Genomic DNA, 144,179 nt, shown 5'->3' with positions numbered 1-144,179 from the left:
ATGTGGCCCTTATCATATTTCTACATCTTTATGAAAGAGCTTGTCAACATATGCAAAGATGACTTTCATTGATCTGACAGGATTGTCGGTATCAGCATATTCACTCCTTGGTCTTGAAAATTTCAGTTTCTCTGATTGCCAAGGTCATCTTCTCATCATTTCTGTGCTTAAATCTATGTGCTCTACCCTGAAACTTATGCTCGGTATCCCACTTTCCACTGAATTCTGGCCTCAGTGAAATTCAAACATTTGTTCATTAAACAAACACCTATTGAGAAGTAATATGTGCTGTGTTCCATACTAGGCACATGGAATACTGAAAAAAAAAATACAGCATAGGCTTTGCCATCAGGGATTTCACAGTTTATAGGCCATCAGCCCTGTAAACAAATAACAGTAACACAAATTAAGAAATGAGAAGTGCCAAACAAAAGTTTAAATAGAATTGCAGGATTGAGGCATGCTTTGAGGACACAGCGATTCAGTAGGATTAGCCAGACCTTTCCTCTTCTCACACCTGTTCGAATCCCATGGACCCATCTTGTCTTACTAACCACTTTGTATAGCCCATTCTTTTGTATAGTGGGCCCAGATACTCACTGTTGCCCGAAAGGGCAATGCTAACTATAGCCACCAGATCTCTCCACTACTAGTGCTGGCTCACACACAAGGTTCATGTCACAAGTCATTGCTGAAGATCTGCAGAGAAAGGAGTGCCTTGCTCCTTTGAGATAAAAATCCATCTATCTAGCTCAGTTTGTCCCATCTTGTCATTGTTATCTACTGACTTAATTTACTCTTCTCTACTGTGAATATTTCCTGCATTCTGGAAAAGGTCTTCCTCCTATCTGGACCCTACCTGACATGTAGTTTTCACTTTCTTAACCTTTTTGTTCTACAAAAACATTTTTTTCTTTCAGCCCTGCCCTATTAAAGTCATGACCTGAATATGTTTCAGTTTAATGTAATCAATTTCAACACACTACTCACTAAACATAAATTTCTGCCTTAATGCAAATCTAGTTCTGTTATAAGCAAATTGTCTTTCCTGTCAAGTGAAAGGTGTTTGTTCTTTCAGAAGCTCCCGCCATTCAGAATTTAGAATTGAGTCAATGTCCTACTTAGATAAGCAATACTACATTCGGATCATTATTTCTCCAGCTTGTATGATTTTTTTTAAAGTACTGCTTTTTTTAGACTCATGCCCTCTGGCTAGGCCATCTTCTCCCACTTCTTGTCACTGTATCCAAAAGTCTCCCCCTCTACTTACTCACTCCAGGCAAAGACATCTGGCTCACACACATTCTATTTTTTCAAGCCTTCTATCATACTATGCAACTTATGCACATGTAGATGAAATGTTCAATAATTCACCAGGAACATGACTCAGACATATTCTACATCCAATTTATTCAAGATTTTTTAGCATAACCTCCATCTTATTCATTCATTTATTCTTTCCACTATTGTTCTTTGAAATTATAGGTACTTCAAATTCTTAGTAATTCCTCAACATTCTTCCTATCTATTGGCTCAATTCTTACCTTATAGAGTTTATATTATCTATAATTTCAACTGTGCTTCTAATCTCCCTTTCATCACATATATCTGAAAATATCCTTATCTTGGATAAGCCTAAATTTTTCCTTTGATCTGGCCATCAAACATAAAAATAAACAAAACTTGGCTGATGGTAACATTCTTTTTTTATTGATAGTTTTAAACATATGCAAGAGGAGAGAAAACTTACTAATTTTTTTCTTTGGGGGAGTTAATTTTTTTATTTAATTATTTTTCAAGTACAGTTTTCTGTCTTTTACTTCCATCCCAGCCCACCCCCCCATGCTCCCCACCTCCCTCCCATTTCCACCCCCCTTAGTTGTTGTCCATGTGTCCTTTATACTAGTTCCTCTAAATCCCTCCCTTTTCCCCCCTGAAACTCCCTCCCTTCTCCCCTCTGGTTGCTATCCAGAGTGGGAACATTCTAAAATTAGTGGCTACTAGTCTCAACCAGGGCTCACACACTAAGTAGAAGTCCCACTAAGATTTCTCAAATCAGCTTGATCCTCTTTCTCTACAGGGAACTCAAGTCCTACCCAGTTTCCTGAAATGTCTGATATCAAGAATCCATCCCATATGTTTCTGAGCAGATGAATTCACATCCTACAAACCTCCCTACATCCATACCCACTTATTCTTCATTCCCTCCAGGTAGAATTGAAGAAGCTTGCCTCCTCCTGTATAAATTATATCACTCAAATTGTGCTTGTAGTTTCACACTCTCCCACCTTTTTGCTTTTGTATTTCAACCCTTCTTCTTCTAGTGAAACTTTCCCATCAACAATTACATATCCTTAAATTTCCCCTGCTTTTATTTTTTTTACATTCTCCTCCTGAGCTCACTGATTTAGTAAGCCCTATTTTTTCCTCCTTTTGTTCAAACTTCTCTAGAAAGCTGTCTAAACTCAGTCTTTCAGTACACCCGCCATTCACTTTTCCACCAGATCCAGTCTAAATTTCACTCTGATTGCTGCAATGCTACTGCTCAACCTAAGGTTGCTGAATGAAATGTATCTCACTAAATCCAGTACAATTAGTTCTCATGCCATTCTGTTTCTCAGTCACACTCTAGTCAGTCAATTCCCCACTTTTTCCTTCTTGAAAAACATTCTTCTTTTGAGTTATTTGACATCAGACTCTCCTGATATCCCTCCTCTACTTTACCCTTACATATGCTATACCTATAGATCTGTCCTGTACTTTCTTTTTTCACTCACATGCTTCCTGTATGATATAATCAAACCTTTAGTTTTAATAACATAAGTATTATAATGACTTAAAATTGTAATATCCAATCAAAACCTCTGTCCTGTTCCCAGGCTCATATAAACAACTTCTATTGCACATTTCCCTGTTGAGTTTTCATCGTTCTTAGACACAACATGGTAAAATACAAGGTTCTTTTTGTCACCTGCAATTTGTTCTATTTCCTGTGCTCTCAGTCACAATAAAAGACAAAATGTTCTACAAAAGTAAAATATATAGGCTTGATTTTGCTACCTCTTTTCACTTTATCCTCATCATATCCCATAGATTTATCACCTATCTCTTCTATCCGCACATTTAACTCAATATCCACTTGCAACACTTATCCAAATGATGGTCATGTTTCTCATAAACTACTGAAAACAATCTCCAACTTTATCTCCATTCTTGCCTCCCTCCTGTTCCCTTTATTCACACCATGTGTAGTGACACAACAAATTTATTCCGACCACATATATTTCCATTTTATAAAATGAATAACATTATTTTATTATATAGTCCACAAATGTGCCTCTTTCTCCAGAAATTGATATCTGACTTATGGATAGACTGAGCTAGATGATCACGCTCTGTTTTTACTCTTTGTTTAAATTTAGAAAAGCCTAACTCACAATTATAGGGCGTTGGTATTGGCAGCAAGTACTTCATGGCTTTTTCAAATTGATTGGGATATTAAGATGAAAGGAGGACCCAGAAATTATGGAGACATGTCTCAATAAAAACTATTATCAGTGCATCATCAGATGCGAATTTGACAAGCACATTGCACTCAACAGCTGGAATGTTGTATATTTTAACTTGTCAGAGAATAAATTCCAATTCTAGTCTTTGGTTTCATTTGGCTCTGAAAAATATTCTACATGTTCTGTTAAGCATTTAAATGTGGGTTTTAACTATGCCTAATGATATGTCATCAGTTTCTTTCTCCAATGAGTTGAGAAAGATCTTTAGATTTTGGAGAAGAGACAAATTCTTGACAATCCTTTTGCAAGCCATTTGCACTTAAGACATTTTAATAGGTTATCCACAGTATTGCAAATAATGATGTTTTGTTCATGAAATCATAGGGTTTGGCTGTTCAAGACATTGAATATATTTCTCTTCTTGCGAGAAGACAAGATTTTATTTAATCTTTCCTTTAAAAACTCATATATGCATAGTTTTCCTCAAGAGTAAACTCTGCAAAAGTAAAGTGTTAGTTTTTGACTATTTCTGTATACAGCAGGCAAATAAATGCTTTCAGTGTCCACAATTTGATCACTTTCACTGAGTTAGCTTAGAGGTTAGAATGGTCTTCTGTGATTAACAGTTTGTAGAATAACATTCAGGTGCAGCTTCTTTGTTTTCATAACAAACTATAACCTGCTACTCACAGGGGTGTTACCACTTCAGGAAGAATACTCCTAGTGTAGATTTTCTAGTCTTAATATTGGGTTACAAAGTAATCATTGACTAAATGAGATTTAAATTTTCTTCTGTAGCATTGAATTTCAGTAATAAGCAAAAAAATATGATGTAGCATTTCTTCTAGATGCAGGTAACTGACTCATACAAGGTCTGTCTAGAAAATACCCAGCCATGCACCATGAAAAATAGAGACATTTATTGAAGAAGATACAAAATACAAGAAACATTGTACATAGTAAAATGACACCTCATCTCATTCCCTTTCAAAGTAGGCACTTTGGGACCTCACACAGTTGTCCCAATCTTCATCAGTTGCCCTGTTATATTTTCCTGAATCTCATAGATCACACAGGTGGCAAACACAAGGCCCTCAGGCTGCATCCAGCCCTCCACCTTGTTTTATCTGGCCCAGCACCTTGTTTCTACCCAGTGGCAGTGCTGAGCTCTCACTTAATTGTTAAGGGGTAGTTATATTTTTACAGTCCTTAAATTACATTTGGCCCTTTGAAGGGAACTGCAAGGCTGATGTGGCCCCCAGTAAAAATGAGTTTGACACCCCTGTACTAGACAATCTGAAATGTCTTCCCTTTCAAAGATGATTTTAGTTTTGGCAAAAGCCAGAAGTTGCAGGGCACCAAATCTAGGCTGTTAGTGAGCTGAGTGACCTGGGTTATTTGGTGTTTTGCCAAAATATTCTGCATGAGACGTGATACATGAGTGGGTGCATTGTCTGATGACATTGCCAATCACCAGTTGTCCATAGCTGCAGCCTTCTAAATCATGTAAATAGTTTCAATGGAGAAATGTTCAGGCTTAATACAAAATTGTACGCAGATTTGTTGCTCTACTCACTAGTCACTTTAAATACAACAGCCAGACAGTGCACATGCTCACTCAACGTTGTCTACTGCCCAAATGACTAGTGCAATGAAGTCATCATTGTTCACACATGTGCATTTCAGTCCACTCTCCTTGGCTGCCAGGTCACATCGAAGTTATGTAAACCATTCTGGTTGGACTTTTTCTGGGCAAACCTTGTACTTTAAGTATTTGAGCATATTTAAATGAGCTATTCTATTCTTCCTGTTGGATAATTTCATCTCAGTTAATTTTGACCCAAATTGTATTGATTTTATTTTCCCCCTGAATTATAATTCACAGTTTCCTGTTGTGTCCCATACATAATATTTTTATTGAATGCTAGACATTGTAACATTTAATCATTAGATATTTAGATGTTTTTCTTCTTTTAAATAGTCTTGAGCCCTGGCTGATGTAGCTCAGTGGATTGAGTGCGGGCCTGCGAACCACATGATCGTGGTTCAATTCCCAGTCAGGGCACATGCCTGGATTCCTGGCCAGTTGCCAGCAGGGGACGCATGAGAGGCAACCATACATTGATATTTCTCTCCTTCTCTCCTTCCCTTCCTCTCTAAATATAAATAAATAAAATCTTTAAAAAATAAAAATAAATAGTCTTGAAATCTATTTTGGAAAAAAAGTTAAGTTACTTGTACATAAACATGAGCCTTGAATTTCTATAGCAGGTCTGGAGTAGACTTTTTTAGGGCTAATTTAGACCTACTACTAAGGCTGATCCTTCTGGATTCTCTACTAGGTATTCTGCATTTTTTAAGGCAATTTCTTCACTCTAGGTGGTAGGAATTGAAATGTCCCTGGAGGTGGGTTTTTGCTTGGCTCCTTAAAGAGTTCCATGTCAAATGTGCTTAGTTTAGCATTCATCAAAATAGTTTTTCAGCCCTCTTTCTTGCATAGCTCCTTAGTCTAGTATTTCCCACAGTTTACCACCTCTGTTTTCTTGAGCAACTATATGTCACCATGAAGGCCTCTAAGTAGTTTTTCTTCAGTCCTTCTTCTGTTCAACAGACTAAAAATTGCCTCTAGATAGAAATTTATGGAAAATGTAGAATTTAACTTGTTTGTTTCCTTTCTCTCAGGGCTCAAACTCCTGTGCTTCTACCCAAGTTTTAAAAACAATTATTTCATAATACTTTGACCATTTTTCTAGTTATTTAGAGCGAAAAAGCAATTCTCATAGCATTCATCCTGTTATTAGAGACACCTGTAGATGATTTAAACAACTTTCTATAGTGTTAATTGTTATCTCATTGTGTCTGTTTTGCCATGAGGAGTATTATATAAAAAAATACTCATGTATTCTTTGTGACTGATCTTATTTAAGCAACTGATTTATATGTAAATATTCTTCTGGATATGTTTATGTAAAAGTTGGTTGGGAAAAGATTGCTTTAAGAAACATTGGCAGGAAAATCTCAGACATTCCACACAGCAAGATTTTTACTGATACGTCCCCCAGAGCAAGGGACATAAAGGAAAGAATAAACACATGGGATCTCATCAAAATTAAAAGCTTCTGCATGGCCAAGGAAAACAGTATCAAGACAAAAAGAGAAGCAACAGTTTGGGAAAACATATTTGCCAATGACACCTCAGACAAAGGTTTAATCTCCAAAATATACAAAGAACTCATACGACTCCACTCAAAGAAGAGGAGCAACCCAATAAAAAATGGGCAAGGGAGTTGAACAGACATTTCTCCAAGGAGGACATACAGAGGATCCAGAGACACATGAAAAGATGTTGGATATCGCTAGCTATCAGAGAGATGCAAATTAAAACCACAATGAGATACCACTTTACACCAGTCAGAATGGCTATCATAAACAAAGCAACAAACAACAAATGTTGGAGAGGGTGTGGGGAAAGCGGGACTCTGGTCCACTGTTGGTGGGATTGCAGGCTGGTACAACCACTATGGAAAACAGTATGGAATTTTCTAAGAAAACTAAAAATGAGCGTGCCTTTTGACCCAGCAATTCCACTATTAGGAGCATATCCTAAGAACACTGAAACACCGATCCAAAAGAACCTATGCATCCTGATGCTCATAGCAGCACAACTTATGATAGCCAAGAGTTGGAAGCAACCTAGATGCCCATTGGTAAATGACTGGGTCAAAAGCTATGGTACATTTACACAATGGAATTCTATGCTGTCGAAAGGAAGAAGGAGCTCCTACCCTTTGCAACATCATGGATGGAACTGGAAAGCATTATGCTGAGCAAAATAAGCAAGGTGGTGAAAGATAAATACCATATGATTTCACCTTTAAAAGGAATCTAAACAACAAAACAAACAAGCAAGCAAAATATGACCAATGACACTCAAATATGGAACAGGCTGACAGGGTCCAGAGGGGAGAGGGGAGAGAATCATAGGGGAAAAGGGGATGGACTCACATGAACAAGTATAAAGGATACATGGACAATAACTAAGGTGGGGGGCAGAAATGGGAGGGAGTTGGGGAGCACTGGTGGAGGGGAAGGGCTGGGAATATAAGACAGAAAACTGTACTTGAACAAGAATTAAATAAAAATTTTAAAAAATGGTATCATTGTATTTTGTTTGAAAATAACTTTTTAAAAATATTGATACCTTTAGGCTATAGGTTAGCCAAGTTTTTAACAGTGACTGTATAACTAGGGGGAAATTAATCACCAGTTCAATAAAATCTAATTTTGGAAATATTCTTTTTCATTGTTTTCTAATTCCAGTTTTCCTTTTGAATGCTTTAGCGAAACCTCATTCGCTCTTTATGTATTCTTTCTTGAATTCACAGATATGTATTTTATATTCTCATTGGAGTCCTATTTTCTTGTTATGTTCTCAACATTACATTGATATTACAATTTTTATTTCTGTTTTTCATTGTAGTTCACTCTTTTCAGCCATTGATCTTTGCTTGTGTGTGAATTGGGAATATTTCTGAATGTTTTTTTACAAGGAAAATGGCATGCATAGTGAACAGTTAAAATAATATTAAAATATATTCATTACAAAAAGCTTAAAAATTCAACAGTTAAAATCATATTAAAATATATTCATTTACAAAAAGTGATTCCCTTTTTAGGGATTATGAGTTAGAAGGGGTACCAGTGAGGCTTATGAGATGCAGGTAATGTGTATATTAATACAGGCACTAGTTATACGGGTATGTTTACTTATGAAAAATTTGTTGAACTGCTTTAGTATGTTTAGTATTTTTCCTTTTCCACCTGAAGATACATGTACTGACTTTCGAGAGAGAGAGAGGAAGGGAGAGAGAGAAAAAACATCAATCAGTTGCCGCTTCTATGCACCCCAACCTGGGGCTGAACCTGCAACCTAAATGTGTACCTTGACCAGGAATCAACCCATGACCTTTTGGTGCATGGCATGATGCTCCAAGCAACCAAGCTATGCCAACCAAGGTTAGTGTTTGTCCTTTTTATTGTATGTATGCTGGAGATTGCAAAGCTGTTTTGTTTTTTTTTCTTCTTCTTCTTTTTTTCCCAATTTTTTTATTTAATTATTTTTCAAGTACAGTTTTCTGTCTATTACTCCCATCCCATCCCACCCCCCATCCTCCCCCTTCCCTCCCATTTCCACCCTTCTCAGTTGTTGTCCATGTATCCTTTATATAGGTTCCTCTAAATCCCTCCCTTATTTCCCCTGAAATTCCCTCCCCTCTCCCCTCTGGTCACTGTCAGCCTGTTCTCTATTTCAGTGTCTTTGGTTGTATTTTGCTTGCTTGTTTGTTTTGTTGTTTAGCTTCCTGTTAGAGGTGAGATCATATGGTATTTGTCCTTCAACCCCTGGATTATTTCACTCAGCATAATGCTTTCCAGTTCCATCCATGTTGTTGAAAAAGGTAGGAGCTCCTTCTTTCTTTCTGCAGCATAAAATTCCATTGTGTATATGTACCATAGTTTTTTGATCCATTCATTTACTGACAGGCACCTAGGTTGCTTCCAACTCTTGGCTATTGTAAATTGTGCTGCTATGAACATTGGGGTGCATAGGTTCTTTGCAAAGCTGTTTTGTTAATGACATGCAAGTTGACTGACATGAAGTGTGTGTGTTAAATGAAGGGCCATTGAGATTAAGTGATTGATGGAATCTTATAGTACATGAGAAAACTTTAAGAATCTGATAATAATGAAATTTGAGTGAAAATTTCTATAAAGGTAATCTTAATTTACAATTTTTATTTTATTTATTTTTTCTTTAAACCCACAAAACTACTTGTAGAACACTTAATGTATACATAGAGTCATACATTGAAGAATTCTGATTTAGAGAACTTTCCTTTCTGCTAAGTTTGTCAAAGGCAACAATAGGAGTTGAAAAATCTAAAGAGTCCATGTTGCCTAACAAATATAATACAAAGTCCCATGGACTGAATCCACCTTGTTTCTACCTGGTGGCAGCACCAAGCTCTCGCTTAACTTAAGGAGTAGTTACGTTTATACAGTCCTAAAATTACATTTGGCCCTTTGAAGGCAACCACGAGGCTGATGTGGCCTGAGGTAAAAATGAGTTTGACACGCCTGCAATAAAATATCTCTTTCTTCAGGACACATTCTATATTAAATGGTAGTTAAATTCTTTCACAGGTGTTAATTATGCAGATGTATTTTGTTTGTAATTTAACTGAGAGCTATGTAATGTAACTTTTCTTATATATTATGTCAAGATATAATATATGAATGTGATCATATTTTAAAAACATAATTAAAAAGACCTTATAAAATCATCTACTTTAGTTGGCCCTTTATACCACCAATCTTATTTTAATCTATTCATTTATCAAATGTATTTACCACATAATATGTATCAGATATTTTTCTATGTGCAGGAGAAAAAGACAGATATATTGTATCATTATTTTATGATTTATCAACTTTAGTACTATCTACTGACATCCAGAGATAAAAGTTAAGAATATACCTCACTGACACTAAATTGGCTTGGCAAAAACACTTTGGGGGTTTCAGAGTTGAAGAAAATTTTGTAGTTTTCACAATGTTGAGAGAGACTTTAGTGAAAATAGTGGAGAATAAAAACATATTGAATTTGATAAGGTAACAATAGAAAGTTTTCAGAACGAAATGCACTGAGAAAAAGAAATGGAAATAAAACCCACATCATCAATGACCTATGGAGATAACTAAAAGTAAACAACAGGTGAAATTGGTGTTCCCAAATCAAATAATAGAGAATTTGAAAAATTAAGGATGAATTATTTCCAAATTTGATGAAAATGTTAATACCAGAGACCCAGCAGAACTCAATAAAAAACAGAACAGGAGAGAGAGGGGGAAGATGGTGGCGGAATAGGACAAAGGATTTCGTTTCCCTTCACACGCCGGAGAAAAACCAGGCTGCTCTGCAGAGGAGTGCAGCGAACACCCAACAGGGACCCAGAATATGGGACGGCAGGACCCCAGAAAGTATAGCGGACACTGAATGACCAGAGGTTGAGGAGAGGAGACGGACCTCAGATCAACAAGGTATGAGGGAACAGTGCAGAGGCTGCAGGCCTTTCGCCGGGCAGCGCCAGGGCCCTGGCAGGGCCGCCTTGATCTCTGAGAGCCGAGGGAGGGCAACAAGGACAACCCTTGAGAGAACTAGTCACCAGCATCCTCTCTAACCAGCAGGGTGCAGATTGGAAAACACCAGGAGAGATTGGTCTGCCTGTAGTGGCAGAGAGAGGAGTGGGCATTGGGAAGCAAACCAGAGAGCTCTGATAACCCATGGATGTGGTTGCCAGCTTGGGGAACTGAGGGGCCTCGGCATTCCCAGTAGCCTGAGCCGGTGCTCCCACAGCCTCGGGGAGCTGCACTACGGACAGGGGCCCTGGGGGAGCGCCAATCGCCAGATCAATCCCTACCCAGCCGGGCGCAGACTGAGAAGGACCGGGAGTCCAGTGTCGTTACCAGCTTGGAGGTCTGGGAGTCCCCTGCATTCCCGGTGGCGTGCATTCCCCATAGCAGGGGACTCCAGTGGGGGCTCACACAGCCTCGGGGAGCTGCAGTCTGCTGGCAGGGCCCATGGAAGATTGCCAGTCATCAGCTCCATCCCTACCCAGCCGGGCTCGGACTGAGAAGCATCGGGAGTCAGGCTGTGGCTGCCGACTTGGAAGAATTGTGAGTTGCCCAGTGTGTGCAGCCACAGCACTGGAAAAGGTCCAAGCCAAAGCCTGCAAGACCAGGAAAGCCTGGCTGGGAGTGCGTGCCCTCACGCGAGGCCAGAGCTGGGAAGCCTGGGGAAAAACCTGCTCTCAGTGGGGCATGGGAGAGCGGCGCCATTCTGGATCTTGGGAGGGCACTGGCGAGACCAGCTAAGTTCACCGAGATGAGAGAAAGGCCACACTAATAGCCCCTCAGGCTGCTGCAGCTAGGGAGACCAGAAGAAAAGGTTTGACCAGCTGGAAGCCAACAATAGGAGTAGGTGGAAGCGGAGAACACCAAGATACCTGCAGGAGACTGCACCACTGAATCTCACAGGCATCTTACCACAGAAGTTCACACCATAAACCCAGGAACCCAGAACAGATCACTTTAAGAAGCTGAATACAACAAGAAGAGCAACACAAACAATGGGAAGACAAAGAAACAATCCCCAAATGAAAGAAAAGGAGGAAGTCTCAGAAAGAACGTTAGATGAAATAGAGGCCAGCCAACTATCAGATATTGAATTCAAAGCACTGGTTATCAGGAAATTCAAAGATCTTACAACGAGCTACCAGAAACTACAGGGGACCTACAGTGAACTCTCTGCAAACTACACCAACATGAAAAAGGAAATAGAAACCATTACTAAAGGCCAAGAGGAAATGAAGAATACAATTTCTGAACTGAAGACCACAGTAGAAGGTATGAAGAATAGAATCGATATGGCGGAAGATCGCGTAAGTGAGATAGAAGACAGGATAGAAAGAATCTCCCAGAGAGACCAAATAATGGAAAAGAGAATCAGAAAAAATGAGGAGAATTTAGGAGAAATGCAAGACAACATGAAACGTAATAATATCTGAATAATAGGAATACCAAAAGGAGAGGAAGAAGAACAAGGGATAGAAAACCTACTTGAAAGAGTAATAACGAAAAATTTTCCTAAGTTGAAGAGAGAAAAAGTCACACGGATTCAGGAATCGCAGAGAGTCCCAATCAGGTGGAACACAAAGAGGCCTACTGCAAGACACATCATCATTAAAATGGCAAACCTCCAAGACAAAGAGAAAACCCTAAAGGAAGCAATGGAGAAAAAGGAAGTAACATACAAGGGGGTCCCAATAAGGTTGGCTACTGACTTCTCAACGGAAACATAACAAGCAAGAAGAGAATGGCAAGAAATATTCCAAGTAATGAGAAACAGAGGCCTACAACCAAGGCTATTGTACCCAGCAAGGCTCTCAATCAAGATAGAAGGCCAAATAAAGAGCTTCCAAGACAAAAGAAGTCTCAAAGAATACTCCTCCACCAAACCAGCTCTACAAGAATTACTAAAAGGGCTGCTTTAGGAAAGGAAGGAAAAGAGAGAGATAGAGAGGAACACAGGTACACAAATGGCAATGAATAAGTACCTTTCAATAATAACCTTAAACGTAAATGGATTAAATGCACCAATTAAAAGACATAGAATAGCTGGATGGATAAGAAAGCATGACCCACACATATGCTGCCTACAGGAGACCCACCTCAGGACAAAAGACCATCACAGACTAAAAGTGAAAGGCTGGAAACAAATTTTCCAAGCAAATGGACAAGAAAAAAAAGCCGGGGTAGCAATTCTAATATCAGACAAAATAGACTTCAAAAAAAGGGCCATAAAGAGAGACCCAGAAGGTCACTTCATATTGCTCAAGGGAAGAATCCAGCACGAAGACATTAACATCATAAATATATATGCACCCAACATAGGAGCACCCAAATATATAAGAAAAATCCTAGAAGACTTCAAGAAAGATATTGACAGCAACACAATTATAGTAGGGGATTTTAACACCCCACTGTCAAAAATGGACAGATCTTCCAAACAAAATATCAACAAAGATATAGCAGCATTAAACGACACTCTAGAAGAAATGGACTTGACTGATATATATAGAGCGCTTCATCCCAAAGAAGCTAAATACACATTCTTTTCAAATGCACATGGAACATTTTCAAAGATAGACCACATGATAGGACACAAAATGAGCCTCAACAAATTCAAGAAAATTGAAATCATACCAAGCATTTTCTCTGACCACAAGGGACTGAAATTAGAAACCAACCCCAAAGGAAAAAACCCAAAACACCCAAAATCATGGAGACTGAATGGTATGCTATTAAACAACGAATGGGTCAAGATTGAAATTAGGGAAGAAATCAAAAAGTTTCTGGAAACAAATGAAAATGAACTCACAACAACCCAAAACTTATGGGACACGGCCAAGGCAGTCCTGAGAGGGAAGTTCATAGCAATACAGGCTTACCTAAAGAAAATAGAAACATTTCAAACAAACAACCTAACCCGACGCCTGCAAGAACTCGAAGAACAACAACAAAGACAGCCCAGAGCAAGTACAAGGAAGGAAATAACCAAGATCAGAGCAGAATTAAATGACATAGAGACCAAAAGCACAATTATAAGGATCAATGAATCCAAGAGTTGGTTTTTTGAAAAGATAAACAAAATAGACAAGCCTTTAAGTAGGCTCATTAAGAAAAGAAGAGAGAGGACACAAATAAACACAATCAGAAATGAAAGAGGAGAGATTACAACTGATACCACAGAAATAGAAGGGATTGTAAGGAATTACTATGAAGAACTGTATGCCAAGAAATTTGAAAACCTAGGTGAAATGGACAAATTTCTAGAAAAATATAATCTTCCAAAACTCAATGAAGAAGAAGTAGAAAGCCTGAACAGACCAATAACAGCAAATGAAATTGAAGCAGTAATCAAAAAACTCCCATCACACAAAAGCCCCGGACCAGATGGTTTCACAGGAGAATTCTACAAAGCGTTTAAGGAAGAGCTAACCCCTATTCTTCACAGACTATTCCAAAAAATCCAAAATGATGGGAAACTCCCAAACTCTTTTTATGAAGCGAGCATTATCCTAATTCCAAAACCAGAGAGAGACACAACAAAGAAAGAAAATTACAGGCCAATATCACTGATGAACATAGATGCTAAAATCCTCAACAAAATATTGGCAAATCGCATCCAACAATACATCAAAAAGATCATACACCATGACCAAGTGGGATTCATCCCAGGGATGCAAGGATGGTTCAATATCCGCAAATCAGTAAATGTAATACACCACATAAACAAAAGCAAGGACAAAAACCACATGGTCATATCAATAGACGCGGAAAAAGCTTTTGATAAGGTACAACACCCATTTATGATAAAGGTACTCAGCAAAGTGGGAATAGAGGGAGCATTCCTCAATATAATAAAGGCCATATATGAAAGACCTACAGCCAACATCATACTGAATGGGCAAAAACTGAAAGCTTTTCCACTAAGATCAGGAACAAGACAAGGTTGTCCACTTTCACCACTTCTATTTAATATAGTATTGGAAGTTCTAGCCACAGCAATCAGACAAGAAAAGGAAATAAAAGGCATCCAAATCGGAAAGGAGGAAACAAAACTGTCACTGTTTGCAGATGACATGATAGTGTACATGGAAAATCCTATAGACTCTACCAAAAAACTGCTGGAACTAATAAATGAATTTGGCAAAACAGCGGGATACAAAGTCAATATCCAGAAATCAAAGGCATTTCTGTATACTAACAATGAATCAGCAGAAGCAGAAATCAAGAAAAAAATCCCATTCGATATAGCAAAAAGAAAAATAAAATATCTGGGAATAAATCTAACCAAGGAGGTTAAAGACCTGTATGCAGAAAATTACACAACACTGAAGACAGAAATCAAGGAAGACACAAACAAATGGAGACGTATACCGTGTTCATGGATTGGAAGAATTAACATCATCAAAATGTCCATACTACCCAAAGCAATTTACAGATTCAATGCAATACCTATTAAAGTACCAATGGCATATTTCACAGACATAGAACAAACACTTCAAAAATTTATATGGAACCATAAAAGACCCCGAATAGCAGCTGCAATGTTAAGAAAGAAGAACAAAGTAGGAGGGATCACAATACCTGATATCAAACTGTATTACAAGGCCACTGTAATCAAAACAGCCTGGTACTGGCATAAAAACAGGCACATAGACCAATGGAACAGAATAGAGAACCCAGAAATAAACCCAACTCTCTACAGTCAATTAATATTCGACAAAGGGGGCAGTATCATAAAATGGGGTAAAGATAGCCTCTTCAACAAATGGTGTTGGGAGAACTGGACAGCTACATGCAAAAAAATGAAACTCGAGCACCAACTTACATCATACACCAAAATAAATTCAAGGTGGATAAAAGACTTAAATATAAGCCGTGACGCCATTAAAGTCCTAGAGGAGAACATTGGCAGGAAAATCTCAGATATTCCACGCAGCAATATTTTTACTGATACGACCCCTAGAGCAAGGGATATAAAGGAAAGAATACACAAATGGGATCTCATCAAAATTAAAAGCTTCTGCATGGCTAAGGAAAACAGTATCAATATAAAAAGAGAAGCAACAGCTTGGGAAAACATATTTGCCCTTGATACCTCAGACATAGGTTTAATCTCCAAAATCTACAAAGAACTCACACAACTCCACTCAAAGAAGACAAGCAACCCGATTAAAAAACTGGGCCAAGGACTTGAACAGACATTTCTCCAAGGAGGACAGACAGAGGATCCAGAGACACATGAAAAGATGCTCGATATTGCTAGCTATCAGAGAGATGCAAATTAAAACCACAATGAGATACCACTTAACACCAGTCAGAATGGCTATCATAAACAAAGAAACAAACAACAAGTGCTGGAGAGGTTGTGGGGAAAAGGGGACCCTAGTTCACTGTTGGTGGGATTGCAGACTGGTACAACCACTATGGCAAACAGTATGGCATTTTCTAAGAAAACTAAAAATGAGCGTGCCTTTTGACCCAGCAATTCCACTCTTAGGAGTATATCCTAAGAATCCTGAAACACCCATCCAAAAGAACCTATGCACCCCAATGTTCATAGCAGCACAATTCACGATAGCCAAGAGTTGGAAGCAACCTAGATGCCCATTGGTCAATGACTGGATCAAAAAACTACGGTACATTTACACAATGGAATTCTATGCTGCAGAGAGGAAGAAGGAACTACTACCCTTTGCAACATCATGGATGGAACTGGAAAGCATCATGCTGAGTGAAATAAGCCAGGCAGTGAAAGACAAATACCATATGATATCACCATTAACAGGGATCTAAACAAAACAAACAAGCAAGCAAAATATGACCAATGACACTCAATTACGGAACAGGCTGACAGGGTACAGAGGGGATAGGTGAGAAAATCCTAGGGGAAAAGGGGATGGACTCACCTGAATAAGTGTAAAGGACACATGGACAATAACTAAGGGTGGGGGGCGGAAATGGGAGGGAGGAGGGGAGCATGGGGCGGGGGGTGGGTAGGTTTGGAAATATAAGCCAGAAAGCTGTACTTGAACAAGAATTAAATAAAAAATTATTAAAAAGAAACAGGAGAATGTAGAAAACAGAGTACCTCATTCGACCAAGATGGAGGTATAGGTAGAAACACTTTTCTTCCTCACAGAACCAAAAGGAAGACAAACAATTTAAAACAAAGAACAACCCGAACTGCCAGAAAATCAAACTGCATGGAAGTCTGACAACCAAAGAGTTAAAAAAGAAACATTCATCAACACTGGTGTGATGAAACACAGAAATATGGTCCAAATGAAAAAGCAGATCAAAACTCCAGAAAAAGAACTAAGCAATGAGAAGACAGGCAATCTATTTAATGCAGAGTTCAAAACACTGGTAATCAGGATGCTCACAGAATTGATTGATCTCGGTCACAAAATGAAGAAACTAGATATGCAAGTCCAGGAAGCTCAGAGAGTCCCTAAGAAGTTGGACTCAAGAAGCAACACACTGAGACACATCATAATTAAGTTGCCCAAGACTAAAGGTAAGGAGAGAATCTTAAAAGCAGCAAGAGAAATGGAGACAGCTGCCTACAAAGGAGTCCCTTAAGAATGCTAGCTGATTTCTCAAGAGAAATCTTGCCAGCAAGAAGGGGCTGGAAAGAAGTATTCCAAGTCATGAAAGACAAGGTCCTATATCCAAGATTCCTCTATCCACAAAGCTATCATTTAGAATGAAAGGGCAGATCAAATGCTTCTCAGATAAGGTTAAGGTAAAGGAGCTCATCATAAAACCCTTATTATATGAAATGTTGAAGGTATTTATTTAAGAAATTGAACATCAAAAACTATGAACAGTGAAATGACAACAAACTCACAACTATCAACAGCTGAACCTAAAAAATAGAAGCAGCCCTGGCTGGTGTAGCTCAGTGGATTGAGCACGGGATTGTGAAGCAAAGGGTTGCCACTTTGACTCCTAGTCAGGGTACATGCCTGGGTTGCAGGCCAGGTCCCCAGTAGGGGACACATAAGAGGCAACATTGATGTTTCTTTCCCACTCTACTTCCTTCCCTTCCCTTCTCTCTAAAAATAAATAAATAAAATATTAAATAAAAAAATAAAAATAAAAAACAGAAGCAAACTAAGCAAAGAACTAGAACAGGAACAGAATCACAGAAATGGAGATCACGTTGAGGGTTATCAGCAGGGAGGTGGAGGTGGGAGAATGGGGGAAAAGGTACAGGGAATAAGAAGCATAAATGGTAGGTATCAAATAGATGGGGGGGGTTAAGAATACTATGGGAAATGGAGAACACAAAAACTCAGATGTATGACTCATGGACGTTAACTAAGGGTGGGAGGAATGCTGGAGGGAGTGTGCAGGGTGTAGGGGAATAAAGGGGGTAAAATGGGATGACTGTAATAGCGTAATCAATAAAATATACTTTTAAAAAAGAAAACAGGCCAAAGCACATCATAATCGAATTGTTAAAAATCAGTGATAAAGGTAAACCTTAAAAGTCACCAGGGAAAACATGCATTATTTATAGCACAATAAAAATAAAAATGATTGCAAACTTGTCCTCAGAATCAATGCAAAGTAGGTACATTGGAGTCATATCTTTAAAGTATTAAAAACATAACATTCTCTTAACATAGATTTCTCCACTCAGTGAAAAATATTTTTCAAAAATGAAACCAAACTGAACTTTTTCAGAAGAAAAAAACTCTGAGGCAATTCATCTCCTGTAGAACAGCCCTACAAAAAATATTAAAGGTATTCTGTAGACAAGAGGAAAATCACATCAAATGAAAATGTAGATTCATACAAAGGAATGCAAAAGCACTGAAAATGCTATATATGTGGGTAAATTTTTTTCTTTTAAATTTCTTTAAAAGATTGGGAGAGCAGAATGGTAGATTAGGAGGACCCCCACTCTTAACCACCCACAGCAACAGTTTGGCAGACATCCACAGACAAAAGTGTGTTTGTTGGAACTTTAGGTTTATAAGATTCAATAGCTTATAAGATTTTGTTTTTTATCCATAAAGTTCCCAAATGTCGCCCAGAGTCCTGTGGTTATTGTTATTGTTGTTAATTCTGCCTAGAGAGCAAATGTATGCCTTTCCCTCTAAGGAATGCAGATGTGTCAAGATGGTGTAGCCATTAACTATAAGCAGGGGTCTAATCAAGAAAGACAGCATTGGGGAGGTCTAGCACCAGGCAGGCAGTATTGAACCATAGAACTGAGTTTCATCAGCTTCAACCTTGGAGGGTTTGAGTGAGGACAAACAGAAGCTTAATCCACAGCCCTAAATAAATCCTATGAGGCTAGTGGGAAAGGAAAAAGGAAATATATAAACAGGGATATAGAACATAGATCCAGTCATTGAAACTGTAATATAAGAAAACAACCTGATGACCAGGGTGACCAGGTAGTCAGACTTCCAGCATTAGTAAACAGGAAAGTGCCCTTTTAACAATGTAAATGTAACAAGAGAGCCTGGCCATAAGCAGATACTGATCTTAAAGAGTCAGCCTCAGAAATAGGGATAATATGATTCCATTTCGTGTAATTACTGAGGTTCAGACTTAATTGGTAAGTTTAATTAGAAGACATTTTCTATGTTTTTCTTCCTTTTTTCTCAGACTATATATGATTAAAGGTCATGTAAGTCAAGATTTACACATGCACCTTAGCTTGAGCCTCCTAACTTTTTCCAGCAATAATAGCTAAAAAAATTGATTATAAGACAACTGCCCTGGCTGGTGTGGCTCAGTGGATTGAGTACCAGCCTGCAAACAGAAAGGTCACTGGTTGACTTTCTGTCAGGACACATGCCTGGGTTGCGGGCCAGGTCCCCAGTAGGGGGCGCACAAGAGGCAACCAATGGATGTATATCTTGCACATGGGTGTTTCTCTCCCTCTCTTTCTCCCTCCCTTTCCCTCTTTCTAAAAAATAAATAAAATCTTTTTAAAAACCACTTATCTGATGGGAAAAGTTAGCTTCTACCTCAATAAACTTATGTGTAGGGCCATGAGATAATAAAAAAAGTATACCATGGGTTGAAGCAGAGATACAATAAATCATCTTAAGATCAATCTGACTTCCAGGTCCTTATACTTTACTGAAAATAATTAGCACCTATACGGCGGGAATTGTCCCCCCTCCCCATTTCCACCCTGCTGACAGATGTATAGAAAAGAGATTATCTCTCACACTGAGGGTCAAGGCCAGACACTGGACTTTAGTAAATTCACTAAAGTTATGCCTATCAGCAGGGCCTTTCCTGGCAACACTGAAATGTTAGATTGTGCTTTCCATGAAAACATACACACCCCTCCCTGACACCCCTATGTGACATGAGAGCAGTATATTTTATCAGCAATGGCTCACAAATGTTAATTTTGAAGCTCACCCATCGGACTGTCATTTGCCAAGGATGAAATATACAACTCTTTTAATTTTGTGATGTTAGATACTCAGAGTGAAAGTCCCAGGGCTTTAGAAAGAGCAAAATGAGTTAAGCGAAGGTATTGTAAAGCATCCATTAGAATCATTGTTGTAGCTTGTAGCTCTCCTTTAATAAAACTCTGCTTACTCTATTCAGCTATTTAAATTACATAGAATATGATGTTCTGTCAAATGCTTTTAAGGATAATGTAGAATTTCCCTCACTAATTTCCATCTTTCTCTGAACAATTCTCTTAACACAATGAAGTACAGGAAAGTCAGGTTCCTTTCTCCTCGCTTTCTTTTTTTTTTTTTTTAAAGATTTTATTTATTTATCTTCAGAGAGGAAGGAGAGAGGGAGAGAAATATCAATGTATGGTTGCCTTTCATGTGTCCCCTGCTGGGAGTTGGCCTGCAGGGAACCAGCCTGCAACCTAGGCATGTGCCCTGGCTGGGAATCGAACCGCGATCCTCTGGTTCGCAGGCCCGCGCTCAATCCACTGAGCTACACCAGCCAGGGCCTCTCCTCGCTTTCTTAGAGTACGAGGCATGCAACGTATGAACAGAAAATGAACCACAAGGACAGTTACTGTGGAGGCGGCCAGAGCCCTTACCTCTTATGACCCACCATGATTTAGAAATTCAGAGTTTGCTTGAAAAGGTTTAAGTGCTTCTACAAACCTGAAACCCTTCACACTGAAAGCTATAGCTCTCATCTCTGAGGAGGGTGCACCTAAAATCACCAGAGGAGTGAAGTCACTGCATCTTTTGGCTGAGAGACAGCAGCCACTCAACTTGCCTTTGAGGGTCCTTATTACACTTCAGCTCCCCCAGACAGTGATCTAGCAAACTGGAGAATGGCTAAGTGGAGAAAGTGAAATTAATTAATTAATTAATGGACGAAAAAGGAGATCTTGCAACAAACATTGAAGAAGCCACAGCCTTCATGCTGAAATGAGACATTTTGTCTGTGTGTTAAATCTGCGGGCAGATAAGTAAGCTTGAGCCCAGGAATACTAATAAGAATTTTTGTTAAGCTTCTCTCTACTAATCAACATAACAAATATTTTATGATTTTAGCATGTTTTAAAAATGTTTCCCTTTCTGTTTCTTATCTCCCCCTGATACCCTCTTTTTGAGTGTTTTCCTATATCTGTGACTTTCTGGATTACCTTTTTCTGTGTGAGTCATCCTCATCAGTGACAAGAGGTACCAGAACTAATTTAGCCCAGTTGGGGGTAAGCCAACTACAGCAATCACTGATCTTCTAAAGTTCTGCACGACCCTCAGCACACCTAACTGATATGACTAGATGCTTTATGGGAAAACATTGAGGAGGTATTTACTGGATATTCTAGAAGTGCTCCAGTACTCCATGCCCTGAGACCTCTCATCTGAGGTCTGATGAGACCCTGTTCAAGGTCTTTTGTCAGATGAGAAACCCTGATTTCTCAGCTGCTGCCCATGCTGGACATAGATCTCAGTGGACATCCTGGCTCAAGAGCCTGGGATTCCAAGTCAGGATTGCTGAGTTTTCTTATTCTTGGTTCTGTCACAATCTCCCTGAATGTAACCTTGGATAACCTCTTCCCCTTGGATCTGTGTTCTCAATCTCTATGAATTAAGAGAATTGACAAAGAAGGAAAGTAAACTTCAACTTTCTTGGCAATCACAACTGACTGGAAGTGATTGCTTAGGTTACTGTGTTCAGAAGTAGTCTGTATGTCCTCGTTCAATATGATCATCATAGTCTGTTCTAATTACATTACATCATAATGACTAACTGCAGGGGTTAAGAGAGCATTGGATTAGAAATCAAAGATTTCTTGATCTACTTACCATCAGTGTAACCATTAGAATGTTGCCTAACTCTTCTAAGCCTTTCTTTCCTCGCCTATAAAACGAAGAAAATGGTATTACCTACCTTCTTGAGCTGCTTTAAGGAATACATTAGGTAATTCATATAAGGTTTATAGCACGATACCTTATAGTTCATATGCCCATAGTATCTATGGCCATCATCCGCATGGCCCTCAGCCCACTTACAAGCCCATATAAATACAGCTGGGACAAAAGCAGGTTTACAGTTGTGAGTATGTGACATACAGAGTTTATTCTTGTATGATTATTTATTAATCATTGTATTATTTCCATACAAACAACTGCAAGCCTACTTGCCCCAGCTCTAGATAGCATAATATCTGCTATGGGAAGAGGATTGGGGAATGGTGCTTTTTCAGTTACTATCCCTAAATAAATACTTCCAAAGGTGCTTTCCAACTCTCAAGTTATGCTTTTGTGACTACCAAAACAGCACAGATTGAGGCTTAGTCACCTTGGCAGCATGTGCGATGGAATTTGTGGTCGGCATAAGTGGATGTTGACAGCTTTCCTTGATTTGCTATTTCAGTTCAGTTTGTCATCCAGCTTTTGGAATCCTTTTAACTAGGCATGTCTCCCCACTCAAGAATGAGGAGATAAAAAACTAGCAATTATGTTGAACTTGTATATTAACCTTACACCAAACTAATTTATATCAGTTAATTTATGATTAAATTGATTATACCTCTTTATCTGTCTAATTAATCTAGTATTTTTGTGGTTTAGGAGCACTTGCAATTCAAAGAATTCTAACTAACTCTTCTATAAATTATGGGAAAAACAATCACTCAACACAGTTTTGGAATGCCTATGTACTCAAGCATTGTCATATCTTCTGAAGATTCAAAATCATGTAAGACATGGCTCTTGGAGCTAAAGAGCACAGGATCTGAAAGGCAAGTTCAGGTGGAATTCTGGAGTTTTTCCTGCCCTGATTCCATACATTACACATATTAGTCCTTTGTCTTCTGTGGTAGGTATTCCAGCATACACCTATATCCAGTTTACCTTGCCTTTCCAGACACAAGGACAACTGCATTTTCAGTTTTCCTTCCACCTAGGTGGAAACACGTGGTTAAGTCTAGATTATGTGTGTGTGTGTGTGTGTGTGTGTGTGTGTGTGTGTGTANATATGCATTTCCACTCATATATGTATGGAATGATTATGATCATTTCCATATATGGAAATAATTATGTATTACTTCCTCTCTAAGGCAGTTAATATTAGGTGAAAATCTCCAAGTTTTCTCTCTCCCTGACATTAGTGCTTTGTAAGCCACCAGCAGAAATTGTAGCATTACAAGGTAAACTATCCACTTAGCTGTGAACCGACCATACCTACCTGGTATCACTGCCAACTTGTGTGAGAAATGTAGAGTGAAAAAAATATAAGCAGTTACTGTGTTAAATCACTGAGATTTCTAACATTATTATTGAAGCATCATGGAGACTGCACTTACCTTTTTATTTTAAAGAAAGGGTCCCAATCACAGAGAGAGCATACTCTAACCTATGCATAGTAACTTTTTTCTTTGCTTTTTTAAAGATTTTATTTATTTATTTTTAGAGAGAGGGAAGGGAGGGAGAGAAGGAGAGGGACATCAATGTGTGGTTGCCTCTCAAGCTCCCCCTACTGGGGACCTGGCCCACAACCCAGGCACGTGTGCCCTGACTGGGAATCAAACTAGGTGACCCTTGGGTTTACAGGCCAGCACTCAATCCACTGAGCCACACCAGCCAGGGCAACATGGTGCCAGGGGAAATTTTTTCTCTTCTTTTAACCAAACATTTGAGGTTGAAGATCAAAACAATTCTGGCTGGTGTGGCTCAGTGAATCGAGTGCTGGCCTGTGAACTGAAAGGTCGCCAATTAAATTCCCAGTGAGAGTTCATGCGTTGGATTGCAAACCAGGTCCCCAGTGGGGGTCACATGAGAGGCAACCACACATTGATGTTTCTCTCCCTCTCTTTCTCTTTTAAGGATAATGTAGAATTTCCCTCACTAATTTCCATCTTTCACTGAACAATTCTCTTAACACAATGAAGTACAGGAAAGTCAGGTTCCTTTCTCCTCGCTTTCTTAGAGCACAAGGCATGCAACGTATGAACAGAAAATGAACCACAAGGACAGTTACTTTCTCTTTCCCCTCCTGTATGTTTAAAAATAAATAAAATCTAAAATAAAAAAGAATTGTAACCAATTACACACATGTTTCTGAATAGTCACGTGGCACTATGCAGAAGCAAAATACACAGTGTCTGCTGAATGTTTCAATTTCTATCTACAGTTTGAATTATGTAGATGTATACCCATCTGGTACAAAAAAGTTATAATAATAAATAGAGATCACTGATTTAATTTAGGTCTTTATTCAATTATAAACACATGCAAAATCAACATGAACTATAAATGTATTTTAAAACTTATGAATAGACACTTCTGCAAAGAGGACATACAGATGGTCAAAAGACATATGAAAAGATGCTCAATGTCACTAATCATCACAGAAATGTGAATTAAAACCACAATGATATATCATATGATACCTATCAGAATGGCCATCATCAATAAATCAACAAACAAGTGCTAGTGAGGATGTGGAGAAAGGGGAACCCTTTTACACTGCTGGTAGGAATGGAGATTGGTTCAGTCACTGTGGAAAGCAGTATGGAGTTAAATCAAAAAATTTAAAATAGAATTGTTTCATGACCCAGTGATTCCACTTCTGGGAATTTGTCCAAGGAAACCTGAAACACTAATTAGAAACAATACATGCACCCTTATGTTCTTTGCAGTATTATTTACAATCTCCAAGATCTGGAAGCAGCCCAAGTACCCATCAGTAGATGAGTAGATAAAAAAGCGGTAGTACATTTACATGATGGAATACTACTAGGCCATAAACAAGAAGGACATTTTATCCTGTGCCACAGAATGGGTGGACCTGAAGAGTATTGTGCTAAGTAAAATAAGCCAGTCAGAGAAAGACAAAACCATATGATTTCACTCGTATGTGGAATCTAATGAACAAAATGAACTAACAAGCAAAGTATAGACACTCACACAGAGCAGGCTGACAGCTTTTGGGGGCAGGGTATGGTGGAGTGATGGAGGGATTGAGCAAAAAGAGACAGACAGAGAACTCATGGTCACAGACACCAGTGTGGTAATTGCCAGGGGGAGGAGGTAGGAGGAAGTGGAGGAGGGTGTGGGGGGAATTAATGATGATGGATATAAGCATGATTTGGGGTGGTAAACACACAATACAGTGTACAGATGGTGTGTTGTAGAATTGTGTGCCTTAAACTTGTATAATTTTGTTAACTGGTGTTATCCCAATAAATTCAATAAAAAAGTAAAAAATAAAAATATAAAAAACTTATAGCACTTATTTGTATATAAAAATAATGTATATCTCTAACTTTAGCATTAACAATTTACTTTTACATTTATGTCTCTTTCTGTGAAATGGTGGTCAGAGTTTGAATATTTAGAAATGTTCTAGACTTCCAGCCAAGATGGAGGCATAGGGAGACACACTGTGCCTCCTCATACGACCGAAATAAGGACAACAAAAATTTAGAAACAAAATAACAACCAGAACTGACAGAAATTGATCTTTATGGAAGTCAGACAGCCAAGGAGCTGAAATAGACACGTTCATCCAGACCTGTAGGCAGGGTGGAGTTAGGCAGCCGAGTGCATAGGGATTGTGCCACAGGAAGCAGTGACACCAGGCATGCAAGGCACCCCGGGTGTGAGTGCGCAAGATGCAGTGGGAGGATCCTGGGTGCCCAGGCAGTGGCTGGTAGACACCGGGCATGGGGTGGCAACCCTTGCTGGGTCTGGCACCACCTTGCCAGACCCAGCACAGTGGTGATTGAGAAGCAGGGCACCTCGTGCAAAGCAGCTGGCTGACTGGACAGCAGTCCAAACTCTCCCAGTCTCACAGAAGAGTTTGTTGGAGATACCCATGGGGTCCTAGAATGCACACAGGCTCACCCATATGGGAATCGGCACCAGAAAGACTCAGCTTGCTTGGGGGAAGTGGCGGAAGGGACTGAGGTCTGATAGCAGAGCAAGTGCCATTGCTCCCTCTTGGATCCTGCCCCCACATACAACATCACATGGTGCTGCTGTTGCTGTTCCGATTCTGCCATGGTGAACACCTAAGGCTCTGCCCCTCCTACATAACAGGCATTTAACAGGTGTCAAGAAAAAAATGGCCAAAAAGGAAGACCAGATAAAAGCTCCAGAAATAATACAACTAAGCAGCGAAGAGATAACCAATCTATCAGATGCACAGTTCAAAGCACTGGTGATCAGGATGCTCACAGAATTGGTTGAATTTGGTCACAAATTAGATGAACAAATGAAGGCTATGCTAAGTGAAATAAAGGAAAGTGTACAGGTCAGCAATAGTGATGGGAAGGAAACTGGGACTCAGATCAAGGGAGTGGACCAGAAGGAAGAAAGAAGCAACCAGCAACAGGTTGACAGGAACCAGAGGGGAGAGGGGAGAGAATCACAGGGGAAAAGGGGAAGGACTCACATGAACAAGTATAAAGGACACATGGACAATAACTAAGGTGGGGGGCAGAAATAGGAGGGAGGTGGGGAGCACTGGGGGGGCAGGGCTGGGAACATAAGACAGAAAACTGTACTAGAACAAGAATTAAATACCCCCCCAAGAAGCAACCAAATAAAAAAGAATGAAGAAACAAGAATTTTAAAAAATGAGAAGAGGCTTAGGAACCTCCAGGACATCTTTAAATGTTTCAACATCCGAATTATAGGGGTACCAAAAGGGGAAGAGGAAGAGCAACAAGTGGAAAATTATTTGAACAAGTAATAAAGGAGAACTCCCCCAGTCTGGCAAAGGAAATAGACTTCCAGGAAGTCCAGGAAGCTCAGAGAGTCCCAAAGAAGGTGAACCCAAGGAGGAACACACCAAGGCACATCATCATTACATTAGCCAAGATTAAAATGAAGGAGAAAATCCTAGAAGCAGCAAAAGATAAGGGGACAGTCACCTACAAAGGGGTGCCCATCAGACTGTCAGCAGATTTCTCAAAAGAGACCTTCCAGGCAAGAAGGGGCTGGAAAGAAGTATTCCAAGTCATGAAATCCAAAGACCTACATGCAAGATTACTCTATCCAGTGAAGCTTCTATTTAGAATGGAAGGACAGGTAAAGTGCTTCTCAGATAAGGTCAAGTTCAAGGAGTTCATCATCAGCAAGCCCTTATTATATGAAAAGTTAAAGGGACTTATCTAAGAAAAAGAAGATAAAAAACATGTACTGTAAAATGACATCAAACTCACAGTTATTAACAACCATACCTAAAACAAAAGCAAACTAAGCAAACAACTAGAACAGGAACAGAACCACAAAAATGGAGATCACATGGAGAGTTAGCAACAGGGGAGTGGGAGGAGGAGAGGGGTGAAAAGGTACAGAGAATAAGTAGCATAGATGGCAGGTAGAAAATAGACAGGGGGAGGGCAGGAATAGTATAGGAAATGTAAAAGCTAAAGAACTTAAGGCATATGGACTTCAACTAAAGGGAGAGCAATGTGGGTGAGAGAGGGTGTGCAGGGTGGAGGCTAATGAAGGGGGGTATGGGACAACTGTAATAGTATAATCAATAAAATATATTTTAAAAATGTTCTAATTATGAAAGAGTAGTATTATTTTAACAATACTGGGAAATCAATTACAGTGGCTTATACCAGTGATTTTCAACCTTTTTCATATCATGGCAACTCTAAACTAATTACTAAAATGCTTTGGTACACCAAAAATATGTTGTATTTTTTGCCAATATGACAAAAATAGGTATAAGTTTGATTTATTCACACCAGATGGCTTTGTTGTGTTGGCTGTTGTCAGTTTTTCATTTGGCAGTCTAAGAGAAAAGAAGTCAGTGCCCCTGACTAAACATTAGGTATGGCATGTTTTAAAAATTCTTGTGAAACACTGGTCGACAGTCACTGGCTTATGCCAGTGACATATGTAACAATATGCTACAGAGGAAATGACCTAGGATTTGGTTGTGATCTGTAGAATTGTGACATTGTGTTATACTCTGCAGTGAACTCCTCATAACCAAGCCCTCTATTGTCAACACAGGTATTTCTCGACTCTAAAGGCAAATAAACAGCATATTTTGGGGAAGAAAAGATTTCAAGAATTGGATTTATTTCTCATGACATAAAATATTCCCACTTTAGTATTATATATACTAAAAATAATTTGCACAATCTACTAGCTTTAGCCGATAAGCCAATCAATTATGTAATAAAAGCACTGTTGTGTATAAAATATATGTAGAACAGAGACACATTTGGTGATAAGACTGAAATTTTCTTGGTGTTTTAGCCTGTTTCCCATATTGCACAAATGTTTTAAATATTCTTTTTTAATTAAAGATTTTGTTTACTTATTTTTAGACAGAAGGGAGGGGATGGAGAAAGAGAAGGAGAGAAAAATCAATGTGTGGTTGCCTCCCATACGCCCCCTATTGGGAACTGGCCTGCAACTCAGGCATGTGCCCTGACTGGGAATGGAACCAGTGACCCTTTGGTTCACAGGCCTGCCCTCAATCCACTGAGCCACATCAGTCAGGGCTAATTGGTTACATTCTTAATTTTCCAACTCATGAAACTTACAACCTAGCTTTTTATACATTACAGGAAACAAGAAGACAATCCACAGGCAAACTTGACTCTATTAAAGCCTTTATCACCTTGTATCAAAGCAACCCTTATGCTTACAGGTCTCTCCCTGTGAGGATTGTATGAGATTCCTGAGCTTTGCCCATTATCTGTCTTTACTTCCCGTATGTCCTCACCTCACACAATGCATTTTCTACTCTGCATACATTCATTTCCAATGTTTTAATGGTCCTGTATTAACAGCAGGCATAATGTGTAAGCTTCTAATTACACCATTCAAGTTCCACTAGGACCTAGTCTTGGGCTACCCCCCCAGATTCAGTTATTCTCTTGGTCCTAACCAAATGCCCTATGTGAGGTTTGTCAAACTGTGGTCCACAACTTTGCCCTATGAGATTTGGCTTGATGTCACCTTGTCAAACTCCTCAAGTTGGATTGGATGCCTTTTTTGGGTGCTCATTTAGCACCCAGTGCTCATCCCCTTCACAGCATTTATTTTAGTGCATAATAATTACCTGTTTCTTTGTCTATTTTCTCTATAAATGCTGGGAACTCTTTCAGAGCAGGGATCCTTGTTTCTTTTCTGTGTTTTCCCAGATCCTAGCAGTGATCCAGGGTGTGATAGTATGAGGAAGTTAGATAAAATTGTGACTTGCTTAACATTTGGTAGCTGTAGGCTGAAAACAACAGCCAATAGTGTGCTGGAACCAGATCACACCAGCTTGTGAGAACCAATGTGCTTATTTCTTCCCAGTTCTACATACACTGACATCAATTTGGTGGCTTGAAATTGTCAATGGTAGCTGAAAATGCTATGAAAATTGAAAAAAATACTAAAACAGTAAAAATCACATTTTTTTCCTTCTAAAGATATTGTTGTTTTCCTTTATCATCATATAAGGTAGAAAACATTGTGTCTACTTTGGTAAGAGGCAAATTATCCAAATATATCATGAATTCAAGCAAATGAGATAGCTCAGATACACTAGTATTTGAAAAACCAAAATAACTTTTTTGTCATTTAAAATATAATGCTTTCCCAGTCACAGCTTAATGACTGATTTGAGAAAGATTTTTAGTTTTTGTCAGTACTGATTGCCTAAGAATCTGAGTAATTGGTGATTCTATGTATAATAACTATGACAATTTTGTTAATTTTATCATCTTAATAACTGTATCAGATTAGTTGTGCAGAAATTCCATAAATATTAGCATATATTTTGGTGAGTGGTGCTAGTTAAGAAAAATGGGAAAATACATGTATGTAGTCCTAATTAAAAACAGTCAGTCTGTACCCAACCAGATGTTTCAGGCCAATGAACATACTAAATAGAAGTTTTTATAAATCTCAAAGTATTCTTTTCTCCAGTTTTGCTGCTATGAAAGTACCAGATGGAAACTAATCTGATCAGAAATTTCTGTGCAAATGGTTCTCTCTCTACTATTTCCATGACATATAAATAGACTCAAAAAAGCATTCAAGTAAAATACATGATTTCAAACTATGAAATATATAACAAATCTAAAGAATTTTAACAGGTGAATATCTGTGATGGTGTAGTTCAGCAGTTCCCAAACGTCACTAGTGCTGGCCTGCCTACATGTATTAGAATTACTTGGGGAACTAGTTAACATATTCCTGTCATCCATAGAAAGAGGGTCTGTGGTAAGCTCTGAGAATCTCTAACAAGTTCCCCGGATAATTCTAGTATAGATTAAAGGCAGTAATATATATTTTTTCTCTAAGTCCCCTCTTGTAAATATTTGTTTAGTTTAGTTTGCAAGTTTGTCTTTTATTTTAAAACATATGCTTTCACATCTGAATAATGACCATGAAGAGAAGCCAGAATTCCTCAGTTACATCAACAAATGGCCAAGAAAGGTTTTCAATATAGAGTGGAAATTATTGTGCTTACATGTGAAAAATGACTGAGGAAATGGAAGCATTTATCTCAATAGTTTAGCTTTCCTTTCCTTTGAAATATTATCTCTAATGACCTGTCCACATAATTGAAGGGCAGGTGCTTTGATTATTGATTTTTCCAGATAATTTTGTCAATTATTCTCTTTGAATAATCTTAAATTGAAAACAAAATCAGAGGAATGGGCTTTATGTGACTCTTCCTCTATGGAAATGTATTTTTATTACCTTATGATAGAACCACTTTATGATTTAAAAGCCAGTTGCAAACTGGAATTTATTGCACAGTGGCAACTTAGTGTCTAAAAAATATGTCCATAACTACTTAAATAAAAATGAATTTGCTTTGTTAATACATATCTATATATATACACATATATAGATATGTATATAATTGTATGCATATATACAATTGCATACGTACCTTTGTTTTTTCTAAGGGAAGATTTTACTTACCTCAGTTGAGTTTGCCTTTTCATTCACCTCAAGGACTGCCGTAGACTTTAAAAGTAGCAGATGGACTGCACAGGAGCTATGAGTCAATTGTGTGCTTTTCTTTAGAAGTTATCATTCTCTTGGAACATACCCACTTGTAACAGAAACATAGGGTGGTTTATCTAGCACTTATGAGTACATAACCATTCTCTCTTGTATTTAGTTACACATTTTCTTTGACAGGAGGCCCAGAGGTTTCTATGTTCCATAATCATAGTTTTTTTTGCTACCTTGTTGTTTAATGCCTCCAAATGTCATTATAATCACCTGTAATTTTTACAGTAATTCATAACACATTGTAGAAATATATGTCATTTAGAGTCATTAGTAGTACCCTTTTTTCTGAAATGAAAAATATTAATACTTAAAATCTTGGGTAATGATATTTAAATATAAGAATGGCTTTGACTGTGGGTTTTTTTTTTTGATCTGTGTCTGCATTATTGACTTTATCACCCTGGTTCTAATGTCTTGTCCAGAGCCACTCATTTAAGTACTTTTTAAAAACATTCATAACACAACATGGTTGTAACTGTGCAGCTTCTGGCCTCACTAGAATTATAATGAATATCAGTTATAGTATTTGATCCAGCCTTCCTTTCTAGGTGTTACCATTAATTCAAATTAAAATGCTATGTTAATGAGCTTCCTCCCATACAGGGAAATGAAGACATCTTTTATTGATAGTGAAGGTGATTGGGTATGATAAGAGTGCATTACATTACCTTTATTTTAAAAAAATCACTCAAGTCAAAGATTAAAATAATCAAAATATTACAAATATTTTGGAACTGAAAATATGACATATGAATTAGACATTAGTCATATTAATAAATATACTATGGTAGAGTAGAAATAGCCTTTTTGCAAAAGCGAAGAGCCTTGAGTTCTGATTTAGGTTCAACTACTATCAAGTATGACTTTGGAAAATAATTTCTTTGGGCACCAGTTTTCTTGGTCATGAAATGAGGATATTGAATTAGATGGTCCCTAAGGTATTACAGAACTCTAATAATTTGGGTGGGGGGGAAGTAAAATCACTTAAAACTAGTCGACTACAATGGTTGAAAGTCATTTAAACATGCTACTTTCAGACCACAGAGGGCTGGAAATTTGAGAGGAAATGTTTTCACAGATTTTATTCAAGAACAAATTGGAAATAGTTGTTATGTGTGGCACTATCAAGTTATCAATATTATAGAATTATAGCTAATAAGACCATTAGAATAAGAGCAAACATATCTAGAAAGAAGATCCATGAAAGCAGAAATAATGGAAAAATACATTCAACTAGATTATAGACAAAAATAGCTTTGTGACCCAATTTGGATTCAGTCTACAAAAGTAATTATGTAATGATCTATAGGTTTATCATCCATGCTGTAACAAAAGGGAAGATTTACTTTTGTGGTCACATAGTATTTCATTGTATAAATGTTCCACAGCTTTTTAAAAAAATTTCACCCAAGGACATTTTTAATTACTTTTAGAGAGAGGGTGAGGGTGAGAGAGAAAGAGTCATTTATCAGTTGCCTTCTCCTACATGGTAGACTGGGGATTGAACCTGGAACCCAGGCATGTGCCTTCATTGGATGCGAATCTGTGATACTGTGGTCTTTGGGACGGTGTTCCAAACAAGTGAGCCACATAAATCAGGGCAACCACAGCTTTTTTTATCCACTCATCTGCTCATGGACACTTGGGCTGTTTCCAGATGTTGGCTATTGTGAATGATGCTGTAATTAACATAGGGATGCATATATTTTTTCAAATTAGTGTTTCGGGTTTCATTGGATATATTCCCAGAAGTGAGATTGCTGGGACAAAAGGCAGTTCCATTGTTAATTTTTTTAGGAAACTTTATACTGTTTTTCACAGTGGCTGCACCAATCTGAATTTCCACAAACACTGCAAGATGGTTTCCCTTTCTCCACATCCTCCCCAGAATTTGTTGTTTGTTGATTTATTGATGATGGACATTCTGACAGGTGTGAGGTGATATCTTATTGTGGTTTTAATTTGTATTTCTCTAATTATTAGTGACACTGAACATTCTTCATATGTCTGTTGATCATCTGTAAGTGAAATAAGCCAATTAGAGGAAGACAAATACCACATGATCTCACTTATATGTGGAATCTAATGAACAAAATAAATTGATGAACAAAGTAGAAATAGAGGCTCAAGCACATGAAACAGATTGAGAGCTGTCAGAAGGGAGGGGCATAGGAGGATTGGATGGAAAATGGTAAAGGGACTAATCAAAGAATATGTGAAGTCTGTCCAGAAAATGTCCAGTCATTGTTAATATAACAAGAATGGTTTGTACACCATCAATATAATCTGGCAGCCAAAGAGAGTAGACTGGAATGCACATATGTAAACAATGATGACTTCACTCTACTAGTGAGTGAAGGCAGTAGACACCGTTGAGTGAACATATGTACTGTGTGGCTGACACATTCAAAATGACTGAGGTAGTAGAGCGATGATTCTGCTTCAAATTTTGTGTTAAGCTTAAACATTCCTCCACAGAAATTATTTGGATGATTCGGAAGGCTTTTGGGGACAATACAATGAGTGCAACAAAAATAAAAGTGTGGCACAAATGCTTCAAAGATGGCTGAAAATCTGTTGAAAGTGATCCACATTCTGGAAGGCCTGAAACAAGCAGAACACCTGAGAATGTTGAACATGTATGGGCTGCAGTCAACCAAAGTTGGGGACTGATGGTGTGAGAACTGGAAGCTGATCTGGGGATTCCAAACACTACTGTGTCCAAGATTTTGACACAGGATCTTGGCATGAAACATGTCATGGCAAAATTCATTCCAGAGCTTCTGCTACCAAATCAGAAGGTACATTCTGCTGCTGTTGTTAATGATGCTGGGAGAACTGTGTGAGGCCCCAAGGTACCTACTTTGAAGGAGACTGAGGAATCATTACCCTATGTATAATATTTCTTGTATCTTCTTTAGTAAACATCTCGTTTCCATACTGCATGGTGGGATACCTTCTGTACAGACCCACTTTATTTATATGTGTGTATATACCGTATTTTTTTGGACAATAAGATGCACTCCTCCCCCCCTAATTTGTGAGGAATAATGGTTGTTAATGCTGCTTTTGAGTTCTGTTTACATTTACATTGGAGAAATGTGTTATTTATGTTATTAAATATTTGACCACATTTTTTGCTTCAAATTTTTTTCTGTTTCCCTCCTCTAAAACCTATGTGTGTCTTATGGTCCAAAAATATGGTATATGCTAATGCAAATATTCAGGAGACACATAATTGGGGTCAATAAATCATGTTTCTTTGAAAGCATCAACCATAAACAAACCAGAATGGATCAACTAGGAGTGGTGACAAAGAAGTGAGAAAGTAGAGTATGGATGCACTACTGCAGAAACACACTGAATATGTCCTTTGAAAGGTACACTAAATATATAGCTATAAACCCCCAAAGAGAACCATACATTGTATCTGCTGGATTTGAGACTTTTGCTTCACCTGCAAAAGTGGAGTGGATGAATTCTGCTTTCTGGGTATCTTTTGAAGTCTGTCCTATCTTTGCCATCCCAATGGACAATCCATTATATAAGTCCATCATCATCTATCTCAAAAATTCCAAATTAATATACTTAACTGCCATGCCTGAATCTCATCAGATGTTATTTATCTATAAATTCATCTTCCTGACTAGACTTAGTGTTCTTATCTGGCAAAATTATCTTCTCTAAATTTAAACTTTAGAACCTGGCATAGAAGGTACTCAAACCCCAGAGATGGTATGGGATCAGCCATTTGAATAAAAAAAAATCACTGTTCCATCAAACAAACAGGGATTTTTGTTGGCTTTATTCTGTTTTAACAAATATCTTAATTTGATTAAATCTTGACCAGCTATGTTGGCACTGTCTGGAGAGAGCAAAATAGAATTTAGCTAGATTTATACTTCCTTAAAGGAAAAGGAGAAAGATCCACAGAATCTAGTATAAAGGACACATGGAGAACAACTAAGGGGGGTGGAAATTGGAGGGAGGTGGGAAGCATGGGGGGGTGGGCTGGGATGGGAGTGGGGGACAGAAAAATGTACCTGAACAATAATTAAATTTTTAAAAAATGAAAAAAACATTTTTTGTAGTACTTCTGAAGTTTTTTCCTTGGATGTAATCAATGCATTATAAAGACTTTTTCTTTTTTATTATTTTTATTTTTAAAGTATTTTTATTGATTATGCTATTCCAGTTTTTTCAATTTGCCCCTTTATCCCCCCTTCACCCTGCCCCCACAACCCTCCAGCATTCCCCACCCCCCTTAGTTCATGTACATGGGTTGTACATATAAGTTCTTTGAGTCCTTTATGTCAAAGCAACAATCTGGAACAAAAGGAAGAAATAAACATCCAATGTGATCAGAACAAAGAAACAAGAATCCAAAAAAGTGAAGAGAGGCTGAGGGTTCTCTGGGACAACCTGAAACGTTCCGATATCCAAATTATATGGGTGCCAGAAGAAGAACAACAGCAAGAAAGTGAAAACTTATTTGAACAAATAATGAAGAAAAACTTCTCCAATCTGGCGAAGGAAATAGACTTTCAGGAAGTCCAGGGAGCTCACAAAGTCCCAAAGAAAGTGGACCCAAAGAAGAACACACCAAGAACTTTTTAATATAATCACTCAAATCTTAGTTATTGAGTCTTATAATGATTCAAAAAATTGTGACTTAACTGCCCATTTGTGCTTTCTATACAGAAAAGATTTGGCAAACCTATTCATCATCTTAATGAAAAATGTTGAAGGATAGTAAAATGCTTAAAGAAACAAATGTTTACAAAGACATTAGCAAAATCAAGTTGAATACAAGTAATGAATTGGTTACAAATTTACTTATCTATTAATTAAAATAAACCTTGCCAAACATTCTATTGGGCTATGCTTTAGTGACTATTATTTAAATTACTTTGGAGAAATAAAATTTATATAAATAAAATGAATTCTAACTACTGAAGGCATTTCACCAGTTCAGACTGGCCATCTCTCTAATGATCCTCTCCTGACAATGCTTTACTGGGTCTGAGGAAGAGATGATGTGTTCTTTTTTGATTTGGTGTACTATAAGTTTTTATCTTTAAAACACTTGTTGCAACAGTGGGTTTACAATTATGAGTATATTTATTCATTAATGTATTGTTTTCCATATGAACAACTGTATACCTACTTTGCCCCACTCTCTATATAGATGTGTATACATTTGCTCTGAAATGTTCAGACATTTCTACGTATCTATTTCCTATTTACTGTACTTTGTTTTTTCCAGCGGGACAGATCTTTAGTAATTAGTTTATTTATGGAACCATTTTTATTAGTGAGTAGTAATTAATTTGCATAAAAGTTTTTATTTCTTTAGATCACTTGCAAGTCTCTCTCTCTCTCACATGCTCTCTCTCTCTTCACCCTCCCTCTCTACCTCCCCTACTTAGAGAAAAAAGACCAAAAATGTGTCCTGGACATTTAGAGAATTTGGTTATTCTAAAGTGAGATGACACTCTGTTGCTTTAGAGGACTGTGTAGTTATACTTCTACTAGGTTCAGTCCTGTCTGTATTTACTCATGGATTCACATGAAAATCATTAGTAAAGGTCAACAATATGAGGTTGTTTTGAACATTGCCTCCAAGTCACATCAGCATAGTCTATATATGGTAGAGGACTTTATGCTAGTATTTGCTATTCAATTTGACCTTGGGAGATTGCTGGCACACTGACATGATGTTTATTTAAGTGTTAGAGTTATGTTTTTCTGACCAAAAGTTCAAGGAACCAAGTGCAATAGCATGATGTGTCACTATACAACTGTTCTCAGTATAGTCACAACGACATATTCTACAAAGCTGTCTAATCAGAATTCCTGACTTTGTGGCTAAGAGTGCTAACACTGAAGAGTCTATGAATTTTAAGGGAGTTCAGTTCCATAAATTAATCAACACAATACAACTTGACAGAAGATAAGCACTGAAAGGCTAGAATTCTATTCTGTTACTGCTTGGCTTAACTTCTTTGTAGTTTGCGCTTCGATAGGCATATCTGGAAAAGGTTTACTCTCCAAAGAAAAACAATCTTGTACGGACTCTGGCAAAAACAAGCCAGAAGTAAAATGAAGTACATTCTGGGCCACATGAACATACAGTAAGTCACATAAATTAGAAATTGATATACTTAAAAGGCAGTGAGGAAGCTATAATAAAATCACATTGGAGATGGCAAGACAGTAAAGATAAGAAAGGGGATGAATTACATAATGGAATTTCTGATTACACTTTAATCAGTGTGCTGCAGAATTTTCAGCTTCTGTACAGTTATGAAGTCATAGGTTGTGTGGTCTAAATTGTCATCATTTAGGTACAAAAAGTGCTCTACCAAGTGGTAAACTGAAATCCACCAACATAACTGCAGTTTAAAATTTACTGTGGTCAGAGAGACTAAAAAGCAATTATCAAAATGCATGTTGGGTTAGGAAGAATAAAATTATGAAGTAAAATTCATAAGAAATGTGCATTTGTAGAAAGTTTGTAGAACACTGACTGATTCAGGAATTATATCTCTCTTAAAACTAAAAACTTCACACTTCTGCCAGGATGGAGGCATAGGTGGAAACACTGTGCCTGCTCCCACAACCAAGTTTGAATACAATTAAGGTTTGGAGAACAAAGACACGGCCAAAGGAAAGAAAATTGAATTATACGGAAGTCCGACTACATCTAACTGTTCAATGGGGACGGTAAGAGGGGCGGGGCCAGCAGCGAGCACGGTCTGGCAGGACAGATGCTCCACCTGACCTAGGCACACAGGCAGGCCAGAACCAGTTGGGGTGCGGGGCAGACTGACCGCGGTCGCACATTTGTGCACAGTGAGACAGACCACACAGGCCCCAGGGGGCGAGGGCTGACAGCGGTGGCACACTCGCGTGCAGTGGGACGAAACGCGTGGGCCCAGTGACGGTGGCAGCTGGCGCACCTGTGGGGGCCACGGCAGGAGATGGCAGATGAGACCCCATTGTTCCTCTTTGACCCTGCCCCCACATACAGCGTCAAAACCCAGTGACTTAGTTGCCCTGCTCTAGTGAACACATTAGGGCTCCGATCCTGCTACGGAACAGGCACGAACAGCCCAAAAGATGGCACAAGAAGAACTCAAAGTCCCAGAGCCAATAACTCTCAGCGACCGAGAAATTGCCAGCCTCTCAGAAGCACAATTCAAGACACTGTTTATCAGGATGCTCACAGAACTGGTTGATTATAGTCACAAATTAGAGGAACATATGAAGGCTAAACTGAAATGAAGGGAGATGTCCAGGAAACCAATAGCGATGGAAAGGAAACTGGGACTCAAATCAATGGAATGGACCAGAAGGAAGAAAGAAACATCCCACCAGAAAGGAATGAAGAAATGAGAATTCAAAAAAATGAGGAGAGACTTAGGAACCTCCAGGACATCTTTAAACGTTCCAACATCCGAATTATAGGGGTACCAGAAGGGGGAAAGAAACAGCCATGAGTGGAAAACTTATTTGAACAAATAATAAAGGAGAACTTCCCCAGTCTGGCAAAGGAAATAGACTTCCAGCAAATCCAGGCAGCTCAGAGAGTGCCAAAGAAGCTGGACCCAAGAAGGAACACACCAAGGCACATCATAATGACATTAGCCAAGACTAAAATGAAGGAGAGAATCCTAGAAGCAGCAAGAGATAAGGGGACAGTCACCTACAAAGGAGTTCCCATCAGACTATCAGTGGATTTCTCAAAAGAGACCTTCCAGGCAAGAAGGGGCTGGAAAGAAGTATTCCAAGTCATGAAATCCAAAGACCTACATCCAAGATTGCTCTATCCAGCAAAGCTTTCATTTAGAATGGAAGGGCAGATAAAGTGCTTCTCAGATAAGGTCAAATTCAAGGAGCTCATCAACACCAAGCCCTTATTATATGAAAAGTTAAAGGGACTTATATAAGAAAAAGATGAAAAATATGAACAGTGAAAGGACAGCAAACTCACAGTTATTAACAACCACACCTAAAACAAGAGCAAACCAAGAGGACAGCTAGATCAGGAGAGGAACCATAGAAATGAAGAACACACGGAGGGTTAGCAATAGGGGAGTGGGAGGAGGAGAAGTGGGGAGAAGGCATAGAAAATAGCATAGATGGTAGGTAGAAAATAGATAGGGGGGGCAAGAATAGTGGGGGAAATATAGAATCTAAAGAACTTGAGACACGTGGTTATAAACTAAGGGGGGGACAATGGTGGGGGAGGGAGTGTGAGGGTGAAGGGGAATGAAGAGGGGGGAATAGAACAACTGTAATGGTATAATCAATAAAATATATTTTTTAAAAAACTTAAAACTTCAAAGACACAAGGATATAAATATATCCTCAGGACTGTTCTGAAATGATAACTCGCTAAAGTGGGGAAAGATGTAGCATGATAATCACTGGACTTTACTCACCTTGTGCAGCATTTTCTCCATGGTTCATCCTTGCTGTTTGCTGAAAAACTGATATGCTGAAAATCTTCCAAAAACACTTGGAGGTACTATTGCTACAAGTATTTATTTTATCCAGATATCAAAGTTTCTAAAATGCCAGCATAAACACTGTATTATTTTAATTCATCTTTTTATAAATATCTATAGTACAAATAACAAGAAACTAGTTTAATATGAAGTTGTACCAGGTGTATTCGAATCTTGGCATTTGACATTGGCCAAATTTAATATCCCTGAAATTAGTTTGCTCAGCAACAGAATGGAGGTCATAACACCTACATCAACAGGTTAGTGTAGGAATTACATGAGATAATCCATGTAAAGGGTATAGCAGTTTCTGACATCCCCTGGCTTACTTATACTGTTTTTTTTTAATTTTAAAGATTGTATTTATGTATTTTTAGAGAGAGAGGAAGTGAGGAAGAAAGATGGAAACATCAGTGTGTGGCCTCTCACATGCCCCCTACTTGGGGACCTGGCCTGCAACACAGGCCTGCGCCCTGACTGGAAATCAAACAGAGTGACCCTTTGGTTCACAGGTCGGCACTCAGTCCACTGAGCCATACCAGCCAGGGCCATACTATTTCATTTCAATAGAGGAAGTAACTGAAAGGAGTTCTATGAGTACATGTGCCTCTATCTACTTAAAAGCATATTTCATTCACACAGTGACTGTCTGCGAGATGAAGTTCATTGCCTTTAACATAGCACATGTGGCCTTCACCAGCAGTTTGTCAATTTCGTTAAGAGTGTAGACTTTGGACTCAGAATGCCAGGGTTTCAGGCCTATGACTTAGTAGCTGTGTTATAAGTAGAAGGTAATTATTCTTGCTTAGCTTCAGTCTCTTGATTTGCAGTGTGAGGATAATAACAGCCCCTCCATTATTGGGCTGTTGGGAGGATTAAATGAAATTCTGTTGGTAAAACACTTAATTCATTTTCTTCCACATAGTTAGCACTCATTCCATTGCACGTATTTAGTGATTACTATTACTACTAATTTTATTATGGGATATTATGTGTAGTAGTATAATAGGTGGGTGTATAAAAGCATTTAGAGAATTCATTCAGTGTTTTTGTTGGTCACTTACATCTGCACTGGATGCTGTTCTGGGCCTTGGGGATTTGACAGAAGGCTAAAAAGACAAAATTACTGCCTTGGGAAAGCTTGAATTGAGCAACTGAAGAACATCTTCACTGTGAATCACTTCAGTAGGGGAGTCCTAAAAACAGCTAACAATGAAAATGCAGTGCAATGAGTACAATGAGAAGCCAGAGCATAGGGAGGAGGGATACTAGGGGAAGGGGGACTTAACCCATTTTCATAAGAAGAAAATGAGGGAAAGTTTCCTGGTGGTAGTAATGACTATGCTGAGCCTTGTAGGACTTATTTACTGATTTAACAAGTTTGTACATAGTGCCTGCTATGTGCCAGGGGAAATCTTCTAAGTACTTCGCAAATGAATTATCTGTCTTAACTTAATTCATTTACTTCTTGTAATAACTCTATGAGATGGGGAAAGTGAAGCCCATATAGATTACTGTATTTTTCAGACTATAAGATGTACCCTTTCTCCCCAAATTTGGGGGAAATAATGGTTGTTAATGCTGCTGCTGAGTTCTGTTTACATTTACATTGATGAAATATTATGTTATTTATGTTATTAGATATTTTACCACATTTTTTTGCTTCAAAAATTATTTCCCTATTTTCTTCCTCTAAAACAGGTGCATCTCATGCTCCAAAAATATGGTAAATAACTTGTCCAAACTCGCAAAACTAGAAAATGATTCCATAGTTCATGCTCTTAACTACAGTGTGCTAGGCTGCTCTTTTCTCTGGCTATATTTTATCAGGTGTGTTGGGGTGAGATGGGGTACAAAGGGGTAAAGTAGATGATGAGCAGTCAGTAGTCCATGAAAGGCTTTGAGAATTTTGGCTTTACTGGAGCAATGGAAAGGAACCAGGAGTATCAGGAAAGAAAATGGAGAATCAGCAGGGAGATTTTGAAATTTCTGATAGTCTCTATCCAGTTAGCACTCAATTAGTTCTGTATGACTATATAATATGATGCATTGTTGTTATGATGGAAGTGTATTTTACAGGTTCTAACATATAGATCAAAGCATAATTATGTTCTATTAAGGTTATACATTTCATGACTAGTCCTGGGATAGAAATAGTTTGATGCTGTCTTAGGAGTCTCATAGTTAATTTATTTTCATTTTTAATCATGATTATCTGTACTGAAGTTATCTGTTTTTTAAGTAACCATGCATGATGTTTTTCTTAGGAGTGCCTCACATTCTAAGATAAAGTGGGATTCCAAGTGGGTAATCCACATGATTAAAATAGACCTATATGTCCAGGAAAAACCCTCAATTCTAGTTTTCCATTTTCCCACAAGCTATTTTATATTTCCCCAGTATATACCAACAGCCTAGAGTAGGTTCTCACTGAATATTCATTTGATGACTGGAATTTCTTCTTTGTGGAGGCACTGGAGAAGCATACTTAGTCAATAATGTCTAAAAATACAATTTGTAACTAATGGTCTAACAATAGATTCTTAATAAAATGCAAGCAAGCTACTTTTGTTATAAAGGGAAAATGATCATGGAAAAATAATCAAATTTGCCTAAAGATGTATAAACTAAAATAAATTCATTTATAAGTGAAATCATATTAAATTTGCTTTTCTTTCTGACTTATTTCACTTAGTATAATACTGTCTAGGCTCATCTATGTTGTTGCAAATGATAAGATTTCATTTTTTTGTGCAGCCGAGTGATATTCCATTGTGTATATGTACCACATCTTTATCTAATCATCTGTGGATGGGAAATTTTAATAGGAAAAAAATATATTAAAATGAAAATAAAAAACAAAGTCTATTTTCTCCCCTCCTCAAAGTGCTAATTCTAATACCAGAATAACTGCTAAAGTGTTTTTATATCTGTCCAGAAATGATGTACACAGATAGAATGATTCGCTTTTATGTATTTACATATGTGAAATACCATACTATAATAGTGTTCTGCAACTTTTCTTTCACTTTAGAATATATATTAGGCATCTTTCTTATATATTTTACTGAATATTAGAATTAGCTAGATAGTAATGTATTGTAGATATACCATGATGTACATAACCAACATGATGTTTACATTTTTGTCATTCCCCCTTCCCACATGGATGCTTCATCACACATAGTTGTATAATGTAGTTGACTGCATGTGCAAATTTATCCGTATAGTAAGTACCTAAAGTACAAATCACTATTAAAAGTTATATACAATACATTATAATTTTAATAATGCCAATTCATCCTTTGGAATACTTTCCCCTGATTTGCAATTCTATCAACAGTGTATGAGTGCTTGCTTTCCCCTCACTCTTTGCAACTGTATCCCCTCATACCACTATTATCTTGTCCAATCTTATACTTTAAAAATAGTAATTTATCATTTTATTTTGTATTGCTTAAATGATTTGTGAACACAAGCATTTCTAAATAAATTAAACTCCTTTTATATGACCTGTTTCACTCACCCTCCCTTTTTTATTATTTTTATCAGCTTGAGTTCCTCTTTATAATTTACTCATTTATATGAACTATTTAAATATTAAGAAAACTGGAGTCTTATCTGGCCTGGATATTATAAACTTTTTCCCAAATGAGTCATTTTTCTTTAGACTATAATAACATCTTTGTCATGGAGAAATTTTTAAGACATATAATCAGATTAATACTTTTTTCTCTTTTAGTTATGGATCTTTTTCATGTTAGAAAGGTTTTCAGTTCAAGTTGGACAGAAATTTTCCCATGTTTTCATCTAGTTTGTTTATACATTTTTTCCATTTAAATATTTGATTTATTTGCCATACGTTTCAGGGTAAGGAGGGAAATAAGAAACAAGATTTACAATTACATACCGAAGCAGCTAGCCAGTGGCTACAATATCATTTATTTCCAGCTTTATTGAGATATAATTGACATATAAAATTGCATCAGTTTAAGGTGTACAATGATTTGATGCACATATATATTGTGAAAAAATTGCCAAAATCAGGTTAATTACATTCTGCATCCCATATAATTACCTTCTCTCTCTTTTTGTTTTGGTTGTTGTGGAAAGAACAATAAAAATCTCCTTAAGTATACAACTTTCAAGTATACAATGCAGTATAGTTAGCTGTAGTCACCATATTATGCATTAAATTCCCAGAATTTGTTCCTCTTATAACCAGAAGTGTGTGCCCTTTGACTAACATCTCCCTACTTCCCTCTCTCTTAGCCCCTGACAACTGCCAATCTGCTCTCTGTTTCTATGAATTCAGCTTATTCAAATATTACACATACAAGTGAGCAGTGTTTGTTTTTCTGTGTCTGGCTTATTTCATGTACCATATTGTCATCCTGGTTCATCCATGTTGAAGTAAATGGCAGGATGTCCTTCTTAAGACAGAATCATATTCCATTGTATATATAGGGTCTGGCAGAAGTAAGGCCTACATGAATGTGGTTGGTAGGGCAATAATATGGGTGTAATAATTTATAGTTTCAATGGGAACATGTCACCTAAAATGTCATATGGTGTGCTTGAGTGTGATAGTGTTACGTTACAGAATGACATACTTAGGATTTTGTAATAAAATCTTTTATAATTAAAAAGGGGTGTTATTTGTGCCAGACCCTGTATATTAAATAGTGTACTTTTCCCCACAATCAGAGATGCTACTTCACCACATACTAAATTCCAGAAGTGTTTGGATCTGGCTGGACTCTCTATTTTGTTCACCAGTCAATTAACATCTCAGAGTCAAGCTGTTTTAGTTATCGTTGCTTTTTACAATGTCATAGCATATCGTGTCCAAGTTCTCCTTCTTTGCTCTTCTTTTTCAGAGGATTCCTTGCTGTTCTTACGTTTATTTATCCAGATGAACTTCAGAATAATTTTTCAAATTCTTTCTAAAATCATATTAATATTTTGATTAGAATTGCCCATAATACATTGATTAATATGAGTAGAACTAATATATTTTGAATATTGAATCTCAGTACTCAACAGCCTGATTTTTCTCTCCACTTCTTTTTTTAAAAGATGTTATTTATTTATCTTTAGAGGGAAAGGGAAGGAGAGAAGGAGAGAAATATCAATTTATGGTTGCCTCTTGTGATTCCCCCGGCTGGGAACTGGCCTGCAACCCAGGCATGTGCCCTGACTGGGAATCGAACTGCGATCATGTGGTTTGCAGGCCCGCGCTCAATCCACTGAGCTATACCAGCCAGGGCCACTTCTTTAAAGGCAGTTTTAAGTACCTCAGTAAATGTTTAAAGTTTGCGCTCACATAACTGCTATGCATTATTTATGATATTGATGCCTAGATACTTTAATTTTTTAATAAAAATATATAAGATGTACAAAATCATATTTGACATACATAGTGAAATGATTACTACAGTCAAGTTAATAACATATCATCTCCTCATCCTATTATCATTTTTGTGTATGGTAATAACACCTGAAATCTACTCTCTGAAAATATTTAGTATTCAAGAGTATTATTAAAGAAGAAACAGGAAATCTGAACAGACTGATTACAACTAATGAAATCAAAGCAGTAATTTTAAAACTCCAAGAAAACAGAAGTCCTGGACTGGATAGCTTCACAGATAAATTTTCCTGAACAATCAAAGAACTAACACTAATCCTTCTCAAACTTTTCCAAAAAATTCAAGGAGTGAAGAGTTTCCAAGCTCATTTTATGAGGCTAATCATCCTAACTCCAAAACCAGATAAAGATACTATGAACAAAGAAAATTATAGGCCAATAATCATGATGAGCATAGATGCAAAAATCCTCAATAGAATATCAGCACACTGAATTCAGCCATACATCAAAAAGATCATACACCACGATTAAGTGGGATTTAACCCTGGGATCCAAGTTGGGTACAACATCCACAAATTAATTAATCTAATGCACAACATAAACAAAATAAAGAATAAAAGCATGTGATCATGTCAGTAGATGCAGAATAAGCATTTGACAAAATCCAGCACCCATTTATGATAAAAGCTCTCAGCAAAGTGGGAATAAAGATTACATATATCAGTGTAATAAAGGCCATATATAACAAACTGACAACCAACATCCTACTCAAAGGGCAAAAACTAAGTGTTTCCTTTGAAATGAAAAACAAGACAGGGATGTCTGCTTTTATCAACATAGTACTGTTGATAAAACTCTTATTCAACATAGTACTGGAAGTCCTAGCCACAGTAATCAAAAAATGAGAAGAAATAAAAGGCATCTAAACTGGAAAGGAAGGAGTAAAATTGTCATGACTTACTAGTGATATAATACTGTAGATAAAGAACCCTAAAGTTTGAACCAAGAAACTACTAGAACTGATTAATGAATTCAGCAAAGTAGCAGGGCATAAAATTAATATTCAGAAATTGATTGCATTTTTATACAACAATAATGAACCATCAGAAAGACAAACAAATAAAATAACCCCATTTATGCCCTGGCTGGTATGGCTCAGTGGACTGAATGTGGCCTGCAAAGCAATGGGTTGCTGGTTCGATTCCCAGTTGGGGCACATGCCTGGTTTGCAGGCCAGGTCCCCAGTAAGGGGCACACAAGGCAAGTGCACACTGATGTTTCACTGCCTCTTTTCCCCCTCCCTCCCTCTCTGAATATAAATAAATAAATAAATTTAAACATTTTTAATTTAATTATTGTTCAAGTACAGTTTTCTGTTTTTACTCCCATCCCAGCCCACCTCCCCAGTGTTCCCTACCTCCCTCCCATTTCCACCCCCCTTAGTTTTTGTCCATGTGTCCTTTATACTTGTTCATGTGAATCCTTTCCCTTTTCCCTTGAAATTCTCTCTCCTCTCTGCTCTGGTCCCTGTTAGCCTGTTCATATTTCAGTGTCTTTGGTTATATTTTGCTTGCTTGTTTGTTTTGTTGTTTAGCTACCTGTTAAAGGTGAGATCATATGGTATTTGTCTTTCACGGCCTGGCTTAGTTCACTCAGCATAATGCTTTCCAGTTCCATCCATGCTGTTGCAAAGGGTAGAAGCTCCTTCTTCCTTTCTGCAGCATAGAATTCCATGGTGTAAATGTACCATAGTTTTTTGATTCAGTCATTTACTGATGGGCACCTAGGTTGATTCCAACTCTTGCCTATTGTAAGTTGTGCTGCTATGAACATCGAGGTGCATAGGTTCTTTTGGATTGGTACTTCAGGGTTCTTAGGATAGACTCCTAGTGGTGGAATTGCTGGGTCAAAAGGCACGCTCATTTTTAGTTTTTTTAGAAAACTCCATACTGTTTTCCATAGTGGTTGCACCAGTCTGAAATCCCACCAACAGTGAACTAGGGTTCCCTTTTCCCCACAACCTCTCCAGCACTTGTTGTTTGTTGCTTTGTTTATGATGGCCATTCTAACCAGTGTAAAGTGGTATCTCATTGTGGTTTTAATTTACATTTCTCTGATACCTAGTGATATTGAGCATCTTTTCATGTGTCTCTGGACCCTCTGTATGTCCTCCTTGGAGAAGTGTTTGTTCAAGTCCTTTGCCCATTTTTTAACTGGGTTGCTTCTCTTCTTAGAGTGGAGTCATGTGAGTTCTTTGTAACTTCTGGCCAAGATGGAGGAGTAGTTGGAAACACTGTGCCCCCTCCCACAACTAAATTTAAAGATAGCAAAGTTTCAGTAACAAAAACGCAGCCAAAACAGTGATAATTGAACTGTACGGAAGTCCCACAACAACGAACCACTCAGCCAGACTGGTAAGAGGGGCGGAGTCAGCGGCAGAATGGGGTCGGGCTGGAAAGATCATTCAGTCTGACCAACCCAGGAGCAGAGGCAGAGGCGGTTGGTGGATCCCAGGTGTGGGGTGGGAATGGGCGGACCCAGTGAGGGCGCAGGGTGGCTGGCTGACTGTGGTCACACATTCGAGCACAGATAAACCAAGCAAAAGAGTAAACATTGAGGCAGACCGCTCAGGCTAGGCCCCCAGCAGAAATTTGAGCCTGAAAGCACCAACTGGAAATACTTTCTGGGTCGAGGTGCTGGGAGAGGCTCCCAGGCCCACAGAGAGTTCACTGGAGAGACCCACAGGGTCCTGGAGAGTACACGGGCCCACACACCTGGGAACCAGCACCAGAGGGGCCCAATTTGCTTGTGGGAAGCTTCAGAGGGGACAGAAATCTGAGAGAGAGTGGAGCAAAGTGCCATTTTTTCCCTCTCTGACCCTGCCCCCACATATAGCGTCACAACCCAGTGACTGGGTTGCCTGGCCCTGGTGAACACCTAAGGCTCAGCCCCTAATACATAACAGGTGCAAACAGACCAAACATTATGACTCAAGAACAGCTCAAATCCCCAGAGCCTATAATTCTAAGTGACCAAGAAATAGCCAACCTTTCAGATGCACAGTTCAAAATACTGGTCATCAGGATGCTCACAGAATTGGTTAATTTTAGTCACAAATTAGACGAACATATGAAGGCTAAACTGATTGAAATGAAGGGAAATGCACCAGAAACCAATAGTGATGGAAAGGAAACTGGGACTTAAATCAAGGGAGTGGGCCAGAAGGAAGAAAGAATCAACCAAACAGAAAAGAAGGAAGAAACAAGAATTCAAAAAAAATGAGGAGAGGCTTAGGAACCTCCAGGACATCTTTAAACGTTCCAACATCCGGATTATAGGGGTACCAGAAGGGGAAGAGGAACAGCAATGAGTGGAAAACTTATTTGAACAAATAATAAAGGAGAACTTCCCCAGTCTGGCAAAGGAAATAGACTTCCAGGAAATCCAGGAAGCTCAGAGAGTCCCAAAGAAATTGGACCCAAGAAGGAACACACCAAGGCACATCATAATTACATTAGCCAAGATTAAAATGAAGGAGAGAATCCTAGAAGCAGCAAGAGATAAGGGGACAGTCACCTACAAAGGAGTACCCATTAGACTGTCAGCGGATTTCTCAAAAGAGACCTTCCAGGCAAGAAGGGGCTGGAAAGAAGTATTCCAAGTCATGAAATCCAAAGACCTACATCCAAGATTGCTCTATCCAGCAAAACTTTCATTTAGAATGGAAGGGCAGATAAAGTGCTTCCCAGATAAGGTCAAGTTCAAGGAGTTCATCATCAGCAAGCCCTTATTATATGAAATGTTAGAGGGACTTATCTAAGAAAAAGAAGATAAAAAATATGAACAGTGAAAGGACAGCAAACTCACAGTTATTAACAACCACACCTAAAACAAAAGCAAACTAAGAGGACAGCTAGATCAGGAGCAGAAACATAAAAATGGAGATCACATGGAGGGTTACCAACAGGGGATTGGGAGGAGAAGAAGGTACAGAGAATAAGTAGCATAGGTGGTGGGTAGAAAATAGACAGGGGGGAGGGCAGGAATACTATGGGAAATACAGAATCTAAAGAACTTGTGACACATGGAGATGAACAAAAGGGGGGTAATGATGGGGGAGGGGTGTACAGAGTGGAGGGGAGTGAAGAGGGGAATGGGACAACTGTAATAGCATAATCAATATAATATATTTTAAAATAATAAGTAAATAAATAAATAAATAAATAAATAAAGTATTTTTAAAAAAGAAAATAATCCCCTTTGCAACTGCATTTAAAAATACCTATAACCAAAGAGGTAAAATAACTATGCTCCTAAAATTACAATATCCTAAAGAAAGAAACTGAAAAAGATACAAATAAGTGGAAGCATATGCCATGTTCATGCATAGGAACAATTAACATCATTAAAATGCCCGTACTACCCAAAACAATCTATAGGTGCATTGCAATTCTCATCAAAATACCAATGGCATGCTTTACAGAACAGGAATGAATAATCCAAAAATTTATATGGGAGCACAAAAGATGCCTGAATAACTTCAGCAGTCAAGAAAGAAGAACAAAGTTGGGGGTATCACACTACCTGATATCAAACTATATTATAAAGCCATAGGAATAAAAACAACATGGTATTGACATAAAAACAGACATATGGATCAATACAAGAGCATAGAGATCCCAAAAATAAATCCACATCTATATGGTCAATTAATATTTGACAAAGGTGGTAAGAACATACAATATGGTAAAGATAGTCTCTTCAATAAGTGGTGCTGTGAAATTTGGACAAATACATGCAAAAAATGAAACTAGATCACCTTCTTACACCATAAATAAGAATAAACTCAAAATGAATTAAAGACTTAAATGTAAGACTCCAAACCATAAAACTTCTACAAGAAAACATAGTCAGCACACCTGGCTGGTGTAGCTCAGTGGATTGAACGGGGGCCTGCCAACCACATGGTCGCAGTCGACTCCTAGTCAGGGCACGTGCCTGGGTTGCAGGCCAGTTCCCGGCAGGGGACGCACGAGAGGCAACCATACATTGATATTTCTCTCCTTCTCACCTTCCCTTCCCCTCTAAAGATAAATAAATAAAAAATCTTTAAAAAAAGAAAACATAATCAGTAAAAGCTCTGACATTTTTCTTAGCAATTTTTGACATATTTCCTCAGGCAAAAGGAGCAGAAGAAAAATAAACAACTGAGACTACTTCAAACTAAAAAGTTGTGTATAGCAAATGAAACCATCAACAAAATAAAAAGACAACCTACTGAATGGGAGAAGATGTTTGCCAATATAAAGGATTAATATCCAAAACTTACAAAGAACTCATACAACTTAATATACACACATACACAAACAATTCAATTAAATATGGGCAGAGGGCCCTGGCTGGTGTGGCTCAGTGGATTGAGCACTGGCCTGCCAACCAAAGGGTCATTGATTTGATTCCCAGTCAGCGCACATGCCTGGGTTGCAGGCCAGGTCCCCAGTAGGGTGCACATGAGAGGTAACTACACCCTCCCTCTCTTTCTCTCTCTCTTCACCTCTCTAAAAATAAATAAATAAAGTTTTTAAAAATGGGCAGAGGTTTTGAATAGATACTTTTCCAAAGAGAATATACAAATGGCCAATAGACATGAAAAGATGTTCAACATGACTAATCAGCAGAGAAATGCAAATTAAAACCACAATAAGATATCACTTTATACATGTCAGAATGGCACTCATCTATAAATCCACAAATGACAAGTGTTGGTGGTAAAGTGAAGAAAAGGGAACCCTTTTACACTGTTGGTGGAAATGTAGATTGGTGGAGCCACTATGGAATACATTATGGAGTTTCCTTAAAAAATTAAAATGGAACTGCCTTATGATCTAGCATTCCACTTTGAGGACTTATTCTAAGAAACCCCCAAAACTAACTAAAAAGAACATATGCACCCTATCTTCACTGCAGCATTACTTACAATAGCTAAGATAGGGAAGCAACCCAAATGCCCATCAATAGATGAGTGAATAAAAGAAGTGGTGGTCCATTTATACAATGGAATATTACCATTTGCAACAGCATGGATGGCCCTGGAGGGTATTATGCTCTGAAAAATAATATGTCAGAGAAAGACAAATAACACATGATTTCACTTTTATATAGAATCTAAAGAACAAAATAAATAAACAAAATGAAGCAAACTCATAGACACAGAGACCAGTGGTTGCCAAAGGCAAGGGGCTTTGGGGGACTGAGATAAAGATGTGAAGAAATTAAGAAGTACAAATTGGTGGGTACAAAATAGTCACTGGGTGTAAAGTACAGCATAAAGAATATAGTCAGTACTATTCTAATAACTATCTATGGTGCCAATCAGGTAATAGAAATATTAAGTGGAACATTTTGTAAAGCAAATGATTGTCTAACCACTATGCTGTATAGCTTAAATTAATACAAGATAATATTGGAAGTAAACTTAAATTGAAAAAATAGAGTGTTATTTACTATAATCATTATGCTGAGATCTCCAGATTTATTGAACCTACATAAGTCTAATTTTGTATCTTTTTAACTAATACTTTTCTAATTCCCCCACATTCCTACACCCAGTAACCACCATTCTACTCTCTGCTTGTATGTCTTTGACATTTTAAGATTCCACATATAAGTGAGATCATGCCAACTTTTTTCCCTTCTATGTTTGGCTTATTTTACTTCGCATGATATCCTACAGGTTAATTCATATTGCTGCCAATGGCAGGATCTTTCTTTTTTAAGGCCGAATAAGATGCCTAGATGTTTTAAATCATATAGCTATTGATAATTGGGATTTTTCTTTGTTTTATATACAGAAAAGATACTGATTTTATAATCAGATACCTCATTAAATTCTTCTATTGTTTCTAATATGGTTTCAATTTATCCTCTTGGCTTTTCCAGATGGGTAATCATATTATTTGAAAATTTTCATTTATCTCATTTGTCTAGTTGTATCACCTGTTACATTCAAGCATGTATGTTAACATGGTAGTCTAGCTTTGCCTTGTTCATCATCAGGTGGTTAAATGTTTTTTTCATTTTACTCACTTTATTATTGTTTTGGAGGTTTGGAGAGATTGTTTTTACTATTTGGAAGGTTATGAAATTCTACATTTAATTATTTTCTAGATTTTTATACATCTGCTTGATATTCTAAATTTAACTAGTATACTTAAACTACTAATTGACTTAAAAATAGTTTCTCTCCTTGGATAAAGAAGATACTCATGTATTTAAACTTTCTCCCACTCTCCTCATCCCTCAAATGATCACATTTTTGTCACCTCTATTATAATGTTTACATTGTCTGCACTTATAACATTTATTTTCTGTACTATAATTGTAATTCCTATCACTTTTGTTTTAAATTAAAAATAATGGAATCAATACTTGATCTCAGCCCTTTCATGTTATGGCATCTCCATTTTTTTGTTCTTTGTTTTACTTTATTGCTTGAGTTGATTGAATGTTTGTGTTAAGTACATTTTTGGAAAAGAGGCTCAAGAGTGCTATTGTCCTGACACAAATTCCATATATATTGTGGATTGAAATTATGACCGTGTCTTAGTTTCATTAAAGAAGGAGGTTTCTCCTCTGCCTCTTATTCCTTTTTACTATTTTGTGGAGAATTTTATTGAAGAAAGTAGAGAGAAAATGTTATTAATCTGTCATCTTCTATCAAAAGTCTCCTGAAATACTGCTTTTTATTGAACTACTTACTCCATAAAGTGGTAAATTTAAGAATTTTGAAGTCCTAGGTGTGTAATTTTTTTAGCCATGGAGTTTGGGGATATTACTTAATCTCTCTGAACCTCAATTTCCTTATTTGTAATATGAGGATTATGAAAGAGTGACTATATTTGCAGTTTTTCTAGAAAAGCCCTGTGCTATGCCTTTCATGTGAGCTTATTTATTAATAGTTGCCCTTTTACTTCCCTAAGTGTTCTTGTATGGAAAATAAATTGAATAGACATTCTAATTATCATAGTGCCTACCTCATAGGCACTATGTTGGTATGAGAATTAAATGAAACACCATTTACTGTTTAGCATAGCACTTGTCACATCATTTATTTACTAAATGTTATTCTTTCTATACTATAAGAATTCTTTCTCCTAGCTAGACTTTATTTGAAAGTAAATGTACAGCATCCCTTCAGAGGAACACTCACAAGTCTGGCTGCTGAGCTGTAGAAATGTCCTAACTCTTGTTACCTTGGAGAGTCCTCATCATGGTGTGCTCTGAGAATCCACCTCTGTGGCTGCTTCAGGTTCTTTTCTTTTTTTAAAAAAAATTATTATTGTTGAAGTACAGTTGTCTGCCTTTTCCCCCCAGCCATCCCTACTTCCGAGCCATTCCCACTTCCCTCCCTTGATTCAGGTTATTAAAGTCATACCAGTTGTGGTACCTATGCAGAAGGAATTCATAGAAATTTTTTTTAATAACTAAAAAGGTCTCTTTATATATCTGAATGCTGGGTGGAAAACAATGATTATACAAATTCTGCTTTTGTGCAGACGTAAAAAGTGTATTTTACTCTACAAAATCTGAATACAAAACAAGATTTCAAGAAGGTTCAATGAGGGCTTGAAATGGAAATGTGTGGACATCTGCCTTTCTTTAGGTAAAACAGTGAAGTGTAAGTCGTCCAAATAATAAGAAACTATTTGAAACTCCAATTTGTGAATATATGACTGAGAAGGGATTAGAAGTGGCAGAAGATGGTCAAGCATCAAGGGTCTCACTTCTATTTATTATGTTCATTTATCTATATAAACCTCCTGATGGAAATACAAATTATTTTCACTGAGAACTGTCATGACTTTATAATTGTTAAACATTTTGCATATTCTTTTGTATATGTTAGAATAAGGGAAACATTGAGTTATATGCTACATTTGCCTCTAGGCAGAATATTTCTCATTAACTAGTAGATACAAAGAAAACTGAATGGACAAGCCAGAAATAGACAAAAGACTTCTCTATCCCATCTTGTGTCTAGATTTTCAAGATGTATAATTCTATTTATCTTAAAGATATCCCAATAGCCCTTACTGGTGTTGCTCAGATGGTTGGAGCATTGTCCTATAACCGAAAGATGGAAGGTTCAATTACTAATCACAGCACCTACCTAGGTTGTGGGTTTGATACCCGGTTTGGGCACATAGAGGAGATAACTGATCCACACTTCTCTCTCACATCAGTGTTTCTCTCTCTCCCTTCACCTCTCTTTGTAAAAGCAATGGAAAAATGTCCTTGGGTAATGATTTGAAAAAAAGAGATATCTAAATAACATCATTGGAATTCAATGTAGGTGTATATATTTATGTATATGTAATGAAAATGAATATATGAGATAATTTGCATACTAGTGCTTATTGCTAACTGCTTTCTGGCTTGCTCATACTTACCATTTCTGCATATGTTTATCTCTGCTTCACTTATTTCATGAATACCTAAATAAAATTGTGATGATTACAAATGGACAAAATAGTGAAAGAACTTTTTCTTTCAACTATCTCTTTTTCCCCAGTTAATATAGACTATTTCTAAAGAGTTCACCTTTGGTTCCATTTAATAAAATGCCAAAGTTGTTAATAAACATTAAAATTTTCAAAATACACTTTCAGATGATGATTCCATTAAAAAGAATCTATATAGAATTATTTTAATGAGTTTTCTTGGATTATTTTAGATAGAGCTATGTATTGAGATCAATGTTATATGATATTCCATGGATATATTGACTGTGGAAAGAAAGCAGAATATATAACAATGTCATCCATTGCTTAAGCTACAAGCTAATTTTAGGATATTTTAAAGCATAGTAATTAAAATTAGTGTGACATTAAATTGGGAATGAACAGCAAAATAATTTTAAAAAAGAATTCCTAAAATAAACTATAGTGTGTGTATAAATATATATGTGTATGTGTGCATACATATGTATGAATTTAGTTTTTAATGAAAGAATTCTTAAAAGCCAACTTGGCATGATACAACATTTATTAAATTATGATGGGAATATTGGCCATTTTCAGGGGAAAATACTTTTAAACCTCAAGCATAGCATGCAAAAAATAAATCTCAGTACATTGTAATAACAAAATAGAAAAACCAAAGTCATGAAATGTGGTAAAAATAGAAGTTAAAATGACACTGGTCTCAAGAGGGGAAATAAAATTTTAGTTACCCAAACAATAAAAGAAATTGCAAATGAAAAGTTTCATGTATTTTATTACATAAAATTTTTAGAACCTCTTTTATTTAAAAAAAAGGCAAAAGAAAAACTGAAGATGAATCCTTGAGATCAAATTAAAGATAGGTAACTAATTCTAATATATAAGAAGTACTTAGAAGTCAATAATAAAATATTAATACAGCAATAGAAAAATAGGAAAGAGATATTAATACATGAAATATAGTCAATGACCCTGTAAAAGTTCATATTTAAATATATGTGTATATGTATGTCAAGGGCTGGTAATACAATGTATCATGGATATGCATAGAAATTGCAAATTGATATACATTTTTCTGCAAAGAATTGTGACAATATTTATCAAAGACATTAGAAGCAGTCATAGCCTTTAATTCAACAAATTGTCATTTAGGGGTGGAAAGAAAATAAATAAATATGGCAATAATTTATGTACAAGATATATAATTATCATTGATAGAATGATAATTCTAACAAAAACGTAAGGAACCACCAATTTTCTTGAACAACAGGATGATAAATTAAGCTATTATCCATTCACAGGAGGTATTGAATAATCTTTAAGAATTATATTTTTCAAGAATCTTTAGGAACATGAGAAGTTCTGTGGCAAACAGTCTCTAAGGTACCCTCCCCTAAGATCTCTTCCTTCTGGTGTTAACACTTTTGTATTATTCCTTCCTCTTGAGTGTAGGTAGAACCTATGGTTTTCATCTAACCAATAACAGATAGGTGGTAGAATATCACTTCTGTGACATTGTTACATAGTTTGTAGCTTCACTTTTTCTAGGAGACACTCTGTGCCTTTCTGGATTCGAAGAAGCAAGCTGGCATGTTTTGAGATTTCCCTCTGAAGAGAGCCATGTGTCAAGGAAGTTAAGGAACTCTCAGTGGATGACCAGTGAGAAATTTTGGCCCTAAATCTAGGAGCCTGCAAGAAAGTGAATGCTACCAACCACCACTCCAGCTTCAAGGTAAATTCCACTGGCCAACATCTTGACTACAGCTTTGTTAGACGCTGAAACAAAAGATCCAGTTAATCTATGACCAACTCCCGACCCATGGAAAGTGTGATAAGAAATGTGTGTTGTTGTAAGCCATGAAATTTTTGGTGATATTGTTATTTGGCAATAGATAAATAATACATTATCAAAATGTTTAATTTTAAAAAGCGCGATGAAGAGTTGCATATATTACATACCTGTCATTCAGCCTTGCTGCATGACAGCCCCCAAACTTAATGGCTTACCAAAAAACCCCACATATTTTTAAGTTGCTTTGCACATTGGTGGTTGCAGGGCAGCTATGGCTACTGTGACTCTGCTTAGTTTTCATTACTTTTGCTCAACACACTTTCATGCATTATCCGGTACAGGGACCATGACTGAAAACAGTCCTTGTGTTAGACATTATTAATCTTGTGCCAAAGAGGAAGAGCACGGGCCATGAATAAAATCTGAACCATAGAAACTTTTTAAAAAAAATTTAATCTTTATTGTATTTTTTCTATTACTATTTAGTCCCCTTATACCCTTCTTCCCCCAGCAGTCACAACAATGTTGTTCATGTCCCTGAGTCCATTTTCCTTTTTGCTCGATCCCTCTACCCCCTAACCACCCTCCTCCCATGAGCCGTCATCTACTCTCCATCTACGAGTCAGTCCCTATTTTCCTTGTTAGTTCAGTTTGTTCATTAGATTCCATACAAGTGAAATCATATAGTATTTGTCTTTCTCTGACTGGGTTATTTCACTTAGTATAATATTCTCCAGTCCGTCCATACTGTCGCAAAGGGGAAATTTTTCTTCTTTTCTATGGCTGAGCAGTATTCCATTGCAATGTCCCATAGTTGTTTCATCCACTCATCTACTGATGGACACTTGGGCTGTTTCCATATCTTGGCAATTTTAAGTAATGCGGCAGAGAACACGGGGTGGGGCATATGTTCTTTCAAATCAGTGTTTTAAGTTTCTTTACATATATTCCCTGAAATGGGATTGCTGGGTCAGAGGCATATCCATGTTTAATTTTTTGAGGTATCTCCATACTGCTTTCCATGGTGGCTACACCAGTCTGCATTCCCACCAGCAGTGTACGAGGGTTCCCTTTTCTCCACATCCTTACTAGCATTTGTTTGTTGATTTATTGATGATGGCCATTCTGACAAGTGGAGACAATGTCTCATTGTGGTTCTAAGCATACAATCTTATTCAAAGCTTCTGTTCAGATGTGGCTTATATTGTTCTATCAGTCTGTTATGGTTGTAGGAGGCAAGGCCCCATTTCCTGCCTATAAGCTGAGTGAAGTCCACCCAGATCACCTCCATCATTTAAGGTCAAATTTTTTAAAGTATATTTTATTGATTAGGCTGTTACAGTTGTCCCATTTTTCCCCTTTATCCACCTCCTCCTTGCACTGCCCCTCACCCTCCAGCATCCCCCCACTTTCACAGTTCATGTCCATGGGTCATACATATCACTTCTTTGGCTTCTCTATGTCCTATACTATTCTTGACCTCCTCCTGTCTATTTTGTGCATATCATTTATGCTTCTTACTCCCTCTAACTTTTCCTCCCACTCTCTCCTTGCCTCTTCCCACTGAGAGCCCTCCATGTGACCTCCATTTCTATGATTCTGTTCCTGTTCTAGTTGTTTGCTTAGTTTTAGTTTTTGTTTTTTTAGGGTGAGTGGTTCATAGTCGTGAGTTTGTTGTCATTTTACTGTTCATAGTTTTTGATCATCTTCAATTTCTTAGATAAGTCCCTTTAACATTTCATATAATAAGGGATTGGTAATAGTGAACTTCTTTAACTTGGCCTTATGTGGGAAGCACTTTATCTGCCCTTCGATTCTAAATGATAACTTTGCTGGATAGAATAATCTTGGATGCAGATCCTTGCCTTTGAGGACTTTGAATACTTCTTTCTAGTCCCTTCTGTCTTACAAGGCTTCTTCTGAGAAATTAGTTGATAGCATTATGGGAACACCTTTGTAGGTAACTCTCTTCTTTCTTCTTGCTGCCTTTAAGATTCTCTCCTTATCTCGTCTTTGGTATGTTAATTATGATGTACCTTGGTGTGCTCCTCCTTGTGCCCAGTTTCTTTGGGATTCTCTGGGCTTCCTGGACTTCCTGGAAGTCTATTTCCTTCACCAGATTGGGGAAGTTTTTCTTTATCCTTTGTTCAAATAAGTTTTCATTCCTTACTCTTCCTCTTCTTCTTCTGGCACACCCATGATTTGGATGTTGGAACATTTAAAGTTGTCCTAGAGGTTCTTAAGCATCCCTCATTTTTTTGCATTTTTGTTTCTTCATTCCATTCTGGTTGGATGTTTATTTCTTCCTTTTGTTCCAAATCATTGATTTGAGTCATGGTTTCCTTCCCTTCACTGTTGGTTCCTTGTACATTTTGCTTTATTTTATTTTGTGTAGCCTTCATTTCTTCCTTCATTTTGTGACTGAACTCAATCAATTCAGTGAGTATCCTGATTACCAGTGTTTTGAACTCTGCATCTGATAGGTTGTCCTTCTCTTCTTTGCTTAGCTCTTTTTCTGGAGTTTTGATCTACTTTTTTTATTTGGGCCATATTTCTTTGCCTCAGCATACCCGTTACATTGTGAGAGGCAGAGCCATAGGTATTCACCAGGGCGAGGCAACCCTCTTTGCTTTGTTGTGGTGCTGTCTGTGGAAGAAGGGTCAAAGAGTGCACAATGCTACTTGCTCCGCTGTTGTCCCACTTTCTGTCCCTTCCCACAAACAATTTGTGCCCGTTCAGGTGCTGATTTTCAAGTTGGTGGGTTTGTGTACATCCTAGGGACCTGTGAGTCTCTCCAACTAACTTGTGTGAGGCTGGGAATTTCTCCCGCTGCCACAACCCCCACAGATTGTATTATAGCCTACGGTTTTCAGTCCTTAGTTTCCCACTCTGAACAATGGGTTTCAAGGTCTGTCTCACTCCCCCATTGTTGCCCTTGTGTGTCTGCATGAGAATGTGGGATTGCCCATGTGGTCCGTCAGCCACTGCCTTGCTGTAAGTCCTCTCCACCCGGCTGTCCGGCTGCCTGGCTGCCCATCTCCACCCCTCCTACTGTCTGGATGAATATTTCTTTCATTCCTTGGTTGTCAGACTTCCATGTAAACATTTTTCTGGCAGTTCTGGATGTCCTTTGTTTTTAAATTGGTTGTTATCCTTCCTTCTTTTGGTTGTGTGAGGAAGTGAAATGTTTCTGCCTATGCCTCCATCTTGGCTGGAACTCCTTCATATTTTAAGGATAATTTGTTTGGGACTTTAATTAGATGTACAAAATACTTTCACAGCAGTATCTAGATTAGTGCCTTGAGATAAAGTCCAGACATTTTCAAATTATGACTCATTTACTTACCTTTGTGTGCTTTGGACAACTTACTTAGCATGTGGGTATAATAGTAGGTAATTCATTTTGCTGTTTTGAAGACTAAATGGGATTAATCTTGTAATGTTCCTAGCAAAGCTTCTGACATGACTCTACAAAAATTGGAAGCTTGGGTATCGACTTCACTGTAAATTTTGCATCAGATAAATTCATGATATTGGTCATGTAAGTAAAGAAACTCAACAGGATCTCTCTCTCTCTCTGGAAATATACACTTTGTATGATTTTGGCACCTAGATTGTCACCTGTTTATCAAGATATCATAATTTAAAATTATTATAAAAAGAGGTGAGTGACTTCCGGCCAAGATGGAGGTGTAGGTGGAAACACTGTGCCTCCTCGCACAACTAAATTTAAAAACAACAACATTTTAGTAACAAAAATGCAGCCAAAACACAGAACATTGAACTGTACGGAAGTCCAACGACAATGAACCATACAGCCAGACCGGTAAGAGGGGCGTAGTTCCATCAGACAAACCCAGAAGCGTAGGCTGCAGTGGTTGGCAGATCCCAGGCATGGGGTGGGAATGGGCAGACCCAGTAAGGGCGCAGGGCAGTTGGCTGACCGAGGTCACTCATCACATGCAGATAAACCAAGCTAAGGAGTAAACAGTGAGACAGACCACTCAGGCTAGGGCCTCAGCGATGGGAATTAGAGCCTGAAAGCACCAACTCTAAAGATTTTTGGGGTCGAGGTGCCAAGAGAGGCTCCCAGGCTCACAGAGAGTTCATTGGAGAGACCCACAGGGTCCTGGAGGTTACACAAGCCCACACACCCGGGAACCAGCACCAAAGGGGCCCAATTTCTTTGTGGGAAGCCACAGAGGGGACAGAAATCTGAGAGAGAGTGGAGTGGAGCAAAGTGCCATTTTTACCTCTCTGACCCCGCTCCCATGCACAGCATCACAACCCAGTGACTGGGTTGCCTGGCCCTGGTGAACACCTAAGGCTCAGCCCCTCAAACATAACAGGTGTGAACAGACCAAAATATGGCTCAAGAACAGATCAAAGCTCCAGAGCCTATAATTCTAAGTGACCAAGAAATAGCCAAACTTTCAGATGCACAGTTTAAAACACTGGTGATCAGGATGCTCAAAGAATTGGTTGATTTTAGTCACAAATTAGACGGACAAATGAAGGCTAAACTAATTGAAATGAAGGAAATGCACAGGAAACCAATAGTGATGGAAAGGAAACTGGGACTTAAATCAAGGGAGTGGATCAGAAGGAAGAAAAAATTACCAAACAGAAAAAAATGAAGAAACAAGAATTTAAAAAAATGAGGAGAGCCTTAGGAACCTCCAGGATAGCTTTAAATGTTTCAACATCCGAATTATAGGGGTACCAGAAGGGGAAGAGGAACAGCAATGAGTGGAAAACTTATTTGAACAAATAATAAAGGAGAACTTCCCCAGTCTGGCAAAGGAAATAGACTTCCAGGAAATCCAGGCAGCTCAGAGAGTGCCAAAGAAGGTGGGCCCAAGAAGGAACACACCAAGGCACATCATAATTACATTAGCCAAGACCAAAATGAAGGAGAGAATCCTAGAAGCAGCAAGGGATAAGGGCACAGTCACCTACAAAGGAGTACCCATCAGACTGTCAGCGGATTTCTCAAAAGAGACCTTCCAGGCAAGAAGGGGCTGGAAAGAAGTATTCCAAGTCATGAAATCCAAAGACCTACATCCAAGATTGCTCTATCCAGCAAAACTTTCATTTAGAATGGAAGGGCAGATAAAGTGCTTCCCAGATAAGGTCAAGTTCAAGGAGTTCATCATCAGCAAGCCCTTATTATATGAAATGTTAGAGGGACTTATCTAAGAAAAAGAAGATAAAAAATATGAACAGTGAAAGGACAGCAAACTCACAGTTATTAACAACCACACCTAAAACAAAAGCAAACTAAGAGGACAGCTAGATCAGGAGTGGAACCATAGAAATAGAGATCATATGGAGGGTTAGAAACAGGGGAGTGGGAGGAAGAGAAGGGAGGAGAAGGTACAGAGAATAAGTAACATAGGTGGTGGGTAGAAAATAGAGGGAGGGCAAGAATACTATAGGAAATACAGAATATAAAGAACTTGGGACACACGGACATAAACTAAAGGGGGGGATGATGGGGGAAGGGTGTGCAGGGTGGAGGGGAAAGAAGGGGGAAATAGGGCAACTGTAATGGCATTATCAATAAAATATAATAAAAATTAAAAAAATAAAATTATTCTAAAAAGAACATTTTTTCATCTGTATCACATCAGTGTGTTTTTTACTGTTGGCAAGGAGGTTAAATGCAAAAGTACATGAGGTGTTTTATGACCCAGGCTTTGAGTTTTTCTTCGCAGAGCCTTGCAGCAAGTGCCAAAACAAGCATGACACACGAGGTCCGAAATCAACCCCATCTTTTTCATAAAGGAGTACTAATCACTGTCATTTTATTTCCAAGGCCAGTCCTTCAGTTGTTTTCTAAATGAACTTTGCTTGGAATGTGATCAACAATCAATGAAGGAATGACACTGAAATGCCAAATAGATGCCTCTGATACATGGTTTTGTAACCATCTAACACAAAGCTAAGAATCCAGTCTAAAATATCTGCTTCACTTATTATTTATGATAATAAATTTTATTTCACCAAAATGAAATATTATCACCACAAGGTAAAAACATTAAAATATATGTGGAAGGGTCCTTAGAGACATTGAAATTAAATTCTATCATTTCTTAAATGGAAAAACTGAACTGTGGAGAGCAGAAGAGATGCATTCAGTGTCCCACATCCAATTCTTTTCTTGTTATTTTTTAAAGATTGTATTTATTAATTTTTAGATGGAAAGGAAAGAAGGGAGAAAGAGAAAGAGAGAAACATCAGTATGTGAGAGAAACTTTAACTGGTTACCATTCCCACCCATCCTAACTGGGTACTGAACCCTCAACCCACACATATGTATTGATGGAGAATCAAATCAGCAACCTTTCACTTTGTAGGATGATGCTCAACCAGTTGAGCCTCTCTGGTTGACAGGGCATGAGTTATGTTTAGAGTGGTGAGATAAATAGAAACTTTCTGATATTCAAATAGGTAATGACTGGATCATTATTTCCCTTGTTATCAAGACTCTTACCTACTTAAGGACACTTCTTCCTCAAAGTAGTTTATCACCAGCTAGATTGGGAACATATCAAATTCAGGAAGTTCAATTGCAAAGACTTTATTTTCTACTCTGTTCTCCTTTTCTTATTCTGTATCCATCAAACCTGCCCACACCCTACACAATTAGAGTACCAGTAAGCACACATTTCTCTCAGCTGAATTTCTGGAACAGTGAAGATGTACTCATTCATACTTAGAGATTATCATTTGAAAGGTCTTGGATCTAGTTCTTCTAGACATGTCTATGTAGTAATAGGAGGCAAAGAAGTGAATTTTATAACTATGAAATTATCAGTTATCCATTAGATCAGTTGGGAAAGGACAAGGAATTATTTAAAGTGGAATAGGTTCTTGTACTTGTTAGAATCATAGGCTAGAAACTTAGAGAAACATCATATTCTTAATCTGCCTGCTAAAGTATGCTAACATTTGGTGGGTTACAAACCCATGATTTGTATAAAAAGCCAAGGCTTTGCCAAAAGACATTTCTCTGGCAACGCTTATTAGTAAACTCATGCAAGTTGCCTCATGGGAATTGTTACACAGCCAGTTCTTTTAAATGAAGTCCAAGCCATAGACAGAGAGGGATAAGTATCTTTGGTGAGAGAATTGCCTCAAATCAGATGGAAACAGGCTAAAAAGGCCATGTTATGCTTGGATCTGTTTTAACAGACTCACCTCAGATATAAAGAGGGAAGTAAGTCAGAAACAAAGCATAGAGTTATCCTCACATAGTACTCTGAATGGCACCTCCTTTTGAGGTCCAGAATAAGTCCTACCTACTCCAGGTTTCTCATCTCCTTTCTTTTAAAAAGGTTTTTAGAGATTTTCTTTCTTTATGTTTTTAGATTTTATTTATTTATCTTCAGAGGAGAAGGGAAGGAGAGAGGGAAAGAAATATCAATGTATCGTTGCTTCTCTTGCGTCCCCTGCTGGGAACTGGCCTGCAACCCAGGCACGTTCCCTGACTGGGAATTGAACCGTGATCCTTTAGTTCGAAGGCCCATGCTAAATCCACTGAGCTATGCCAGCCAGGGCTTTTTCTTTATTTTTAGAGAGAGGGGAAGTGAGGGAGAAAGAGAGGGAGAGAAACACTGATGCCCAACTGGGGACCTGGGCTGCAACACAGGCATATGCCCTGACTGGGAATTGAACTGGTGATCTTTCAGTTTGCAGGCTGGCACTCAGTCCACTGAGTCACACTAGCCAGGGCTCATCTCTTTTAAAGAGTTGGCATGTTGGGTTAAGGGAGGGAGCTGGCAGTATTTTAAGAACTTGACCTTGGTGTGGAATGCCTTTTGTCCGGCACTGCAGTTGTCATAACAGTGACCTACAAGGTGGTATAATCTCTTCCAAGGTAAATGGTGTAGTCTGAGTGACAAAAAAAAAAAACGTGAGTTAAAAGTTCTGCTTCTACTTAACATGTAGAAAGCTCCAAGGGCATGTTGCTTCCATCCTGACATAAGAAGAAGACAGATCTTCTGAAGACAATAGCTATTCCGGAGTCTCTCAAATTGCTGAGGTCACAAAGCAACTTGCTGAGCTAAATTTCAAAGAGTGACAAGCCCTTTTGAAAAGAGACAGGACACATAAACTTTTTCAACCTTTGGGAGTGCATGACAGGAAGAGGTGGCCACCGAAAAGCAGGGAAGAAGAAAACAACCAAAATCTTAATGAATTTTTAAAGGTGTACTTTGGGGTAATTATTAATTTATAATGCTTGAAATAACCAGACAAAAGGGAGTCTGCACTCACTTTCAGGCTCTTTTCTCAGGCCTCTGCCAGTTGCACAGCAGAAAGACTGGAAAAGAGTTCCCTTTGTCGGCACTGCAGGCATGTAGGTAGTAAAGAGCTTCCACTGGGAGAAAGGCAAGAAATCCTTGCCTAGTTTCTGGGACTATTCTCTCATCTTAAACAAAAGCTGTCTACCCCAGCAGGAAGGAGAGAAAATCATTCTGCTCCCAGGACACAGGCAAAGTTGTATGGCTGATGGAGGACTGGTAAACATTAATCCCATCTACATTTGGAGGACAAAGAATAGGAAACTTCCAGGCCCAAGAGATCGACTATCACTGGAGGAGGGGTTGAAAGCTTTTACATTCAAAATACGGAACAAATACATGAAAGATACTGACTACCACTGGTGGGGAAGAGCAGGAACAGTGTAAGATCCCTACCCCTGTGGCTCACATGCACAGTGTCTGCCTGAGACTGAGGAAGGGGTGGAGAACTGAGAGAATCCCCTACTGCCCCTATCCCCCAGCACAAGTCTCTCACATAGTAATATGAAACAGCAGTCTACCACTGAGAGACTGCAGCAGTGTAGAAAGAGACCCTCCTGTTGTACAGGCTTGCAGGTCCTACCAAAAGCTTGGCGGGGGGGGGNATAGGTTGGGGGGGGGGGGGGGGAGGAGGGTGGCAAGGAAACAGGAACACTGAGAAAAGACTTCTAGTACTCCAGGCCCCATATAAACACAAGGAAGCAAACAATCACTGAAGTAATGTGTTAGTTCCTTTAGGCATATGTGTACAAGAAAGTAACTATAGCAACAACAAAAATCTAAATCCAGCTCAACTCCTGACTAAACTGACTCACTCACATGCTAATAGCTTGATAGAAGAAGTGGCCTGCACATTTCTGTGCATAAATAGTATTGCCACACTGAAGAAATGCAGCTTAAAACAAATAGGAAATCCTACATACCTACTAGAGAGGCTACAAGTAAAACTGACAATGCCAAAAGCTGCTGAGGAGGCATATGGAAGACATCTCATAGATTGCTGGTGGGCATGTAAAATGATACAAGTACTTTGGAGAACATTTTAGTATTTTTCTTTCAAAGTTAAATATGTTATTATCATATGACAGCAATTTCACTCCCAGGTAGGGAAAATGAGAACTTATGTTCATACAAAACCTCTATATGATTGTTTATAGTACATTTATTCATAATAACCAAAAAAGTGGAAGGATTCAAGGTGTCCATCAATTGGTAAGGATAAGCAAACTATAGTATATTCATAAAATGAAAAATACTCAACATTGAAAGTAATAAATTACTAATGTACTCAACAGTGTGGATGAATTTCAAAAGCATTATGCTAAGTGAAAGAAACCAAACACAGAAGACTACATGCTGTATTATTCCATGTGTATAAAATTCTAGAAAAGACAATACAGCTGTGATAGAAAGTAAATCAGTGGTTTCCAGGGTTAACCAGAGGAAAAGGTGGAAATTGACTTCAAAGAAACATGAGAGAATTTGGGGGAGGGCAGTGAGAGTAATCTCTATCATGATTGTGGAAGTTTCATGACATTTGTCAAGACTCATCAAACTATATACTCTAAAAGAGGTGAATTTTTTGTAAGTAAACTATACCTCAATAAACCTGAGGGTTATTTTATTTTATTTTATTTTATTTTTTATTATTTTTTAAAAAATATTTTATTGATTATACCATTACAGTTGTTCTATTCCCCCTCTTCAATCCCTACCACCTGCACCCTCCCTCCCCCACCATTCTGCCCCCCTTAGTTTATAACCACGTGTCTCGAGTTCTTTGGATTCTATATTTCCCCCACTATTCTTGCCCTCCCCACTATCCATTTTCTACCTACCATCTATGCTATTTTCTGTGCCTTCTCCCCCCTTCTCCCCCTTCCACCCCCCTGTTTCTAACCCTCCATGTGTTCTTCATTTCTATGGTTCCACTCCTGACCTAGCTGTCCTCTTGGTTTGCTTTTGTTTTAGGTGTGGTTGTTAATAGCTGTGTGTTTGCTGTCCTTTCATCGTCTTTTTCTTATATAAGTCCCTTTAGCATTTCATATAATAAGGGCTTGGTGATGATGAATTCTTTGAACTTGACCTTATCTGAGAAGCACTTTATCTGTCCTTCCATTCTAAATGAAAGCTTTGCTGGATAAAGCAATCTTGGCTGTAGGTCTTTGGATTTCATGACTTGGAATACTTCTTTCCAGCCCCTTCTTGCCCGTAAGGTCTCTTTTGAAATCCACTGACAGTCTGATGGGTACTCCTTTGTAGGTGACTGTCCCCTTATCCCTTGCTGCTTCTAGGATTCTCTCCTTCATTTTGGTCTTGGCTAATGTAATTATGATGTGCCTTGGTGTGTTCCTTCTTGGGTCCAACTTCTTTGGCACTCTCTGAGCTTCCTGGATTTCCTGGAAGTCTATTTCCTTTGCCAGACTGGGGAAGTTCTCCTTTATTATTTGTTCAAATACGTTTTCCACTCGTGGCTGTTTCTTTCCCCCTTCTGGTACCCCTATAATTCGGATGTTGGAACGTTTAAAGATGTCCTGGAGGTTCCTAAGCCTCTCCTCATTTTTTTGAATTCTCATTTCTTCATTCCTTTCTGGTCGGATGTTTTGTTCTTCCTTCTGGTCCATTCCATTGATTTGAGTCCCTGTTTCCTTTCCATCACTATTGGTTTCCTGTGCATCTCCCTTCATTTCAATTAGTTTAGCCATCATATGTTCCTCTAATTTGTGACTTTGTTCCTCTAATTTGTGACTATAATCTACCAGTTCTGTGAGCATCCTGATAAATAGTGTCCTGAATTGTGCTTCTGAGAGGCTGGCAATTTCTCGGTCACTTAGAGTTATTGGCTCTGGGACTTTGAGTTCTTCTTGTGCCATCTTTCGGGTTGTTCGTGCCTGTTCCATAGCAGGATCAGAGCCCTAAAGTGTTCACTAGAACAGGGCAACTAAGTCCCTGGGTTGTGACGTTGTATGTGGGGGCGGGGTCAAAGAGCCACAATGGCTCTCACTGGTATTGCAGGGCAACTAAGTCGCTGGGTTGTGACGCTGTATGTGGGGGCGGGGTCAAAGAGGGACTATGGTGTCCTGTCCGCCGCCTGCAGCCACGGCCCTCACCGGTGCCGCAGTTGCTGCCGTCACCGGACCCACGCGTTTCGTCCAACTGCACGCGAGTGTGCCACCGCCGTCAGCCCTCGCCCCCTGGGGCCTGCGTGGTCTGTCTCACTGTGCGTGAATGTGCGCCCTCGGTCTGCCCCGCACCTCAACTGGTTCTCGTCTGCCTGCACGCCTGGGACAGGGGCCCTGTCCTGCCCGACCCTGCCCGCTGCTGGCTCCGCCCCTCTTATCGTCCCCGTAGACCGGTTAGATGTAGTCGGACTTCCGTATAATTCAATTTTCTGCCCTTTGGTTGTGTCTTTGTTTCTCCAAACCTTTGTTGTATTCAAACTTGGTTGTGGGAGAAGGCACAGTGTTTCCACCTATGCCTCCATCTTGGCGGAAGTCAACCTGAGGGTTATTTTAAAGGAGATAGTCATGAAGACAGTTGAGATAACAAAATTAAAGAGTTGAGATGTAAAGGGATAAAGTTTTATATTTAGAGCAGGCAGAAGGCAGTCTGGAAGAATACCCTGTACTGTAGTTCAGAGATTCATAATAGCTTTTTATGTGGTTCCACTGACTCCTGGTAGAACAATTCTAGGACCAGTTATCAGGGCTGACAAAATGGTCATTTAGAGGCATAGTAGCAATGAAGTACAGGGCAAATGTATATGATCTTATCCATCCCAGAAGCCCTGTCATGTACATATATTTATATATGTCATGCATGGCATTTAATTTACATGTTATAGCCACAAGACATTTCCCAGTATACTCTCAATATTATATTCTTTAAATTATTTTACCTAAGAGATTTCTGTAAATGTACAGCAGAAATTAATGTTTATGCATTTATATGAATTTTCCTATAAATGAATTTGCAAATCTGAAAAAAACTTTTCATATTCTGTGTTCTGATTTGTGACTTGAAAAATATAACCACAAGTGCCCATGCTCTAGTAATTGTATTTTGAGATTCCTCTCAAACTCCTCAATGAAATGGTAAGCTACTTGAATATTAGTATAGCTACCATATAGTGTACTAGGAAATGGACATGATTTATCTTATGACAATACTTTGAAGTATATCTTAGCTTTAAAAATAAAGAAATTGAGGTTAATCAATAATAAATCACTTTTGAATATTCTTGTAGGGAGTGAATGGTAAAACCATGCTAGGTGTCTTATTTGTATTTGTCACCTCAGCCTGTGTTCTTTCGCCTTTGCCTTTCAGCCCTCATGTGAAGCAAAGAGAAGGCTGGCCACTTTGATAAACTGCTGTGATTTCCTAAGTAATGCCATAAATTCAGGAGAGAAAAAAACTATCTATCAACTGACCCAGCTTCTTTTGACAGATAAGATGCTTAAGTCCAAGAGCTAGTTAGCAACTTGGCCAAAGTCATAGAGCCACATATTGTAACAGTTCAGTTAGAAACCAGACCTCATATCTCTGAAACTATTATATTTCTCTTTCCAAGTTTTGTCTATTCAATAAGGTGCTGATCAGACCAAGTGGAAAAACTTGATTCCAATGTAGCCATTGAGCTGCTCCCCTTGCAAAAAATATCAATATGCCTCTGATCACCAAGGGGTCATGTAAGAAGATACAATGAAGGCAAATTCATAATAAAAAAGAAGACCCAGGATGTAACTGGGGGCTGGGGTTCTGAGACAGTGCCTGCTTGAGAGCCATGTTGCTTTAGCAGAGCGAGGACGCCCTCTTGGCCACTGGGTTTCTTGGAGAATAGGTCAGGAAGATGGCGGTGGAGTAGGACAAATGATTTTGCTTCCCTCCGTGTGTGGGAGAAAGACTGGGCTGATCTGCGGAGGAGCACAGGAAATGCCCAACAGGGACCGAGCATATAGGAAGGCAGGACTCCAGAGAGTGTAGCGGACACTGAATGACCAGAGGTTGAGGAGAGGAGGTGACCACAGATCAACAAGGTATGAGGGAGCAGCACAGAGGCGGCAGCAGGCCCTCCGCGGGGCCACGCTAGGGCCCTGGCTGGGCCGCGCCAGTCTCTGAGAGCCGAGGACAGGTAACAACCCTGGGAGAGAACTAGTCACCAGCACCCTCCCTATCTGGCAGGGCACAGATTGGAAAACACCAGGAGAGATTGGTTTGCCCATAGTGGCAGAGAGAGGGGTGGGCATTGGGAAGCAAACCAGAGAGCTCTGATAACCCATGGAGTCAGTCTGTGGTTGCTGGCTTGGGAGAACTAGAGTCGCCCATGTGATCCCTGTGGTGGGGGGCCTGAGCCGGCTATTGAACAGTCTCAGGGAGCCTCGGGCTGCTAGCAAGGCCCCTGGAAGAGAGCCAGTCATCAGCTCCCTCCCTACCCAGCTAGGCGCAGACTGAAAAACCCGGGAGTCAGGCCATGGTTGCCGGCTTGGAAGAATTGTGAGTTGCCCTGTATGTTCAGCCACAGCATTGGGAAAGGTCTGCGCACAAGCCTGCGAGACCAGGAAAGCCTGGCTGGGAGCATGTGCCCTCACGCGAGGCCAGGGCTGGGAAGCCTGGGGAAAAATCTGCTCTCAGTGGGGTGCAGGAGACAGTGCCAGTCTGGATCTTGGGAGGGCACTGGTGAGACCAGTTGAGTTCACTGAGACACGAGTAAGGCCACACTAATAGCCCCTCTGGCTGCTGCAACTAGTGAGACCAGAAGAAAAAGTTTGATCAGCTGGAAACCAACAAGAGGAGTAGGTGGAAGCGGAGAACACCAAGATACCTGCAGGAGACTGCACCACTGAATTTCACAGGCATCCTAACACAGAAGTTCACACTATAAACCCAGGGAACCAGAGCAGATCAATTTAAGAAGCTGAGGCCAACAAGAAGAGCAACACAAACAATGGGAAGACAAAGAAACAATCCCCAAATGAAAGAAAAGGAGGAAGTCTCAGAAAGAATGTTAGATAAAATAGAGGCAAGTCAACTATCAGATACTGAATTCAAAGCACTGGTTATCAGGAAATTCAAAGAGCTTACCATGAACTACCAGAAACTACAGGGAATCTACAATGAACTCTCTGCAAATTACACCAACATGAAAAAGGAACTAGAAACTATCAGCAAAGGCCAAGAGGAAATGAAGAATTCAATTTCTGAACTGAAGAACACAGTAGAAGGTATGAAGAGTAGGACTGATGAGGCAGAAGACCACATAAGTGAGATCGAAGACAGGGTACAAAGAATCTCCCAGACGGACCAAGTAATGGAAAAGAGAATCAGAAAGAATGAGGAGAGTTTAAGAGAAATGCAAGACCACATGAAACGTAATAATATCCGAATAATAGGAATACCAGAAGGAGAAGAAGAAGAACAAGGGATAGAAAACTTACTTGGAAGAGTAATAATGGAAAATTTTCCTAAGTTGAGGAGAGAGAAAGTCACACGAATCCAGGAATCGCAGAGAGTCCCAGGCATGTGGAACCCAAAGAGGCCGACTGCAAGACACGTCATCATTAAAATGGCAAAACTCCAAGACAAAGAGAGAATCCTAAAGGCAGCAAGGGAGAAAAGGGAAGTAACATACAAAGGGGTTCCAATAAGGTTGGCTACTGACTTCTCAGTGGAAACACTCCAACCAAGAAGAGAATGGCAAGAAATATTTCAAGTAATGAGAAACAGAGGCCTAAAACCAAGACTATTTTACCCAGCAAGGCTCTCAATCAAGATAGAAGGCCAAATAAAGAGCTTCCAAGACAAAAGAAGTCTAAAAGAATATGCTTCCACCAAACCAGCTCTACAAGAATTACTAAAAGGGGTGTTTTAATGAAAGGAAGGAAAAGAGATAGATGGAGAGGAACACAGGTACAAAAATGGCAATGAATATGTACCTTTCAATAATAACCTTAAACGTAAATGGATTAAATGCACCAATTAAAAGACATAGAATAGCTGAATGGATAAGAAAGCATGACCCACACATATGCTGCCTACAAGAGACTCAACTCAGGTCAAAAGATCATCACAGACTAAAAGTGAAAGGATGGAAACAAATTTTACAAGCAAATGGACAAGAAAAAAAGCCAGGGTAGCAATTCTCATATCAGACAAAATACACTTCAAAAAGAGGACCATAAAGAGAGACCCAGAAGGTCACTTCATAAGGTCACTCAACGGAAGAATCTACCAAGAAGATATTAACATCATAAATATATATGCTCCCAACATAGGAGCACCCAAATATATAAAGAAAATCCTAGAGGACCTCAAGAAAGATATTGACAGCAACACAATTATAGTAGGGGATTTTAACACCCCACTGTCAAAAATGGACAGATCTTCCAAACAAAATATCAAAAGAGATATTGCAGCATTAAACAACACCCTAGATAAAATGGACCTAATTGATATATAGAGAGAGCCCTCCATTCCAAAGAAGCTAAATACACATTCTTTTAAAATGCACGTGGAATATTTTCAAAGATAGACCACATGATAGGACACAAAACGAGACTCAACAAATTCAGGAAAATAGAAATCATACAAAGCATTTTCTCTGATCAGAAGGGACTGAAATTGGAAACCAACCCCACAGGAAAAAACCACAAACACCCAAAATTATGGAGACTGAATGGTACGCCATAAACAACGAATGAGTCAAGATTGAAATTAGGGAAGAAATCAAAAAGTTTCTGGAAACCAATGAAAATGAACTTACAACAACCCCAAACTTATGGGACACTTTGAAGGCAGTCCTGAGAGGGAAGTTCATCGCAATACAGGCCTACCTAAAGAAGATAGAAACATTTCAAACAAACAACGTAACGCTATGCCTGCAAGAACTTGGGAAACAACAACAAAGACAGCCCAGAGCAAGTAGAAGGAAGGAAATAACCAAGATCAGAGCAGAATTAAATGACATAGAGACTAAAAGCACAATTCTAAGGATCAGTGAATCTAGGAGTTGGTTTTTTGAAAAGATAAACAAAATAGACAAGCCTCTAAGTAGGTTCATCAAGAAAAGAAGAGAGAGGACCCAAATAAGCAAAATCAGAAATGAAAGAGGAGAGATTACAACTGATACCACAGACATGAAAGGATTGTAAGAAATTACTACGCAGAACTGTATGCCAAGAAATTTGAAAACCTAGGTGAAATGGACAAATTTCTAGAAAAACATAATCTTCCAAAACTCAATGAAAAATAAGTAGAAAGCCTGAACAGACCAATAACAGGAGATGAACTTGAAGAATTAATCAAAAAACTCCCATCACACAAAAGCCCTGGACCAGATGGTTTCACAGGAGAATTCTACAAAGCTTTTAAGGAAGAGCTAACCCCTATTCTTCACAGACTATTCCAAGAAATCCAAAAGGAGGGAAAACTCCCCAACTCTTTTTATGAAGCCAGCATCATCCTAATTCCAAAGCCAGAGAGAGATGCAACAAAGAAAGAAAACTACAGGCAAATATCGCTGATGAACATAGACACTAAAATGCTCAATAAAATATTAGCAAATCACATCCAACAATACATCAAAAAGATCATACACCATGACCAAGTGGGATTCATCCCAGGGATCCAAGAATGGTTCAATATTCGTAAATCAATAAATGTAATACATCACATAAACAGAAGTAAAGACAAAAACCACATGATCATATCAATAGACGTGGAAACAGCTTTTGATAAGGTAGAATACCCATTTATGATAAAGGTACTCAGAAAAATGGGAATAGAGGGAATATTCCTCAATATAATAAAGGCCATATATGAAAGATCTACAGCAAACATCATACTCAATGGGCAAAAACTGAAAGCTTTTCCACTAAGATCAGGAACAAGACAAGGTTGTCCACTTTCACCACTTCTATTCAATATAGTATTAGAAGTTCTAGCCACAGTGATCAGACAAGAAAAGGAAATAAAAGGCATCCAAATCGGAAAGGAGGAAACAAAACTGTCATTGTTTGCAGATGACATGATAGTGCACAAGGAGAAGACTATAGACTCTACCCAAGTACTGCTGAAAGTAATAAATGAATTTGGGAAAACAGCGGGTTACAAAGTCAATATCCAGAAATCAAAGGCATTTTTGTATACCAACAATGCAACAGCAGAAGCAGAAATCAAGAAAAAAATCCCATTTGATATAGCAAAAACAAAAATAAAATATCTGGGAATAAACCTAACCAAGCAGGTTAAAGACCTGCATGCAGAAAACTACACAACACTGAAGAAAGAAATCAAGGAAGAGACAAACAAATGGAAACATATACCGTGTTCATAGATTGGAAGAATTAACATCATCAAAATGTCCATACTACCCAAAGCAATTTACAGATCCAATGCAATACCTGTTAAAGTACCAATGGCATATTTCACAGACATAGAACAAACACTTCAAAAATTTATTTGGAACCATAAAAGACCCTGAATAGCAGCTGTGATTTTGAGAAAGAAGAACAAAGTAGGAGGGATCACAATATCTGATATCAAACTGTATTACAAGGCCACTGTAATCAAACAGTCTGGTACTGTCATCAAAATAGGCACATAGACCAATGGAACAGAACAGAGAGCCCAGAAATAAACCCAACTCTCTACAGTCAACTAATCTTTGACAAAGGGGGCAATAGCATAAAATGGAGTAAAGATAGACTCTTCAACCAATGGTGTTGGGAGAACTGGACAGCTACATGCAAAAAAATGAAACTTGAGCACCAACTTACACCATACACCAAAATAAATTGAAGGTGGTTAAAAGACTTAAGTATAAGCCGTGACGCCATTAAAGTCCTAGAGGAGAACATTGGCAGGAAAATCTCAGATATTCCACGCAGCAATATTTCTACTGATACGTCCCCTAGAGCACGGGATAGAAAGGAAAGAATAAACAAATGGGATCTCATCAAAATTAAAGGCTTCTGCATGGCTAAGGAAAACAGTATCAAGATAAAAAGAGAAGCAACAGCTTGGGAAAACATATTTGCCAATGATACCTCAGACAAAGTTTTAATCTCCAAAATACACATAGAACTGACTTGACTCCACTCAAAGAAGAGGAGCAACCCAATTAAAAAATGGGCAAAGGACTTGAACAGACATTTCTCCAAGGAGGAGATACAGAAAATCCAGAGACACGTGAAAAGATGCTCGATATTGCTAGCTATCAGAGAGATGCAAATTAAAACCACAATGAGATACCACTTAACACCAGTCAGATTGGGTATCATAAACAAAGCAACAAACAACAAGTGCTGGAGAGGTTGTGGGGAAAAGGGAACCCTAGTTCACTGTTGGTGGGATTGCACACTGGTACAACCACTATGGCAAACAGTATGGAATTTTCTAAGAAAACTAAAAATGAATGTGCCTTTCGACCCAGCAATTCCACTATTAGGAATATATCCTACGAACCCTGAAACACCGATCCAAAAGAACCTATGGATCCTGATGTTCATAGCAGCACAATTAGGATAGCGAAGAGTTGGAAGCAACCTAGATGCCCATCGGTAAATGACTGGATCAAAAAGCTATGGTACATTTACACAATGGAATTCTATGCTGCAGAAAGGAAGAAGGAATGCCTACCCTTTGCAACATCATGGGTGGAACTGGAAAGCATTATGTTGAGCGAAATAAGCCAGGCTGTGAAAGACAAATACGGTATGATATCACCATTAACAGGAATCTAAGCAACCAAACAAACAAGGAAGCAATATATGACCAATAACCCTCAAATATGGAATAGGCTGACAGGGTCCAGAGGGGAGAGGGGAGAGAATCATAGGGGAAAAGTGGATGGACTCTCATGAATAAGTATAAATTACATATGGAGAATAACTATGGTGGGGGTGGAAATGGGAGGGAGGTGGGGAGCACTGGGGGGGGCGGGCTGAGAATATAAGACAGAAAACTATACTTGAATAAGAATTAAATAAAAATAAAAATTAAAAAAAAAACAAGCTCTTCATTCATGCCCAGCTCAGCATCTGCCAATGAAGCTATCTTCACCATGGAAACATTTCTACGCACCTAACAATTACATTAAAAGGGTTCTTTGAGCAGTAAGATCACTGAAGGGTCCAAAAATGGCACATAACTATCTATTCAAATGGTTACCTTCATTGTAGTGAGTTAAATAGAAACCACAGAAATTGTTTATCTTGTTTTTGATCTTTTAGTGGGCAGACTGATTCTCTGTATGAGAATCAGGCCTATAGATTATAAGGGAAGATAAGTGGCTACGTTGAAATCTACAATAATAATAAGTACATTTATTGACCTCTTAGCATGAGTCATACACTAAAGGCTCTACATATCTAGTTTACCCTTGAAGAAATCAGGTTTGAACTACATAGGTCCACTTATAGACAGATTTTTTCTCAATTGACCAAGGTACACATGATGTATTGTGGAATACAATACATTATTGTATTCCAATGCACCTCAAACCTGTATAATTTTGTTAACTAGTGTCACCCCAATAAATTCAATAAAAGGGGAAAAATCACAGTTTTAGCCTGCTTTGTTCAAGGATCAACTGGGAATCTTTGGGAATCAGCATGTGCAGAAGGCTGACTATAGTTATATGTGGATTGTGGACTGTGCAGGAAGTCAGCATCCCTAACTCCCACAGGGTTCAAATGTTGACTACATTAGCTCATTTTATACTTTCTGTGATTCTGTATAGCTGGCACCAATAGTATTCTAATTTTACAAAAAGAATCTAAGTAACTTACCCAAAGTCACACAGTAATTATAGATGGGAAGTCAGGCAGTGACTTCAGAATTCATATTGCTAAACATCATGCCACACCTGAAATACTTTGCTAAAAGTATGTAGTACAGTTGAAGAGAGGATCAATTGAGTTTCAAAATGAGTAATGCTCATTTAAATCTATTCTGAAATACATAACCTCTTCAGTCAGATTTTTAGTTTTTCCATGTCTAACAGGTTGTAGCTTGTGGAGCCAACTTCCAGGAAAAGAAAAAGCCAATGCTTGAAAGTTAAAAAAAAAACCCAAACTTTGGTTTGATTTGTGGCTCAGTCATTTCCAATTGGAATCTTGGTCAAGTTACTTAATTATCTTAGCCTTGATACTTCAACAAAACCAACATACATTTATTGACCCTGCTGTATGTATTACTGTGTATCAGGTACAGTCCCTCAAAAACAATGATTGGAGAAGTTCAATGAAGAGACTATTTACAAGGTATGATCAGAGTTAAGGGTAGCCATTACCACTCTTAGGTCTGAAGGATCTAAGAGAAGGAGGAGTTATAGGAACCCAAAGAAATATCTTTTACTGTGAGTAGTATAAGGCTACCTGAGAGGAGCTGGGAACTTTAGTTGATTGATACCATCATTTTTTGGTGACTAAATGGGAAGAAGCCAGGGGAATAAATCACCTGCCCTGTAGCTGCTTCACCTTTGGTTCAATTTCCTATCTCTTTTTCATTGGACCCAGCAGAAGCCAGAGAGCGAGGGACTCAAGTTGCTGTAGCCCATGTAAGGCAGCCCCTTGTGATACAAGCCATAGAAATGTGAAGAGTGGACTCATAGGGCACATTTATAACATAATGGGATGGATGATAAATGTGAAAATGCCTGGCATGCAGCATGGCCTTAATAATTACTCATTTACTTTTATCCTTTGGTCATCATGTGTTATTTTTGCCAGCTCAGTGCTGCTTCCCTCTTTTTTCTAGTAATGACAGATTTCCTTTGGTAAACACACTAACCCCGGGATAGTAAGAAGTAGGGTGTGAAAATATATCAGTGTCTGAAAACTTCACTTTTAGGGAGACATTTTGCAGCGTAGTGGTTGAAAGTATGGACTCAACAGAAGACTGCCTGGGTCTGAAACACAGTTCTTTTACTTCAAGCCTTGGACAATTTTCTTAATCTTGATGTGCTTAGGTTCCCATTTTAGTGCAAGAGGTATATAATACCCATAGTCACTTAGTGGGGTGATTTTGAAGATTCACTAAGTCAGTAAATGTAAATCACTTAGCATAGTGACTGGTACAGACTAAGTGATCCCATATTCCAGGCTTGGCTGTTATTATTTCATGTAGTATGTTAATACTGACAAACGGGGCACTCGCCCACTGCCTCTCCTCCCACTGAGTAGGCAGGCAAGTGGCTCAGGCTGATCCGATATGATTTTTTCTTCTGAAGAGTTGAATTCTGTGCTGAATGATACAAAATTAATTAAAAAAAAACAGTTGATGCAGAAGTCACTCTAAAAGCAAGGTTCTTAAGAAACTGCTGATTACTTCTTGCTACTCAATCTCTGGTACTGCCTTGGTTCTGGACTTCTAGATTGATCACCTACTTCTTCCTTCAAATTTTTAACAGATTATTATTTGATCAATTTTAACAGATGCTTTTAGATATAATTGTCATACTGTACAATTCATTCACTAAAGTCATAAATTTACTTGGTTTAGTATATTCACAGACTGCTGCAATCAATAGCACCAAGTTGATTTATTTTTTCTCAAATGTTGTTTTTATTTGTTATTTTTCAATTACAGTTGGCATTCAGTATTATTTTATGTTAGTTTGAGTTGTATAGAATAGTGGTTAAACATGTATATAATTGATGAAGTGATTCCCCCAGTAAGTCTAGTATCCACATGGCAACATACATAGTTATCACAATATTATTGACTATATTCCCTATATATTGTACTTTACATCATTGTGACTATTTTGTAAGTACCAATTTGTATTTATTAATGTTTTCATCTTTTTCATTCAGACCTCCAAACTCCTTCTCATCTAGCAACCATCAGTCTATTTTCTGTATCTGGGAATCTGTTTTTGTTTTGTTTGTTCATTTATTTTGTTTTCTTTTTAGATTCTACATATAACTGAAATCATGAGTTATTTGTCTGTCTCTGTCTGACTTATTTCACTTAGTATAATCTGGTCTAGGCCCACTTACAGCCAAGATGGAGGCATAGGTAAATACACTTTGCCTCCTTGAACAACCAAAAGAAGGACAACAAATTTAAAAACAAAAAATAACCAAAACCACTAGAAATGGAACTGTAGGGAAGTCTGACATCCAAGGAATTAAAGAAGAAACATTCATCCAGACCAGTAGGAGGGGAAGAGACAGGCAGCTGGGGCAGAGAGGACTTGTGGCAAGGCAGTGGATGGAAGACCAGAGCTGGCGAAGCAAAGGCTGGAGGACTGAGAGGTCCCACATATGTGGGTGGATAAACCAGGAAGAACAGCTGGGGAATGAGACAGACCTTGCAAACCAGGGTTCCAGTGTGGGGAAATAAAGCCTCAAAACCTCTGATTGAAAAAACCTGTGGAGATTGTGGTGGCAAAAAACCTTCCCAGCCTCATAGGAGAGTTTGTTGGAGAGACATACAGAGTCTGAGAATGTACACAAAACCACCCACTCTGGCATCAGCACCAGGAGGGCCCAATTTACTTGGGGGGTAGCAGAGGAAGTGACTGAAGGCAAGCTGAGAGCCCAGCAAGTAGCATTATTCCCTCTCTGACCCCCCTCCACAGCACCGGGACAATGGCAACCTGGGTTGCCCCACCCTGGCGAATACCTAAGGCTCCACCCCATAATATGTAACAGGTAACACGAGACAAAAAATGTGACTCAGATGAAAGAACATATCAAAGCTCCATAAAAATACAGCTAAGAGATGAAGAGATAGCCAACCTATCAGATGCATAGTTCAAAACACTGGTAAACAGGATGCTACAGAATTGATTGAGTATGGTAGAAAAATAGAGAAAGAAGTGAAGGCTATGCAAAGTGAAATAAAGTAAAACATACAGGGAACCAACAGGGAAGGGAAGGAAACCAGGAATCAAATAAACAATGTGGAACAGAAAGATGAAATAAACATTTAACAGGAACAGAATGAAGAAACAAGAATTCAAGAAAATGAGGAGAGACTTAGGAACCTCCGGGGCAACTTTAAATGTTTCAACAGGCAAAAAATCATAGGGGTGGCAGAAGGAGAAGAGGAAGAGCAAGAAACCGAAAACTTATTTGAAAAAATAATGGAGAATTTCCCTAATCTAGCAAAGGAAATAGACTTCCAGGAAGTCAAGGAAGCCCAGAGAATCCCAAAGACGTTGGACCCAAGGAAGTACACACCAAGGCACATCATAGTCATGTTACCCAAGATGAGAGATGAGGAAAGAATTTTAAAAGCAGCAAGAAAAAAGGAGACAGTTACCTACAAAGGAGTTCCCATAATGCTATGAACTAATTTATCAGAAGAAACCTTGTAAGCCGGAAGGGGCTAGAAAGAAGTATTCAAAGTCCTCAAAGGAAGGACCTACATCCAAGATTCCTCTATCCAGCAAAGCTATCATTTGGAATGGAAGGGCAGATAAAGTGCTTCCCAGATAAAGTCAAGTTAAAGGACTTCATCTTCACCAAGCCCTTATTATATGAAATGTTAAAGGGACTTATCTAAGAAAAAGAAGATGACCAAAAATATGAATGGTAAAATGACGACAAACTCACACTATCAGCAACTGAACCTAAAACAAAACAAAAACAAAAACAAAAACAAAAATGAACTAAGCAAACAACTAGAACAGGAACAGAATCACATAAACGGAGATCACATTGAGGGTTATCAGTGGGGAGGTGGAGGTGGGAGAATGAGGGAAAATGTGCAGGGAATAAGAACCTTAAAGGGTAGGTAAAAATAGGGGGAATTTAAGAATAGTATGGGAAATGTCGAAGCTGAAGAATTTATATGTACAACCCATGGACATGAACTAAGTTGGGGGAATGCTGGTGAGAGGTGGGTACAGGGTGGAGTAGAATAAAGGGGAGAAAAAAAATGGTACAACTGTAATAGTATAATCAATAAAATATATTTTTTAAAGGGAAAAATCTTCTAGGTCCATCCATGTTGTTTCAAATGGTAAAATTTTATTTTTTGTATGACCAAGTAAGAGTCCACTTTACATACGTACCACTACTTCTTTATCCAACTGTTTATTGATGGGTAGTTAGGTTGCTTACATAGCTTGGCTATTGTAAATAACTCTGCAATAACATAGACATGCATATATCTTTTCAAATTAAGTGTTTTGGATTTCTTCAGATTAATACCCAGTAGTGTAATTTCTGGGTCATAAGGTAGTTTTACTTTTACTTTTTTGAAGAACCACTATCTAATTTTAGAATAGTTTCACCACCACTCAAAGAAACATCCTTTGCTTCAACCATAACTCCTCATTTTCCCAAACTTCTTTTGCCCAGTATCTGATAAGCACTAACTTACCTTCTGCCTCTAGATTTTTGGTAAAGATGCCAAGATAATTCAATGAGAAAAAAAAATCTTTTCAACATATGGTGATAAGACTACTGGATACCCATATACAAATGAATGAAGCTGAACCTCTATCTCATATCCTATAAAAATAATTCAAAATTTATTGAAGACCTAAGTGAAAGATATAGAACTATAACACTCGAAAGAAAGCATAGATGTAAATGTTTTTTCTTTGATTTTTGGTGTCACCCACTGTTCTTTCAATAGCTTCCTTTTGGAGCTTAGATTTGTCTAACCTGTTCTTTTGTTTTGTTGTTTTGTTTGATAGCCTCCATCCCTGATCCTCTTGTAGATAACCATATCCCTGATTGGAGTAATTGTTTTCTTCATCAGTGCCCTTCTCCCCACTTTTATACACCCACCCAGGCCACACAAACATGGATTTGTGGCGTGAGTTAACTAGAACGTGTTCTCTTGGAATGCAACTGATTGCATTTGAGAACTCCATTGTTGATATCTTTACCCACCAAGTAGCAACTGAATAGGTTCTTGGGTAAAATACAACACTGACAAAGATATTTATCAAAGTTTTTATTTTATAATTTGACTGTCATGTTCTTGTCTAACACTCTGAACAGGAACATTTTTCTCCATGTAGGGAAGCAGACAAATCTTCCAGAGTTGTTACCTTTAGATTATCATCCTTATTGCCATGGTAATTTTTTTTGCTTTAGGTTTGACTGTTCCTGTAATGCTCACCTCCATAGTATTTAGCTAGTCAATCTCTAGCAATGTTTCAGCATGTATTTCTGCAGGGCTAAATTAAGTTATGATGAACTTTATTTTTTCCATTTTTTTATTATTTTCAATTTTTTTATTTAATTATTTTTCAAGTACAGTTTTGTCTATTACTCCTATCCCATAAGTTATGATGAACTTTAAATAAAAATAAATAAAAGTTAACAAGTTGTTCTATTAACTCTGGCCATCAAACTCAATATAAGGTACTAGAGAAGGCTGGTATGAATTATAGAATATTACTGAGGAAAAGAATTAAGAGATTTCATCACAAACAATACTAGTGGCTTGCTATTTAATGATAGTCTATTTATTAGATATTCTAGTTTTAGTTTTGTGTGGGAAATTTTAATTTTCCTAACAAGACAAATAAGGATATAAAAACTCTTTTAAGAAGGGACCCCCCCCCCCCAAATAAATTTATCTTCTGGAGGGCAGGCCCCTTGTTGTTCAGGCTTCCTCCACTAGGTGAGTGTTCTAGGAACCCATCTGTACCAGTGTACCAGCTGGCATTTTTGTGAGAGGCTGCATTCAGCTTTGGCGAATTTTTTTGAAGACTAAACACATTTGCCCATTTCATGATGGCTGATTTATTTTTTCTTTTTTAAAATTTGTATTTTTTTCTTATTATTACATTTGTACATTATGTATTCTGGATGCAGCTCCTTTATCACAATACGATTCACCACTATTTTACTCCTGTCTGTGGCTTTTCATTCTTTTAATATTAATTTCTATTTCCTCTTGTTCATTGCTAGAATATAGAAATTCAGTTGATTTTTATATATTATTTTGTATTCTTAAATGGTGCTAAATTCACTTTTGTAATATTTTCTTATTGTTATTCTATTGCAATTGTCTCAGTGTTTCCTCCTTTGACCTCCTCCACCCATCCCACCCCCTGCTCCTACTGTGAATCCCCACACTGTTGTCTATGTCAGTGGGTCATTCATACAGGTTCTTTGTCTAGTCCCTTCCCCTTCATTCCACCATTTTTCCCTGTCCTTCTCCTCTGGCCACTTTCAGTCTGTTCCATGTTTCCATGCCTGTGGTTTTATTTTGTTTGTTAATTTATTTTGTTCATTAGATTCTCTTATAGGTGGGATTGTATGGTATTTGCCTTTCACCAACTGGCTTATTTCACTTACCATAATGTTCCCCAATTTCTCTGTGCTGTCATGAAGAGTAGGAGATTGTTCTTTCTTTATGCTGTGTAGTATTCCATTGTTTAAATGTACCACAGTTTTTTGATCCACTCATTTACCAATGGACACCTAGGTTGATTCCAGCATTTGACCATTGTAAATAGTGCTTCTACAAACATTGGGGAGATAGGTTCTTTTGAATTTGTGCTTCAGGGTTCTTAGGATATATTCCCAGAAGCAGAATCACTGGGTCAAAAGGCAGTTCCATTTTTATTTTTTGAGGAAATTCCATACTGTTTTCCACAGTGGCTGCACCAATCTGCATTCCCACCAACAGTGCACTAGGATTCCCTTTTCTCCACAACCTCGCCAGCACTTCTTGTTTTTTGACTTATTACTGATGGCCATTCTGATGGATGTGAGGCGATATCTCATTGTGGTTTCAATTTACATCTCTTTGATTGCCAGTGATGCTGAGCATCTTTTCATGTATCTATGGGCCCTCTGCATGTCCTCCTTGGAGAACCGTCTATTCTGATTCTTTGCTCATTTTTAATTGGATTATGTCTTCCTGGCATTGAGTAGTATGAGTTCTTTATATATTTTGGAGATCAAACTCTTCTCCAATGTATTGTTGGCAAATATGTTCTCCCATATGGTTGATTCCCTTTTCTTTTTTTAAAAGATTTTATTTATTTATCTTTAGAGAGGAAGGGAAGGAGAGAAGGAGAGAAATATCAGTGTATGTTTGCTTCTTGTGAGTCCCCTGCTGGGAACTGGCCTGCAACCCAGGCATGTGCCTTGACTGGGAATCGAACCGTGATACTCTGGTTCGCAGGCCCACGCTCAATCCACGGAGCTATACCAGCCAGGGCCAGTTGGTTCCCTTCTCATTTTGATGATCATTTCTTCAACTGTGCAGAAGCCTTTTAATTTGATGTAGTTCCATTTGTTTATTCTTTCTTTTATTCCCCTTGCCTTAGGAGATATCAACAATATTATTGCTATATGGGATACCTGACATTTTCCTGCCTATGTTTTCCTCTAGGACTTTTATGGTGTCACGACTAATATTTAAGTTTTATCCATTTTGAGTTTATTCTAGTGTATGGTGTAAGTTGGTTGTCTAATTTGATTTTTCATCATGGGTGATTTACAAGTGCATTTGCTCATACTGTGCTGGATGGTCCCCTGTACCCCACCCTCCATATTCACCCAGTTTTGCACTGAGAGGCTTTGTTTGTTTGTTTGTTTGTTTTCTTGGATGAAAGAAGTCCTCAAAGGGAAATGTTTTGCCAATGTGGGAGAGGTGAAATCAAGAACAGCAGAAGCACTAACATGTACCAAAATTGATGAGTTCAAAAACTGTTTTGAGCAGTGAGAAAAACACATCTTGATAGGTGTATTGCATCAAATGGACAGTACTTTGAAGGTTACTTAAGTTTAGACATGTAAGAATACATACACACATTTTTACAAATAAATTCCAGATTTTTTGGTCCCCCTTGTATATGTCTCTGTGGTGGGGATAATGGAATAGGTTTGAGTGAAGAAACCAATCTGATACTTCCAGAAGTAATAAGCAATATGACATTCTTACTGAAAGAAGGTCAAGGGTGAATATATAAATATATATTCATAAATCTACAACAAACTTATTACAAAAGGGTCAAGAGTGATATATATGTATATTCACAAATGTACCACAAACTGGATGAATGATGCTGATGTTTTTTGCTTTTCTCCTTTAATCATAAATGCTAACATTCTTTAACTTTTCACATTGCCAATCACTAAATTTAAAGAAAATGCAAATTGCCAATCCCATAAAGTGAATGGAAGATTGTGCTCAAGGTTAGACCATCTTGCTAAGAAAGTGTACAACTGCAAAATTTGAGTAATAACAAAATAACAGTAGCAATGCCTTCTGTTGTATAGGATGAAAGATGCTGTTTCAACCATTTGCAGGAATCTTTTTTTTTTCTCTTAGTAAGCAAATGGAACCACATAGTTCAGAAACATCTTTTGACATTGCAGAGGAATGAATATAGGGTTTTCAAAAAAGAAAAATGTAGGCAAAAAATACAGCAATAAGTGTACCAATATCAATCTGAAATATAGGACAAGCTTGCTGTTATTAATATAGGCAATAAGATAGATAAGGATGTCAAGGTAATGCATCAACAAATGTGGAAAATAAGAGTGTGTAAAAATAAAAAGTAAACTAACCTTCTCTCCTGGTTTCCCCATTATATTCCTTGCTGCTCTTGCACTGAATCATTTTCTTCCACCTAAACATCAAATGCTATGCAATTCCTTATTACTCAGTCCTAGACCCTCCTATCTTTGACTCTTCATTCTTCTTAGACCGTTCATTTCACTGCTACAGCTTCAATTGTCACCCATAGATAGCTAACTTATACATGTATAACTCCAGCACAGATATTTTTTCTGAACTCCAGAAAGTCTCTATCTGTCCTGACTATCTCTATTTGGGTACCTCAAATGGTTATCAAATTGAGCATGTCCAAAACTAAACTTAAGGTCTTTTTCCAACCTGCTTCTCTAGCAACCCCATCTCAGTACTGACACCAACACCTGTACATTTGCACAGTCAAAACCTAAAGCTCATCCTTTCTATTATCTTTTAGTTTGTTTTTTAAATTTTATTTTCAATTATAGTTTACATACAATATTATATTAGTTTCAGCTGTACAGCCATGATGAGACATGTATGTGCCTTATGACATGATCACTCCAATAAATATAGTACCCACTTAACACCATACATATTATTACAATATTATTGATTATATTCTCTATGCTATACTTTATATCCCTATGACTATTTTGATAACTGGCAATTGGTACTTCTTAAGACCTTTCAATGAAGGCCCATCCTTGATACTTTGATCTCATTCATATCAACAGGTGATTAATAGCAGAAGCACAATTTGAACCAATATATTGACTTCAAATCTAGTACCACTTCACTATTACACAGAGTCTAATAAACAAACATTTCATGAATTAAAATTTATCAGATGGATTTTCTCTGTATTTAGTTACCACTATTTGTTCATAATGCATTCCCAGGGGGAGGGAAAAGAAATGTGCTAAAGTAAAATTGTGAAAACTAGGCCCTATTCTCAGAGAGCTAATTAAAAAACGTTTAAAGTTCCTAATTACCTCTCACTTTGAAACTAGATTTTTTATTATAATGTTATAGTATGCTGAGTGAGACTCTTCCTATTACCTCAGAATGGAGCCTAGCACTGAGGACAAAGGGGCACTAGATATCATATCCAGGCACCTCCCTACCAGCTCACTAAACTTATCAAGTGGTGGCATGTCTTTTCTTGTACCTCCAACCATCATCCCCAAATCTTTTCGGTTTTTAGTTTCCCTGAACATTTAAAAGATCTGAGTAAGGGAAAGCAAAGAAATCAAAGTCAAGAACAGTTTTCACAAGGGTGATTGGGCTTGTGTGCAAGCATCAGCTAACAAGAACAGGCTCTGGCCTTGGTGTGGAATCAGGGTGGGGTGTTGCTGCTATGCCAGAGGGGCTGCTTAAAGAAGGTGAAGAAAAAGAGTGAGAGAGAGAACACATGTACAAAGTGGGAAAAATGGCAATGCATAAGTACCTATCAATAATAACTTTAAATGTAAATGGATTAAATGCTCCAATCAAAAGCCATAGGGTAGCTGAATGGATAAGCAATATGACCCACATATATGTTGCCTACAAGAGACCCACCTCAGAACAAAAGATCTACACAGACTGAACATGAAGGCATGGAAAAAATATCCCAAGCAAATGGACAAAGAAAAAAGCTGTGCTCACAATACTTATTTCAGACAAAATAAACTTCAAAACAAAGGCCATAAAAAGAGACACAGAAGGACATTTCAGAATACTCAGACACAGTCTTTATATTTGCTAGATTATGTAGGATATTGGGTTGGGGGCTGAGCTCACCACTGCAGAGGAGTACTAGTGGGGCAGGCGATGAGGGAGGAGATATCTCTTCAGTGGTATTTGCCAATGAATAAAGAAGTATTTCAATATTTCAACAGTGTTTCTCAAACATGGTGGGGGATATATTAGCGTTGGGGTATCACTATTCTCCTGGGACTGTTTGTGCATTGCATGCATTGTTTTTAAACCTGATCCCTTTGCATATTACGTTTAATAATTTTGGTCCCTAGACATTACATGCTTTCTCAGTTACCCTGACAACCAATAATGCCTTCATACATTTTTAAGGTTTCCTGGATAGTGGGCAAGTGCTGTACTGCACGGGCTGAGGACCACTTCCTTATCCTTCACATTAGGGAACCATGTAAGTCAACAAATCTAGTGAGCTCCTGAAAAACTAAAACAGAGGCCCACAAAACAGGTAGTAATTTGATGCCTTTCTTATAGAGAATCTTGATGGCTAGGAGGAGATTACAGGGAAGCAGCAATAACCAATAACAAAAAAGAAATACAGCCACAATCACAGCCCCAAAGTAAAGAGAGGTTTGTTCATGTGTCCATTTTCCCCCTCCACATGTCCACCTTGACACACTGGAAGTGTTAGGCTTTGAAGGAGAAAAGTATTTCCTACATAATATGTCCCACCGCTCCCTGAATTATGGGGATTCCAGTTTCAGTCTATGCTGAAGGGAAAGGGAAATATAAATTAAATAAAAGTTGAGATTGAAACTGTGAATAGACTGAGTTTTAATAAACAAGAGTGACCATATATTTATAGAATCTGTTCAAGACTTCATTAAAGGACTGGAAAGAGAGATTCAACAGAGCATGGTTGAAGACAGTAATTGGAGACAAAATAAATCCATTTCATGTTTACATCCCACTGAGTCCAATCTCGACAAAAACCTGATTGCAATGCATCTTTCTCATTTCATGTGTTCTCCTAATTTGGTTCTTTTCCTTCATACATGAATACACAGTTATTGTGTTGAAGTTTGTTTGAAGTTAAAGATTCATAACTTTTCAGAGGGAACCATTTTTCTTTTGTCTCAATTATATTATGTTTATGAGACTTATGCATCAGTATATTTGATTTGGTACTTTCCTCTCATTTTCTTAGCTAATGAGGATAAAATAAAATAAATATACAACATTCCAATAATGGTATGATAAACCCTGATGTTCACTAAGAATTGCAACACTGCTGAGATGGAACTGATGACTGGCTGGAAACACCAGCATGCAATAGCTTAAAATATATAGCAGAGTACTAATTTTTTAATAATAATTCAAAGTGTGATATACAATAATTTATGGATTTGAGAGTATAAAGTGTTAAATTGTGAATTAGGCAAAACTTGAGCTATTATGTGAGATGGTCATGTACTGTTATTAGTGCACCTAATGGTGTGCTAAGAAAAGATAGAAGGGCACTACCTATCCTGCTTTCTCAGCCATATTCACACAATTAGCTGAATTGGAAAATCCACTTGAAAGCCTTTATTTTTATAAGTTAATATTTAAACACCCTTATTATATAGTCTTCACTCTTCAATGATATGACAGCATTACCAGTCACTTAAATGTTAAAGATTTCAAATCTTAATGTTTTGTAGATGGACCTTATTATATCTCTGATTAAAACTATAGACTTATTTTTTCTGAAAGGGGTGACCATATATGCAATTTTGATTAGAGTTGCAATTCACAGATCAGCTTCCAGATTATTCAGTGAACCCAGGTAGGATAGACTGCATTCTACAAAGATGGAAGCATTAATATTTATCTGATATTGCATGTTCTTCTTACAATGTGCGGTTGGTGATCTGCCATTGAAAAATTGAAGCTAAGCTCCCTCCCACTAAATCTGGGCAAACATTTGTAATGGCTTTAATGTAGCAAAAGATGAAGTTGGACCCCTACTTCATACCATATACAAAATTAATTTAAAACAAATCAAAGACTAAGTGTAATAGCCAAAACTATAAAACTTTCAGAAGTAAGCATTATAAATATTTGTGATCCCGAATTAAGCAATGGGGCTTCATTAAAATTAAAAGATATTTTTTATTTACATCTTTTAAAAAACTTTTATTCATTTATCTTTAGAGGGGAAGGGAAGGAGAGAGGGAGGGAAACATCAATGTATGGTTGCCTCTCGTGTGTCCCCTGCCCGGAACTGGCCTGCAACCCAGACATGTGCCCTGACTGGGAATCGAACCGTGATCCTCTGGCTCACAGACCTGCAAGATTAAAAGATTCTGTGCTTTAGCCATGGCTGATATGGCTCAATGGATTGACTGCTGGTCTGTGAACCAAAGGGTCACCAGTTTGATTCCCAGTCAGGGCTCATTCTTGGGTTGTGGGACATGTCCCCAGTGGGGAATGTTTGAGAGCCAAACACACATTGATGTTTCTCTCCATCTCTTTCTCCTTACTTTCCCCTCTCTCTAAAAATAAATAAATAAAACCTTTGAATACTTATAAAAAACATAAATGTCCATGGTAAAAAATGTCCCTTGAGTCCTTGACACTTCAAAAACAACAACAACAACAACAACAACAACAACAACAAAAGACACAAACCAACTGATTTCCAAAACTCTTAAAAAAGATATTGTGCTTTAAAGTATACCATCTAGGACGTGAGCCCTGGCTAGTGTGACTCAGTGGATTGAGTGCTGGCCTGAGAACAAAAGGGTCACCAGTTTGATTCCCAGTCAGGGCACAGGCCTGGGTTGCAGGCCAGGTGCCCAGTAGGGGGTGTGCAAGAGACAACCCCATATTGGTGTTTCTCTCCCTCTCTTTCTTTCCCCTTTTCCCTCTCTCTAAAAATAAATAAATAACATTTACATGTTTAAAAAAGGAAGCGAAAAGACTACCCAAATAGTGGGAGAAAAAAATTGGCAATAATGCATCTTACAAGGGACTAACACCTAGAAAAATAAAATTTCTTACAACTTAATAATAAAATGACAAGCAGCCCAATTTTTTAAAAAAATGGCAAACAATTTGAATAGATATTTCTCCAAAGATGATATACAAATGACCAGTAAGTACAAGAAAAAAATTCAACACAAATTGCTATCAGAAAAATGCAAATCAATGCCATAGTATCATACTACTTCATTCTCACTAGAATGACTAATATCAACAATACAAATACTAAGTGTTAGTGAAGATGTTGAAAAACAGAAATCCTTTTTCATTGTTGGTGAATATGCAAAGTGATATGGCTACTTTGGAAAACAGTTTGTAAGAAAAAGAACAGCAAAATAAACTCAAGAAAGTAGACATAAAATACAATAATAAAACGAAGAGTCAAAATAAGTGAAATAGAAAAATTATGGAGGGTTGACAAATCAAGAGTTTGTTTTTAGAAAATAAACAATGAAATTGACAAATTTGTGGAGACATTGGTTAAAACAAAAATTCATTGAAAACAGGAATGAGAAGGGGGAAAATTATACAGATAGATTGATATTTTGATTAGTTTTATACCAATATCATTTTAAAAGTAAACAAATGAAGAAAATATAGAAAAGCACAAAATTATATTGGTTAAAAAATTTGAAGACCTGAATATTCCTTAAATAAAGATATTGGATTAACAGTCTACTAAAAAATACAGAAAGAAAAAATCCTAATCTTTCACAAACTATTCTAGAAAATAGAAACATAGTAAAAGAAACACATTCCAATGCTTATTTATGTGCCTAGTATACTATAGATACCAAAGTCTAATAAGGAAAGTAAAAACAAAAAACCACCACTTTTATACATTAATATAACATTAAAATCATAATAAAAATATTGGCCAAGTGAATAAAGCAACACATAGAAAGGATAGTATATCAAATCTAAGTTTCATTTATCACAGAAATGCAAGGTTGCTAAATCATTAGATTAAAGAAATAAACTTTAGTTCCTTCTAGTAGATTAACATTTGATCAATTTTAACACCTCAATATTTTAAAAATAAATAAATAAACTTCTCAGCAAATTAGGAATACAAGAGAACCCATTAATCTGACAAAGGGATGCTCAAACAACGAAAGTAAACACACTGTTTGGTGAAAGTTTGAACTGTTTCCTCCTTGGGAACAAGATTAAGGCAAGAATACCTGGTAGTTATCACCTACGTTCAATACTGTATTGGGTGTTCTAACCAGTGCAGGAAGCAATAAAAAAGAAGGATGCAAAGAATGAGAGGAGTGTAGAAAAAGAAGCCAATTTGTTACTCTTTCATGTTTAGGGAATCCTAATGAATCTACAGATAAATTATTAGAATTAATGAGAGAGTTGCAAGGTCATGGGGAAAAATCAATATGCAAAAATTAATTGTATCCTTCCATCTTCCCTTTGCCTCTCTATCGTTCTACACAGATCAGAATACTACACAAACTACAGTCACACATCAAAGTTAATGAATCATTTCACAAACGGAATGGAGGGTAAAGAAAGTAAGACATGCTACACACTATTCTATGTAAATAAAGTGTAACAACTAGCCAAACTAAAGTATACATTTAGTAGTGCAAACATAGAAACTTAGACCACAAAGAAAGACAAAAATATCATATCTATATATTTATTCTTTTTTCTAAATGTATATATTACAATAAAAGAACAAAAAACTCAATGCATGCACAAGACAGGACACCAAAAATAAAAAGTCCCTTTCGTATTTGGCTTTGTATATTTCTGTGTTGTTTAAACCTATTACAAAGAAAACACAGTTTCATGTATCACTTATGTAATTTATTTGATTAATATAGATTTTAAGGCCAAAAATGCCTAAAATTATTTGTACAAATTTTAAGTGGAAAAGTCTGTTTCTGAATGAGAGAAGATATAGAGGACATGGAGGCAAGACAAACAAAAAACTGAAACATTTGAGGGCCTTCAGGTAGTTTGATGTGAGTGAACTGAAATACATGTATGTTGGAATGAGTCTGAGCTCTCTAGAAGCTGATCTCAAGAGCCAGGGGTAACCATTTAAATGTAGTTTGAGGTCTCACATTGAATCACACGGCAGTGTTCTTTTTACTTTGACCCTGGTGCACAGACTGTGACCCAAACTCCATCTGAGCTGGTAATAAATTCCACAATTATTAGCAATTCTAACAACAGAGAACCAAAGAATTGATGAGGCCAGAAGGAAAAGTTTGCCCTTTAACCAGAAGCTATACATTCAAGTCACCTTCAAGGCAATTTTCTGGGGCAAACCACTGCCCATGCATTTTTATGTGGTTAATGAGTAGTGAAAACCATTTTGAATGTTTAGGGACCCTTTTCATTTGCATGCAATTTGGGTAAAAATGGAATGTGCAGATTAACATTGAATGACATTTTTCTGTTATCTTTTTTCTATCACATTAGGCATGAAAACCAAAGGTCTCTTTGTCATAATAGGATTTAATTTGCTTAATACCCAAATTTATAAACTTGATTTTTTTTTCCCACCTGAGAATTTGCCATAGTTTCTGGGATCCTGAATAATATTAGAAAGTGTTAACGCAACAAATTGTGTATATAAACTCAGCATTCAGAGCGGAAGACTAGTAGGGAAATTTCAGTTCAGAAGAGGAAGTATAATAGGTAAATGGTAAATGTTCAATATGGGATGGAAGTATAAAAGATACTTGTTTCCTGATCTCACCTCCAGCCAAGATGGCAGACACACTGTACCTCTTTGAACACCCAAAATAATGACAATGAAAACTTAGAAACAAACAAAAAAAAACAACCGGTACTGACAGGAAATTGAACTATATGGAGGTCTGACAACCAAGGAATTAAAGAAGAAATATTCTTCCAGACTGGTAGGAGGGGCAGAGTCCGGTGGCCGGGTGGAGAGGACTTGAGGCAAAACGGTGGCTGGTGGGCCCCGGGCCCAAAAGGTGGCAGTGGGTGGACCCAGCCAGGTGGCGGAATGTGGAGGGGCGTGTTGCTCAAGGTCATTGGCAGACCAGGTAGTCCCATATTTATGCACAGATGAACCAGGCCAAGCTGGGGAATGAGACAGACCTCACAACCCAGGGTTCCAGCATGGGGGAAATAAAGCCTCAAAACACCAATTGAAAACACCCGTGGGGGTTGAGGTTTTGGGAAAGAATCCCAGCCTCACAGGAAAGTTTGTTGGAGAGACCAACAGGGTCCTAGAATGCACACAAGCCCACCCACATGGGAATCAGCAGCAGAAAGGCCTAGTTTGCTTGGGGAAGTGGCAGAAGTAACTGAAATCCAGCAGAAAGTGGAGCAAGTGCCACCATTCCCTCTCAGACCCCTCCCCCACATACTGCATCACACCCCAGTGACTGGGTTGCCCCACCCAGATGAACACCTAAGGCTCTGCCCCTCCTACATAACAGGCATGTCAAGACAAAAAAAAATGGCCCAAATGAAACAACAGATCAAAGCTCCAGAAATAATACAACTAAGCAACAAAGAGAAAGCCAACCTATCAGATGCACAGTTCAAAACACTGGTGATCAGGATGTTCACGGAATTGGTTGAATTAGCTAACAAATTAGATGAAAAATGAAGGTTATGCTAAGTGAAATAAAGGAAAATGTACAGGGGAGCAATATTAATGGGAAGGAAACTGGGACTCATATCAATAGAGTGGACCAGAAGGAAGAAAGAAACAACCGAATAAAAAAGAATAAAGAAACAAGAATTCAAAATAATGAGGAGAGGCTTAGGGAAACTCCAGGACACCTTTAAACATTCCAACATCTGAATTATAGGGGTAACAGAAGGGGAAGAGGAAGAGCAACAATTGGAAAACGTATTTGAACAAATAATAAAGGAGAACTTCCCCAGTCTGGCAAAGGAAATAGACTTCCAGGAAATCCAGGGAGCTCAGAGAGTCCCAAAGAAGTTGGACCCAAGAAGGAACACACCAAGGCACATCATAATGACATTAGCCAAGACTAAAATGAAGGAGAGAATCCTAGAAGCAGCCAGAGATAGGGGGACAGTCACCTACAAAGGAGTGCCCATCAGACTGTCAGAGGATTTCTCAAAAGAGACCTTCCAGGCAAGAAGGGGCTGGAAAGAAGTATTCCAAGTCATGAAATCCAAAGACCTCCATCCAAGATTACTCTATCCAGCAAAGCTTTCATTTAGAATGGAAAGGCAGATAAAGTGCTTCTCAGATAAGGTCAAGTTCAAGGAGTTCATAATCATCAAGCCCTTATTATAGGAAATGTTAAAGGGCCCTGGCTAGTGTGGCTCAGTGGATTGAGCGCAGGCCTGCAAACCATATGATCACAGTTCGATTCCCAGTCAGGGCATATGCCTGGGTTGTGGGCCAGTTCTTGGTGGGGAACTCACGAGAGGCAACCATACATTGGTGTTTCTCTCCTTCTCTCCTTCCCTTCCCTTCTAAAGATAAATAAATAAATAAATAAATAAATAAATAAATAATAAAAATGTTAAAATGTTAAAGGGACTTATCTAAGAAAAAGAAGATAAAAACATGTATAGTGAAATGACAGAAAACTCACAATTGTTAACAACCACACCTAAAACAAAAGGAAAAGCAAACTAAGCAAACAACTAGAACAGGAACAGAACCACAGAAATGGAGATCACATGGAAGGTTATGAACAGGGGAGTGGGAAGGGGAGAGAGTGAGAAAAGGTACAGAGAATAAGTAGCATAGATGGTAGGTATAAAATAGATAGGGGGAGGGTAAGAATAGTATGAAAATGTAGAAGCTAAAGAACTTATGACACATAAACATGAACTAAAGTGGGGGAATGTGGGTGAGAGAGGGTGTACAGGGTGGAGGGGAATGAACAGGGGAAAATGGGACAACTGTAATAGTATAACCAATAAACTATATTAAAAAAATAAAAGATACTTGTTTCCTGAGGGTAAAGGCAGTGGGCAAACTTTCTAAATAGTTTTAGCTTTCAGTTGGCATGCAAGTTAGTGTGGATGTGAATATGGTATCTAAAGACGTCTTGCTGAGGGAAGACATGGAAGAATACAAGTGGTAAGCTTGTTTGTGGAAGGTATATTATAGGACTGTAATATCAAACCTTCCATTCTCCCTGGGTGAGCAGTTTGTATAGTGGTGAAGAGGAAAGCTCAGCAAACAGATATCTGCATTTAAATCCTAGGGGTATCACCTTCAACACATTAGTCCATACCTCTCAGCCTCAGTGTCTTCACCTGTAAAATGGGTGTGTTTAATAATAATGCCTGCTTCACAGGGCTCTGATGAGGTTTGAAGAAAACATGTAGTGTTCTACAAATGGCCCTTGGCACACTGGGAGTGCTCACTCAATGTAAGTTAGTATCGTTAGTGTTTGATCGTATACTATAACATACAAAATGAAATCAATTTAAGTCATAAAAATATAGTTATTTCTTTTTTTAATTTTAATTTTTATTTAATTCTTGTTCAAGTACAGCTTTCTGTCTTATATTCCCAACCCTGCCCGCCCCCCGCCCCGTGCTCCCCGCCTCCCTCCCATTTCTGCCCCCCACCTTAGTTATTGTCCATGTGTCCTTTATACTTGTTCATGTGAGTCCATCCCTTTTTCTCCTATGATTCTCTCCCCTCTCCCCTCTGGACCCTGTCAGCCTGTTCCGTATTTTGTTGTTTAGATTCTTGTTAATGATGATATCATACGGTATTTGCCTTTCACCACCTGGCTTATTTCGCTCAGCATAATGCTTTCCAGTTCCATCCATGATGTTGCAAAGGGTAGGAGTTCCTTCTTCCTTTTTGCAGCATAGAATTCCATTGTGTAAATGTACCATAGCTTTTTTTCTTTAAAAATTATGGTGCTTTAATCATGACTTCATATATAATTCTAGTTAATTTAGTGTTTAATGGTTTGTTTCTGCAACTTTCTGCTTTGCATCTGCCCTTTTCACTGCTGTCAGCTCACCCTCACTGAGGCATGGGTTTTATGCAAAAAGTTTCATGAATACCTCATGGAACTGCTGTCAGCCTCTGGCCTCATTTTTCTTTCTCTGCTCTTTGAACCACTTCATGTTCTCTCAGCCTCTCTCTGTATTGTTGACCGTGGAGCTGGCCTGCAAATTTCTAGAAGCTACCTTTGCTCTAAGTGTCCTCTCAGCCACCCATGCCCCCAAAGAAGGCTGCAGTGCCCTAACCCACAACTCTGTCAGGCTTCTCAAGGCAGAATACTGCCAGTCAGACCCACAACCTCACTGGTCCCCATTCTTCCACCCCCCACTCCCACCTCCAATAGTCCAAGGAGACAAATATTGAACGATGCCTGCAATGATTTCAAACTTCCAAACTACTGTCTTCCAAAAGGAGGTCGTCAAACTGTGTCCCATGGTCAAATCCAGGCCTTTGCCTGTTTGTATGGGCTTTGAGGTAGAAATGGTTTTTACATTTTCAGAAGACTCTGAAGGAAGGAGGAGGATGAGGTACAGGAGAAGAGGGAAGAGGAAAAGAAAAGGGAGGAAAAGGGCCCTGGTTGGTGTGGCTCAGTGACTGAGCATTGGCATGACAACCAAAAGGTCACCCGTTTGATTTCCAGTCAGGGCACATTTCTGGGTTGTGGGCATGTAAGAGGCAACCACACACTGATATTCCTCTCCCTCTTTTTCTCCCTTCCTTGCCCTCTCTTTAAAAATAAATAAATAAAATCTTTAAAAAAAGAAAAGGAAGAGAAATAAAGAAGAAAAATAATGCAGCAGAGGCCACATATGACACACAAAACCTAAAGTGTTTATTATCTTGCCATTTCCAGAAAAAAGATTGCTCAAACTTGCTCTAAAATATGAATTTCATCTTTTTAGATATCCCTTTTTAGTTTCCATTTTCTTCTTTTATTAAGTATATTTTTGTTATCCATGCTATTATAGTTGCCCCATTTCACCCCCTTTATCCACCTCCTCCCATCACCCCCATTCCCTACAGCAATTCCCCCCTTTGGCTCATACCCATGGGTCATATGTGTGAGTTCCCTGGCTTTTCCACATCTTATAGTATTCCCAATGCCCCCTGTATAATCTGTACCCACAAACTATGCTTTTTCATTTTTAATTTTTATATAGACGGGGAGGGAGGGAGAAAGAGAAGGAGAGAAACATCAACATGTGGTTGCCTCTTAAGCACCCCCTACTGGGGACCTCCCCTCCAACTCAGGCATGTACCCTGACTGGGAATTGAATCTGCAATCCTTTGCTTCACAGGCCAGCACTCAGTCCACTGCGTTAGACCAGCCAGGGCTTTTTTAAGCCCTTTTAGAAAATCCTCCCACGGCTCCCCATCATACTTAGGGTAAAGTATTCCCTCCATCATTTGACCTAGTTTCCCACTTGGTATTTAACAATTTGGCCTCCACATACACACACTCTCTACTCATGAAGCTTTGAAGTCCTTGAACTTTCTGAACACACCATTAGCTGTCATTTCTCTGTGCCTTCCTAAATACTCTCTCTTCTCCCTTGAGTGCCTTTCTCCTCCCACCCACATAGAAAACCCTTACTTGAGTATTCAGCTAAATTGTCACCTCCTCTCTGAAGTCTTCCCTGACTCACCCAAGAAGAATTGAGGTGCTCTCTTCTGCAATTCCACAGCACTTAATTATACTGTCTACTACTGCACTTATCATACTGCTCTCTGAGCCACCACTCTCAGTTGGGAACCAAACTGTTTTTCATTTCCTTCAGCCTGTTTATATCATATAGGCAGACTGAAAACAGTTCTGTATTTGACTTTAGTTCTTCCAATACTGTTTACTTAATTCAGGAGAACAGGAAAGGCAGACCAACAGTCCCACATTAGAAGTTTTGTTAGACAATTGACAAGAATATAGTCCAGGTCCAGAAAATGGTTTGAGAAATAATGAAACACTACATGTGAAGTAAAGCTATCTTAATGATATTCTTAAAAGACAATAAGACTTCATTTTGTGGATATATGAGGCACTCCATTTCAAGAAAATTGATGCTATTTTAGGAAGTCTCCTACCTGACCTTCTGACATAATTTAAGGGATAAAAGAGGAAATAGACAATAAAATAAGTGGCTAGTCAATGGGTGGGTTGGAAAAGCCCCACAGATGTGTACAATGCTCTAAATGACACATTCATTCTTAAAAATAAATTAAATAATAAATAAGTTATAATATAGGGTCTGGCACAAATAACGCCCCCTTTTATTACAAAATCTTTTATTGCAAAATTGTAAGCATGGAATTCTGTAACATAACAATATCACACTCAAGCACACCATAAAACATTTTATGTGAAATGTTCAAATTAACACTATAAATTATTACACCCATATCATTACCCTACCAACCACACTCAAGCAGACCTTCTTCTGCTGGAACCTGTATATGTACCATATTGAATTCTATTAATTGGATGAGATATTAATATGGAAAAAGTTTGCAGGAGAAAATTACAGAAAAATACATACTATGTAGTTTTATGTCATTTGCTCAAAATAAAATATAAAACATCCTTTGTGTGTGCACTCGTGTGTGTGAGTAAATGCATAAAACAATTGTGTGGGATATGCCTGGTTAGCCAAAAAGTTTGTTTCCTCTGTGAGGGAGAGAGGGAAAGGACACTGAGAGAGCTGAGTTGGGGGACTAAGAATCTGGGACAAAGGAGACCATAACTGTCAACTCTATATAACTATAGAGTTATAGTTATAAATGAATCTCCATGATTCGTTTATTCATCCATTCATCCAAGATTTACTAAGTTTTTACTTTGTGCCAGACCCTATATTGGGCATGGAGGCTTACAGGGAAGAAATAAACATGTGCATTTATATAGTTTCTTGCACTTATATAGTTTAGAGTCTACTCGTGGCCTTATGTTAAGCCAAAGGCCTCTAAGGAGCTCATGGTTATCTGGGATGATACTGGTCTTATTATTATATTTTGCCATGTATAATGTGCATCCATGTTTTAGTACTAATTCCCATTTATAATTTGCATTATGCATGGGAATTAGTACTACCCATGTATAATGCATATCTTTATCTTTCCCTCAAAAATTTGGGCAAAAATTGCACATTATACATGGCAAAATATGGGTAATTCTTCTAACAATTGATAGAGGTTCCCCTAAATATACCAGATTTCATTCCCTTTTATGTAGCAAGGAGTGGCAATGTGGAGAAAGGTCGCTCACAACGGAGTCACCATCTCTGTTCGCTAAGCTCCAGCACAGGAGTTGGCAAACTTTTTCTGTAAAGGAGGTCCTTGTACCTAGTAGGAACTCCAGCCCCTTGAGGGTATATGTTTAATCCCATTTTCTCTGCATGCCACAAATACAACAATGCTTTGATACCATCTCTTTGGCTTGCAGTCTGACGCTCAGTCCATGAATTTTGTGGTTATAAGCTATACACTATGATTATATAAGAGACAATCCTTGTTCTTAGAAGTAAACATTGATCTATTAAGGTACATGGTGTATGCAATCTACTCTTAAATGAAAAATATGCATAATAACAAGTATCAATCATAACATTATTTTCTCAAATAAAAGATAAATAATAAAACAGTAAACCATCTCTTACACTTAACCCCACTGTGCTAAAATGAAATGTTTCATGCCTGTGTATCCAATAGAGGACATTTCTGATGAGCCAAAGATCATGTTTTATTTATTTTTTATTATTAATGTCTAACCCTGCCTGCTTCAGTAAATGTTATGCGCTCAGTAAGTGCTTGTCAAGATGAATGAAATTCAACTGCTTTTTATCACATTATTTGGGTGCCTTTTTAGGTGACCACTTTTCCTTTGCTAGATTTAACTGTGTTGTACAATAAGAAAAACTCAGAATCTAAAGCCTTCCCATTTGAGAATGGAAGGGGGCATATTTTCACTGCAGTTGACATCATCATAAAGTCTACAGAAATCTTTGCAACATCCTACTATATTTTCAGCTGGGTTTTGCAGTGGACTATTGTTTTCATTTTCTCCAAGAAAAACTCTACCTAACCACAATTTTTTCTGTAGTTTTACCAGGAGGCTGTTTGTTTTCACACCCCTTTCATGAAATCGACCATGTCTTACATTTTTTATTCTTTATTATTTTATAAGAGGAAGAGATAGTTTTTTCTTGTGTTGGCTGTTCTATCCCTGTGCCCTGTGGGTAAAATTGAATACACAGAGAATGACTACTAAAGTGTCCTTCCAGATGGATGAAGCTGACACTTGTTTTCTATTTGAGCAGGTCTTCAGCTGAATGTGTGTCCCAGTCACTATGAAAGATGCAGAAACTTTCAAAAGTGTACTCAATTTTCACCAGTACAAAAGGAATACAGTTTATAACAGAAAATGTGGAAACAATAGAAAAATGAAAAATAGAATATGATCCCCACTATCTAAGTGCATCTACTGTAACTTTCCATGCCCCCATTTCTGCACCTATAAAATGAAGTTGTACAGTAACTATTGAAGGGTAGCAGAATATGACCTCCAAATATGCCACATTAGAATATTGATTATTTTGAGCTGTAGGCACTTCAAAACAGCAAATGCAGTGAGAGTATTTCTTTGCATTGCCCACAGACAGATACTCTAAAGAAAGAGGGGGGAGAGAGAGAGAGAAAGGCAGAAAGGAAAGAAGGAAGGAAGGAAGGGATGAAAGAAGGAAGGAAGGAAGGAAAAAGAAAGAATCCTAGTTGTTGTAGACCCCTCTCTCTGGGAATTTCATCAATGTGGAAAGATTGATTCTTATCACAGGGGAAGAAACTAGAAGTCAACACTACACCCAGACAAACTTTACCACAAACCATCATTTTTCTCATCTGTTCTTCTAAGGTTCCAGTCATCTTACCTAAAAATCATTCCTGCTTCCTTGAAAGAGCTGTAGCCCTCCTCCTCTTTCTTGATTAAGATGGTGTTAATCCTGGATTCTAAAGCTATCTCTTTTAGTTATTCATTTTTCCAGGGTCTCTCTCAGGTATACAAGAGGTATACACATTAACAAACTTATGTTTGTTTTTCTCTGTTAATCTTTTTTTATGTGAGTCTCAGCCAGTAACTCAGAAGGATAGAGGGACAATTATTTGTCACATTAATTTGTGGTGTGATGATGAGTATTAAAAGAATGAACATATGTGTAATGCCTAGAGGAGATTCTCTCACTATGTGCTCAACAAATGGTAGATAAATACTGTTCTCATACTGAATAGTATATTTAGGCATCTTAAGTTGTTTACTTATAACATACACATTGTATGTAATTAAAATATTTTAGTTAACATAATCATGACCCACTGCCTCTAACATATTATTACAATTGGTAATGGTATAGGATATTATATATGAAAGAACTCCCAATTCTTGTACATTTTTTAAATGAATAACACTGTTTAATATAGACTTTATTAAACAATGTTACTTCTTTTTTTAAAAAAGATTTTATTTATTTATTTTTAGAGGGGAAAGGAAGGAGAGAGAGAAATATTAATGTATGGTTGCCTCTCCTGTGTCCCCTGCTGGGAACTGGCCTGCAACCGAGGCATGTGCCTTGACTGGGAATCGAACCGCGATTGTGTGGTTTGTGTGGTTCGCAGGCCCGCGCTCAATTCACTGAGCTACACCAGCCAGGGCTCAATTCTTGCACATTTTATATAATAACCTGAAGTCAGTCTACAAAACCCATGAGTATTAACATTATTTGATTTATTTATTTTAAAGATTTTATTTATTTATTTTAGAGAGGGGAAGGGAAGGAGAAAGAGAGGGAGAGAAACATCAATGTGCAGTTGCCTTGCATGTGCCCCTTGTCTAGGACCTGGCCTGCAACCCAGGCACAGGCTCTAAGAGGGAATTGAACCAGCAACCCTTTGGTTTGCAGGGCGGCACTCAATCCACTGAACCACACCAGCCAGGGCTATTTGAAATAAAAAAAATATATATATATTTTATTCTTGTTCAAGTACAGTTGTCTGTATTTACCCCTCTCCACTCCCCCCACCCCCAGCCATCCCCACCTCCCTCTCCTGCTTCCACGCCCCCCTTTGTTTTGTCCATGTGTCATTTATAGTTGTTCCTGAAAACCTTACCCTCTTTCCCCAATTATCCCCCCCTTCCCCTCTGATTACTGTCAGATTGTTCTTAATTTCAATGTCTCTGGTTATATTTTGCTTGCTTATTTGTTTTGTTGATTAGGTTCCACTTACAGGTGAGGTCATATGGCATTTGCCTTTCACCACCTCACTTATTTTACTTAGCACGCTCTCCAGTTCCATGAAATTTTAACTAATCTTATCCGACCACAGTTGCCAAACTAACCTACAAAAGTCTGTTAATGAAATAGTGACAGCCAACATATATGTCCTGGATTATACCTTTGTTACTCTAAAACCATTTACAGAGAGAGCATGCTTAGAAATTGTCAAAAAAACCCTTCACTTTAAGCTTCAAGTAATAGAATTTTTGAATATTTGTAGAAACTAAATCTGCATATTTAACTATACAGTACTCTACACTGTTTCTATAATATTCTTTTATTTCTTTGAATTTCAAAAAGTTGGCAATCATTGCCCATCCATTATTAACTGCGTTAATCGTGGCATTTTTAGAAAGTATGTTGTTTTTCCCCACCCTTCTATTTATTTTTCCATTTCACAGGTAACTTACTGAATGGGTAAAGTAGCCAATGGAGAAGAATTATGCATTGAAATCGTGTCTTTGAATGCAAAATATAATGAATAATTGTGGTAACTATGTAGATGAGAAACACATGAGTTAAGAAATATAGGCAATGACATCAAAATCCCAGGTATAAATTATCAATTTACCTGACATGTCATTTCTCACAAGAAATACAAATATTCATATACATGAAAAATAAGTTTGACTTGGTCAAAAAGTTAAAGAAATGCAAAACATAACACAAATGAGATGCAAGTAGTGAGGAGGTAAAAATAAATAAAATAATAAATCCAGATTATTTTGAATAGTGAGGAGGAAAAAATAAATAAAATAATGAATCCAGATGCTGGTGACACAGTGAGAAGAGATATGCTTATTTATGGCTAACACCATTAAATGTTAATGCAGCCCTTGCAGTGTGTAACTTAGAGATGCATACTAACACATAAAATAATCATACCCTTTGCCCAATAATTCTACACATGAGAATTTACTCTAAGTAACCAATCAAAAAAGAAAGTAATGTTTGTCTTACTAAAATGCTAATGATCACCTTATAAAAACAATTTAGATGATCAGCCAATGAATTATTATCTATTGCAAGAATTGAATTTGTATAACAGAATATTAAGAAGCTATCAAAAAGAGTACATCTGAGGATGGTGTGAAAGCTTAGAAAATAATTTGAAGTTATTATTTTGTGAAACAAAGTGGTCCACAAAATTGCATTATAGTACACCCTTTGCATTTTTGAGGAATCAGGTCTAAGACTTAAACTATTCCCACTTTGCAAGCCATTATTACAGTAAACAATTTCCCTCTTAAAATGCAGTAAAGAATAACTAGAACACCTGATTAGAAATTAAATACATATTTGTAAAATTTTACTGAGTTGTTACTGCAGTGCTTGATGAATAGATTTTTGAGTTGCTTTTTCTTGTTCGCATATTGAATGTTTAGTGGATCTATTTATGCTAGGAATTCAAATTACTACAGAATTCCACATACTATTACATGTTTCACTCAGAATTTCTATTTTTGGTCTAATGAACATGACTTTATTGGACTCCACATTTCCATCATTAGCTCTAGCATTTGGCTTTCTTTTATAGTGATTTCTTCCCACAGAGAAACTTTATTTTTACCAGTTTTTGAGAGCTTCTCTATGAGTACTAAAGAATAGGGAACCATCAGGTTGAGTGAAGAGGCTGGGCAGCTACCTAAACTCACTCACTAAGTGCCTTGGTTTGGTTCATCATCCTCAGGGTATGCATGGGTCAAATGTAGGCTTCTGATACAAAATCCCCTTCACTACACATGATGAGCCAAAATTTTTCTGTTCCTAAAATAAGCCAAGCACTCTTGTTCTAGGAATGTTTCTTTATTTATACTGCTTTCTCTGCTGGGCTATTCTCACTCCCACACTTCACATCAAATTGCTAATCACCTTTTAACTCAAAGTCAAGCATGACTGTCTTTATGAAACCCACTCAGACACCTCCAGGAATGGTTAATCCTGGTGTCATCCCCATGTAATTGAGCGTAAAGTAAGTACACAGCCAAGTCCTGAAGTATGCTTGCTTGTGGGAGTTTTAATGATGTTAACTCTGAAATGTCACAAGGGAACAAAACAAGGAATGTATTTGCAATTTCACTTGAAATCAAAGGAGACTTTTCATGTAGAGAACCAGGAGCACTCTGTGATGAATATCAAAATAATTACTATGTATGTAACAGGGTTCTGTAACTGCATGCCTAGAAGAGATTCTCACACATAGTAGGTATGCAAAAAATGTTACACAACCCTTTCTAGTGTCACAGCTTTCAGAGAAAAGAGCCATCAATCCTGAAGTACTCATGTTAGAGACATGGAGAGCCATGGCATTATGTCACCATCCTCATTGTTGGTGAGCAAAAGTTGAGAACTCTCCAAGATCAGTAATTAAGGAATCCCTAATAAGATGTGAATGTTCCAACATGAACCAGCACTCGTGAGACAGAAGAATTAATTTAGAAAGAATTAGACCTCTTTCCCCCCACTCCCACTGTACTGGAAACCATTATCAGTTCTCTGCTGCCCCAGCAGAGTTTATTATAGATAATTATGTAGACACAAGTTACTCACTCCAGAGTGTGGGCACAGTTATTCTCAATAGACCTTCCTGACATTCTAATGAAGTCTCATGTTAAAGAACACCTGAATTTTTTATTAGAAATAAATATCTGGTTTGAGGAGACCCTACTGGTTACAATCAAGAATCTGGTACCAGAGAGCACAAAACTATGTAAATTACCCCATATATGCAAGAACACACCCATGCATGTCCTGACAATTACAAACAATAAAAGCTTATTTAGGTGAGGCTTATTTCTATCTGGGTGTGTTACATAGCTCTCTGTGTTCCTTATATTCCTTAGCAATATCTTGTGCTGTTCTCTATCCCAGCACTTCTCAGACTCTATGATAACAAGTTTTGTATTTTTTGATTGACACATCTATCTTCCTTTTAGAACCTGAGTATTTTATGTCGGAAAAAATGTTGTTTGCCTCCTATAACTATAGCAAACATAGTGACGTCTAATGGTATAAGTAAAAGGGAAGACAGGAGAATCATTAGGTGGGAAGGCATTTATTCCAAGGCTCACCTTCCTTTAGGGTTCTCTAAGAGACCACATTGACCCAAGAATGATCCTATAAGTACTTCGCTCTACCTTTCTTGCAAAACTGCAGTCCACCTGTGGAAACAAAACCTTTTTTCTTCAGTGTCTCACTGTAGAGTTCACAAAGGCTAATATTTCAAAAGTAAATTTAGCAAATACTACAGAAGAACAAAATAGAATCAAGTTTAGAAAATACTAATAGCACAAGATATCTTAAGCCTTTAATTATTTGTATAGGACTCAACGCAAGATCGATTTTAAGCTTTCAGTTGCTTTGCCTTAAATAAACCATCTTGGGAATTCTGGGGTTTCACTGCCTGTCATGGGGTTGAACTAAGTTCTGAAGCGCTGACGTCTGGCTGAGGTATTATAGGGTAGTGGGTGCATCTGGTCCTTGATGGCATTTGTTCAGGAAGGCAATCCATAAGGCATTTCTGACCTCATGTGCCCTTGGTGATAGCAAAGGTATGCTGCGTCTGAGACCACCCTCGTTCCAGCTGTGTGGCCTTTTGGGGTCTGCCAGTAATACACTGTACTTGCATACCATGTTTGGCTCTCAGGAGTCTCTCTGCTGCCTCCCTACTACTGTAAGGCGGACATATCTCTACTAGGCTGCCTCTGAGGCCCCATGTGCCTGAATACCCCCTCAGACATTCATTCTCTTGGGTTTGGCACCTCCCCAGGGCTCCGCTTAGAAAGCAGAGTATTAACACCCTTGTGCTGGGTTCTGCAGATGCCTCATTCCTCTCTACCCATGAAGATCTATTTTAGCCTCCAGAAAAATAAGTTGTTTCATGAAGCCTCCCCACCCTCACTCATACAATACCATTTTCACTTGTATGTCTTTTTTTCTATGTCAATAGTTCTATTCATTGCCTAAAGATATGAGTTCTTGGAAACCAAAGCTATGAAAAGCCCATTCTCTGCCTTGTGCCTTGTCAGATGGCTCTCCTGAATGCTGAACACAAAAGGGTTTAGCTACCTGGACACGGGATTGGAGGTAGAAAGAAAAATAAACTATTGAGAAGGAAAATTATGGTTTATATTATCTTCACATTTCCAAAGACTTTTACAGACCCAGGGAGATTTTACAACTTTATAACCATCTGGTTGGCCTCTTCCATTTTTCATGATGTCATATGAAAAAGAAATGTAATTTTAGCCCTAGCTGGTGTGGCTTAGTGGATTGAGTGCTGGCCTGATAACCGAAGGGTCACCCAGTTCGATTCCCAGTCAGGGTACATACCTGGGTTGCATGCCAGGTCCCCAGTAGGGGGCACGTGAGAGGCAACCATACACTGATGTTTCTTTCTTTCTCTTTCTCCTTCCCTTCCCCTCTCTCTGAAAATAAATAAATAGAATCTTTTTTAAAAGAAATTTAATATTTTAGACAATGCTGCTGTGAATTACTTTGTAGATTGATTTTTTTTGAAAAACAATGAATAATTACCTTCTTTCTTAATTCTGAGTTTTCTTAAAATAAAGGTCATGTTTACCTTTCTCTGGTCTGATGCTTAGGTAATAGGGTGTAGATTTATCATTGATAAGCAGGGTTATACATTATAATAAAATTGAGAAAATAAAATTTTTTGCCACCATCTTACAAGACCAGGTCATTAGTGACATCAATGTTTTCAAGTTAATAAACTATAATTTTAAACAAATTCACTCAACTATCTTTAGTTAATTATAAAGTTTAATTGTGAGCTCTTTTCTAGGATAAATGCCTACCCTAAAATTCCTAAGGACTTTATGTGACATATTCATAAGTATTAAATCTGTTAGCATATAGATTTTCATTGATTGAATTCATGATAAAATCTACTATTATCTTTCTTTGGGTATGTAAGACGATATAATTTCCCTCTTCAGTATACATTTTCATTATACATTTTCATTGTATATTTCAGCAGCAAAATGCATGCCACCTGGTGGCTGAAATAAATATATAACATAATGGATTTCGAAAATATTTTGTGGTACCAAAATACCACTTTGAATGTGCTTCTAAGTCAATAGTGAACAGGTATTTTGGGGTATTAGTGAACAGGTAAATAGTCAATGGTGAACAGGTACTAGGATTTCACACCACAGCGGGAAATCTTACAGGTTTAAAACTAGACAGTCAGTGGAGGTTGTGTCAAATGGAGACATGTATTGGCAATACTCCATTTTCATTACTTTTTATCTCTTTTTTGAAGTGCTTTGTATTTTGAAATATTTTAGTGCTATTTTATCATATACATTTTGTTTAGCAGGAGTTAGGTTACTTACATGCAGCGTTTCTTGGTCAGGTACACGTCTAGAAAACCAAAGGAAATATTTTCTTTTCCTTTAACTAACAAAGGAGGGAAGTGATTAGGCAATGTGGGAGGCATTCAGTTCTACCAGAATTTTTACTAGAGTAGTTCATATGTGCCAGATGACATGGTAGCAGAGGATAAGGTAATAGAGAAGAAATATCTTTAGATTGGCAGTCAGATCTGGCTTCTAACTTGCAGCCAAGTAGTTCTGTGACTTTTGGAAAGTGTTAAGCCACCTAATTCGCTGATATAAGACGCGTATGGCAACCTTCTTTTTAAGGTCCTAGGGGGATTAATTTTGTTTGCTATGGCTATAACTGTGGCCACAGAGGCTCAGAAAAAAATTTAATTTTAATTTTTTATTTTATTAAAAAACACATACTAAAACTTCATCTTCTTAACAATTTTTAATTATAAACTCATTGCTGTGTAACAGATAGCTAGAAACTTTTAACCTTGAAAAACAGAAACCTGCCAAATAACTTTCCATTTCTTCTTACTCCAGCTCTGAAAAGCAACCATTTTACTTTCTGTTTCCAAGGTTCTGACTACTCTGGCTACACTGTATACATGGAATCATACCATATTTCTCTTTTTGCAACTGGTTTATATCACTCATCATGATTATCCTCAAGGTTCATCCATGTTACAGCATGTGATGGGATTTCCTTTTTTAAAGCTGAATATTATTCCACTGTATGCATATAACATACATAAGGACATTTGGACTACTTCTACCTCTTGAGTATTGTGAGTAATATTGTAATGAACATGGGTGTGCAAATATACCTTTGAGATCTTGATTTCAATTCTTTTGGATATATATCCAGATGTGGCATTGTTGGATCATATGGTGATTCTATTTCAATTTTTGAGGAGCCTTCATGTTGTCCAGAGTGTCTGCATCATTTTACATTCCCACCAGTAGTGCACATGGATTTAATTTTCTCATCATCCTCACTGATACTTGTTATTTTCTGTTTCTTTTAAATAGCAGCCATCATAATGTGCATGAGGTGACATTTCATTGTAGTTTTGATTTGCATCTCCATAATGATTATGAAACTTAGTTTTTCATGTGCTTGTTGACTATTTCTATATCTTGTTGTTTTGTTGCTGTTGGGTTGTGGGAGTTATTTATATATTCTGGATATTAACCACTAACCACACACAGGGTTGGGAATTATTTTTTTCTCATTTTATAGGTTGCCTTTTGTTGTTTTCTTTATTGTACAGAAGTTTTTAAGTGTGAAGAGGTCCCATTTATCTATTTTTCCTTCTGTCACCCAGGCTTTTGGTATCAATATCATGAAGATATTACCCTTTGTTTTGTTTAGGAATGTTGTAGTTTTAGGTTTATGCTTATTTCTGTAATTAATGTTGAGTTAATTTTTGTATATGGTATAATGTAAGGGTCCACCTTCACTCTTTTGCATGTGGATATCCACTTTTGAAATATTTGTTGAAGACACTGTCTTTTTCCTATTGTGTGGTCCTAGCATCATTCTTGAAGATTATTTGATTATGTATGTGAGGTTTTATTTCTAGGTATTCTTTTTTAATATATTTTATTGATTATGCCATTACAGTTGTTCCATTCCCCCCCTTCACTCCCCTCCACCCTGCACACCCCTCCCCCACCATTCCCCCCCTTTCGTTCCTGTCCATGTGTCACAAGTTCTTTAGATTCTGTATTTCCCATAGTATTCCTGCCCTCCCCCCTGTCTATTTTCTACCTACCGTCTATGCTACTTATTCTCTGTACCTTCTCCCCCCTTCTCCTCCTCCCACTCCCCTGTTGCTCACCCTCCATGTGATCTCCATTTCTATGATTCTGCTCCCAATCTAGTTGTCCTCTTAGTTTGCTTTTGTTTTAGGTATGGCTGTTAATAACTGTGAATTTGCTGTCCTTTCACTGTTCCTATTTTTTATCTTCTTTTTCTTGGATAAGTCCCTTTCACATTTCCTATAATAAGGGCTTGGTGATGATGAACTCCTTGAATTTGATCTTATCTGAGAAGCACTTTATCTGCCCTTCCATTCGAAATGAAAGCTTTGCTGGATAGAGCAATCTTGGATGTAGGTCTTTGGATTTCATGACTTGGAATACTTCTTTCCAGCCCCTTCTTGCCTGTAAGGTCTCCTTTGAGAAATCCGCTGACAGTCTGATAGGAACTCCTTTGTAGGTGACTGTTCCCTTATCTCTTGCTGCTTCTAGGATTTTCTCCTTCATTTTAATCTTGGCTAATGTCATTATGATGTGCCTTGGTGTGTTCCTTCTTGGGTCCAACTTCTTTGGCACTCTCTGAGCTTCCCAGAATTCCTGGAAGTCTATTTCCTTTGCCAGACTGGGGAAGTTCTCCTTTATTATTTGTTCAAATAAGTTTTCCATTTGTGGCTGTTCCTCTTCCCCTTCTGGTACACCTGTAATTTGGATGTTGAAACCTTTAAAGCTATCCTGGAGGTTCCTAATCCTCTCCTCATTTTTTTTTTTGAATTCTTGTTTCTTCCTTCTTTTCTGTTTGGTCATTTTTTCTTCCTTCTGATCCACTCTCTTGATTTGAGTTGCAGTTTCCTTTCCATCACTATCAGTTTCCTGTGCATTTCGCTTCATTTCAATTAGTTTAGCCTTCATTTGTTCCTCTAATTTGTGACTAAAATCAACCAATTCTGTGAGCATCCTGATCACCAGTGTTTTGAATTGTGCATCTGAAAGGTTGTCTATCTCTTGATAGCTTAGAATTATAGGCTCTGGTGCTTTGATCTGTTCTTGAGCCATATTTTGGTCTGTTCACACCTGTTATGTTTGAGGGGCGGAGCCTTAGGTGTTCACCCGGGCCAGGCGACCCAGTCACTGGACTGTGATGCTATATGTGGGGGCGGGGTCAGAGAGGGGAAAAAATGGGGCTTTGCTCCGTTCCACTCTCTCAGATTTCTATCCCCTCTGTGGCTTCCCACAAGCAAATTGGGCCCCTCTGGTGCTGGTTCCTGGGTGTGTGGGCCCGTGTACTCTCCAGCACCCTGTGGGTCTCTCCAATGAACTCTCTGTGGGTCTGGGAGCCTCTCCCAGCACCTCGACCCAGAAAGTATTTCCATTTGGTGCTTTCAGGCTCTAATTTCTGCTGAGGCCCTAGCCTGAGCCGTCTGCCTCACTGTTCACTCCTTCGCTTGGTTTATCTGCACATGAATGTGTGACCATAGTCAGCCAGCCTCCCTGCACCCTCAATGGGTCCACCCGTTGCCACCCCACGCCTGGGATCCACCAACCACCTCTGCCTCTGCTCCTGGGTTCCAGCCTGACCTTGCTCTGCTGCTGACTCCGCCCCTCTTACTGATCTGGCTGGTTGGTTCGTTGTTGTGGGACTTCCATACAGTTCAGTTTTCACTGTTTTGGCTGAGTTTTTGTTTCTCAAACTTAGCTGTCTTTAAATTTAGTTGTGGGAGGGTGCACAGTGTTTCCACCTATGCCTCCATCTTGGCCGGAAGTCCTCTAGGTTTTCTATTCTGTTCCACTGTTCTAGGTGTCTGTCTTTATGCTAGAACCACACCATTTTGATTACTTTGCAATATGTTTTTAAATCAGAATGTGTGAGGCCTACAAATTTGTTCTTATTTTTTAAGGTTGTTTTGGCAATTTTTCAAGTCCCTTGAGATTCCATGCCAATTTTAGGAGTATTTCTCTTTCTTCAACGGGATCAGAACAATATAGTATGAAAACCTGGGTTTGATATGGAGCAATGTTTTCTTAATCTCCCGTTTCATCCTAATAAAGGAAGGGGGTTACTTTATGCAATGACTGAACTTCCATTACTCACATTCCTTACTTCCACTCTCTCTGATCAAAACATATTTATCTCTCATTTTAAAAGACACTCGTCACACCAGCATGGGCCTGTTATAGCAACTGAATCACCCATTTGTAGCCATGGGATTTCCTTGTAGTAGCTTACATTCTAAACACATGGTCCCATTTTATTTTCTATTTGTGCCCTTCATTCTGATTGGAGCAATAGCTAGTTATTGCTATTCCTCAGGCTGGTCTCTCTGTGTTATCTTCTATGCCCCTAGCCAATCACTAATCTCCCACTAACAAAATAACCAATCATGAATCTGCTAAAACTGCCTTAATGGGGGTTATTTCTCAACAGTCTCAGTTTCATCCTAGGGCACCAGATACTTTTCCTCCATGAAAGTGTCAATGTTGACCCCTACCAAATACAATGTCTGGGAGAGTCACTGTACTACGCAATGCAATCTTCACATGTAGTGTTAGTGAATAGAGTAAACCTTTGATCATTTCTCAGGACTCAGTTAAGTCTTTGCTACATTTGCCTGCAGCAGGATCCAAAGGTTGACTGAGCATTATTTTTCTATTGTGTTCAATGGTGAATGACTTCAGGTTACCTAAGAAGATGCACTTACCAAAGGTGACAATGTAATGACTTCCAAATGTGATCATAAGACATAAGAAATTCAATTTCTTTTTATGTATAAGACCAACCCATGAGTAGCAGAAATAGCATCTTAGCCCGTATTATCTGAAAACTTACCTTAGTTAAGTGTCCCTTGGTTCTTCTGTTATGTTTGAGTAGCTTAATAAAGTAAGACTCACAATTTAAATGTGATAATGTATTTAATGTATCACATTTAAAAGGTGAAAGATTTATATGATCTGAAGAGAAACCAGAGTATCACATTAAATTGTGATAATGCCTACTATGGGTGATAAGATCAATACCTGACAAAGGGTCCTGACTGACAATAAAGATTCTCCATAAAAAAGTTGAATATATAGAACTAGAGAATAGAAGGGTAAAAGAGGTGGGAGAAATATATGTTGCCCAAAGGGTACAAAGTTGCAGTTATGTAGGATGAATAAGCCTAGAGATCTAATAGGCAACATGGTGACTATTGTTGATAATCCTGTATTGCATACTGGAAATTTGCTGAGACAAGGTTTCCAGTACTCTCATCTCTCACACACACACACACACACACACACACACACACTGATAACTATGTGAGTTGAAATGTTAATTAGCTTGACTGTAGTAATCATTTTACTATATATGTGTATAAGTTTATCAAATCATCAGGTTGTACACCTTAATTATGCACAATTTTATTTTTAATTTAATTTAATTTTTAAGATAATAATAGATTCTGAACATCAGAACTGCATCAAGTGTTTAAGAATGTAAATAGATTTTAAAGTGAGACCTCAAATAAAAGAACAGAAGAAATCTCCATAAAAAAGAGCTAAAGGAAAGGGAGGCAAGCACTTTATCAGATAAGGAGTTCAAAGTAATGGTTATAAAGATGTCCAATGGCATGAAATGACATAGAAACCACAAAAAAGAACCCATCAGAAATAAAGAATATAATACCTGAAATGAAGAATACACTGGAAAGAAGAAACAGTAGATTGGATGAAGCAGAGAATCAAATCAGAAATTTGGAAGACAAGGTAGGAAAAAAGTACCCAGAGTAGCAAAAAAAAAAAAAAGAAAAAACATTTAAATGAGGATAGTTCAATGGACCTTTGGGACGACATGAAGTGAAACATATTTGCATCATAGGGGTATCAGGAGAAAAAGGTGAACAAGGGATCAAGAACTTATTTGAAGAAATAATGACCAAAAACTTCCCTAACCTGGTGAAGGAAAAAGACACACAAGTCCAGAAAACACAAGGAGATCCAAACAAGATGAACCAAAAGAGGCCCACACAAAGACACATCATAATTAGAATGACAAAGGTTAAAGACAAAGAGAAAATCTAAAAAGCCACAAGAAAAAGACAGTAACCTAAAAGGGAGCTCCCATAAAACTGTCAACTGATCTCTCAACAAAAGCATTTCAAACAAGAAGGGAATGGCATGAAGTATTCAAAATGATAAAAAGCAGGGACCTACAACCAAGACCCAGGAAGTCTGTCATTTAATATTGAGGGGGAAATAAAGAGCTTCCCAGACAAGAAAAAGCTAAGGAAATTTATTACCACCAAACCAGTATAAAACGAAGTGCTAAAAGGCCTGCTTAAAAGAAAGAGGGAGAAAGGAAGGGGGTGGGGGGGAGGAGGAGGAAAATAAAGAAAGAACATAGCTAAAATAATAAAATGGCAATAAATACAAATGCTTCAAAAAGAATAAAATACCTTGTAATAAATTTAACCAAGGATGTAAAAGACCTGTACTCAGAAAATTATGAGACACTGAAGAAATAAACTAAAGAAAATACAAACAAGTGGAAGCATATACTGTGTTAATAGATAGGAAGAATTAACATAATTGAAATGTCCATATTACCCAAAGCAATCTATAAATAAAATGCAATTTTTGATGGTGATTTAAAATATACTTTATTGATTATGTTATTACATTTGTCCCATTTTTTCTCCCCTTTATTCCCCTCAGCCCTGCATGTCCCCTCCCACCAGCATTCCCCCTCCCTTAGTTCATGTCCATGGGTCATACATATAAGTTCTTTGCCTTCTTCATTTCCTATGCTATTCTTGACTTCTTCCTCTATACTTCATACCTACCAATTATGCTTTTTATTCCCCATACCTTTCCCCCCATTCTCTCCCCTCCCTTTCCTCCCTATTTTGATAATTTTGTTGCTGTTCTAGTCATTTGCTTAGTTTGATTTTGGTTTTGTTTTTTTTAAGGTTCAGTTGTTGATAGTTGTGAGTTTGTTGTCATTTTGCTGTTCATAGTGTTGATCGTCTTCTTTTTCTTAGATAAGTTCCTTTAACTTTTCATATGATAAAGTCTTGGTGATGATGAAGTCCTTTAACTTGACCTTGTCTGGAAAGCACTTTATCTGCCCTTACATTCTAAATGATAGCTTTGCTGGATAGAGGAATCTTGGATGTAGGTCCTTGCCTTTAATGACTTGGAATACTTCCTTCCAGCCCCTTCTTGCCTGGAAGGTCTCTTTTGAGAAATCCACTGACAGTCTGATGGGAACTCCTTTGTAGGTGACTGTCCCCTTATCTCTTGCTGCTTCTAGGATTCTCTCCTTCATTTTAATCTTGGCTAATGTAATTATGATGTGCCTTGGTGTGTTCCTTCTCGGGTCCAACTTCTTTGGGACTCTCTGAGCTTCCCTGACTCTCTGGGAGTCTATCTCCTTTTCCAGATTGGGGAAATTTTCCTTCATTATTTGTTCAAATAAGTTTTAAACAGCATTTCTTGCTGTTGTTCTTCTCCTTCTGGCGCCCCTATGATTAGCAGGTAAGAACATATAAAATTGTCCTGGAGGTTCCTAAGCCTCCCCTCGTTTGTTTGAATTCTTGTTTCTTCATTCTGTTCCAGTTGAACATTTTTTTCTTCCTTATGTTCCAAATTGTTAATTTCAGTCCTGGTTTTCTTCCCTTCCTTTTTGGTTCCCTGAATATTTTGCTTTATTTTACTTTGCATAGCCTTCACTTTTTACTCTATTTTGCAACCATGCTCAATCATTTCTGTGAGCATACTGGTTACCAGTGGTTTGATGTCTGTATCTAATAAGTTGGTTATCTTTTTGTTGGTTAGTTCTATTTTTGGAGCTTTAATCTGTTCTTTCATTTGGGCCACATTTCTTTGTCTCAGCACACCTGTTATGTTGCAAGGGGCAGAGCCTTAGGTATTCACCAGGGTGGGGCAACCCACGTCACTGTGTTGTGCTGCTGTAGGTGGGGGAGGGGTCCAAGGTGGAACAACCCTGCTTGCTTGGCTCTCACCATGCTTTCAGTCACATTCCCTGCTACCCACAAGCAAATTGGGCCTTTCAGATGATGATTCACAGGTGTGTGGGTTTGTGTCCATCCTAGGATCCTGTGGGTCTTTCCAATAAACTCTCTTGTGAGGCTGGCAGTTCCTCCTGCCACAGCAACATCCACAGGTTTTTATAACCACAGGTTTTTTAAAAGATCTTATTTATTTACTTTTAGACAGAGGGGAAGGGAGAGAGAAAGACACGGAGAGAAACATCAATGTGTGGTTGCTTCTTGTATGCTTCCCAGGACCCTGGCCTGAAACCCAGGCATGTGTCTTGACTGGGAATCAAACTTGTGACCGTTTTGTTCTCAGGTCAGTGCTCAAACCACTGCACCACAGCAGTCATGGCTTTACAGGTGAGAGGAGGTTTTTTTTTAAAATATTTTATTTATTTATTTATTTTTAGAGAGAGGGAAAAGGAGGGAGAAATATCAATGTGTGGTTGCCTCTCACATGGCTCCCACTGGGGACCTGGCCCACAACCCAGGCATGTACCCTAACTGGGAATCGAACCAGTGACACCTCAGTTAGCAGTCCACAGTCAACCACTGAGCTACACCAGCCAGGGCAAGAGGTTTTGAGGCTTTATTTCTCTGCGCTGGAGTTCTTGGTTGCATGGTCTGTCTTTCTCCCTAGTTGTTCTTCCCAGTTATCTGCATGCAAATGTGTGACTGCCTGAGCCCCCAGCCGCCACTTTGCCACCCATCCTCTCAGTCTCAAGTGCCTATCTCTGCCCCTCCTACCAGTCTGAATGAATGTTGCTTCTTTAACTCCTTGGTTGTTACACTTCCATACAGTTCGATTTTCTGGAATTTCTAGTTATTTTTTGTTTTTAATTTTTTGTTGTCCTTCTTTTGGTTGTGTGAGGAGGCAAACTGAATGTACCTATGCCTCCATCTTGGTCAGAAGTCAACACAATTCTTGTGAAGAGAGCAATGGAATATTTCACAGAACTAGAACAAATATTCTAAAAATTTATATGGAATGAAAAAAAAAACCTCAAATTGCCACAGCAGTCTTGATTTTGCCACATTACCTGATATCATACAATACTACAAGACCACAGTAATCAACATAGCATGGCACCAGCATAAAACCAGACATATAGATCAATGGAACAGAATAGAAAGCCCCGAAATAAACCCATGCCTTTATGGTCAGTTAATATTTGACAAAAGAGTCAAGAATATACAGTGGAACTCTATGCTTCAGAAAGGAAGAAGGAGCTCCTACCCTTTGCAACATCATGGATGGAACTGGAAAGCATTATGCTGAGCGAAATAAGCCAGGCCGTGAAAGACAAATACCTAATGATATCACCTTTAACAGGAATCTAAACAACAAAACAAACAAGGAAGCAAATGTAACCAAAGAAACTGAAATACAGAACAGGCTGACAGGGTCTAGAGGGGAGAGGGGAGAGAATCACAGGGGAAAGGGGGAAGTACTCACATGAACAAGTATAAAGGACACATGGACAATAACTAATGTGGGGGGCAGAGATGGGAGGGAGGTGGGGAGCACTGGGGTGGGGGCAGGGCTGGGAATACAAGAAAGAAAACTGTACTTGAACAAGAGTTAAATAAAAATAAATAAATAAATAAAAAAGAATATACAGTGGAGTAATGATAGTCTACTCAATATATAGTGTTAGAAAAATTGGACAGATCACATTACACCATACACAAGAATAAACTCAAAATAGATTAAAGACTTAAATGTTAGACTGAAAACCATGAAAATCATAAAAGAAAACATAGGTAGCACAATCTCAGACATTTCTCATAGCTATATTTTTTTCTGATGTATTGTTCAGGGCAAGGGAGACTAAAGAAAAAATAAACAAATGAGACTATATCAAACAAAAAATTTTACACAGCAAAGGAAACCATCAACAAAACTAAAAATCCATTGAATGGAGGAACATATTCACCAATGATAAACCTGATAAAGTGTTAATTTCCAAAATTTATAAAGAACTTACAAAACTTAATACCAAACAAACAAACAATTTAAATGAAAAATGGGCCAAGGACCTAAATAGACAGTTCTCCAAAGAGGACATACAGATTGTCAATAGACATGTAAAAAGATGGTCAACACCACTAATCATAAGAAAAATGCAAATTAAACACACAATGAAATATCACCTCAAACCTGTCAGAATGGCTATCATCAATAAATCAACAAACAAGTGCTGGAGAGGATGCAGAGAAAAGGGAACCTTGGTGCACTGTTGGTGGGAATGCAGACAGGTGCAGCCACTGTGGAAAACAGTATGGAGTTTCCTCAAAATATTAAAAATGGAACTGCCTTAGTAATCAGATATTTCACTTCTGGGAATTTATCCAAAGAAGCCCAAAGCACTAATTTGAAACAATGCCTGCTTGAAACATATGCAATAATATATGCCCTGTGTTTTTTTTGAGTGTTATTTTTGGAGTGTTAGAAGAATCCCAGTGTCCATCAGTGGATGAGTGGGTTAGAAAACCCCACAAATTTTGGTATATTTACACAATGGAATACTACTCATCTCTAAAGAAGAATAAAATGTTATCCTTTGTGACATGTTGTGTGGACCTGGAGAGCATTATGCTAAATGAAAAAAACAAGCGTCATTTGATTTCACTTATATGTGAAATCTAATGATCAAAATAAACTAACAAGAAAAGTAAAGACAGACTCACAGATAGAGAGCTAGTTGACAGGTGTCAGGGATGGTGTTGGAGGGGCTGGGTAGCAGGGTGGAACGACTGTGCAAATAAGAAAAATAAGAGGAAATACTTATGGATACCAAAAAACAATGTGGTTGTTGTCAGGGGGAAAAGAGGTGAGGAGAGTTGGAGGTGATGGAAGGAGATTTGACTTGGGGTGGTGAACTCAGCATAAAAGGTACAGATGATGTGTTGTGGAACTGTGCTTCTGAAATTTGTATAATTTTGTTAACCAGTATTACCCCAATAGTTCAATAAAAAGAAAGAAAAATAATTTTGAACAACAAAAAAGTTACTGAAATAAAGATCCATGGATTTGAATTCAAAAGTCTCCCAAGTGCATATGTAGACATGTCGTAGTAAGCAGGTGCAAAGAAACTAGCATGCCTTGATAAATTATAATGTGGTAGGTGGTTTACATATACGATTTCCTTTAATTATCACCATAAGCTTTTGGTATATTGATAGATGCTATTATTATACTATGCAATATGTAAAGCTATTGAACCCCCAATAGCCATACAGTGATAAAAGAAATGGCCAAGATCAGAACCTGGTTTTGTGTGCCTCCAGAATAGCTCTTTTTCCATTACATGATAGCTTTGAGGAAAAAGATATTGTGACACCCATATAGCTGAAAGACAACCTCAATATGTAGAGGTCAAAAATGAAGCTGATGTTGAGTCTTTTATTTGATTTTATTTATTTATCTTTAGAGGTGAAGGGAAGGAGAGAAGGAGAGAAATATCAATGTATGGTTGCCTCTTGTGGGTCTCCTGCTGGGAACTGGCCTACAACCCAGGCATGTGCCCTGACTGGGAATTGAACCACAATCCTCTGGTTCACAGGCCCACACTCAATCCACTGAGCTACACCAGCCAGGGCTAAAGCTCATGGGAATTGAACCACAATCCTCTGGTTCACAGGCCCACACTCAATCCACTGAGCTACACCAGCCAGGGCTAAAGCTCATGTTGAATCTTTTGAATATTTGTTTCTTTAAGCTATATGCTAAAGGTTTCCAACATGATTACTTTTATTATAAATATATGCATCTATAAATCAACATGAATATACATGTATGGGTCTGTTACTCAAACAACTCTACATTTTTTAAACACTGTATATATTTTGTCACTCTAGCTAAATATTACTTTTTTTAAGGAGAGGTCCATGCTTCATACACAGTTGACTTGGTTTTTGCCTTATATAGAAAGGTATTCAAGTTACACTAACTAATATTTTTTAAAGGAACTGGAAAAAAAGTAAGTGCTTACTATCTATTGTACCCTTCTCAACTTGGGACAGATCTTGGACTCTTACAGTTTCATTAATTCATTGAGTAAGCCTTAGTTGATCAGCTGTTATATGCAAATAACTGTACTAGGTACAATAGGAAATATGTAAAGAAAAATGACACACACAAAACAAAACTTAAAAAAATACATGACTTCTGAGATTTATACTCTGACCTATTGATCTTACTTGATAATTTCCTAGCTGTCCTAGGCTCATCAAATTTATAACAGGTAACTTGTTAGAGAGGTTAAATATTAGTCATTAATTCTCACAAAGGTTATGAGGCTCACACCAGTACAGTGCTCTAAGAGTACAAGAATCTAACTTCAACTCATTTGTGGTTATTACTACAATGACAAGGACATTTTAAAATCTCTCAGCAAATTACCAGTGGTAGCAGTTTTACCCTTGAACATTAATCAGCAGTTAAGAAATCATAGTAGGTACTCTGGCAATTGGTTTTAATATTAATTAGTTAATAAAGTAATTAGCCAAATAAGAAATATATTACTACTGTGCTGAATTATAATGTAGCTGAAATTGCATATGCAGATGCATAATGTGGAATTTCTAAAAATTCCATTTAGAAAATTTAGCAGTATATTTAAGTATTTGGCATTCACAGGCAAACAGCTGCGATGGAGGAAGCTGTATTTAAATAGTCAAAATTGAAGGTGCCAGCAAATTTCAAACAGAACACGTGAAAATGAACTTTTTATAAACTTTATTTTCCTGCTTGGCATGTATTATCACCAAACACCAAAACTGAGGTGTTAGGCTTATTTTACCATCTAAGTATATTTAAAAGTTATGTGGTACACTCTTTTTTAAGTGCACAACTGTCTTATAATGTTTACTGAAAGTCCTCTCGCACCTGTACCAGAAACTATTAGCATGGGTGGTCATAACATTGTGTACATATTAGAATACACTTTGAACATAGCTTTAGTTAAAACCTGAGCATAGTTACTAAAAGACAACATGCTTTTATACCTGTTTATATATATAAATCTTTGGTCAAAATCTGCTTTTTACTACAAAAAAAAACCCTATAAGGGAGGCTTTAAGTATGTCATAGTGCTGCTATATCCATACCACTGAAGTGCAAGCTTGCTGACATTAAGTCAACTGTAAAACAAACAACACAGTAAATCTATGAAGTCATTTTTCTTTTCCTTTTTGAAAACATATAGCAACAAATATTATATAGTCATAACAGAACAAATACTAATTCAACCAAATCTACTATAGTACAATGAAGCAAATCTCTTCTGTTCACCAACAGACATTAAATTGAAGGAAGCATAGTTGCGTTTGCCTTTAAAAAGGATGCGTTCATCATTAAAAATTATTGGAAGCTTATTTCTTTTTTTTTTTTGCATGGCCTTCTACAAAGTGTATCACATAGACTGAATTTTGGAACCTAACAACCTATATCAGGCAATAAAACAAAATTAAAAATACAAAAATGGAATCAAACCATCAAACCAGGACATAGATTGAGTGAAAGAAAAGCAAATGAAATGCCATTCAGTGGCATTTTAGCAAAGTACATTGTTAGGTAGATTATAAAAAATGGGATGAAATTTTATGACCAAATGGAGCTGGAAGAATAAAAGACTGGCTCTTCTTTAAGCGATCTGGGAAAACTGCAGAAATGGTGGAACTTCAAAATATATAGTGAGATTGGATAATCTAAAACATTTAATGTACAAGAACCTAGAAAAGAGAAAAATTGAAATAAAGAATGAAATAAAATCTGCTGCAAATACAATGTTTGTGCTTTGTTATAGAACTGATTATTGTGAAAAAACTTCGCTGGATTAAGTTGTAATTTTAAAGTGCCTAAATAAACAGGTAAATACAAATGAATATACAGTAATAAGTCATGGTCTTAACTTTGCTATCTTACCTATAACATTTGGTAATTTTTTCAACTGCTGTTGCTTTGATGGCTACCATAAGCTTGAAATAGATGATACAAGAAAAGCACAGATATAAAATAAAAAACTGTAAGCCCAAAATATGTATATGAAATGCTGAAACATAAAGATTTCTCAACCACTATCTATGACATTTTAATTGCATGCAAGATTGTATAATGTTAGCTGATTAAAAATTATTTAAAGAAAAGATGATTAAAGTACTTTGAATTTACCACCAGAAATGTACAGTAATTGCATGGGATTACAATAGGATTTATTTTAAGGGATGACATAAATCATTTAAAATTCTGATGCTGTGATCACTATAATTTACTGATAGGTATGAGAAGTTATCTAGGAAACAGTGGTTTAAGCCTGCATTGTGAGGTGCCTTCATTTAGTATGGATAGGAGGTAAATACAAGAGTGGATTAAGATAGTAGTAGCAGGAGAAGTCTACAATTTGGTGGGAGGGGTATTAGGTATTATTGACTCTGAAAGATAATGAAGTACTTACACTGTTTTGAGGAAGCACAATTGGTTGAAAAGCTGAAAAGCTCACTGGGCTTTGTTGAGGGGGATGGCATTTGGGATCCAGCTTGAAGTGTTTTCTCAGGACTTCCTGTGCATGGACAGGACTAGGTAAGGCTTCCAGGCAAAGGGAGTAATAGAGGCAAATGCTTACAGATAGAGCAAAACAAGATTATAGGAAATGCTCAGGTTTAGCCAAAGAGTAAGGAAAGGTTTGGGTAGTGAGTAGTAAAACATGAGAACTGGTAAGGTGTGGATTTGCTTTTTGAAAATAATGGGCCTGAACAGTAATATTTGTTGCATGCCTATATGCTAGGTATGTTTCTATAGCAATGCATTTCATTGGAAATGACTAATTTGCTACTGGATCTCTTCTTCAGCATCCCTCACAAAGTGATTTCTCAGATAATTGAATCCTGTAAGGAATAGGCAACTTTCACTCTGCAGCAGTAGTCCATGCTACTATTGGACATTCTAATCATAAGATTTTGTGTTAACGTGAGTTCAAATATCTTTTTCTCTAGTATGCATTTACTGTGCATATTTCTATCCTATGTAAATGTATAGAACTTCAATCTCTTTTCTATAAGCGATTCCTCTAAGTGACTCAAGACAGCTAACCACCATCCAATTTTACAGGTAAAACGCCATCAACCCTTTCAGTGGTTTCTCATCTGACATGGTTTCCAAATCTAAAGGGTTCCTCCTGGATACTTCCTAGATTTAATAATACTCATGAAGCATAGTACCCAGAATATAATATACTACTCCAGTTATAGCATGTCCAATAGAGATAGAACAAATGATCACCTTCTTTATTATAAACACTGCATTTTCGTTAATGAATCCTATTTGTAGATGCACTACTGACTCACATTATTCTTACACTCAGTTAATTCTTACAAGGAACTCATATATTACAGGTATGGATTACCCTGACAAGATGTTGGAAACAAGATCTTGAAAAAAATACACCAGCCTCTTGGATCACATAGCCTCCATGTGGCCTTGAGTAAACCACTTCACCCTCTCTGCACCTAAATTCTTTTATAAAATAGAAGTAATATAATTGCCTTCCTCAAAAGATGTTATGAGGAGTAGGTGGAATTATACTTAAGAGCTACCTAAAACAGTGCCTGACACAAAGATATTCCAATGATTATTAATGAATAAGAGGCAGAGAGATATCAAGCCCATAGATGAAAATTTGGAATAACCTAGAACAATAGGTGAAAACAAAAATCACAATTTACTTGAATACAGAACCAATATTTAAACATGGTTAATTGACCTTTTTTTCTTCAAGAAAATCATTCATTCAGAGCAGAGGCCAGAAATAGCAAAGAGAGTAAGACTTTCTGGATTTGGAAACTTTCCAGAAGAGATACAAAAAAATGAAGGCAGGCAGGAAGCTGCTTGCCTTAGGCAAGATCATAAAAGTAAATTTTAGGTGGCAAAGGGGGACATACTTAGAGAATGTGAAAATGATCCTAGAAGAGAGAAAAATTTCTACAAACTGAAAAGTATAATTAAATTTTCCAAGTATAATGATGGTCCAAAACTGAGTTTACTTTGGGCCAGTGTCTAACAGTTAAGCTGAGTATCCAATGACATTGGTTGCAGTGTTGCTGAAATGATTTTGATTTCAGACTACTTCTTAATATCAAATCGGGTTGGGGAAATTTTTTTGAAAATACAGATACTATACTAATCTAACAAGACAGGAAGAAATTATAGAAAAGGGAAATTACTGAAAGATGCCTGAGATTTCTATAACCACTATCACATGATTTCCTAAAACTGCAATCTCCATTAGGGCAGGAACTGTTTGGTTCCACTGCTGAAATCCTAGTGCTTATCATAGTTCCTGGCACAAAGTAAGTGTTAAAAATGGTTTGTTGAATGAATAAAAAGTGGTATTTTTCTTTGCCACAATTTTTTCTTAGTGATTAATAAGAAAAATATTTGGGGACACAAAGAGAGAAACTGCTAAATATTATTCTGCAGCCAGTCTTAAAGTGAAGAGGACCACTAGGGGCTACAATGTATGGCAGAAATACATTCTGCCATACATTGAGAGATGTATAAAGATGAGAGAAACACATGGCAATGTGTGAAGCCTGTGTAAAGGAACAAACAGGAATGTTCAGAGAGCTTGTCTGAGCCAAAGGTATTTAACTTGTGGAAGGTAAGTGTAATTCCCCTAAAGAAAGGGTGTCAAACACATTTTCACTGGGGCTGAATGGAATTCTAGGACTGTATAAATGTAAGTATTCCTTAACTAGGGGCAAGGAGCTCTACATTTGGCCCTTTGAAGGCAACCATGAGGCTGATGTGGCTCCCAGTGAAAATGAGTTTGACACCCCTGTCTTAAAGTCCATCAGTGAATTGCCAAATCCAGCTGTAGTTCTGTAATCAATGACACATAGCCTTAATTTTTTTTACTATCACAAATAAAATGTGCACGCAGTTTTGGAAATCACTACAATTACTTTAAATTTTAATCAAAAAAGTCTAACTTAAATTAATTTGTGCAGGACAATGTGTGCTACCTACTGGTATTTCCACTGTGCCATTCTTCAGGATACAGCCAATGTTGCCTTCTATGGCCATAACAAGGAAAAGGTTCCTGAAGATTAGTATTAGTGACAGTTACAATTTAATAAATTATGATGTTATTGAACAATATGGCAATAAAAGTCACCTGCCACCTATAGTTTTTCCATCTCAGAAGATTAATCCTGATTACCAAGGATAGTTTTGGTTGCTCTTACACAATGTAAGTAAAAAGGATTATATCTGGAACTGCCTTCTTAGTACTTCCACGGTGCCTCTTAATAATTTTATGATCAGCAGAAAAGGTTAATAGAAATTAATGAAAAAAGGGGAAGGGCAGTTCTGAGACTCAAAGGCTTTGAGAATAAATATTTGGGTCACTGTATCAGGGGGGAAATGACTAGTTGAGTCCTGACTCAGAGAGAAAAGGAAACAGAGGAACAGTTCTGTAATAAGGTAGTTATAGCATTATTTACAACTTCATCAAAGAACAAATACTGGAGCAACTATACTTATTTCCTTCCTTGCTTGTTGTGTTTGTATGTACAGGGTCCAGCAGAAGTAACACCAATCAGTGTGGTTGGTAGGATATGTGAATGTCTCTCAGGAGATAGATAGCAATTTGAACATTTCACCTAAAATGTCATACGGTGTGCTTTACTGTGATTTTGTTATGTTACAGAATTACATGCCTATGATTTTGTAATCAAAGATTTAGTATAGATTACCAGCTCATAAAAGGGACATTATTTGTGCCAGACCACATTGCACAGTGCAATTGCACAGTGCTTATATATTATAAATATAAAATCTGTATATGATATATGAGGTATCTGCAGAAGGTATCCAGCCATGCAATATGAAAAATAGAGATATTTATTGAAGAAGATACAAGATACAAGAAACACTGTACAGAGGACAGTGATGTCTCAGTGCCCTTCAAAGTAGGCACTTTGGGACCTCACACAGTTCTGTCAATCACCATCAGCTGCCCCGTCATATTTTCCTGAGTCTCATTGACGGTCCGAAATCTCTTCCCTTACAAAGGTGATTTAGCTTTGGGAAAAGCCAGAACCACAAGGTGCCAAATCTGGGCTGTTAGTGGGCTGCATGGGTGAACGTGTTGTTGTGATGAAACTGCCAATCACCAGTTGCCCATAGCTGCGGGCTTCTGAATCATCCAAATACTTTCCACAGAGGAATGTTCAAGCTTCACAGAAAATTTCATCCAGATTCATTCCTCTACTCACTCAGTCATTTTGAATGTAACAGCCACACAGGACACATGTTCATTCAATGGTGTGAACTGCCCCCACTGACTAGTACAGTGAAGTCATTATTGTTCACGCATGCGCATTCCAATCCACCCTCCTTGGCTGCCAGGTTACATCGAAGCTGTGCAAACCATTCTCATTATATTTACAATGGGTGGACTTTTTCCAGACAGACCTTGCATATCACATGTATAAAATTTCACCCATACAGCTTTTTTCTTTCCTTCTCTTTTTCCCTTGTTATTTTATATAAAGATTGTGCTGGCAGTTCACTTTGAAAATTAGTCTTTAGATTATATAATGTTTAGATGTGCATAAAACATCATTTAGTATCAACTAGAATGGACATTGTGACTGTTGGGACTTTGCTTTGGGGGAAAGGGCAAAGCATCTTTACTTGGAGGAAGGATAGAAATCACAGAGCTTTGTTGTATGAAAATTAAATGTGTGTAGAAGAATGGATATAAACACTAAGTAACCGAAGTGTGACCTCTCAAGTCCAAATGCACACTTCTGTATACTGCTCTGTGATCCTGGCTCTGGGACTCTGCAAACTACATTTTTCCTTTGCTAACTGGCTCCTAGTTAAGCTTTGCCAATTGGGGAGCAAGAAGACCACGAGTTCAGAGGAGAGAGAAAGGACCTGACCCTTGCTGATTACTTGCTTATCCTGTCAATGGTGCCCCAGCAATTGTCCTTTACCCTGGTGGTACCAGTTGTTTCCAGTATCTTTTAGCATCTCCAAATCATTTTTTCTGTTGTACATGATGACTATGCTACACTTATCTGCCTTAGAGAGTCATAGAAGAACATTTTAGTGCATTGGACTGAGAACCAGGAGACCCAGGATTTAAAAACTTGTTTATTTTTGTCCATTCTTAGTTTCTGTCTTATCAATCGATGTAACTTAAGTTAGCTTTTGTCTGTTCCTTATATTATAAACTGTGTTACAATGTCTTTTTTTTTTCACTTAAGCCTTCTCATTTTTTCTTTAGTATATTTATTGGTTATGCTATTAGAGTTGTCCCAATTTTTCCCCTTTGTCCTCCTCTGTTCACTATCACCCTTCGCTCCAAAATCCCCCCTTAGTTCATGTCTGAGGGTCATGCATATAAGCTCTTTGGCTTCTTCATTTCCTATACTGTTCTTAACCTCTCCCTGTCTATTTTGTACTTACCATTTATGCTTCTTAATCCCTGCACCTTTTCCCCCATTATCCCCCTTCTCCCTCCTAGCTTATAACCCTCCAAATGATCTCCATATCTATGATTCTATTCCTGTTCTGGTTGTTTGCTTAGTGTGTTTTTGTTTTTCAGATTCAGTTGTTGATATTTGGGAGCCTGTTGTCATTTTCATGTTCATAGTTTTGACCTTTTTCTTAAATAAGTCCTTTTAACATTTCATGTAAGAGTGGCTTAGTGATGATGAACTCCTTTAGCTTTACCTTCTCTGGGAAGCACTTTATCAGCCTTTCCATTCTAAATGATAGCTTTGCTGGATAGAGTAATCTAGGATGTAGGTCCTTGCCTTTCATGGCTTGGTATATTTCTTGCCAGTTTCTTGTAGTCTGCAAGGTTTCTTTTGAAAAATCAATTGGCAGTCCTATGGGGATGCCTTTTCAGGTAACTGCTTTTCTCTTGCTGCTTTTAAGATTCTCTCTCTTTAACCTTTGAAATTTTATTTATGATGTGTTTTGGTGTGGCCTTCTTTGGGTCCATCTTCTTTGGGACTCTGTGCTTCCTGGACTTATAAGTCTATTTCCTTTGCGAAGTAGGGAAGTTTTCTTTCAATATTTTTCAAATAAGTTTTCAATTTCTTGCTCTTCCTCTTCTCCTTCTGGCACCCCTATAATTTAGATGTTCGTACACTTAAAGTTGTCCCAGAAGTTCCTAAGCCTCTCCTCATTTTTTTTCGAATTCTTGTCTCTTCTTTCTGTTCTAGTTGAATGTTTATTTCCAAATTGTTGATTTGAGTTCCGGGTTCCTTCCCTTTACTCTTGGTTCCTTGTATATTTTTCTTTATTTCACTTAGTGTATCCTTCATTTATTCCTTATTTTGTGATTCCTTATTCAATGAGTTTTCTGAGCATCCTGATTACCAGTATTTTGAACTCTGCATCTGATAGGTTGGCTATCTCCATTTTATTTAGTACTTTTTTTCTGGGGTTTTGTTCTGTCCTTTCATTTGGGTTATATTTCTTTTCTTCCTCAATTTTCAGCCTCTCTGTGTTTGTTTCTAAGTATTAGGCACAGCTGTTTTTACTCCCTGTCTTAGTAGTGTGGCCTCTGTAGAATAGGGACCTATAAATTGTGTTGGGCAGAGCCTTAGGCAATCTCCAGGGTTGGGCAGTGCTTCATCACTTGTGACTGTGTGGGGGCAGAGGGCTGAGAGAAAGGACAATGCCTCTCCCTGGCTTCTGTAGGCCTTCCTGGCACTCACCCAACTTCTAGTCACCTCACCCACCTCCCATATGCAATTGGAACCCTTCCAGCTGCTACTGTGGGGTTTATGTACATTCTGAGCCCATGAGGGCCCTTTAAGCAGTGAAAATCCAGCAGTTTCTTCTGCCACCCCAAACTCCACTGGTTTTTAGATTCAGAAGTAATGGGGGTTTTGTCTTCCTGGTGCTGGAGTCCTGGGCTGTGCAGTCTGGCCTGGGGCTGAGATCACTTGCTTCCAAGGTATTCCCCCTCATTTTAATCTACCGCATGTGAATGCGGGACATTCTGTTCTGCTGTTGCCACTGAAGCTGCCTCTCTGCACCACACTACCTCTTTGCCCCATCTCTGTGACTCCTCCCCTCCTCCCCATCTGGATTAATGTGGCTTCCTTAAATCCTTGGTTGTTGGACTTCTATACAGCTTGATTTTCTGACAGTTCTGGGTGTTATTTGTTTTTGAGGTCTGGTTGTGCTTCTTTTTTCTCTTTTTAAAAAAAACTTTTTATTTATTTATTTTTTGAGAGAGGGGAAGGGATGGAGAAAGAGAGGGAGTAAAACATCAGTGTGTGGTTGCCTCTCATGTGCCCTCTGCTGGGAACCTGGCCTGCAAGCTAGGTATGTGCCCTGACTAGGAATCAAACCAGTGACCCTCTGGTTCTCATACCAGTGCTCAGTCCATTGAGCCACACCAGCCAGGGCTAATTGTAATTCTTTCTATGGTTGTGTGAGGAAACAAAGTATGACTGCCTATGCCTCTATCTTGACTGGAAGTCTATGATGTCTTTTTAATAATCTATAAGAGTGTTGTGAGCATTAATAAGAAAATAACTGCAAAGCTTCTTAACTATGGAAAAAGATAATTTTGAGTTAAGCTTCAATATGGTCAAAGAAACAATTTTCCATATTCAACCTTTGGAAAAATATATGGGCACCAATCCAGATGAATGAATAATAACCTGAAAATCACTGAAATAATAACACAACAGCAACAATAGGGAAAATGTGCTTTTTTACTTCTCAAATAGTTTTGTAAAGAAAAAATTAATCCACAAGTAGATTGAATAGCCAAAGAGGATCTCTGTATAAGATGCTGATCAGCAAATGTTTTGGGATGCCTGCTTTTTTGGATTTCCATCTATCTTTTTTCCTTTTGTAAGATAGGAAGGTGTGTTTGGGGGATGTTAATGCAATAAAACAATGAAGCAGAAAAGTAAGGCAATCCTGACTACCAAAGTTCTAACGGAATCTCTGCTCAAATTCAAATGCACCATTCCCTTGAGAATTATTTTTTGGTCATGGGCAAAGCAACAGCACAAATTAAATAGCATGATAGAAAAAAGAATCAGAGAAAACATACAAAAAGATGTAAAATCTCTTAATATATATAAACAATAATTAGAAGCCATCACTGTCAGGCTGAGGTAGGAGTTCCAAGGCTAAATGGCTCTAAGAAGTAAATATACAGTCTGTTTTGACCTACTCAAACAGTCTAAAAAATATAAAGTAACTCATTTCTCAATCTTGGTAAAATAACTTTAGTAAGATTCTACTCTCTTGAAATATTTTTCAAATGACCCATTTAAATATTGTGGCACATTTGTGTATATCAATAAAAAAGAGTAATAGTGCAAAACAGGACTAGCTTATATTTAGTATTTTATTTCTAGTGGCTCTTATTATCTGAGAATAAGTTGGGGGTTTTTTTGGTGGTTGTTTCTTGATCACTAGATACATACACATACAGGGTCAGGCAGAAGTAATGCCTGCTTGTGTTTGTTTGGTAGAGTAATAACATGGGTGTAATAATTTATAGTAGTAATTTGAAAATTTCACCTACAGTGTCATATGGTGTGCTTGAGTGTGATATTGTTATGTTACAGAATTACATGCTTATGATTTTTTAATACAAGATTTTGTAATAAAAGAGGTATTATTTGTTCCAGACCCTTCATATACTAAATGGAAATAATCATTGTTACTATAGTTCACTCTTAGTTCCCTTAAGAAGCCAAATCCCTAACACATCTATATAATGAAAATAACATAAGCTCTTTTCCTTTTTATGTCACCCTTCTTGAAGCTTTCACAATTTGGACATCAAACTTGAAAAGATTCTTAGTGTTTTGGTGTCTTCTTTCATTTGTTTCTTTTGGTTACATCGGTTATTTCAATTTCTGGCCCTTCCAAATGATTTAATTTCTTATTTTATAGAGCATTTCCTGTTAATGTCCTTTCTAAATATGCCTGGCACACGTAAATTTTGACTCTGTCTTCTGGAGGAATATCAAAGATTTGGACTGTGTCATCTCCAGAAGGACACACAAGTTGTTGACCTTGCCATTTGATGGAAGACAATGTTCTGATTTTCTTAATTTCCTTGAATATGTGCCATGGAAGCCTACTATTACTGCCTTCAACTACAGTATTTCACAATGTTTAATAAAAGCCAAAAATTGGTTAAGTTTAAAAATGAGCACCTAGTGATTCAAGGGCATTTTTATTCAATGCAATATAAAATATTGTTTATTATAGCATAGCCTCACCTGTTGTATCAATAAATTCAGAGATCATGGAGGACAGATTCATTGCCTTTCATCTTGGCATTCAAAGCCTAATGTGTAATAGATACTCAATAAAGGTTTAAAATGAACTGCACTTTATGGTTGAGCAGATTATTTGCAGTCAGGCTACGTTAGCTAAACTTCTTATGTCCTTGAATTCATAGGGTTCTCTGAGTCTGAAAGGCAAGGCAGTTTCCTAACCCTGGGACAGAGAGGTGAAATATGGTATTTTCAATATACATTTTGATGCTTCTAGTGTGCAGCTACCAAATCAACAAGTGGGATGGGGATGGGAAAAGGGAGTGGTAGTATTTTCTTTTAGTTTTGGAGATTTTGTGTATATGTTGGTATAAGATGCAACATGGCTCTCTAGGAACTAGAGGATTAAACTTCACTTTTTCCATAAAAGCTATGAGGGTAAATGTGTACAATAGAATTTACTGTCAGTGCGAGAGAAGGGAAAATGTTTGGTTACCAAAAATAAGTACAGCAGGTTCTTAAATAATGAACATAATTTTGTTTAATGTTGTTATGCTGGTGAGAAAAAAATCAATTCCTAGCCAGAACCACTGTCAGTGTGGTTTGCACATTCTCCCCATGGCTGTGTAAGTTTTCTTCAGGGACTCTAGTAACCTGCCCCATCCCAAGGATGTGCATGTGAGGTGAACTGGTGTGTCTGAGTAGTCCCAGAATGAATTTGGGTGCATGTGATGTGCCCAGAAATGAAAGGGCATCCTGTCCAGGGTGGACTACTCCTCGGTCCCTGAACTGGAATAAGCAGGTTGAAAAATAATTCTCTTTATTGTTTCTATTAATCTTTTTAAGTGTATGTATAGCTTACATTTATTTCAGTGTTTGATATTAGAAGTGTTTTGGGTCTTTATTTAGAAGTTTGGTGATGTATTTGCGACTGGAGACGTACTTTAGGAACTTAACTCTTTTATGTATCAATTAGCCTGTGATGAAATTGGTTTGGTTCTATGTCACTTTAAGCCACAGTTTCCAAGAACCTATCAATGATGTTAAATGAGGACTTACTGTATTTAGTTGAAGTGTGCAATAATTTGAATGAGGAGGAAAACTACTTGAGAGTTATGTGTAATTTATAAGTCACATACATGGCTATGCTAAAATGTCATTTCTCCTTTACCTATTTCTCCTCTCTAGGAAAATCTGTTTTTGCCATTAGTCTTAATAAATGATAAAAGCTGAATCTCTAATAAACTGGAGAAAACTTATATAATACTATTTAATAATGAGCTGAAAGAGAGACCAAAAAATATTTACCTTTTGGGCTAAAATCTACTTAATCACCAATTCTTGCCAGTCCTTTGTTACTATGGAAACAATGTATGAAATTATCTCTATAGAATTTCCAACATGTGTATCAAATTTAAATTCTCTTATAGCAAGACATCTCCCCTTTAGAAATTTCTCTTTTATAAAATGCTACAAGTTTTTACAAACATTTGTAACAACATGGAAGTTCTTGTCAATATATGTGATTTCAAATTTAAATGTTAGTGCTAATTTAGGGACATAAATGGCTAACAGACCAACACAAATCTGAATATTGACCAGAATTTAAACTGGACAGTAGCATTTCCTTTACTTCTCACCAGAAGCCTTCTTTACCTATACATGGAGGGGTAAGAATGGAAGATCAGGCTCTCAAGACCACTGCTCTCTCATGGGGATGCCCTGCTACTTGCACATAAGACAGATTTTCAAGAAGTCAGAGTGACTATTAATGAGACTCTTCTACCTTCAAGGCTCAGGAAACTCTCATCTCTTGAAACACAGACAGAGAAGTGAGAGGAGTCATCATTATATGGCCTGTTTGTAATTTTTTTCTCATTGTTCTGAGTACCTGGATCCTACAGATTTGGTTTTCTGCATTCTTTCATCCATAAGGCTAATAAAATAAAATTTTATGCAATAGCTTTATCTGTAAGAAGCAAAATGCTCAACAACTTTTACTATGTAGAAAATACATTGGTTAAGGCCATACCTGGAACATATTTTACAATAGAATATTTTTAGTATGGGAAAATACAAATAGAATCTAAATAATATAAGTTAGAATTCAACATTTTCAAGGATGAATATTGTAAGAGAAGTCAATTAGCAGTACCTCTGATACAAGCCTATACACACTATAACTGTCTGAATAGTTGTTAGATGGTTGAGATTGAGTTAATTTAAGCATAATTTATCACACAAATGCAATCTTAGCTATAATTGATTACATCTTGTCAGATCTGACTTTCTTTTCTCTAAAAACAACATATGTCACTCTTTTGACAAAATAATCTATGGCTAGAAGAAAGCTAGTTTTTCAAATCATTATGTTTCTAAAAATACCTGTTTTCTGTAGAGAAAATGATAAAATTAGTGCCCCTAAGTCCTTGAACTTTCTTTGCACATGTTACAAACAAAGCTACAAATAACAACGTACAAAGAACACCTATATATATTTTGGTTCTTTTCTTGCCATTTATTTCTCCCTTTTTATTTTTTTCTCAAAAAGATATTCAGTGCTATGCTCCAGAAAATATATTTTTAATATTCTTTTCAGGGCTATTATGAGAAACTTTGGTTAAATAATGATAGTTCTCACTTCTTGTGGGTCTGGAGAGCAGAGGATGAGATTCTTAACTACAATTTTGTCTGGCAAGCTAAATTTAAAAAAGTGATGATGTTTGGAATAGCCAGCTTGTCAGAGGTTGTTGTTGAAATTAATGTTAAAAAATAATGAAAATGGAAAAGTAACTAAATGATACCAGGAAGTATAAGCACCCATGAATTTATTTTAACATATTGTTTGCTAACTTTTAAAAATAATTAAAAATAAAGTTTCATCACTCTATTCTACCTGTCATTCTTTGATAGACTAGGGTAGGAAAGAAATATATACTCTAATACTTTTTTGTCTGTGTAGTTTATTCCACTTATAAATAGGAGATAATAGTCCTCTGCACCAGAAAGGCACCACTCTAGAGATTTCATAAACATCTTAGTTAATACTCATAAAACTCCAGGAGACTGAGTTTGCTGTACCCATTTTATAGCCGAGGCAGTCAATCTTCAGCAAAATTAACTGCCTTAAATCATAGAATTACTAAATAGTAAAGCAATAATTTTATTTTAACCCAAGTCCATCTGGTTCTGAATTTCATACTCTTTAAAATTCTCATTGGTCATTGGTCTAATTGTATGTTCCTTTCACATCTATAAAACAGTAAAGATTTCAAAAATTGTATAATTGACTTTATAGATGATTTACTGAAACTTCTACCCTCAGTGAGCTTCCCATTATTTGGTATATTCAAGCATTGAGTGTTCATCTGATGAAGACTTCAGCTTGACTGGGAGTGGTTAACCAATAAGAATTTTAATGTCTTTTTAAACCCTGAAACATTGTGACTACCAAAAATACTATGCACATAACAGATATAGCAGGGATTCTCTGCAATTACAACTTTTTCTATACCATGATACCTTAGCACAAGACTGAGGACCATTTTCTCATGAAGACCTTATGTGGATAGACATTACTCAATTTGAGTCAGATTGGGGCAATAGAAGCTTCAATTCTGAACTGAAGAAAAAAGATAGTCAATCACAGATATATGACACTGGCTTACACAGTTGTTCTGCTTTCCTCTGACTCACTGTTTGGGCCTCAAAAAAGGATAAATTTTATTTTTGATATAGTAATTGTGATATAGTCACATCATAACTCAAATATTCACATTGGGTCTTTTCTGCCTTGTCTTATTTATGTCTCTGATTTTGACCCACATTTCAATTGTACAAAAATAATCTCTAAAACAAAAATGAGAGGCTGGAAACAAGATGAATTTTGAAGGAAAATTTTAAGCTTAAACTTCTAAGGAAAAATTATTCTAATAAAAGCATGAAAGCATTGGAAAAAATACCCTCAATATTTTTTGAAAAATGAAAACACATTTTACTGGCTAGAGACAGTACTCAGATCCCAGATAGATTTGAGCATGGTAAAAATGGAAAGATTCTCATCAACTTTGTCTTTCAAAGCTCTGGTTGGTGTTATGGAACTTGTAAAGCCCATGGGAGTAATTCTTACAGTAGATTTTCTAAGTATTAAATCCCTATTTTATTATTTTACAATCCTTTTTATCTGTTTTTTTTAATGTGAGTTTTCTGGGGGAAGTTTTGCTTGTTTCTGGGCCCTAATTTTTGACCGTCAGTGAGAAAGATGAAATTTCTTCGAGTTAGAGAATACTCAGAAAGAAATGGGTAAACAGAACAGACACTATTAATCTGCCTCTGTGGCTTGAAAAAAGATATTTAAAATAATGTAAGTGGTACTAGTGAATCATATTAATAAATACTCATTAAAAGCCAAAATTAAAAAGATCCTTCAAAATAACATACTTAAAAAATTTTAATCCTCCAGAAACAATTTGTGAGTGGAGTATGCTGTGCAAAATCAACCCATGTCTGTAGTACTTAGACCTTAATACATTAACAGCTGACAACTTAAGTTCTGGAAAAAAGGAAAGCAAAACAAAAAAATGAACAAAGAATAGGTTACCAGATATAGTATAAAGAGGTAGCCTGGGGAAAATGGAAGGTCACATTAGCAGATATTACCCTATCAGTTAATGAACTAATCTCACCTCTTCCAATTCACTCAGTGCCCTATTGGCTAAGTTTTTTTTTTTTTTTGGTCTTTAACCCTGAAATCACTGAAGGGATAAACACTACTGCTGTACATGGCTGTATTTGGCAGTAGCAAAGGAAATTGTCTTAAATAAGGGACACTTTAGACATCAGCAGAGGTTCAGAATCAACTTAGGTATAAAAATTGAAAGAGCAGGATGGATGAAACAAGCCCACCACTGGCAAAGGGGAAAATCAGCTGATTTAAGAGACCTTGTTGTGCACAACTGAGGTGAACCATTTTTCATGTCCTTTATTGGTTTATTCTAGTGTTGAATATTAATACTTTAATATTTGCAAACATTCATATCCCAAGTGCTTATCTTTGGTGGAAAATCCATTATGCTTTCAAAATTTAAAGTGCTTTGATTCCTCTGTGGGCAAGTAAATGTGCAGTTTTAGGAACACCTCTAAGACTTAGGGTTAAATCTTGACATTCGCTTATTCACTGTGTGACCTTGAGCAGATCAGTTAACTTCTCTGAACTTTGCATTCTAAGGAAAATAATCTTTTCCTTGTAGTATTGTTCAGGGAACTAAATGAAACACTGTTTGGGGGTAACATGACTAAGAAGAAGCACTCAATAGATAGTACATACTATAGTATGAATTAGATTATAATCTGAAAGCTACCTCTCAGCTTCTAATTTCCAAATGAGCAATTATTATAAAATTTTGCAAGGTGTATATGATTTAAAAATGACTACATAGCCAAATAAGTTGTACATGCTGTATTCCTTTTCCCTTGTAAGTCAGAATTCATTTTCAATATAATTGAATTTGCTGAGATTCCCCCAAATTAAAAAAAAATCTTTAGCTTCATGAAATCAGGGTCTCCTAAACTCATGTGATCTTAGAAACATCTTTTCTAGAAGATATATTAGCATCCTAAGAACTTTATTGTGTTCCATTTAGAGATAGGCCAAGTTCATAATTATTTTAAATGCTAAGCATAAATAAATTTTGAAATTAAGATACACTAAATGATCTGTGATACCTGGATGCCAAAATTAAGGCTAATTTGATTTTAAACAGCAGCGAGACAAGGCAGAGTAAATGAGAAATAAAATGAAAGTGAGAGACCACTAACTAGGGCCAAGTTTTGTTGGTAGTGCTTGATTGACTAAAACTACATTTGGAATTAAGGATATCCAGGAGCTTGGTGAAATTCCTAGTGCATTTGTTTATTGCCCTGAAGGAAAGAGACACAGTGTATCAGCATAGAACTATGGTTCCAAGTCTACTTACAAAGCCAAGATTAAGTACAGTGGAACATGTAGAAATACTGGGGCTATTAGAAATCTGGCTCACAATATTTGCATTCATATATTTTAGGAAGAACACCAACTTTGTTTTCTTTCAATTTCCATAAATAGTGCTGGAGTTTTCTTAACACTTTTATTTATTTATATTTATTTTCTTTTTTAAGCTAGCAATTTCCCTAAATTTACTATTGTTCTTTATCGATATTACATGTAGCTCTAACAGATAGAAAAGAGAAGGCAGGGTTAAAGGATTGGGTTTTTAAACTACTTTGAAAGCAAAAGAAACAGAAGGTAGAAAGCTGTTACTTCTATGTTATTTTTATGATTATCCACTTTATCATTTTTAAGCAGCAAAATATTTTATAATAAAGCATCATTTTAATGACTTCAATATTAATCAAGTTCTTAGCACTCTTATTAACTATAATTTATTGATGTTTTAGGTGCACCTGTTTTCAGATTTCAGTCTCCATACTTATGTGAAAAAGAACATTCCATAGTTATTGCAGTCAAACATAATCAACTCTCAAAAGTTTCTAAAGTTGAGTAAAGATAAGCATTTAAATCATCTGGTATTTACTGTCCAACTCTGGCCTTTTCAGCTATTACAGTACTTGGGATGTGCATTATAGTTTTGGGTAAAAAGTTTTTTTGCTCATACTATTGAATCTTGTTAACATTTATAGTAAAGGACAAACAATTCACCTATCCTGATAAAATATATTATAGCTCCCTGCAACCTTTGCATTTAGAATAAATGCCAACTTGTTTTAGGTATCTGTGACCACTTTCAAATTGCATTGTACGATATAATGCAAATATGAGTTCTTACTTAGCAGGACCTGTCTTGTTGAACAGCAGAGGGATTTTCCAACATACTACAGCTGTTACCTATGGAAGAAACACATTTCACCTTACTAAGACATATGTCATTATAGACAGATTCCTTAGTGCTTTCTTAAGCAATGCTATTTTACAATAAATTTCACTTTGAATACAGTAAATTGTACTATTGCTGCCCACTTGATTTCTGCCTCTAGGTTGATTTTAAAAGAGAAGAAGAAATTTTTAAGGGCAACAAGAGTGGAGGTGGAAAAAGAGTTCATTATAAAAGATGCAATATTTACCAAGGTCATAAAGAAATATGCCTATGTATAAGTATTTATTTAAATAATACCTGTGCATCTCTGTATACATGCTGTGTCCAGAAAATATTTGCAAGAATATAACCTAAAGGCAGCCTCATGAATGAAAAAAATGAAAAAAATAAACTCATGTATGAATAGATACTACAGGTAATGTAGAAGGTAGGACAGTATCCACAGATAATGTAATAAATCCTTTGCTTATTGGATTTTTTGCCTAGATTTGAAGCCTTTAAACATCAACCAGTTATGGTAAATGTTTAACTGTAGGAGTTCAGGCAGACAGCCAAATTCTGGTTTCAAAGCTATTGCTAGTTTTAGCTTACAGAGTTTTTCATTTTTAAGTAAAAGCATTTCTGGGTACTGGCTGTGCCCTATAGCTGCTAGAGCTACTGAAATTTGAATAAGTGGATTAGGCAAAGCATAGGTCATTAAGAAATGGGCCCTGCAGTATTAACTGAAACGTGTGAAAGAATAGGGTACCAGAAGTCCTAGGGAAATACTCCCCACCTATAACTTAGCTCTGTTTACCTGAAGCCAGTTCATTCCGACAGACACAAAGTAAAGAGAGAGAGTTTTCTTAGCTAAGCACCCACACAAACAGCAAGGTTAGGGGGGAAGCGAGCTAAGCCAGCCGGCTCAGCCTTTCCGTCTTAGGAAAGCAAGGTATTTGAGATAAACACAGGATAGCCAAATCCCCCCTCCCCATAGTTACGTTTGCTTTCTTATCAAGCACACGGACTATATTGCCAATCTGCATGAAACTGGTTTGAACACTATATCCCTTCCTCAGGATATTTCTACTCTCTTGAGGCAGCACTAACAAATGAGTAGGAGAAAGGGGCCTAGACAATCCACACGCAGGATTTGCAGCCTCTGAATGTATGTTTGAGATAGCAACTGCTTAAGCCCCTTTGGTACAGACATGACAATGAAGGAGCTACTGAAGTGACTTTTCTTAGTCCATTTTGTCTCATGTTCTATCTCCCCGAGGTATCCCGTGGTTTTTTCCACAGACCCTTCCGACCAGCCCCAAAGCTTTAAACCTTGCCCCCCGCTTCCCTACAGTTTCCCATTCACCACCACCCTATCCAACCAAAGTCCCCTCCCGGTCACAACCAAAGCCTGGAGAAGTGGAACGCATACAATGCCTCCCTTATAGGGCTTGAGCTGGGGACTGGGCATGCTCAGTAGCCAAAGCAGATTTTTTTCCCCTTCTTTTGGTAGCAAGTGCGGCATCTCTCCCAGTCCCACACCTCTTTTTCCTCTATCTCTATACCCTTTCCCCACCCCCAGCTCCTTAATCACCCCACTTAACCTGTTCGATGCCGAAGGCTCGCAGAGTTCTAAGGTATGGAGAGTTAGCCACCTCCTAAACCCACAAAATAGTCTCACTTTGGGCTAAAGCTTCACACTTTTGCCTTAAAGCCCCCAGCCCCTTACGCGCAGACAGGTAGGGGGAGTGCGAAAACTACTGGATCCCAGGAAGCTTGCCCCAGAGAAGGCTCCGTCCAGGATCGCCCGCTACCGAAGAAGTATTCCCGGAGCCCTCTGTTCTGTGGGGTGACAATTAGCCAAAGGTACTGTACTCGTGATACAAAGCCCAAGTGCGATTCTTGCCTTTGAATGTCATTGTTGTTGACTCACCCCCCTCGATCCTGGAATTATTCAATTCCGCGTAGACTCGACGCCCCAGTCTACCTCCCTCGACCCATCTTCCCCCCAGCTCTCCGATGTTTCTTTGGTTTTGCCTGGGTTCTCGGTTGCTCTCTCAAAGGAACGCCCCAGTTGTGTGTGTGTGTGTGTGTGTGTGTGTGTGTGTGTGCCTTCGTTTTTAGGGAACTGGGGGAGGAGAAAGGACTTGAGTTTGCGTGTATGTGATGGGGGGATGGAGGTTGGCGCCCTCGCATTAGGGAAGCACTGTCTCTATGCATGAGGAAAGGGGTCGCTCCTCCCTAGGGGATGTTTCAGGAATAAAGAGGGGGCGGATGCTGGGAGGAAAGTGAGCTGCCTTTCCGTATGTGTGGGTAGAAATCAAGTGGGGGTGTCTGAGTGGGGGACGGGGAAGCTCAGGAATGTGCGGGGGTCGAGGTGCTTGAGTGTCAGGAGAGAAGGTTGCGTGTATGCTGAAGGGGGGCGGAGGCGGGGATTGAGCAAGTGTATGTAAAGGTGCAGCCCGTGTGCGAGAGGCTGGGTGCGCGCGCGGTGTCTCGCGCGGTGTCTGGCCCGGTGCTCGCGCGCCTCTGCCCGCCTGCTTGCTTGCCCCAGCTGCTCCGTGGGTTTGACGGGCAAGCCAGCGCGGAGGAGCTGGAGATGGGATCTCGTAGTGAACATCACTGAAACTGCAGCACGGATCGCGGCGCCGCACACCCTTATAAGAGCTACCAGGCTCCGAAGGTGGGTAAATTTCCAGTGGGGGCTGAGAGAACTGCACTAACACGCGCTCCCTCTTTTCCCCTCGGCTCGGTAGCGCGTGTGCGTGTGTGCGCGCGTGCGTGTGTGTGCGCACGCGCGCGCGCTCGTGCGCGGAGGGGGCAGGTAGCTTATTATTTTTAGTTTGGGTCGTGTTGGTTTGGGGCTGGCAGAGTGGCCAAAGCGGCCGTACTGGCTACTCCACCTCCGCTCCCGCTTGTTTGCCCACGGCGTGGCCGCAAGTCCCTGAGGACCGACAGAATCCGTTGTTCTTAGCTTCGCTGTCCCCCAGGAAGGCAGGGGCGGCGGGGAAAGTGTCCTAGTCTAGGGCGGCTCGGACTGTCGGGGCCGCTGCACTGGGCTTTGTTTTCTGTGTGCCCCGTCGCAGACATTCGAGGTGGACGTGGATCTGAGGCTCTGGGCAGTGGCCCGAGAGCTGGTCGGAGATTTCTGGCACCCAGCGAGAAAGGGGATACGAGAGAAGCCGGTGGGTAACTCTAAAAGCCCTGCAAACCTGGGCAAGCGCTGGCAGCGAGACTTTGCAAGACGCCCAAATGTTGAGCTGCTATCTGGCTTGGTGAGAGCAGCGTTTTGTGGCTGGCCAGGGTGACGGGTGGGGGTGGGGTGGGGGTGGGGGTACGGGTAAGGGGGAGGCTGGGCCGCCGCTCTCGGCCAAGGAACCACAGGGTCACTATTCATGTGAAAAGCGGGCCAGTGACACCCCAGTGGCCATCGCCCTCGTGGCCTGAGCTGGCCATATCTTCCCCCTCAACCACCGCATGTCCGGGTGTAGAGAGGCAGACGGAAACTCCAGCAGCTGCCCCTTGTGGGACTGGCGCGCGCGAAGAAATGTGTGCGCAGTGGCTCTGAAGGCCCCCAAGACACTCGGAGCAGTCCCCACCTCTGCTGCCCGGCCCACGAGGCCGCTGCTCGGGCCCCGACCCGGGAGGGGGCTGGTGCGGGTTCCGGGCACCGGGATGCGGCAAAACATTGCGGTACGCGGCATGGCCAGCGGCCCCTCCAGCCGAGTCGCTGCCAGCCCGAGGTAGAGCACAGGGGGCGGCAGTGACCACGTCTTTCCTCGGAGTCCCTCAACCTGCCTTAGCTGGGCGGGCGGGGGTTTCCCAGGCCAGGGGTGCCACCTCGGCCCACCCTCCCCGGCTGTTTGCTCCCCGCATGCCAGCTCGCTTCACGCGAGTATGGAGCGCCAGGCACGGCACTCGGGTAGAAGCTGGATATGAGGTAAAGCTAGACTTGTGCAATCCTGGCCAGCCTAGGGAACTGAGCTTCTTGCGGGGCAGAGAGAGAGAGAGAGAGAGAGAGAGAGAGAAGAGAGAAGGGGGGCGGAGAGAGCGCGAGTGCCGAGCCACTCTTGGCAGCCCTGGAGATAGCTTTTGGTACCTAACTCTTACTTTGTGTTTTTTTTTTCTTTGCTGCCTTCCCACACTCCCGTTTTTTAAATGGGCATGTTTTAGTGGTGCCATGTGAATGTGAAGTTTCCCCCCCCCTACATGTAATGCCCCCTTCCCCTCATGCTAGCTCCCTTCTCCTAGCTCTTGATTTCTTCCTCCCTCCACTTCTCCATGGTCTCTTGCCCTTTCAGTCTCTCTTCCCTTCTCTCCTTGGGCAGATGACTCCCCAGCTCCTTTGCTTAGTCCCAGCTCCCAGCTGTCTTGGCTTCCTCTGTTTCACAGAGCTGCATTGGGGAACTTCCTAGCTCTTCTTTGGGCTCCTCCTCCCCCTACTTAAAGTAGAAATTAGGATAAGGAAGGTAGCTCCTTGTGCATTTGAGATCTGTTGATGCTCCTTGTTCTTATTTTTGTACTGAATTCATATTTTTGTTTTGTTTTGTTTTTAATTTGGTTACTTCTTGGTTTCTTGGGGGGGCGGGTAAGAACAAGAAATGACTCAACCGAACTAGAATTTCTGTTGAAAACCACATCTATTGCAATGAAAAAAGATCAAGTGAAATTTTGATTTTACAATGAAAGTTGGTTTGAATGATGTCATACTTAAGAATTATTACCTTTTTTTGCACTGTCAATCAAGCTGTCACAGTGAATAAGGGGAATGAAGGTCTATATGGCAGCCAAGGAGAATCTTGGTGTGCTTCCTGTATGCTGAACCGCACTACTTAAAATGCAAATCTTCCTGGGTTGTAGCTAATTAATTGTCTACCTTGAGACATGTTCAGTTTACCACTAGCTGATTCCTCATGGGTAAAATAAACAAAGGAGTCTCTGTGTGACACTTCTGTCTTTGTATCATTCCCTCATTGTGTATTCCTGGGTGATTTATTTAATTAATATTTAGTGGTAACCATATTGAAATTGCAGCCAGCTTCCCATTCAAGATGGAAAAGACTCACATGGTTAAAATACCATCAATAAAATGCACAATGCTTGTTGTTCCTTTTAATCTTTTCTATGATGCATTGCATATATTTGTGTATGCATGTAGTTTTAAGGATTGGCTAAAACAGGTTAATTTGCTAAGCATTAAACTTCACTAAAGTGATTCTTGATTTGTTTATAGAGAGAGACACAGGGTGGTAATATTGGGAAGGGGATGTTTGGGAAATGATTTTAGGACACACATTTGCTATAATATCTGTATTTGGTGCTACAGATACAGCCACTCAGCAATTCTTTCTCAGCAGTGGCAGTCTGTGGTTAAAGTGAAGCAGATAAGCATTTGAGCTAAGTGTCAGTCAATTGGACCTGGGTTCAAAATTGCACACAAAGTAATGGAAGAGGGCCAGGTAGGTAGGAGATCCAGTTCTTGGGGGAGGGCAAGCTGTTTGAACATCCAGTAAGCAATGTAGGAGCAAGGAGGTTTGTCTTCTGCATTCAGGAATCCAAAGACAAAAGGCTTTTCTCCCCTGTTTGGAAGAGGTCCTGCAGGAAACTAGATATCATTTATCTGAATTCAAAACTCGGCCTTCCTTAGTTATTTTTCTAGAACCTCACAGAGTAATCCGTGTGTGTGTGTGTGTGTGTGTGTGTGTGTGTGTGTTTGAGGTAGTAGTGTACAGGAGTGAACTGATTCATGGCAATGTGCTTCCCAATGGGCTAAAGCTGAGGCATATTTTTTCTGCAGGGCTTCTTCCACTTTGGCCTTTTGACTGTCCCCTTTACAGCAACTGGAGCATTTCATTGGCATCCTCCATTGAACACAGGAATCTAATATCTCCTCTGTTCAGCCTCTTATCAAGCTGAAGGCTAGAGAGTAGAAATCTACAAATTGAAATGCCTTTGTGGTGCTAACTACAGGTGTGACCGTGATAGGCTGGGATCATTCATTAGAGTTCTGAATAGGAAGCTTAAGGTCTATGTTTGTTCAAGGGCACAGTTTGGTGGTCCATGTAGAGAAAATATTTGAGATTTTTAAGGTATAAGCATGATCAACAGCCTTTTTTCTTTTTGTTTATTATGTGTTCTTCACCTGTAAATGTTGTATAAACTACAGGTATGGAAATTAAATGTATGGCATTTTTATTGGTTATTGTTTGAGTGAGTGAGAATGCTTAGAGCTTTTGGTGCCTTAAAAATACAAAGCTAATAATTACAGCCAGATTATCATTCACTGTACTTATAAGCACAAATAATTTTTCAAGTAATTATCATTGAAAAAATGTTTTCTTTTTATTTTTTAGATTATTTCTCTTTATTCAGAAGCATAACGTTGTTTGCTGATTGCAAGAAGATGTTTCTTTGGCTCTTTCTGATCTTGTCAGCCCTGATTTCTTCAACAAATGCAGATTCTGACATATCGGTGGAAATTTGCGATGTGTGCTCCTGCGTGTCAGTGGAAAATGTGCTCTATGTCAACTGTGAGAAGGTTTCAGTCTACAGACCAAACCAACTGAAACCACCTTGGTCAAATTTTTATCACCTCAATTTTCAAAACAATTTTTTAAATATTCTCTATCCAAACACATTCTTGAATTTTTCACATGCAGTATCCCTGCAGTTGGGAAATAATAAACTGCAGAACATTGAAGGAGGAGCCTTTCTTGGCCTCAGTGCATTAAAGCAGTTGCACTTGAACAACAATGAATTAAAGATTCTCCGAGCTGACACTTTCCTTGGCATAGAGAACT

General features: G+C 38.1%; 1 protein-coding gene across 1 annotated transcript in view; it reads left to right on the top strand.

The window, feature by feature from the left end:
• The first annotated feature begins 139,998 nt into the window (after positions 1–139,998).
• SLITRK4 (SLIT and NTRK like family member 4) overlaps positions 139,999–144,179 on the top strand; it is a 9,463-nt gene continuing 5,282 nt past the window's right edge. Inside the window, exons 1-2 of the mRNA XM_037046201.1 lie at positions 139,999–140,062; positions 143,733–144,179. The exon at positions 143,733–144,179 is cut by the window's right edge and continues 5,282 nt beyond it. Of these exons, the coding sequence (XP_036902096.1) occupies positions 143,783–144,179 (397 nt within the window). The 5' untranslated portion in view covers positions 139,999–140,062; positions 143,733–143,782. The remainder of the gene's footprint in view (positions 140,063–143,732) is intronic.

The sequence above is a fragment of the Sturnira hondurensis genome, unplaced genomic scaffold, assembly GCF_014824575.4.
Source record: "Sturnira hondurensis isolate 20B ecotype Veracruz unplaced genomic scaffold, ASM1482457v3 Scaffold0005198, whole genome shotgun sequence".
Lineage (NCBI taxonomy): Eukaryota > Metazoa > Chordata > Mammalia > Chiroptera > Phyllostomidae > Sturnira > Sturnira hondurensis.
Note: the sequence above shows the minus strand (reverse complement) of the source record. Positions and strands in the feature narration are given on the sequence as shown.